This window comes from Bos mutus, chromosome 3, assembly GCF_027580195.1.
Source record: "Bos mutus isolate GX-2022 chromosome 3, NWIPB_WYAK_1.1, whole genome shotgun sequence".
Taxonomy (NCBI): Eukaryota; Metazoa; Chordata; class Mammalia; order Artiodactyla; family Bovidae; genus Bos; species Bos mutus.
This window is the reverse complement of record NC_091619.1, coordinates 87,532,553-87,676,731: the sequence shown is the minus strand read 5'-3', so window position 1 is coordinate 87,676,731 and position 144,179 is coordinate 87,532,553. Positions and strand designations below refer to the sequence as shown.

Sequence of the window (144,179 nt, the reverse complement as noted above, 5' to 3'; positions counted from 1 at the left end):
CTTATCCTGGGGACAGCAAAGAGTCATGGAGTGACACTAGATCTCTATTTTGGAAGGAAGGTTCTGGTTACAGATGAAAGAAAATGAGCAGTGTGTGAGAACCAGAGGCAGGGTGGCCAGTCAAGGCTGTGGCAGATGTCCGGTAGGAGGGCAACGTCTGATGGGAGAGGTGTGGGCAGGAACCACGGCAGTGGTGTTTCAAATAAAGAGACTTGGACAGTCGTTAGGTAAGAGGCAGATCTCTCCCCTCCCTCCTCTTCCAAGCCCCCACTGTGACACACTGGCATGGGCACACACGCGCACACACCACTTCCACCACTCCTCACACCCTGCTGCCATCACAGGCTGCATCCTCCAGGCCTCTGATTCACATTCAGCTCGCATCTGTTGATGAGCATCCCTAGTGTAGGGCCAGGTGAACACCAGAACACCCTAGAACACCAGGCCACGTGTTCTCACTCCACTGTTTGATTCACATGCTGAACAAATCCTCCATCTGGGCACCATGCTCTTAACTTAAAGAAGAGTGACATGAAGTTCAGAGGAATCCAGAGACTTGTTCAAGGTTCCCACAGCAAGGATGCAGCATAGCCAGGACTTGAACCCAAGTCAGCCTGGTCCTGTCTTTCCACCTCTTCTCTCCCTTCTTCCTCTTGCCCTCCCCTCTTCCCAGCAGAACACCTCTAAGTCTTACATGTTGACGCCCACCCTCCCAGGGGTTTCCTTGCTGAAGGAAGTTCATTCCTACAGAGTCCCCAGCAAAATGAGTTGGGCATAAAGGCATCTTCCCAAGACCACAGGAAGCCTCATGCGTTGCCAGAGCCTTGCAGGCCTGAGGTTCCAATCTCAGAAGGTCTGCTCACCCCACCCTCCTAGACAGAGGGCACTGGCTGCTGTGGATTGGGTGATGATCACAGTGAGGGTTTGGGTTCCCAGGTGGTGCTAGTGGTAAAGAACCCGCCTGCCAATGCAGGAGATATAAGAGACGTGGGTTCGATTTCTGGGTCAGGAAGATCCCCTGGAAGAGGGCATGGCAACCCACTCCAGTATTCTTGCCTGGAGAATCCCATGGACAGAGGTGCCTGGCAGGCTATAGTCCATAGGGTTGCAAAGAGCTAGACGTGACTGAAGAGACTTAGCACACTCGCTCAGTAACATTTTATAGGTGGAGGGTGTTTACTTGATCTAGACTCTATCTGAAGGGCTTTAACTTGAAATGTCACAAAACCCAATAAAGTGTGTAAACTGAGTATTTTCAGTTTACAGATGAGAAAACTGAGACACAGAGAGTTTAAGTAAATGAACTAAGGACCCAGAGACAGCGAGCAGCAAGGCTGTGTCAGAACACAGGCGAGGAGGCTCCACAGTCTGTTCACTTCATCTCCTTGTGTGGTTTTTGTCTGAGCTGGAAAGCCCCAGAGCACATCCAAAATCACCCCTCATTCTGAAAACGAAGAAAAGGAGCCCCAGAGAGAGGGAGCGACTTCCCAGGTCAGTGGTAGAGCCTGGACTAGACCCACTCACCCAGAATCCAGCCCTCTTCCCACCTCCTGGCACTGCCTGTCCTCCAGAAGCTCTGTGTGCCCCAGGCTGGAAACTGGCTGAGCTTCTTGCTAAAAGCTTGATTATGCCGGGGTGAGCTCTCCCCTCCAGGAAGCCAGTTTACGGGACATTAAAGTCTCTTGCTAATGACCTATATTCCTCACATTCAAACTGGAGCTTGGCCAGGTTCTCCAATGACTCCTTGCAGGGGTCATGAAGCTTTTGGCTGGGGAATAACCAACACCAAATATTTCCAGAAGCAGGAAAACCCCTAGGGTCCCATTCCTCAGCTCCTCCTCGGCCCACAAGAAGGTTGCTCTGCAGCCAATGGAAGATAATTTCCTTTTCTTTCTAAGACTCTCATGGATGACACTGGGCTAGCTGTGGGTCACCAACACCTCCTAATCACCCTCACCCCATAATTATTCTATGGATGAAAAGCTTTAGCATGGGAATGTCTTTATCCTAAGCTTACATGGAACCAATGGGGAAATTAAGGTCATCAAGGAGATGATACCAGCTCCATGGTACACAGCAGGGCCAACAATGATCAGAGGCAGGCTAGACACCCCACCAGTCTATCCTGAACCCTACTTCTTTCCATCATAGCTTGTAGGGTCCTCCCAGCACACCCAGAGTAAATCTTTATTATAAGTGTTTAATGATTCTCAAAATCTCAAAGAGTTGTAGATATACTTTTGAAATATATTTGTAGAAATAAAGAAAAAAAGAATAGTTTAGGGAATAACTTGTCTCTCTCAGCGCTTACTTAATCTGTTTACTCAGGATTACCAGGCCAATTACCAAGCTGTCTCCTTCCCTCCCCCAGGGGGCCTGAAGGAGGTAAATTTAGGACATCACAATGAGGTCAATGTGCTAATGTTTGTGAAGCGCTTCAGTTTGCACAGTGTTTTCATGTTACACTTTACAACAGCCTTGTGAGGTGAATGCATACCTATTGCGAGAGAGACAGCGTGCCCTGGCTGTGTTTCCACTGGACACTGGAGTGAGAGAATTCTAAGGCCGAACCCCAGTCCCAACACACACAAGCTGTGTGAGCTCAGGGCAGCCATTCATCTTCTCTAAGCCTCTGCTTTCCTCATTTACAAAACAGATGTTATACCCACCTTGCAGATGAAAGAGATAAAGGCCTAGTACTTCATAGCACTCAGTAACTGTTAGCATTGCTTATCCTTGGATCCTCTGCCAAGGGCCACATTCCCAAAAAGGTATTTAACCCTGGGGCTTGTTATCCCATCTCAGGCAAAAAATATTCATGAGCATCAGAAGGGTTTGAGAGATTCCAGATGAGAAATCCATAATGGGAGCCATTAATAGGTACAGTCAGAATGGGTACCTCAGCTTGGTTAATCTAATCAGTGAAACCAGGCCTTATGTGGGAGGTACTGAGAAGAGGTACCATTTTTTCCAGCAGATTCAGGATATGAACCTAAAGGATGAAGGCCTAGAGGAAACTGAGAATGAAGCCAGTGTGGAGGAAAGGAGGCCTGAGAGGAGAAGGGAGACGGGGTCCTGATGACATCTTTTGACCCCTCTCTCCAGCAAGCTCTACCCCACACATTTAAATTGTATGCACCAATGCATTCTTTTTGGGTGGGGAAGAGTGTCTATGGCTTGCAAGTAAAAGAATCCTATGGACTTAGCCTCTGGCCACAGGGTTTTTGAAAGATTAGGGATGCATGCTGGGTGACATGAGTTGGATGGTCTCATTGGAATGAGATACACAGGGCACATCAAGCCATTGTAGAAATGTTCTACTTCTTAAGCTGAATAGTTATGTATGTAGATTTTTCATGCTCTTCTCTGTGCTTTGCATGTATGAAAAATCTCAGAAAACAGAATTTTATTTAAATCTACCGGTCTCTTTTCTAGGGACAGTTTGGCAATACATATCAATTACAATACACAAAGCCATTAATCAATTTCATTAATTAAACTACCAATTTTAAATGCACATATCTTTTAGCCCTAAAATTCCTCTTCTTCTTTTTTTGGCCACACCTCACAGTGTGCGGAATCTTAGTTCCCTGACCAGGGATGGAACCCATGCCCCCTGCAGTGGAAGTACACAGTTTTAACCACTGGACCACCAGGGAAGACTCCTAAAATTCCTTTCCTTATCCTAAGAAAATATTAAAATCTACACAAAGATTTAAGTTCTACACTGTGTATCATTTCCAAAAATTGAAAAGAATTTAAGTTTCATCAATAAGGAATTGAGGAAATTATGGTATATGCTTACAATGGAATAGTTATATAGTCAGGAAAAAGAATACAGTGGATTTTTTTATGCATTGACAGGGAAAAAATAAACATGTATATAATACTATTAAGTGGAAGGATGTATCATTTAGAAACTGTGTCCAGGCACCAGTCCTAGAAGACCTCATCACAGTGGCTTAAAATCACAGGAAGTTGTTCTCCAACGTTAAAGAAGCCTGGAGCAGGCCGATGGGGAGTGGCGTGGCGATTCCTTCAAGTTATTGATGTCTCAGCTCTTCTCTTCTGGTCCCCAGTGTGCGACTTCATCCGCAGAGTCCCTTCATGGCCTAAGATGCCTACGAAACTCTGCCTTCCTATCTGTTTGTAGCTAAGAAGGAGTCAGGCATGCAGGTCAAGAAGCAACAGTTAGAACCAGACATAGAACAACAGACTGGTTCCAAATCGGGAAAGAAGTACATCAAGGCTGTGTATTGTCACCTTGCTTATTTAACTTATATGCAGAGTACATCATGCAAAATGCCAGGCTGGGTGAACCACAAGCTGGAATCAAGATTGCCGGGGGAAATATCAATAACTTCAGGTATGCGGATGACACCACATTTACGACAGAAAACGAAAAAGAACTAAAGAGCCTCTTGAAGAAAGTTGAAAGAAGAGAGTGAAAAAGTTGGCTTAAAATTCAACATTTAGAAAACTAAGATCATGGCATCCAGTCCCATCACTTCATGGCAAATAGATGGGGAAGCAATGGAAACAGTGAGAGACTTTATTTTCTTGGGCTCCAAAATCACTGCAGATGGTGACTGCAGCCATGAAATTAAAAGACACTTGCTCCTTGGAAGAAAAGCTATGACCAACCTAGACAGCAGATTAAAAAGCAGAGACATTACTTTGCCAACAAAGGTCCATCTAGTCAAAGCTATGGTTTTTCCAGTAGTCATGTATGGATGTGAGAGCTGGACTAGAAAGAAAGCTGAGTGCCAAAGAATTGATGCTTTTGAACTGGGGTGTTGGAGAAGACTCTTGAGAGTCCCTTGGACTACAAGGAGATCCAACCAGTCCATCCTAAAGGAAATCAGTCCTGAATATTCATTGGAAGGACTGATGCTGAAGCTGAAACTCCAATCCTTTGACCACCTGATGCAAAGAACCAACTCACTAGAAAAGACCCTGATGCTGGGAAAGATTGAAGGTGGGAGGAGAACAGAGAACAGATCATGAGATGGTTGGATGGAATCACCAACATAATGGGCATGAGTTTGAGTAGGCTCTGGGACTTGGTGATGGACAGGGAAGCCTGGCATGCTGCAGTCCATGGGTTCGCCAAGAGTCAGACACAACTGAGTGACTGAACTGAACTGAAGGAGTCAGAGAAAAGGCTGAAAAGACATGCCTCCCACCTGCATCAGCCTCTCTTAAGCAACCTTCTGGGTGCTGTACAACCTGTCTGCTTATATGCTATTGTCTAAAACTTAATTCCCTGCACACATCTTGCTAGAACAAAAACTGGGCAATGTGGTCTTTATTCTGGGTGGAAGTGTGCCCAGCTAGAGATAAAAATTCTGCACTAGGGGTGTGTGTGTGTGTGTGTGTGTAGAATGCAACATATAGGTTTATAAGCATATAAAATAAACTCTAGAAGCATATACACACTAAAAAATGGTTATGCTCGAAAGTCAAATTAGAGAGAATTCTTTTACTTGCTACTCCATATCATCCTGCGGAGAAGGCAATGGCACCCCACTCCAGTACTCTTGGCTGGAAAAATCCCATGGGCGGAGGAGCCTGGTAGGCTGCAGTCCATGGGGTCGCTAGGAGTCGGACACGACTGAGCAACTTCACTTTCACTTTTCACTTTCATGCACTGGAGAAGGAAATGGCAACCCACTCCAGTGTTCTTGCCTGGAGAATCCCAGGGACGGGGGAGCCTGGTGGGCTGCCGTCTATGGGGTCGCACAGAGTCGGACACGACTGAAGTGACTTAGCTATATCATCCTGAATTAATAAAATTATTTTCAACCAATATTTATTATTTTTAAAATCAGGAAAGCAACCATAAATATATCTTAATTTTGAATAAAAAAGAGATAATGATGTTAAAGTCCTATAAGGCAAACTTCAGCAAGCATTATGTATTGGCAACAATACTGTATGCCAGGGTTTGAGTACATGCATTTATGCTCGTGCATTATTAAGCAGTCTTAAAGCTTTGAGAGCATAGTAGGTATTGAACAAAAGAAAGGCCAAACACAGAAGACATGAAAACTTCTTTTCTGATCTAAAGAAACTAGAAATCTACTGATGACACTTTTATCATGATTCAGTGAAGACTTCCTTTTACAAACATTTCATCTCCCCTTGAGATTCACCCAATGAACATTAATTCATTGCCCACCATAAGCCAGGCAATTTATTAGGCTCTTTCAACCTTTCTCATATAATCACTCACAAAAACTCTAACAGGCAGATACTTTTGTCCCGTTTCATAGATGAGGAAGACAAGCCTCAGAGAGATGAAAGAAGTTGGGGGTTTTGTTTGTTTGCTTTTTAAATTTTCATTTATGTATTTTTTTGGCCTCGAGTTTTCTGTAGTCGTGGTGGCTTCTCCTCGCAGTGGCTTCTCCTGTTGTAGAGCACGGGATCTAGGGAGCACGGACTTCAGTAGTTGTGGCTTGCAGGCTCTACAGTGCGGACTTAGTAGTTACGGTACACAGGCTTAGCTGCCCCGTTGCTTGTGGGATCTTAGTTCCCTGACCAGGGATTCAATCCATGTCCCCTGCATCAGCAGGTGGAGTCTTAAGCACTGGGTCACCAGGGAAGTCCCAGTGTTTTTTATAATCCCTGGATGACCCGTGTTTCTTGGACTAAGAATTAGCATGTTGGGCGTCAGTGTTTTCTACAAGGGTTAGGACCTGAAACTTTTGAAAGAACCATTCACCTTTTGGGGAAGCATTTCTGAATTGTCCATCACCAACCATTTCTTCTTGGATATCATCGTGTTTGTTGATTGGAGCTGTCCTTTACGTTGATGCACCTCTGGATCCAGATAAAACATTAAACTGCCTTCCTTCTCCATCAAGTGTACAGTTTTTAAGCTATCACTGGCATTTCAAGTCTTCTGAAAACAGTATATGCACGGTCCATAGCACAGTACAAGCAGCATTTAATAATAGTTTTCACTGAAGAATGTTTTCAGATTCTTGAATAAATCAGATCTTTGGTTGAGACCCTACTGATGATCCCTGAGAAAGCCTTTCCCACCTCACCTCTAGTGTTGACCATTGCTGCTCAACCCTAGTTCTCCCTGACTTCAAAGCTCATCATTTTACTACCCCACTGGAGGATGTCTCCAAGCTGGATCATCCCCTACCCCTCCTGCAGAGGCCAAGGGATGATAAATGGTAAATATTCCTCACCCAAACTCCCTGTCTCATCCCTTAGGAGCCTCAGAGTCTGAGGCTTTCTAAAATTAGGTCAATCACTTCCTTCCTTACCTCCAGCCAGTTTTAACTATAAGCTCTCCTATCCATCTTCCTTACTGGCTGAATTTTCCTCTGGGCTTTCATGGACTACCATAACCCAGCAGTATTTTTCCTATTGCCCTCTTAACTTCCCCTGGGAGTCTGACTTGTTACTCATTTTGGACCTGGTGCCTTGTGAACTTGATAATGGTCTTCCTTACCTTACTCAGCTCTGACGCAAGTGAGGAAGAGCCTTCCCAGTTTTAATCACTCCTTAGAGATGGGGCTCTGGATGTCATGCTAGCCCCCACTGCACGTCCAGTGAGTTTCCCGGATGCAGAGGGAGTGGAGAGAACTTGGGCTTTGGACTGAGACAGACTTGGGTTTGAATCGTAGCTATACAATAATTCTGAGTCATGATTTCCTTATTTCTAAAATACAGGTGATGAATGCATTTTTTCCAGACTGCATGTGAGGGTTAAGTGATATAAGTATTTTGTTGCCTAGCACCTAGGAATCATTTAATAACTTTTGTTATTTGTCTTACGTCCAGTATTCTTGATTGAAAATGCCCTAAAGTCTCATCATATAACTAAAGGATACTAACATCAATTATAATTAGGCCAAGAGTTACACAGCATAACCATTAAAAGCATGGGCTCCTGGACAGACGGCCCGAGTGTGAATCTCAGTTTCACTGCTTAGTAACTATGTGACCTTGGGCATTTACTTAAACCCTCTGAATATCAGTTTTCTCAACTGCAAAATGAGTTTTATGATTGTAGCCACTTCATGGGGTCAAATCACTTAGAATAATGCCTTGACCATTATAAGCACTTAATTTGTATATGATATTATAGTTGTTACCATGTATTGAAGTCTTGTTAAATTCCAGGCTCTATGTTAAACTCTTATTCATCCTCTAGCATTTTCACAATGACTCCGGTCATAGGATCCCTGCCTTTGAGCTAGGGAAACTGAGGTTCAAGTGGAAGGATAACTTACGCCCTGATTCTAGAGCGAGTAGGTGGCAGAGGCTGGATTCATGACAGGCAGTCACCACCCTTTTCATTCTGCTCTGAGGTTATCTCCCTCTGACTCCGGCTTATTCTTTAAGGAGCCCCCTTGGCTCCTTCCCAACTTCCTATCCTGATATCTCAAGGACATTTCCACATTAATCTTGGTTTCCGTTGCTATTTATGTCCTGTTACCTTTCCCAAGCTTTATCACAAGGGTTGATTAATCAGAAACTGTTTCTCAGAGGCTATGACCCTAAAGGAAACATATTACAGCCTCTGTAACCATTCCTGATCTCAGCTCATGAATGATAGGCTGTTTATCAGAGAGCAGAAGGCAGCCCATTGTTGGGATGTAAAGAAAAGGTGACCAGGTTAGAAGGCCTCATATAAGACATAGGTCTTTGGGACCTGCTGAGTAAGCTGATGTGCATATGGTTCTTGGTAAACAGGATACTTTCTTGGGCTCCAAAATCACTGTGGATGGTGATTTAAGCCACAAAACCAAGACACTTGCTCCTTGGAAGAAAAGTTAAAACAAAACTAGGCAGCATATTAAAAAACAGAGACATTACTTTAAGACAAAGGTCCATATAGTCAAAGCTATGGTTTTTCCAGTAGTCATGTATGGATGTGAGAGTTGTACCGTGAAGAAGGTTGAGTGCCAAAGAATTAATGCTTTCGAAATGGGGTGCTGTAGAAGACTCTTGAGAGTCCCTTGGAAAGCAAGGAGATCAAACCAGTCAATCCTAAAGAAATCAACCCTGAATAGTCACTGGAAGGACCAATGCTGAAGCTGAAACTCCAATCCTTTGGCCATTTGATGTGAAGAGCCAACATACTGGAAAAGACCCTCATGCTAGGAAAGATTGAGGGCAGAAGCAGAAGGGGATGACAGAGGATGAGATGGCTTCATCAACTCAATGCACATGAGTTTGAGCAAACTCTGGAAGATAGTGAAGGACAAGGAAGCCTGCCGTGCTTCAGTCCATGGGGTCACAAAAGTTTGACATGACTTAGTGACTGAACAACAACAACAAACAGGACGGTGTTGGCCCAAGCTGCTAACACTCAGCTCTGCCATGATGTGAAAGGGGTCTTCTAAGAGCAAAGATGCATAGCCACAGAGATGGTCATGCATTCCACTTAACAACCAGTAGAAATTAGAATGGTAGCAGCTACCTCTGATTGGAGGCTTCTCATGTGCTAAAGAGGAGGTATACACACCTCCTGGGTGTTAGTGCTTACCAAGCCCTGACTTGCCCTTGAAGCTCCAAGAATCCCAAACAACCCAGAGCCCCCCAGAGGCACCATGCTAATTCTTGCCTCTGTGCCTTTATCCATGCATTCCTTCATTCAACACTTATATCCTAACTATCTATTATGGGTCTTTGGTGGGGGGAATTGTGTCCCTTTCCCCAAAATCCACATCTTAAAGTCCTAACCTCCAATATCTCAGAATGTGACCTGATTTGGAAATAGGGTCATTGCAGATGTAATTAATTAAGAGGAAGTCATACTGGAATAGGGTGAATTGTGTCCTTATAAACAGGGACAATTTGCACGCATACACATGGGGGTAATACCACATGAAGATGAAGGCAGAGAGCAAGGGGATATGTCTACAAGATGAGAAACACCAAAGACTGCCAGCAAACCACCAGGAGATAGGAGAAAGACATGAATCAGATTCTTTCTCACAGCCCTCAGAAGGAACCAAGTCTGCAGACCCCTTGATCTCAGATCCCTAGCCTCCAGAAATGTGAGAAAATACATTTCTGTTGCTTTAGTCACCCAGCCTATAACACCTTGCTACAGCAACCCTGACAAACTAATACAGCATCAGACATGAAGTTATGGGGATCAGCACTGAGCAACACAGATGAGGTCCCTGCCCACACTGAGTTTGCCTCTCAATAGAGAATACCCTAAGAATACAAAATTAAATACACTACAACTTCAGGTCATGATAAGTGATGTGAAGGAGACTAAAGCAGGATAAAGGGATGGACAGTGAACAAGGTGCTCAGGGAAAATATCTGTGAGGAGGGGATATTTTGCATAGAGGCCTGAAAGAAGTAAGGGAGTAAGTCATGCAAAGCTGTGAAGATAGAATATTCCATGTTGGCCCCTTTGTCTGGATGGTGGTCCCCCTTGCCCTCTCTTAACCCTCCCAGCACCGGCTGACTCATTCTAGTCTCAGCTTAGATGCCACCTCTTCCAAAGAAACTTAGCTGACCCCCAAACTAAGCTAAATGCTGCCCTTCTATGGGGCTCCCAAACATCTAGAGTACATGTATCCCTCAACAACTTGTTTTATTTATTTATTTATTGTTAGTTTTGTGTCTTTCTACCTAGATTGTGCTTTCACAGAGGACAGGACCATGTCCTATTCATTTCTGTGTCCCCAGAGGTCAGCAAAGAATCTGATAAACAACAAGTGTGATAGGTTTGTTTATATATGGTTGGATGGATGGATGGATGGACTGATAGATGAATGGATAAAAGAAGTGAATGGAATTATGTTATTTATTCCTAACTACAACCTTGTGGGATAGTTATTATTGTACTTATGATACAGATGAGGAAATCTTGGTCTCACTGAGGAGGAATCTGGGTTATTCACACTATTCATACTGACCATGTTCTAGGGCACAATTCAACCGGCTTAAATTGTTGAAGGACTTAGATGAGCAAAGTCATCCACTGGACCCAAGTTCCTTGAAGGGTGCAGCCCTTTACAAATTACACTCTGACATTTCCATTTGTTCCTCCTAATAGCCTGAAAATATATAAACAGGATAACTGTCTTTATTTGACAGACAGGAAAATCCTGATTCAGGGAGGTGAATTGAATTGCCCAGGCTCTCACAGCTAGCAAGCAGAGTGAGGACTCCTGACTCCCTGTTTTCCCATTCGTTGGTGCTGCTGCCCCAACTCACTGACCCTCAGAACCATATCTTAGATGCTTAGAGCTAAGAGGACTTGGACTTTATCTAGGCCAGCCTCTTACAGATGAGGAAGGAGAGGCTCAGAGCTAGCAACCCCATGCCCACCGTCCTTCCTTCAGACTTACCCCATTTCACTTGCTCTAAGAAAGTACCAGAGGGATGCTACTCTGTTCAAAGACAACAGGAGACACCTGCCCTTTGTAACAAAATGAACAAAAAGCAAAACAAAGAAAGAGAAAAGGAAACCATCATCTAGACAGAACCCTAAAACTCATTTTTCCCAGAGAACGGCAAGCTCTTCTTCAGCACCCCTTTCCCTTTAAAATCATAAGATTTTCTGGAGGATTAAATCGGAGGAGGACAGAGTAATGACAAATCCACCAACCACAGCAGCCCCTCCATTAGCCCTTTAATGAGAAACATGTGAAGAATTGGTGCTTTTGAACTGTGGTGCTGGAGAAGACTCTTGAGAGTCCCTTGGACTGCAAGGAGATCCAACCAGTCCATCCTAAAGGAGATCAGTCCTGGGTGTTCATTGGAAGGATGGATATTGAAGCTGAAACTCCAATACTTTGGCCACCTGATGCGAAGAGCTGACTCATTGGAAAAGACCCTGATTCTGGGAAAGATTGAGGGCAGGAGGAGAAGGGGACGACAGAAGATGAGATGGTTGGATGGCATCACTGACTCAATGGACATGAGTTTGGGTAAATTCTGGGAGTTGGTGATGGACAGGAAGGCCTGGCATGCTGCAGTTCATGGGGTCACAAAGAGTTGGACATGACTGAGTGACTGAACTGAACTGAACTGAACTGTGGAGGCGGAGGGGCATGGCAGCATGGATAGGCAGGGTTCAAGGAGCTTCTCCCTCTTTGGTATGGATGGGGATGGCTGCATTTCTCCAGTGACCCAGCATTCCTAGTGGGAAATGGAGCAGAGCAGGAGCCCCACCACAGCCAGCAGTCTGCGGGGCAGCAAAGGTGACTATGACTTCACTCCCACCATCCACATGGCCCAGCAGCCCTCTGCTCTGTCCTGGATCTCTGTGCCCAGTTCAAGGTTACGGATTCAACCCAGAGAGGTCAAGGTCAGATCCAGGAGCTGCAGTCTGCCCCCATTCCATGAACAGGGAGAAAATCAAGTGTGCAACACTTTTTGGCATATAATATCTCAAATCTGGTCTAAAGTTGAAGGTTTTTATGCTCAAAGCCTGCTTCCACTCCTGTGTTCCAAAAACACGAGCAATATTCACCTCTCACTCAAGGAAAAAACCTCAGCCCCTTCCTTCTACCCTGGGACCATACCCACAGTCAAATGATGAGCAAGGCAGCTCACCCTACTTGAGAGCTGTCTCCCCAGCAGCACTGTCTCTCCATTCCTAGAGCACCTACCTCAAGTCTGACCTCATCACCTCTTCATGACCTTCTTATAGTAGCAGACCCTCCCTCCCCTGACAACCTACCCCACCTGTTGACATGCTCTTCCTGCACAATTAACCTGATCAGGTTAGTTCCCAGCTCCAAACACCAGGTTCCTTTCCTGTTTCCCTTGTTGTTGTTGTTCAGTCACTAAGTCATGTCTGACTCTTTGTGACCCCATGGACTGCAGCACACCAGGCTTCCTTGTTCTTCATTATCTCCTGGGGTTTGCTCAAACTCATGTCCATTGAGTCAATGACGCCATCCAAACATCTCATCCTCTGTTGCCCCCTTCTCCTTCTGCCCTCAATCTTTCCCAGCATCAAGGTCTTTTCCAAAAAGTCAGCTCTTCACATCAGGTGGACCAAGTATTTGGAGCTTCAGCATCAGTCCTTTCAATGAATATTCAAGGTTGATTTCCTTTAGGATTGACTGGTTTTATCTCCTTGCTGTCCAAGGGACTCTCAGCTGCTTATCTCTTACCACCCATTTTTCTCCCCAGCAGCTCTCAGCTGTGCCATGTATTATCTCTATTCACTTCCTCTTGTGACCCTTCTTCCAGAACAACTCCCTCCCCTCACCATCTCCCACCTCTTATTGCACTGCCCAAATGCTACTCAGTATTTGAGACCCAGCACAGGCATCTTCTCCTGAAGAGGCTTTGCCAGATCTCCTTCACACCAGCCCAGCCATCCAGCTGGGATAGGGGCCTTCACCTTGCACCCACAGCCCTGTCTTGCTACATCCACAGGGACAGCCACCTAATCCTGTCCCTTTCTTCTGACTCCTCCTCAAAGGTCAGGGCTCTGTTTTACTCATTTCCACATCCCCAGATGCTGGTCAAATCTCTGAAAAAACATAAGAACTCCATAAATATCTAATGGGTGAATGAATGCATGGTTGGTGGAATTGATTTGAAGAGTCAGACAAAACTGAGTGACTGAACAACAACAAATGAGGGAAAGTAAAGAGTCTAGGAGAGTTCCAGGTATTGACACTTTTCGTAAGACTGGAAACACACAACAAATGAAGGTTTAGGGAGCAGATGGCTGCCCCATTGGGTAGAGATGTCCCATAGGCAGTTAGGTCTATGTACTTATATGGAGTTAAGAAAAGACTGTATCTGGATGAGGGATGTCATTTGGGGAATCACTGCAGTAGGAAACTTGCTCAGAGAAGGATCTAGAGTGAGAAAAACAGGGGCAGGAACCCTGAGGAACTGTCATTAAAGCATGGGCAGAGGAAGATAGTTCCATGTAAATAACAGAGGCTCCTACTGCTGCTAAATCTCTTCAGTCGTGTCTGACTCTGCGAGACCCCATAGACGGCAGCCCACCAGGCTCCCTCATCCCTGGGATTCTCTAGGCAAGAACACTGGAATGGGTTGCCATTTTTTTCTCCAATGCATGAAAGTGAAAAGTGAAAGTGAAGTCACTCAGTCATGTCCGACTCTTAGCGACCCCATGGACTGCAGCCTTCCAGGCTCCTCCGTCCATGGGATTTACCAGGCAAGAGTACTGAAGTGGGTTGCCAGTGCCTTCTCCGAAATAATAGAGGGGAGACATGGCCAAAGAGGTAGGAGCCGCTGCATCAGAATGTGATGCCACCCAAATCAAGGGATGAGAGCACTGCAAGGAGACCCATGTTTCCAAATGCAGCAGTCACTTCTTCTTTTATTTATTTACTTGGCTGTGCTGGGTCTTAGCTGTGGTATGGAAACTCTTAGTTGCAGCATGTAGGATCAGTTCCCCAACCAGGGATCGAACCTGGGCTCTCTGCATTTGGGGTGCAGAGTCTTAACCACTGGACCACCAAGGAAGTCTTCCAGCAGTCACTTCTTAAACAATGATCAAGGCCTTTATAATCTAGTCCTTGCCCAGATTTTCTACCTCATCCCCTCACGCTGTAGATTTCAGCCCTTCTGCATATCTTAGGGTTCTCTCAATCTTCTGTGACATTCTACCTTCCCATTCATTTGTTCATTCATTTCCTCTCCTATAAGGTCCACACATTCCTGTGTGGTTCTGTACAACCCACTGGAAATTGTCATCATCAATCAAATGCCATCTTGAGCTTTTTCTCCTATAAAGCTTGCCTAACCTGTTAACCACTCCTTCCTCTAGCCCTCCACTTTTCTATCAACTTGGCTTTTACACTTCACCTGCAAGACTATATTTCTATTTCCATGCCTCTCTTCCCCATAAGATTGCCTTGTCTAGGGGTACAGGCTGTCTATTTATCTCTACAATGTCAAGAGCAGACACATGATGTGGCATGGTCAGCAGTTTATATGTTTTATTGAATGAGAAAGAGTGAACAAAAGACTTTGCACATCAACATCACTCAGAGAACAAATCAATGGTAGTGTAAAAATCAAAAGAGTTAATTGAGAATTTTCCTTCTCTGGGTTTTGATTAACTGAGGTTTCCCTGGGTTAATGCCTGGATTGATACTATACAGAATACATTCAGGTTTGCTGTGGCCTATATGAGCTCCTGAATGTAGTTGTAAATGAACTAATCTGGGTGGGAGGGATCACCTCTGTACGGTTATATAGAAACATCCGTTTGTGTTGAGACTGCCAAACTGGCTTTCCCTTAGCCCCACTGCACCAAGGGTGTCTCATAAATGTTAAATAATCATAATGACCATGCTCAAGGGGGTGTCAGTGGTCATAAAAGCTGGCTTTTATGGATGCTGGTCTGCATCTCCTGGTGGGTGGCTACAACTTACACAGGCCTGATGGCCAGAGGGCTCCATACAGGATGCATCTGAGAGACCTCTACGCTTGGGTGGCTTGGATCCAATCACAAGCTGGGACGCCCAACCATTGATTGATTGAGGAAGGCCACCCACACTGAGCCTTCTGGAATCCATTGGTGAGTCACGGGCCAAAGGATTATGTCTTCAATATGGGCCATCAGGCCTGATACCAAAGCATTTCCTGCTTACAGCTTAGGGGAGCTGTCATTAATGAGGGTGATGACCTGTGGGTCCAAGAAATAGCCAGATGAGAGGAAAACCACAGTCTCATTTACACCTCATGGGACATGGCTTCCTAAGCTTTTCTGTTTGATTCTATATTCTCCAGCAAACCTCATTTTACACTCATCCTATCATTTATCCTTTGTTTTCATTCATTTCATGGACATTAATTGAGCACGTGGGCTAGACGTTAGAAGTACAGAGATGAATAAGACACAATTCCTACCCTTTTGGGTTCAGTTCAGTTCAGTTCAGTCACTCAGTGGTGTCTGACTCTTTGTGACCCCATGAATCGCAGCACGCCAGGCCTCCCTGTCCATCACCAACTCCCGGAGTTCACTCAAACTCACGTCCATCGAGTCGGTGATGCCATCCAGACATCTCATCCTCTGTCGTCCCCTTCTCCTCCTGCCCCCAATCCCTCCCAGCATCAGGGTCTTTTCCAATGAGTCAACTCTTCGCATGAGGTGGCCAAAGTATTGGAGTTTCAGCTTCAACATCAGTCCTTCCAATGAACACCCAGGACTGATCTCCTTTAGGATGGACTGGTTGGATCTCCTTGCAGGCCAAGGGACTCTCAAGTCTTCTCCAGCACCACAGTTCAAAAGCTTTTTTGAACACAATTCTTCGGCGCTCAGCTTTCTTTAAGTCCAACTCTCACATCCATACATGACCACTGGAAAAGCCATAGCCTTGACTAGACGGACTTTTGTTGGCAAGGTAATATCTCTGCTTTTCAATATGCTGTCTAGGTTGGACATAACTTTCCTTCCAAGGAGTAAGCGTCTATTAATTTCATGGCTGCAATCATCATCTGCAGTGATTTTGGAGCCCCCCAAAAATAAAGTCTGACACTGTTTCCACTGTTTCCCCATCTATTTCCCATGACGTGATGGGACCAGATGCCGTGATCTTAGTTTTCTGAATGTTGTTAATTGTAGACAAATAAGAAACCATTCCCATGTAATGTGTTATGTATATATGGCCATTGCATGCATGAGTGCTCAGTCACTTAGTTTTGTCCAACTCTTTGTGACCCTATGGACTGTAGCCTACCAGGATTCTCTGTCCATGGAATTTTCCAAGCAAGAATACTGGAGTGGATTGCCTTTTCCTTCTCCAAGGGATCTTCCTGACCCAGGAATCAAACCCATGTCTCTTGCATCTCCAGCATCAGCAGGCAGATTCTTTGCCAGTGAACCACCTGGAAATTCCATATATGGCCATAGGGGTATGTACAAAGGGAAGAAAGGGGACACAGAGGTCATATTTGTACTGAGTTTTAAAGGATGAATAGGATTCCAACTGGCAAGGAAAAGGGAAGAAGAGAGGTGCTGGGTATCCAGAGGGGTGAGGAGGCATTTTAAACAACTAGATACATAGAGTGAGAGGAGTGCAAAGTAGGGATCAAGAGCAGGATCTCTGCCTCCATAATTTCAGGGGTACCACTCACATAAGAGTCTACAAAGTCATGCAGTGCATAACCTGGTGGTTATATGCCCCTTGTGGCCCTTTTTGGGAGACTTGTGTTCAGTTCCTGTCTCTGCTATTCACCAGCTGTATGACCTCGGGTGATGCTCTCGCTGTTCCTCATTCTTTTCAAGTCTGGAATAAAGAAACTGATCTAGATGATATCCAGATAATCTCTTCTCCCCAGAGTCCTCTATGAGTCCAGCCTGAGATGAAATGTCAAAGGAGTTAAAGCTTGTTGTTTTGCGACTGAATTAGGTATTGTCCTCAGAAATAAAACCCTAATCTTCCCCCAAACTCTTGATTTATGTACATTTTTTAACATAATGTTGGTTAAACAGTGATGTATAGAATGTGAGCACTAAAACAGAATTTAAAGATCATTTAACCCAAGTGGTTCATTTTTGAGAAGATGAGACTGAGACCTAGAGACAGTATACGATCCACCCAAAGGCATATAGTAAGTTAGGTCAAGATCAGAACTCTATCAGACTCTTTGTCCTAAGCCAAGCAGTTACCAAGTTTGACACTGACTAATTCTATAACATTGCAACCTCCTTGGCTTGTTTCATGTTTATTCAAAAAAAAAAAAAAAGGAACCATCATCCTACTGAGAAGCATAATGCTGCTAATGAAGGCTGCCTGCAGATCCACTCGCATGCCTCCTGGACACCCTATTCCCACTCTGCTGGCTTCCACACAGCAGAGCATCCAGCTGACCAAACCTGCAAATCTAGGACCATAGCACACCTCCACCTGATATTTCTTTGAAATATAAAAAACTCCAAACCCTTTTCCTCATAATTAAATTAAATCTAGGTATATATACAAGTCACTTTTGATGTGGCCAAAAGCACCAGACATCCAAGTGAGAAACTCAAGTGTGACTCTTGCTCCTCCTCCTCCTCTCTCCCATTCCCTCCTCCCAGTTCCAAAACATATCCTTGTCTCCAACTCCACTGACCTACTTCAGAGCTATACCCTTTCTTACCAGAGCTATTACAGAAGTCACCTGAGTAGTGTCCCTCCCTCCCATCCATCTCCCTCCTCCTGCCACCATGATGGTTTTGACTCTGCCCTGCTCAAGGGCAAACCAGGGGCACTTCCACATCTATCAGTAAAACCCAGTCTTGAGCCTGGCATCTTACATGGTTTTGGTCTTCCCCCACCCACCCGCCATTGTTTATCTCTGCCTCTGTACTCCATAAGTATGCATAATTATTATTTATGATTCTACAGGTAAGTTGGAGCTTCCCAGGTGGCTCAGTGGTAAAGGCTCCACCTGCCAATACAGGAGGCACAGGAGAGGCCAGTTCAGTCCCTGGGTCGGGAAGATCCCCTGGAGGAGGAAATGGCAACCCACTCCAATATTCTTGCCTGGGAAATCCCACGGACAGAGGAGCCTGATGGGCTACAGTTCATGGGATCACAAAGAGTCAGACACGACTTAGTGACTGAATACACATGCACACGTGCATGCCTTGGGCACAGGTATGCTGTGCTATCTCAGGTCTCCACATCTTTACTCAGCTGTTTTCTTTGCCTGGAATGCTTTCCCATCCTCAAATCCATCTCCCTTGTACATCCATCCTATACAAGTCTGCTTGGGGATACCACGGCAAAATTCCATTTTTGTGTAAACAACAAAAATGTATTTTCTCAGAGTTCTGGATGCTAGAATCCATGACCAAGATGTCAGCAAACTCAGCTTCTGCTAAGAGCTCTCTTTCTGGCTTACAGACAGCTGCCTTCTCTCTGTGTGTTCACACGAGCTTTGCTTTGTGTGTGCACACCGAGAGATAGCTCTCTGCTGTCTCTTCTCCTTATAAAAAGCCCAACCCTTATGACCTCCTTTAATTGCCTCCCTAAAAGCCCTATCTCTAAATACAACCACACATTGAGGGTTAGAGTCTCAACATATGAATTTGAAGGGCACAATTTAGTCCATAACACCTCCATTATAGCGCTCATCTCTATGTATTACAGTGTTTTATTTTCATGTCTTTCTCCTCCATTGGCTTCTGAGTTCTTGAGGAAAACTGGAAGTCTGTGAATCCTCATGTCAGTGAAGACTGGTCCAGGTTTTGTGAAGCCCAAGGCTTATAAAATGTGATGGGCCCGCACTAAGGGATTAAAACTTGGGTCCTGAGTGACTTGAGGAATGGCCCATGCAAGTGAAGAGCTCTGGAGCTTCAGTTTCATAGTCTCACAGTTTTACTGTCTCTGGACTCACAATAAAAAGCTTCATTGGGTCCTACAAAGACCACTGGGCTGGGGCGCATTCAAACTTCTCACCTGATTTTGGACAGATAATTTCATTATCCACACCTCAGTGTTTATGCATGTGTAAAATGAACCTACAATAGCTGCCATGAGGTTGTTTTGAAGATACAATTAAATAACCTGAAAATACATTAAATATTTGTTTACTTGCTCATTGTCTGCTTCCAACTACAATGTCAGCTCCATTAGGAAAAGAGACTCTGCCTTGGTCGTGGCTGAATCTTTTCCATGATGGCGCCTGGAAATGGTTGGATGCTTCATAAATATTTGTTGAGTGAAAGAATGTAGTGCCTTGTAGGACCTGAAAGAATGGTGCTTGGTATCCATTGTTAAGTTCTGCCAGTTGTAACTATTGCTACTATTAATGAATCTTTAGTTCTATGAATAAGGAAGAGACAGAAAATACTAACATCAGAAGACATAAAAATCACTGTAAACTAGACTCTGGAGAGCATTATCATTCCAAATCTCTTATTCTCCTAAATGTTTTGAAACTTAGAATAAGAAAATATTCGGAAGGAAGAAGGAAAGTTGAGAGAGGGAAGGAGAGAAGGAGGAGAGGAGGCAGAGAAGAAAAGAAAAAGAGATAGACAAAACAAAACAAAAGAACATTGAAAACTGTCCAGCAATGGAGAGAGGCAAAAAGGAAAGCCCCAGAAATTTGACATCATTTCTTCCAGGACCAAGACAGCTTATTTATTATTCATTGTTCATCAGCTCCCCTTGTGCTCTCCAGGGAGGAGGGAGTGTGGCTGGGTGCAGAATGCTCTCTCATCAGCCTTCAAAAAGGGCAGACAACCTCAAGTAATGTCAGGCCCCAGTCTCTTCCATCTTGGAGCTGAAAAGCTAGTCTTCCAATTTAGCTCTGAACTCCTCACCCCAATCAATTAAGAGAAATCTCATCAAAAACCCCAAATAAGTTTGGTTGGCCTGACCTAGCTAAAGAGGCATGGTTCCTCCTGGAAGAATCTATCATGTTTAAATGGCTCACCCTGATGGTTAGGAATTCAGGGAGAGAGGCTGTAAGCCACACAAAAGAGCTGAGAGGGACCCCCACACTTACAGAGGGCCCCCTTCATGACAGATGGGGAAACTGAGGTTCCAAGACAGCCAGCGACTTTGTCAAGGTTACAGAACTTTTTATTACTATTGTTAAAAGGAATCCCTGAGACAGATCTGGCTTCCTACACAGTCCATTTAATTCTCACACTTGACTGTGTCAGTAACTCTGACTCGTGGTTCAAGGTTCAAGGCTCTTATGAGCCTGACCTCAGCTTCACAGACCTTGTTTCCGCTTCTCATTTTGCTTCCTATGTGCTATGGGAACTTGGACAAGTGACAGCACCTTTCTGGGCCTCAATCTTATCCTTCGTAATTTGTCTCACACATGTGCTGTCAAGATTAAGTAAGACAGCATGTTTTAAAAGCTGGTACTTTTTGTGCTTAATAAGTGCTGATTTCCCACCTTCTCCCTTCCTCCTTCTGGCTTCCCTGGTGGTTCAGACAGTAAAGAATCTGCCTACAATGCAGGAGACTCGAGTTCAATCCCTAGATCAGGAAGATTCCCTGGAGAAGGGAGAGGCTACCCAACCCAGTATTCTTGCCTGGAGAATTCATGGTCAGAGGAACCTGGTGGGCTACAGTCCATGGGGTCACAGAGTAGGACACTAACTGAGCAACTAACATTTTCACTTTCCAATCTTCTCCCTTTCTCCCCCAGCCCTCCTTCTTTCCCTTTCCCTTCACTCCTCTTTTCTTCCTTTGTTCTTCACATAACAAATGATGAATGCGAAGAAGCAGAACACAGGGTCCTCGCTCAACGGAAGTTCATCTCCAATCAGGCTTCTGTTTTCACTTCTGTAGCACGTAAAGGTGGGAATACACAGATGTCCTTCCCTGTCCTCAAGGAGCTTATAGAAAACCAGAGCTACATACAAGGGAGAGAAAACCCCACAGGAAGCACGAGATATTTTCAAGCACTCAAAAAATTTTACACATAGAAGGGGAGAAATTACCAAGTTAGGGTACAGTGATAAGGTATCAGAGGGGGAAACCCAAGAGGTACTGAAGTTCTCTTTGTCTGATTCAGAAAGAAAAAAAAAAAAAAAAAAACTGGTAAAGGGAACTAGAAGTTCACCCATCGGGGCAACTATTTCTGGGCACCAGAGAATCTAAGTCCTCTGGGTCCTGTGACTAATGAACCTGGTGGGAAAAAATATCTAAAATTACATGAAACTGAAACAAGAGAAAGAAAATGAAAGGAGAAGAGGAAAGAAGAAGGAAGAAAGGAAGGAAACTACCACTGGTTTTCACTTAGCAGTACTAAGTCCCAGACCAGATTCCTTTATACATTCATTCTATGAGTGAAAAAAAGAAAGGAGGAAAGGGGACAGGGGCAGTGAGAAAGGGTGGAAGGAAGAAGGAAGGGTGGGAAGAAACCTTGGAGATGGATACGCTCTTCTTTTTAAACAAGAGGAAACTAAAGTCAAGAGAAAATGCCTCGCCCACAGCAACACAGTCATAAAACGCAGAACTACTATTGAACACCAGCTATGTGTAACTGCAAAGCTCGGGCTCCCTCAGGACATCCCAGTCCCCCGATCAGAGTCCACATTATCCCTCAAATTATAGCATCAGTGGTAAGGTATGGTCTAAAGAGCCAGGATGTCATGGGAAGAGGAATAAAAAGCACAGAGAAAAGGGCCCTTTCAGGTTCTCAGGGAATCCCACCATTTCTGTGATTATCTCTACAACATGAATTTCTCCTTGGGCTACTGACAAAGTTAACCCTGGGCATGTCACATAATCTCTCTGCTGCCTTATCTGTAAAATGGGTTCATAACATCATCATCATTTGATGAAAGAGACTGGATTAGCTGAAATCTTGAGTACCGGTCCAGGTTGAAGTTTTTAGATGCTACTCACATCACAGAATTCCACACCTAAAAAAAGTGTAAAAATCCATGCCCGAGAAATGGCTAGACTCTTGGTAGAGATTTCCACTTGGCCCATTGGTCTGTTCTCTTCTTTTGCATAATGACAGAATTTTTATCTAGTCACAAGACTACCCAGGTAAAGTGATTTCTTGGCCTTACTTAAAGGTAAGGGTGGCCATATGATCAAATTATAGGTAGTGGAATATGAAAAAAAGTGATATGTGCAAATTCTTCCCTGAAAAAGAAATGGTAAGCTCTCCCTAATTCCTCTTTTCCTCTTCCTGTTGGATGAAACGCACATTTGATGGCAGGAACTGCCATCCTGGATCATAGGATGGAAGGCGCGTGATGAGGACCATAAGGCAGCACAATGGGAAGAACTTGGGTTCTTCTATCATTCGATATGGAATCTAGAACGGTGGTACTGATGAATTAATTTGCAGGGCAGCAGTGAAGAAACATAGAGAACAAACCTATGGACATGGTCGTGGGGGAGGGGGAGGGGAGGAGGGAGAGGGTGAGATGTATGTGTATGGGGAGAGTAACAAGGAAACTTACAATACTATATACAAAATAGATAGCCAATGGGAATTTGCTGTATGTCTCAGAGAACTCAAACAGGGGCTCTGTGACAATCTATAAGGGTGGGATGGGGTGGGAGATGGGAGGGAGGTTTGAGAGGGAGGAGATATGGGTGCACCTATGGCTGATTCTTGTTGCTGTATGACAGATGGAATACCACAAAATTCTGTAAAGCAATTATCCTTCAATTAAAAAATAAATAAAGTGAGAAAAAAAGAAGCCATCATTCTATCCCTTGATAATCTACCTGAACTTCATATGTGAGAGGGAAATAAATTCCTATCTTATTTATGCTGCTGGCCTCTAGCAAATACATCCCTTTTACGAAAAAATAAAATCACAGATTGTCCAATTTGGGAAACATACTGCATGGAAAGTGAGATGGGAAACATTTTAGACACGTTCATGGTATTGTCACAGTCATAAATACAAAGTCAAATGGAGCCAATGAAACTTCATGTCTATGCATGGAAATAGAGGGTCCCCCAGATAATCCAAATTATATTTATATTGAATAGAAAGAGGGCTGGATAACCATTTCCATGTATACACAAAATTGTAGAAGTTGTCACAAGACTTTTTAAATTACCCTCACCCCCTACCCTGAGCCTAGAGGCCAGAAGACCCAGTTAGAATGAAAATTATATAATCCATTTATTTTTAAACCAAATTCCACTATGACTGCAGGGTAATAGTGGGAGAAGTCTGTCCAGGGAAGATGAGACAGGATGAGGTGAGGTCAACAGATCTCCAGGAACCTGCCTCTACTGCATCTTCATCTCTCTTATCTACTTTATATATCGAGGTTCCCCAAAAAAGTTCAAATGATTCTGTGCTCAAGCCTGAGTAAGTCCAACTTCCTGGTAATAGAGGAAAGAACTAGCACCCAGAAAGGGGAATTGACTTGCCTACAGTCACACAGTGATGGAGAGGACAAGTTCCCAGGCCTAGGAATCAGCCTCTTTCACTGAACCAGACCTATCTATTGATCAGGATAGACACAACTGCTAGCCCGGGGACATCCCTCTCTAACCACAGAGACAGAGTTTCCCTTTTGTTTGTGATTTTTAAGTGACTCTCTCATTCGCATGGGTGCTTCAGCCAGAAGGGAAAGAACCTTTGACCACAGCAGGTGCTCACAGCCTGAGAACAAGCCAGTGAATTCCTATACTGGCCCCAGGATGTCACATCCTGTCCAGCCTGCTCAGCTGTCCAAGAGAGGGATGGATCTCTCCTGGTCAGAATGGGTCTTGAGAGCAGAGCAAAGGAAGGCATCACATTTCCTGTAGCATTATGACCACAACCAAAGATGTCTTCTTCCCAGAAGGGAGGATCAGGTGGGTGCCAGGAACAGGTCCCCAAATCCCTGAGCACCAGTATTGGTCAATCAGATTAATATTAAAAGTGATTGAGGGGACTTCTCTGGTGATCCAGGGGTGCAGATTCAATCCCTGGTGGGAGCTAAGACCTCACATGCATCTTGGCAAAAAAAAAAAAACCCCACACAAAACATGAAATAGAAGCAATACTGTTACAAATTCAATAAAGACTTTTAACATGGGATAGGGGGAGAAGTGACTGGAAATTCCCTGGTGGTCCAGTGGTTAGGATTTGACGCTTTCACTGCTATGGCCTAGGTTCAATTCCTGGTCAGAGAATCAGAGAATTAAGATCCTATACGGTGTGCAGCACAACAACAACAACATTAAAAGTGATTATTCATTGGAATGATCCAGAAGTTCCCACTTCCCAAAGGCCTTTTACATACATTATCTCAGTTGGCGGTTCTTACAGTGCTAGAGGGGAAGTGGGTCAGAACACTGGACACTGGAGGCCCATCAGGGTCTCACTAGAATGTGAATTCCCCCAGGGAAGGGGATTAGGTTGGTTTTTGTCCACTCTTTCCCCTAGTGTTCCAATACTACACTTGAACTGATGCCCACTGTTTGCTTCATAAGTGAAGAAACAGCCTCTGCCAATCTTCCCAACTTCCTCTCTCTTCAACACCCCCTAATAAGACACAATCCACTCAGCCTTCCAGTCAGTGAACCACAGGCAGGTCCCCAAGCTGAGGCAGCTCTCTCTCCAGCCTGCAGGGTTTATGCATGCTCTTTCCTCAGCCTGAAATGGCCTCTGCCATCTCTTCCTCTACTGGACCTTTCTATCTCAGTCGACATTCAGGGCTGCTGTGTTCAGATAAGCGAGTTGTTCATCAGGCAAGAGTGATCTGGAAACTAACACAATATTATAAAGTGACTACATTCCAAGATAAAATTAAAATTAAATTAAATGTAAAAAATAAAAGAGTGATCAGCCCAGGAGGCAACTGGGGACACAAACATCTGCCTGGGCTCTGCTTATCACGCTGTGCCACAGGTTAGGGGCTGCATTTACCCAGTAAAAGGGGAAACTTAAAATTATCACACAGATTCCATAAGGCTAGCGTCCTATTGATAGCAGGTCTTCCAGGGCTCCTTTGGCCATACCCCAGAGCAGCATAGAATCCACAGTCTCTGGCCTTGCTCATTTCCCCACAGAAGCCTCGAGGTCTTCCACTGCAGCAGCTGTCTTGTTACAAGTTGTCTCAACCGTTACAAAAATGCCAGGCCCACAGGAGCACTTCTAGAAATGTGAATGAATAATGATGGGCCTAGAGAGGTGAATTGCCTTTTCCAGGGTGACAGGGTCAGCCATTAGCAGAGCTGACTCAAGCCCCCCAGACCTCCTGGGGTCTGGTCTAGAGCTTCCTTCCACAGTAGAAACCCTCCTTCCAAACACTGCTTCTGGAAGCCAAGCCCTCAGAGATAGATATCTTATTTAGCAGTGAAGACAAGCCAGATGAGCCTAATTAATTTTGAACCCTTGCATGCAGCCTGTTCACTCAGTCAGTGAGGGTTACTCATGAACAGAAATATTTGAGAAGACTCATTTTTCCACCCCCAATTCATAATTCTGTCTACCTGTCACTCTTCACCCAGATTTAAGAGGTGCTAGTGAACTTCAAGTAGGCCCCGTGCCTCCAGCACCACTGTCCTGACCAGGCTTTGCCCCTTGATGCTTATCCTGCAAACATAAACCAAAGGGGCTTGACCAAGTGGCTTCTGCAAAGGGTCGTGGAGCTAAAAGCGTCTCACATGCTGGTATTTTGCGTATAATGTGATCCAGACCCCCTGATAACAAAGCTGTGCAAGAAAAAGTGAGGAGGAATGCAGAAAATCACCATGTTGGCAGCTGGAAGAACTGGGTCACCATCCTGTTAGGATAATATTAATAACCCCTCATTGGAAAGTGAGATTTGATTAAAGCCACTTTGCCTGCCGAGGACAACATTCCCAAGGCAGAGCTGTCTGGAAGATTTGAAAGGTGAGCAAGAGACAAGGGGCTTTGACTGCTTCTCTATGCAAGAAGGGGGCTGTGCTAGGAGTAGAGAACCCAGGAATGGTCTCACACTTTGGACTTTGGGTATAATGTGATCCAGACCACTGCCTACTCCACCGCTTTATTGCTCTGTGACCTTGGGCAAGTCACTGACTGTTTCTGAAACTTGGTTTCCTTATATGAATAAGGAAGATAAAAATATATACGTTGAAAGGGGTTTTTTGGGTCACACCCTCCTTTCTTTATCTGCTTATCATTTAGAGCCTGGGCTCCTGGCTTAGACTTTCCATGTGACCCTGGGCAAGTTACTTCTCTCAGTCTCAGTTTTCTTTCTTGTAAAATACTGTCTACCTCACAGAGTTGCCCCAAGGGCTAAAAGAAAGGAATGTATATAATATACTCATTTAGTAACTGCTAAACAAGCGTGACTGCAGCCATGAAATTAAAAGACGCTTACTCCTTGGAAGGAAAGTTATGACCAACCTAGATAGCATATTCAAAAGCAGAGACATTACTTTGCCAACAAAGGTCCATCTAGTCAAGGCTATGGTTTTTCCAGTGGTCATGTATGGATGTGAGAGTGGGACTGTGAAGAAAGCTGAGCACCGAAGAATTGATGCTTTTGAACTGTGGTGTTGGAGAAGACTCTTGAGAGTCCCTTGGACTGCAAGGAGATCCAATCAGTCCATCCTAAAGGAGATCAGCCCTGGGATTTCTTTGGAAGGAATGATGCTACAGCTAAAACTCCAGTATTTTGGCCACCTCATGCGAAGAGTTGACTCATTGGAAAGGACTCTGATGCTGGGAGGGATTGGGGGCAGGAGGAGAAGGGGACGACAGAGGATGAGATGGCTGGATGGCATCACTGACTTGATGGACATGAGTTGAGTGAACTCCGGGAGTTGATGATGGACAGGGAGGCCTGGCGTGCTGCGATTCATGGGGTCGCAAAGTGTTGAACACAACTGAGCGACTGAACTGAACTGAACTGAAACAAGTGTGAATAACTCTTACAGTATGTCTGACTACTAAGTTACTAATAAAAACAAACCATAGATTAGTTCAGTGGTAAAGAATCCACCTGCCAATGCAAGACATGTGGGTTTGATCTCTGGGTTGAGAAGATTTCCCTGGAGGAGATGGCAACCCACCCCAGTATTCTTGCCTGGGAAATGCCATGAATAGAGGAGCCTGGCGGGCTACAGTCTGTAGTGTCACAAAGAGTCAGACACGACTGAGCGACTAAACAACAATGACCCAGGGTTTCAGCTCCAGTTTGGGCACTCCTGTTTCCTGATCTTAAATAATTAAATACCGTCTCTGGTCCTCCATTTATTCCCTCGGTAAAATGAAGGGATGGGGCCTCCCTAAGGGCTTTCCTTCATTACATTCTGTGGGTACCCGAATCTCTGCCCCTTTGAACTCTTCGAGGTCTGAAATGTCCATTGTCTGCCTGTGGAACTCCTTGCTCATCAAGTAGGGCCAGGTTAAACAGACTTCCTCTGAGCATACTTCCGTGACAGGCACAGAAAAAAGCAAACAATCAAAGTAAGTCACGGTACTTTCCCTGCTTTTATTTTTTTCTCATGTTTAAATAGTGACTTTATTATTATCTCCATTAATTCTGTGCCACAACCTATCATACCCCACTGTACACGGTGGCACTGAGATACAGCAATAAGTATCTTGCTCTTCATAACACATTTAGTTATGGTAAAGGCAGGTCTAGTCCCAAACCCTCTTAACTCCTACTATTACTATTTCTACTGTGTCATACTGACAACATCCCAGATTACTCTCTAGTATGAAAGGATCGGGAAAGTCGTATTGTCCAGTGTTGTTTGAAGGGAAGATGAAAATCATCTTTTTCCTGCTTTTAACAGTCACCTGGATTCAGCACTTCCGACTTACTCCTTCTCTCTTTTTCTCCCACTCAGCAAACCCAGTAGCCCTGGAGGACATGGCTCCAGCAGAATAGATAGCACTTGGGCTTTAAAGGCAGATCCGGGCCAAACCAAATTCTGTCCCAACCACCTATCTAATGATATTGGTAAGTCACTTCAACTCTCTTAAGACCCAACTGCCATATCTGAAAAATAGGAGATTAATGTTGACATTACAGGCTGTCAGAATTCAGTGCAGGGACCACCAAGAGCTGGGACCTGAGAACGAGAGAGAGTCACTGGAACGAACTGGAAGTTGCCTTTCTCTTTAGAAACATCCCCAGGGTGTGGTACAAGGGAAGCAGGAAATAAAGTATTGGTGGATGGCACTCTGTGTATAGAACTGCTTGGAAGTCCAAATCGGCTAGCCACCAGGCCTCCCGATAGATAAACTGCCGCCACAAAGAGTTAATGTTCAACTGCCCTTCTGACCCTGCGTCCTTCAAAAGGAGTACTGGCAGGAAGCCCTGGGCTGCCCCCACTGGGCCCGTGCCTGCCCACCCGAAGAAGCTGGCGGAGAAGGGTGCCGGCCAAACAAAAACCTTCAACTGTGATGTCATCGCAAACTCTCTCCCAGATAAATGCCCAGCTACCAAAGTGTCTGCGTTGCATGCCAAAACGTCCAGCTGGGCAGAAAACAAGGAATCAGGTCCCAGGCGGCCCGTGCAGTCCCGTCCCGGGCGTCTGTCTCGCTGACAAGTGACCCTGGGATCACAAGAGACCAGCGGCCCAAGAAGCACCCTGGCTGACTCTTCTCTAGGCCTCCCTCTCTGCCCCGGACGACAAGCCCCGCCCCGGTTCGCAGGGCAACCAATCAGCGCTTCCTTCTTTCCCAGACCCTGAAGGGACCGCCCCGATGCGCTGCGGCGGGAAGAAAGCCCCGGATCAAAACAGACTGAAAAGTGAGTTCCGAGATAATGCACAAAACTGGCCAATCGGGCTGCAGAAGTAACGTTGCAAGAAACCGCATCTGACTTCTTTCAAGATGTTAGAAGATATTCCACCTGTGAAAACGGCGGCAGAAGTACTGAGGAAGGAAGAGGAGAATCGGAGAGTCATTGCACTTAGGAAAAAGAAAATAAGACGGCTGACATTTGAAAGAGTCCTAACTCCAAACGCAGCAGTTGACCGTCCCCCCGTGCCCCCCCCCCCCACACACAGGGAATTAATAATTCATGGATCGTATCACCCATCCTTATGCCGTCCCTTCTCTCCTTCCGCAACTTCAAGTCCAGACTCCATCATTTTAATGACTCGGCCTCAGTTCCCTTGCACTCCCACGCATCAGTGTGAGCACCTGCCAAGCCAGTTAAATGCAATTTTCACGTGCGACAACCCGGCGCACATCGCCTGGCTGACTCCTCTCAACAAATTCCAGAAACCAAGCCGAAGTCCTAATACACTTCCCGAGTGGATTCCATCCCACTTCTTTAAACGACCATTCGACGTCTCTCTCTTGTCATCCCCAACACCTCCTCCCACCCTTCCTCACAGCTGCTAATCTTGCTTCGGTTTTATTGAGGAAATAGACTCCATCCCAGCAGAGCTTCCTCCAGCCACCACCCGCTCCCCGCCAGCCCATATGGATATCCACGCTTGCCCTTCGCGCTTCCTCTCTGCCCCGCGACAAGGCTGCCTTGTCCTCTGCCTTGCCCTTTCAAGGGCCTCACCTCTTTGGGTACTCCGTGCCCACTTCTTTCATTGCCCCAAACCACCTTCTGGCACCCTCACTTTTCCTTCCTGTCGAAATCATTTTCCTCCGCGCACAAACATTCTGCATTTTTCTCTCATCTTTAGAAACAAGAGCAAACCCAAATCAAGCGTCTCTTTAGGTTCAATATTTTCCTCTGGCTACCTACCCATTTCTGAGTATCCTTTACAGTACAGCTTACCAAGGACAGTCTGTGCCAGCGGTTTTCAAACTGGTTTGGTTTACATACCCACAAAAGAATTTTGAAAAATATGTACTCTAACACATATTTCAAACTGACATCTAAAATTGTTCAGTTCAGTTCAGTTGCTCAGTCGTGTCCGACTCTGCGACCCCATGAATCACAGCACGCCAGGCCTCCCTGTCCATCACCAACTCCCAGAGTTCACTCAGACTCACGTCCATCGAGTCAGTGATGCCATCCAGCCATCTCATCCTCTGTCGTCCCCTTCTCCTCTTGCCCCCAATCCCTCCCAGCATCAGAGTCTTTTCCAATGAGTCAGCTCTTCGCATGAGGTGGCCAAAGTACTGCAGTTTCAGCTGTAGCATCATTCCTTCCAAAGAAATCCCAGGACTAATCTCCTTTAGAATGGACTGCTTGGATCTCCTTGCAGTCCAAGGGACTCTCAAGAGTCTTCTCCAACACCACAGTTCAAAAGCATCAATTCTTCAGCGCTCAGCTTTCTTCACAGTTCAGCTCTCACATCCATACATGACTACTGGAAAAACCATAGCCTTGACTAGACGGACTTTTGTTGGCAAAATAATGTCTCTGCTTTTGAATATGCTGCCTAGGTTGGTCATAACTTTCCTTCCAAAGAGTAAGCATCTTTTAATTTCATGGCTGCAATCACCAGCTGCAGTGATTTTGGAGCCCAGAAAAATAAAGTCTGACACTGTTTCCACTGTTTCTCCATCTATCTGCCATGAAGTGATGGGACTGGATGCCATGATCTTAGTTTTCTGAATGTTGAGCTTTAAGCCAACTTTTTCACTCTCCTCTTTCACTTTCATCAAGAGGCTTTTTAGTTCCTCTTCACTTTCTGCCATAAGGGTGATGTCATCTGCATATCTGAAGTTACTGATATTTCTCCTGGCAATCTTGATTCTAGCTTGTGCTTCATCCAGCCCAGGGTTTCTCATGATGTACTCTGCATAGAAGTTAAATAAGCAGGGTGACAATATACAGCCTTGACGTACTCCTTTTCCTATTTGGAACCAGTCTGTTGTTCCATGTCCAGTTCTAACTGTTGCTTCCTGACCTGCATATAGGTTTCTCAAGAGGCAGGTCAGGTGGTCTGGTATTCCCATCTCTTTCAGAATTTTCCACTGTTTATTGTGATCCACAGTCAAAGGCTTTGGCATAGTCAATAAAGCAGAAATAGATGTTTTTCTGGAACTCTCTTGCTTTTTCCATGATCCAGCAGATGTTGGCAATTTGATCTCTGGTTCCTCTGCCTTTTCTAAAACCAGCTTGAACATCAGGAAGTTCACGGTTCACATATTGCTGAAGCCTGGCTCGGAGAATTTTGAGCATCACTTTACTAGCGTGTGAGATGAGTGCAATTGTGCGGTAGTTTGAGCATTCTTTGGCATTGCCTTTCTTTGGGATTGGAATGAAAACTGACCTTTTACAGTCCTGTGGCCACTGCTAAGTTTTCCAAATGTGCTGGCATATTGAGTGCAGCATTTTCACAGCATCACCTTCCAGGATTTGGAATAGCTCAACTGGAATTCCATCACCTCCACTAGCTTTGTTCCTAGTGATGCTTTCTAAGGCCCACTTGACTTCACATTCCAGGATGTCTGGCTCTAGGTGAGTGATCACACCATCGTGATTATCTTGGTCGTGAAGATCTTTTTTGTACAGTTCTTCTGTGTATTCTTGCCACCTCTTCTTAATGTTCATTGTAAGTTTAATCATTGTAAAGAGGTAATTTATGACAATTTGTAAATACTGAAAATTTGAAATGAAGATACTAAATCACTCTTTTAAAAGATCTAGTTGAATGTGAATATCATAGCATTCTGATGTTTACATTTACTTAAAAAGTATTAGTATATGAAAGAGCTCCTTTTAACAATCAGAAATTTTAGGTTTTTTTATTTATTGAACTCATGTTTTCATTCTATTTACCTCTCCTCTAAAATCTTAACCTAACACAGATTGTGTGATTGAGAGTCTCTAATTGATCATGTCATATATCTCTAACAAAATGTATATAAATAGAAATGTAAAATGTTTTCTTTCCTCTAACCATATGGTTGTAAACATTAAAAAATTCCATCTGCATTATCATAATGGTTAATAGTATGCAATTGATCAAAATAGCAAATATGGTTTTTTAGAAATAATTCCTAAACATATAAAGTGTTATAGGAAATTATCTCATAATGAGATCTCTGAAATTTTTCTTTAATTAGTTTATGTATCCATTGATATGGGCTTCCCTGGTGGCTCAGTGGTAAAAAGACATGAGTTTGATCTCTGGGTTGGAAAGATTCCCTAGAGAAGGAAATGGCAACTCATTCCAATATTCTTGCCTGGGAAATCCCACGTACAGAGGAGCCTGGCAGACTGCAGTTCATGGAGTTGAAAAAAAGCCAGACACGACTTATTGACTAAACAACATGCAACATCCACTGGTATATAATATTTATTGCTGCAGTGACAGAGGATTAAGCATCAATTCTAGTCCTGCTTTTCTTATTTACAGATGTTAGCACTGAGAGCAATTAGTGTCAAAAATCAGTTCACTGGAAAAGAGTTTTGTTTATAGAAATGTGACTTCATTCTTTGAACTCCTTCTAAGTTATATGCCAAAAATCACATAGTGAACTGTCATCAAAAGTTATTTTTAAGGGGGCTTCCCCGGTGGCTCAGTGGTGAAGAATCTGCCTGCCAACGCAGAAAATGCAGGCTTGATCCCTGGTTCAGGAAGATCCCACATGCTGCAGAACTACTAAGCCCATGAGCCACACTACTGAGCCTGTACTCTTGCTTGACACCAGAACTGCAGCTGCTGAAGTCTGTGTACCCAAGAGCTGGTGCTCCACCAGAAGAGAGGCCACTGCCCTGAGAAGCCCGAGCACTGCAACTAGTGAGTAGCCCCCACTCACTATACCTCGAGAAAAGCCCTCATACAGCAATGAAGACCCAGCACAGCAAAAAAATAAATGATATTTTTAAAAATATACTACCTGATAACTACTAAATTGGAGCTCCACATAGCTATTTGCACGGTGCCTATTAGACTTTCATGCAGAAATGCCAAGGTACATATGTCCTGGGAAAGAATGGGGGTGCCCCAGGAAGGATCAGGATGTGAGAGGTGGCTGCAGAGACTGCCCCTGACCCTGACAAGTAGAATGGAGAGAACACTGCACTCGAGTCAATGACTTAGGTTCTAATGACGGGACCAGCGCTGCTGACAGTGTGACCTGGGACAAGTGATAAATAAGCTCTTTCTGAGCTTCAGTTTCCCATTGCGCCTTTCATGCATGTCCACAGATTCTGAAAGCAGGAGGAACTCTCGCTAGGAACGCATTCAACATTCCTAAAGAATTCGATGAATTCTTTAACTTAGGAGAATAACACAGATTCATATGTGACTGAATCACTAGTCACACTCTGATTTTTATCTGTTCTATTTTTTTTTTTTTAATGCAGTAAAATACAGAAAACATAAAATTTACCATCTTAACTAACCAGTTCTACCAGTGTACAGTTCAGTAGCATTAAGTATAGTCACATTCTTGTCTAACCAATTGCCAGAACTTTTTCATCTTGCAGAACTGAAATTCTATACCCATTAAACAACTATTCATTCCCTGCTCCCTGTAGTCCCTGGCAGCCACTATTCTACTTCCTACTTTTATTTCTTTAAATATTCAAGGTACCTCATATATGTGAAGTTATTCAGTATTTGTCTTTTTATGACTGGCTTATTTCATTTAGCAAAATGTCCTCAATATTCATCCATGTTGCAGCATGTGTTGGAATTTCCTTCCTTGCTAGGCTGAATGAGATTCCATTTTCCATTCCATATTCACCAACTGTGAATTATATTCCACATTGAAATGAGACTTCTGTTTATTCAAAAATATTTATTGAGCACCTTCTATGTGTATATACATCTGGATGTATTGTTCATGTGAGTCAAACAGATATAATGACCAGGTGACTAATATTTTCACTTTCATAGTCTAGTTAGATGAAAGTGGATTCAGTCTCCTGTCCCATCTTTTAATCCATCAATCAAGCTTTTGGGTCAGAATATCAAGATGGCATCATGATGCCAGTATGCCAGTTTGGAGCCCTGAGACCACCTAGTTTCATCCTCCACACATACAGCACAGCTCCGACCCTTCCTCACACCAACCCAAACTTCTGCCCCCATCTTTATTCACTCCCTTATAATAGCTGTGTAAGCATCTGTATCTCTGATGAGATTATAAACCTGTTTGCAAATAAGAAGCAAGTACCTGCCTCTTGAGAAACCTATAAGCAGGGTCAGGAAGCAACAGTTAAAACTTGACATGGAACAACAGACTGGTTCCAAATAGGAAAAGGAGTACGTCAAGGCTGTATATTGTCACCCTACTTTTTTAATATATGCAGAATACATCATGAGAAACACTGAGCTGGATGAAACACAAGCTAGAATCAAGATTGCCAGTAGAAATATCAGTAACTTCAGATATGCAGATGACACCACCCTTATGGCAGAAAGTGAAGAGGAACTAAAAAGCCTCTTGATGAAAGTGAAAGAGGAGAGTGAAAAAGTTGGCTTAAAGCTCAACATTCAGAAAACTAAGATCATGGCATCCAGTCCCATCACTTCATGGCAGATAGATAGGGAAACAGTGTCAGACTTTATTTTTCTGGTCTCCAAAATCACTGCAGATGGTGATTGCAGCCATGAAATTAAAAGACGCTTACCTCTTGGAAGGAAAGTTACGACCAACCTAGACAGCATATTCAAAAGCAGAGACAGTACTTTGCCAACAAAGGTCCGTCTAGTCAAGGCTATGGTTTTTCCAGTGGTCATGTATGGATGTGAGAGTAGGACTGTGAAGAAAGCTGAGCGCTGAAGAATTGATGCTTTTGAACTGTGGTGTTGGAGAAGACTCTTGAGAGTCCCTTGGACTGCAAGGAAATCCAACCAGTCCATCCTAAGGAGACCAGTCCTGGGTGTTCATAGGAAGGACTGATGCTGAGGCTGAAACTCCAATACTTTGGCCACCTCATTCGAAGAGTTGACTCATTGGAAAAGATCCTGATGCTGGGAGGGATTGGGGGCAGGAGGAGAAGGGGACGACAGAGGATGAGATGGCTGGATGGTATCACTGACTCGATGGACGTGAGTCTGGGTGAACTCCGGGAGTTGGTGATGGACAGGGAAGCCTGGCATGCTGCGATTCATGAGGTCACAAAGTCGGACGTGACTGAGCGACTGAACTGAAGTGAACTGAACTGAAGGTTTAGTTATGTATCCGCAGGACTTTAACGAAGTCTTTGCACATAGAAATGTTCAATAGTTGTTTTTTTTAATTTACTGATAAAGCTGAAAAATCCTTTATTTGTTCTAAATTAAATTATTCAAATAATTCAAATTCAAAATAATTCAGGGGGACTTGCCTGAGTCTCACCATGGTTGCTACTCTGGAGTGCAATTCTTGGCTGATCCCGTATAAACCCATTATTACTGGGGAAAAAAATAATTCAAAAAGTACTGCTTGCTTGCTACATGCCAGAGTCTGTTCTAGGAGATAGGACTATGGCAAAGAACAAAGCAAACTTTATTCACACTCTCCTAACACATTCTTGTTAGGGAGTGAGAATCAACAGTGAGTGAAGCACAGTGAAAGAAATAGCAGGCAAGGGCCAGGGTTTATACTGCTTTATCCTGGAGAGTCAGGCACATCTCTGCAGGAGTGTTAGTGGGTCAGAGATCTGATGAGAAGTAGGAGCCCAGCAGGGAAAGTTCATGGGGAAGAACATTCTGGACAGAAGGAACAGAGACCGCAGAGGTCCTGAAGCAAGAAAGTTATACTGATGCAGGTTAAAGCTATATTATTTCTAGTTTAGAGATAAGACCATCAAATCTAAGATTCAGTGACTTGTGCAGCACTCACAGAAGTGGTAGCTAGACTGGAAATTAGGTACAGTCAGAAAGTAATCATATTTAAGTGGTATGCAGACATTTTCCAAAGCAGTTCAATCCTCTAAGCCATAGAAAATAAATACCCTGACTGAACTTGGTCCAAAATAAGCCACGCTTCTCATTTGACACTCTCGCACTGGGTCATCTATCTCATCCACTTCTTGTGTCTTTCTCCACCTCTACCATGTCCAGGTTGTTGACTTCTAAAAGTCTGCCTCCAGACCAGATGTCTGTTATGTCTATTCTGAGCTACAGGTCCTTGTCCCCAACTGGAATGCAAGCTCTCCAAAACCAAAGCATTGTCTTACACACAGTAGTTACTGAATAAACATTTGTTGAATGAATGAATGAGCAACTAAATGAACTGTCTATCCAACTATTAACTGGACACGTCCATCTCAACATCTCACAAACACCTGAAATTCAGCGTATCCCAGAATTCCTCATCTCTGCTACTCTCTCCTCCCAACTACCCTTTCCACGTTCCCTCTCCCTCTAAGATCAGTGCACATTCCAGGGCCCAAGTCAGAAACATGGGCATCATGTTTGATTTCTTTTCTCTATTTTTACCCATATCTAGTAGGCAATGGAGTCTTCTCAATTCCAACTCTTTATATTCTAGAATTTGTCCCCCTACTTCTACATTCTTTCTGGGTTTGCCTTGGTTGAAAATCTTTCTCTCCTGAATTATTGTAGTAGTCAACTAATTATCTCATTTCTTTCTGTCTCTCCTACATAAGACTCTGTTCTATAAGTGATCATTTAAAAATATATTTTAAATTGTAAAAGCCGAATTTTCATTGTAAAGATGTGGAAAGTACAGAAAAACTTGAAAAAGAGAACAGAAATCACCAATAATTCCACTATGCAGAGATAACTATAGTTATTTTTTGCTTTTGGTACAGTTCCTCCTGGTTTTGCTGTGCATATATTTATCTATTTTAAATCAAAACCTGAATCATGCATTCTTCTTTTTGGCTTGGCATTTTATTATGCATGTGTCCCTATACACTGAAATATTGCCAAATGATTTGAATGCTTTAAATATCACATCAGTTGCATGTAGCATAATTTATTTAATCATTTCCTAATTATTCAGCATTTAGATTCTTTCCAGTTTTACTAATGTGTCTTCAGTGCACATTCTTGGACATACATTTTTGTCTTCATTTCTGATTATTTCCTTATGACAAATTCCTAGAAATAAAATTATTAGAGCAAATTATATGGCCATGCTTAAGGCTCCTAAAGCTTTTGTCAAGTTACCTCAGAGAAACTTTTTAAAAACGTGAATTTAATCGTGTTATTCCCTTTTGAAAATCTCTAAAGACAGAACTCAGAAACTAGTTCAAACTTCTTGGGTAGATTTATAAGACTACATGGTTTGGCTTCAACCTACCTCTCTGACTTCATCTGCCACTGCTCCCACATGTAACCGCTTTATTACAACCACAACATACTATATATTAATATCAGCTCATGAAATATGTCAGTCCTTTGGACATGGTTGTGCTCTCTGCCCAGAACATCATGTTCCCTTTTCTTCATCTAGTCATCTCCTATTTGTTGATTCAAAATTTTAACTTTAAGCATCATCTATATAAGATAGAAAATATCTTCCGTTTAAATGCTTGCTGTGAGTCAGGCTCTAAACTAAAGAAAAAATTCATTTCATTTAATAATCACAACCGTTTTATCTAAGTATTTATTTCCAATATCAACTGAAGAAACAGGCTCGAGGAATGACAGGCTTCTGTAGTTAAGTGGCAGAGTGGAGATTTAAACCCAAGTCTATCTGACTCTGAACCCATGTTCTTTATCGATGTGTGTAAAATTTGTCTCCTCTCTGATCTTCCTGCCATTTCAGTTCAGTTCAGTCACTCTGTCATGTCTGATTCTTTGCGACCCCATGGACTGCAACACTCCAGTCTTCCCTGTCCATCACAAACTCCCAGAGTTTACTCAAACTCATGTCCACTGAGTCGGTGATGCCATCCAACCACCTCACCCTTTGTCATCCATCCCCTTCTCCTCCCACCTTCAATCTTTCCCAGCATCAGGGTCTTTTCCAATGAGTCAGTGCTTCACATCAGGTGGCCAAAGTATTGAAGTTTCAGCTTCAACATCAGTCCTTCCAATGAATATTCAGGACTCATTTCCTTTAGGATGGACCAGTTGGATCTCCTTGCAGTCCAAGGGATTCTCAAGAGTCTTCCCCAACACCACAGTTCAAAAGCATCAATTCTTCGGCACTCAGCTTTCTTTATAGTCCAACTCTCATATCCATACATGACCATTGGAAAAACCATAGCTTTGACTAGACGGACCTTTGTTGGCAAGGTAATGTCTCTGCTTTTTAATATGCTGTCTAGGATGGTCATAACTTTTCTTCCAAGGAGCCAGCGTCTTCTAATTTCATGGCTGCAATCACCATCTACAGTGATTTTGGAGCCCCCTCAAAATAGTCTGTCACTATTTCCACTGTTTCCCCATCCTGCCATTTAGATTCCTCTCTTATAGGTTTTCAGAATACCCTGGGCTTCCCTTTGTCTTTCTGTTTGTCCATCCAATCAGCCTCCCTCATTAGACTGGAAATTCCTTGAGGGCAGGAACTATGTCTAATTCACAGTGTAGGAACAAAGTGAATAGTCACTGAATAAATGAGAAATGAATAAACAAACACTGGTTGCACTCGTATAACTCTGACCTCAGTTTTCCTTAATTTCCTTTGCTGTCACCAATGATGACTTTATGAGCTTGTCTCCTTGGGGGATCACCACTCATTTCCTCTGATGTCTTGATTCATGCTGGGGTTCACCAACTGAGCAGAGGTGACATCATGGTCATAGAAGTCCTCTGCCAATCAAGGTGGACCCCCAGACTGCATCCTGTGAATCCGGTAGAAAGAGAAAGATGTCAACTGGGAGTGCCAGTAGAAAGTTAGTTTGCCCACACATGCCAGAGTAATGAGAGGAAAGGAAACATAGAAATAGAAAGCAGAGGCTTAATGGGATGGAAAGAGGCTCCAGTGTGAGGCAGGAACTGCCCCAAAAGGATTAAAAAGAAAAGGAAAATTGAAAATTTGGCACAAAGCTTCAGTTGGAATCAAAGAGATCAGGCCCATAGGAGTTGTCCGCTGAGGCTGTCCCACTGATGTCAAAACTCTTTCCAACCCTTCCTCTCAAACCCCTGATTTCAAAGGCAACATAATGTTTACTTAGGTACATTGAGTTCCACCCCCAGCCCCATAAAAGGCACCCTCCATGGGGTGAGTTTCTGAGAGCTGCTTGGACCACATATTCCACAGTTTGGTCTCCCAAGTGGCAATTATCCTTTATTTCCTCTTTCCACTGTCACCGCAAACATCTTAGCATCCCCACAAAAGCCACCTAAGAGTTCGTGTCACCCAGTCAGAAGTAGCAGAGCAAATATCTGCATACATGCGTATACTCAGACACACACACACTTGCATGCGTGTCCAGAGTTACACAACCATATATTTGCAATTATATATACATCCTTGCATATAATTAACACATAACCATGTTTTCACATATACTAAAAAAGGCACCCTCTGGGCATCTATTTAGTCAAAAAATAATTAATTGAGTACTTACTCTGTATCAGCCACTATGCTCCATCCTAAAGAAAAGAAAGATAAGACATTGTCATTGCCTGCAGGAGTTCACAGTTAGTAGGCGAAATAGATGGACATCTAGTCAGTTGCAGAGCCAGATAACAGTGGAAGTCCAGCAAAGCCATCCAGCCCAACCTCTGAGCTCAGAGTTTTTCCAGGGAGGTAGAGGCAGACGTGATCCTTAACAATGACTAGGAAAAGGTAGCTACATATACAAAAGCAAAGTGATATGAATTTGGGAGAATTGCAAGCAGTTCAACATAGCTGGATTTTAGAGGATAAGGGGAAAGGTAGATGAATCATAAAAAATAGGGGTAGAGGGATAGGGAAATACGAACTCATGAAAGGAATTCCATGCTGAAATTCCAAATCTAGCAACATGGCAGACTTCATTAACATAGAACTGCCATCCCAGAAAAAAAAAAAAAAGCACACACACAGAAATACTGAATAAAACACAATAGCTCCTCCCTCCACTGAATACAGATCTAATGAACTCTGATGCATGGATCAGACATTTCACGTAACAGAAATAAAAGGAGAGTATAAAATCAAGGTAATAAGCTTCTAGCTGAAGTTGAAGTGTGTAGAAGCCAAATCATGCAGTCTTATACATCCATCCAATGAAACTGGACTATTTTCTGAAATCTTTCTGTAGAAAGTTTAAAAAGAGAATAATAAAATTAGATTTGCATAGCCTAGGACCTGTGAACCCCCTGGGATTCCTTCCTAGCAGCACAAAGACAAAATGGCTTTCTAGAGACCAGGGTGCATGGCATTCCCACAGAAAACGTAAGCCCTGCTATAGATAAGCTCACAATAAAAAAATTATAGACCACACAAGCTTAATCTATCTAGTATGCAAAATGAAGATTAAAATTCAAAGGGATTATACATATTCATACTTAACAGATTGTTAAAATTTTAAATTCTAACAATACCAGTTGTTGAGGATGGAAATCAATTGCAAAATTTCATATGCTGCTATTGGCTAGTAATGGCACAAATTTCTTACAACTACTTCTGAGAGCATTTAGGCAATAATATCTGTTAAAGTGGAGGTATATTATATTCCTACCATTTAGCAATTCCATTTCTTTGTATACTGGAACTAAAGGAAGAAATACATAAAGGAGTCCATTTCTGCATTGTTTGTAATAGCAAACAGCTGAAAATAATCTAAATGTTCACCAACTTTATAATAGATCAATAAGGTATGACGCTATGCTATGCTATGCTATGCTAAGTCACTTCAGTCGTGTCCGACTCTGTGTGACCCCATAGACGGCAGCCACCAGGCTCCCCCGTCCCTGGGATTCTCCAGGCAAGAACACTGGAGTGGGTTGCCATTTCCTTCTCCGATGCATGAAAGTGAAAAGTGAAAGGGAAGTCGCTCAGTCATGTCCGACTCTTAGCGACCCCATGGACTGCAGCCTTCCAGGCTCCTCTGTCCATGGGATTTTCCAGGTAAAAGTACTGGAGTGGGGTGCCATTGCCTTTTCCGACAGTGATGCTATAGCATGTTAAACGAATATTGTAGATCTATATGCCATCATGTATAAATTGTAAAAACACAATGTTGTGATCAGAGCAGATTATTAAAAAAACCACTTTGATACTATTTACATATATACATATTTTAAACTCACAAAAGTTATATAGAGTTCATGGATGTATACTTATGTTGGGTTAATAAGAAAACCTGATTTGAAAAGACACACACCAAATTCAGGATAATGGGGAGGGACTGTGTGGAATTAAGGGACGGGGCTGAAATTGTATCTTAACTGATTCTTTCTTAGCAACAATATTTGATTGGAACAAACAGGGCAATATACTAATCTCTTATAGTTGAGTGGTAGGCACATGGTTCTTGTGTTATTCTCTGTATAAATTACATTTTTGAAATGCATTCAAATTTAAAAAGAAGAATAAATACTATGTGAAGGATTGTATTCCCTGAGAAGGTGAATGACATGGTCAGATTTCTGTTTGGAAAGCTCTCTTTGGCCCCTATGCAGAAGAGTTCTTACCAGAATGAAGACTCAGGCAGGGAAAACCTGATTACTGGAGGCTCTTGGAGTTGGTTAAAAGAGACTTAATGAGGGACTTCCCAGGTGGTCCAGTGGTTAAAATCCACCTTGAAATGCAGGCGATGCACAGCATCAAGGAACTAAGATCCCACGTGCCACAGAGCAACTAAACCCACAGACTACAACTACTGAGCCCAAGCACTCTGGAGCCTGCACACCACAGCTAGAGAGAAGACCTGGCACAGCCAAATGAATAAATAAATAATATTTTGAAGAGTTAATGAGGCCTCAAATAAAGGCAGTAAAGGGAAGGGGTGAGTTTGAAAGCTATTTATGAAATAAAAATTGCCAATGTATTGTCAATCTTTTCCTTTGGTATCAAGATTTGTTTTGTTTCATTTTTTAGTAAACTTTGCTCCTTTCCCTTTTTCAGTTGAAGTATGACATAGCAATAGACAAATACATGAGTGAAATAAATTTTCACAAAGTGACCAACACCCAAATTAAGTCCTCTCCCAGTCAATATGCGCCTAAAGGTGATCACAAACCTGACATTTATCATTATAGATAAATTTTCTGTGTTTAAAATATTGATTTGAATTTATTGAAATAACAAGCATTTAGTTATCACAGCTTCCCAGGTGGCAGAGTGGTAAAGAATCCACCTGCCAATGTAGGAGACGCAGGAGATGCAGGTTTGATCCCTGGGTTGGGAAGATCCTCTGGAGAAGAAAATGGTAACCCACTCCAGTATTCTTGCCTGGAGAATCCCATGAACAGAGGAACCTGGCAGGCTACAGTCCATGGGTTCACAAATAGCTGGACACAACAGACCTCACACACACACAGTAGTTGTCACACATAGTGAGTCGTCTAGATGCCAGTTGGTTCCAGAGCTGATTCACCCAGGGCACTGGGTCAGTGACTCTGTGAGGTTCTGACTTTTCCTTTATGGCTGGAATGATGGCTGCCACAGCCCCAAACATCATACCCTCACAGAAAAATGTTGAAGGAAGGAAGCAGCAATAACCAGGCTACTGAGACATCTCAAGTGCTTTCCTGTTTTCTCAAATACATAGAACATGATCAGCTTCACGGAGGCTGGGAAAGTCAGTGATCCCCGTTTTGAGAATCTGTGATGGGAGATGAGTAGGAAAAACAAGGTTAGGTATCATTATGACAGTCAAATAATTTCCTTGGTTTCCTACCAGGCCCACTCAATACTAGGAATCAAGTAGTACAAATATTTATTTTTGGTTCAAGTGTAAAGTTTTTCTGACTAATGTGTCATCATTGCTTTGGAATTTTCTGTTCTTACCTAATTCCTTGTTTTTACTTGCTTGTTTTGTTTTTTTTTTTTTTTATTCAGTTTTATTGAGATATAGTTGACATACAGCACTGTATACATTTAAGGTGTACAGTATAATGTTTGACTTACATATATTGTGAAATGTTTACCACAATGAGTTTAGTCAGTATTCATCATCTCTTGTAATACCAAAAAAAAAAAAAAAAAAGATTAAGAAAATATTTTTTCCTTGTGATGAGAACTCTTAGGATTTACTCTCTTAACTTCCATGTATACCATGCTGCTGCTGCTAAGTCGCTTCAGTCATGTCCGACTCTGTGTGACCCCATAGACGGCAGCCCACCAGGCTCCCCCATCCCTGGGGTTCTCCAGGCAAGAATACTGGAGTGGGTTGCCATTTCCCTCTCCAATGCATGAAAGTGAAAAGTGAAAGTGAAGTCACTCAGTCGTATCTGACTCTTAGCGACCCCATGGACTGCAGCCTACCAGGCTCCTCCATCCATGGGATTTTCCAGGCAAGAATACTGGAGTGGGGTGCCATTGCCTTCTCCCATAGAGTAGCATTAACTACATCATCATGTACATTACATCCTAGTTCTTATCTTGTAACTGGAAGTCTGTACATTTTGACCACCTTCATCCAATTCCACCTCCCTTCAGCCCCTGACTCCAGTAACCACAAATCTGGTCTTTTTCTTTGAGTTTGGTTTCCATTTTTTTTTTTTTTTTTTAAGATAAAATCACTAGCTGTTTTATTTTATTTTATTTTTTTTCCTTGGATTGATCCTTTAATCATTATGTAGTGACCTTCTTTGTCTCTTTTCACAGCCTTTGTTTTAGAGTCTAATTTATCTGATACGAGTATTGTGACTCCTGCTTTCTTTTAGTCCCTATTTGCATGGAAAATCTTTTTCCAGCCCTTCACTTTCAGTCTGTATGTGTCCCCTGTTTTGAGGTGGGTCTCTTGTAGACAACATATGTAGGGTCTTGTTTTTGTATCCATTCAGCCAGTCTTTGTCTTTTAGTTTGGGGCATTCAACCCATTTACGTTTAAGGTAATTACTGATAAGTATGATCCGTTGCCATTTACTTTATTGTTTTGGGTTGAGTTTATACACCATTTTTGTGTTTCCTGTCTAGAGAATATCCTTTAGTATTTGTTGGAGAGCTGGTTTGGTGGTGCAGAATTCTCTCAGCTTTTGCTTATCTGAAAAGCTTTTGATTTCTCCTTCATACTTGAATGAGATCTTTGCTGGGTACAATAATCTGGGCTGTAGGTTATTTTCTTTCATCATTTTAAGTATGTCTTGCCATTCCCTCCTGGCTTGAAGAGTTTCTATTGAAAGATCAGCTGTTATCCTTATGGGAATTCCCTTGTGTGTTATTTGTTGTTTTTCCCTTGCTGCTTTTAATATTTGTTCTTTGTGTTTGATCTTTGTTAATTTGATTAATATGTGTCTTGGGGTGTTTTGCCTTGGGTTTATCCTGTTTGGGACTCTCTGGGTTTCTTGGACTTGGGTGATTATTTCCTTCCCATTTTAGGGAAGTTTTCAACTATTATCTCCTCAAGTATTTTCTCATGGTCTTTCTTTTTGTCTTCTTCTTCTGGAACCCTATGATTCGAATGTTGTAGCGTTTAATATTGTCCTGGAGGTCTCTGAGATTGTCCTCATTTCTTTTAATTCGTTTTTCTTTTATCCTCTCTGATTCATTTATTTCTACCATTCTATCTTCTAATTCACTAATCCTATCTTCTGCCTCTGTTATTCTACTATTTGTTGCCTCCAGAGTGTTTTTAATTTCATTTATTGCATTATTCATTATATATTGACTCTTTTTTATTTCTTCTAGGTCCTTGTTAAACCTTTCTTGCATCTTCTCAATCCTTGTCTCTAGGCTATTTATATGTGATTCCATTTTAATTTCAAGATTTTGGATCAATTTCACTATCATTATTTGGAATTCTTTATCAGGTAGATTCCCTATCTCTTCCTCTTTTGTTTGGTTTAGTGGGTATTTATCCTGTTCCTTTATCTGCTGGGTATTCCTCTGTCTCTTCATCTTGTTTAAATTGCTGAGTTTGGGAGTCCTTTCTGTATTCTGGCAGTTTGTGGAGTTCTCTTTATTGTGGCGTTTCCTCGCTGTGTGTGGGTATGTAGAGGTGGCTTGTCAAGGTTTCCTGGTTAGGGAAGCTTGTGTCGGTGTTCTGGTGGGTGGAGCTGTATTTCTTCTCTTTGTTCAGTCGCTATGGGGAGAGGGAGGGAGGGATGCTGCAAACAAATGACACTGGCGTCTTCCGCAGTACCTCAGCCACACTGGGTCTGCCCCCGCTCACGGCGCGTGTAGCCTCCCTGCCCACACTGCTCAGGCTCTAGATTGTTCCGCCGGGAACAATCCGAGGCTGGCCCTGGGTTGCATGCACCTCCCAGGTCCAAGCCACTCAGGTTCAGGCACTCAGGTAGTCCTCAGAGACGCAGACTCAGTTGGGCCTGCGTTTTGTGCTCTTCCCAGGTCCGAGCAGCTCAAGTGATGAGGTGTTTGGCGAGCGCCAATGCTGCGACTTATCGCCTCCCCGCCACTCGGTTATCTGGGTGTAAAACCGGCGCACCTTCTCAGGCAGATGTTAACCGTCCAGACCCCCAAGAAGTTTTAGTTAGCAAAGAAGCCTGCTTACAGTTTTATAGATAATGTCTCTCTGGGGCTGCGATTGCCCCCTTCCGGTTCTGGCTGCCTGTCACCGGAGGGGGAAGGTCTGCAGCCGGCTATCTCTGTTTAGTCCTTTGTTCCGTGCGCGGGCTGGCGGTGTCTTAGGTTAGGGCTGGCTTTTCGCATGGTAGATATCCCACAGTCTGGTTTGCTAGCCCAAATTATTTCGCTCAGATAGTGCTCAGGGTATTCAGGCCAGATTCTTACTCTGAGCGATGCAGCCCGCGCCGCGCCTCCCTGCCCAGACCCCGCTTGCTAATGGCGGATGCAGGCGTCTGCGCTGCTTCTCCGCTGGGGGAGTTACCGTAGGGCTCACAATCTGCGAGTTTTAATTGTTTATTTATTTTTTCTCCCTGTTATGTTGCCCTCTGTGCTTCCAAAGCTCGGCACGGATTCGCAGTGAGAAGGTTTCCTGGTGTTTGGAAACTTCTCTCTTTTAAGACTCTCTTCCGGGACGGAACTCCGTCCCTCCCTCTTTGTCTCTTTTATTGTCTTTAATATTTTTTCCTACCTCCTTTCAAGAGTTGGGTTTTTTTCTGGGTGCCTGATGTCCTCTGCCGGCATTCAGAAGTTGTTTTGTGGAATTTACTCGACGTTTAAATGCTCTTTTGATGAATTTGTGGGGGAGAAAGTGTTTTCCCCGTCCTACTCTTCCGCCATCTTGGCGCCTCCCTCCTCACTAGCTGTTTTAAACAAATGAACTTACAATGCCTATGGAGTTGGAGTGTATAATAAAATAAGGGTGACAGTTAAATTTAAAATTTTATATACATTTTCCAGCCAACATATTTGAGAGGGAAATTATCCTTAAATCAAAATTATGTATATTAAAATCCTTGTTCCCCCTGATTTATGCTATAAAATTTAAAATTCCCAGAATATAATAAATATCAGCAAAGAATGGACAAACATTAACATTTCTCTAAAGATTATCTTTTCTGATAATCATTCTTAAATTTGTCATAAAATGTGAATATCATGTTGAAAAGGTCATGTTAGTTCTTGCCAAAATAACTTAGTTCTAAAAATGAAAATGTCAATTTAACTAAAGTACCTCTTGCTGCTGCTACTGCTAAGTCGCTTCAGTCGTGTCCGACTCTGTGCGACCCCATAGACTTCAGCCCACCAGGCTCCCCCATCCCTGGGATTCTCCAGGCAAGAACACTGGAGTGGGCTGCCATTTGCTTCTCCAATGCATGAAAGTGAAAAGTGAAAGTGAAGTCGCTCAGTCGTGTCCAACTCCCAGCGACCCCATGGACTGCAGCCTACCAGGCTCCTCTGTCCATGGGATTTTCCAGGCAAGAGTACTGGAGTGGGGTGCCAGTGCCTTCTCCAAAACTACCTCTTAGCATCATCCTAAACCCACAGTGTTTTGGTAATTTATAACTCTGTTTGTCATATGTTCTTTCATTTATAAAAGATGTGTATCTTAAAAAGTAAATTGGTTCATCGGGACATAAAATAAATTGAAACAAGCAAATAGCCACTCTTGAAAATGTGTTTATCAGTGACCAATGGAGGAGTCTAGACCTGAAACCCCCAGTGAAAGAAACTCTGACTTTTCATATATTTTACCATTTTCATACTAATTCCTAGATAACCCAGACTTTGAGGATATAAAATGTAAAGAAGAGGGATTAGACCCCCTGTTTGGAGGGATCTTCTAGTAGGTGATGAAAGGAACTGGAGAAAGCCTATAGCAATCCCTTTTGGTGTCACTCATGATGTGTTTGTTCCTTTGGGATTTAGTAACCTAGATTTAGTTGGGCTTCCCAGGTGGCACAGTGCTAAAGTATTGGCCTGCCAATGCAGGAGATGAAAGAGACATGGGTTTGATCCCTGGGTTGGGAACATCCTCTGGAGAAGGTAATGGCAACCCACTCCAAAATTCCTGCCTGGGAAATCCCATGGACAGAGAAGCCTTGTGGGCCACAATCACAGGGTCACAAAGAGTCAGACACAACTTGGCCACTGAGCACAAACAACCTAGATTCAGTTATTTTGACTCGACTGTGTTCCATTAGTCACTAACCGCTTATCTTACATCATTTTCCCTCTTGGCACATGAGAGTTTGGTTTTTGTTATGTTTCACATATAAGTGAGATCACTCAACATTTGCCTTCTTCTGTCGGACTTACTTCACTTAGCATAATGCCTTTCAGTTACATACACACTGTTGCAAATGTTAGAATTTCTTTTTTATACTGGAATAATACTCCATCACATGTGTAATATATTCCATACCTTATTTATTCATTCATCTGTTGATGGACACTTAGGTTGTCTCCATGAATTGGCTATTGTAAATAATGCTGTTAAAAACTTTGTTGGGGGTGTGCAGATATCTCAACACAGTTTTCAGTCTCTTCAGATATATACCCAGAGGTAGAATGGCTGGATCATATAATAATTCTACTTTTTTTTTTTTTTTTTTTGAGGAACCTCCATATTGTTTTTCCATAGTGGCTGTATCAGTTTACATCCCACCATTTGAACAAGGATTCCCTGTACTTCACATTTTTACCAGCAATTATTATATCTTGTTTTTTTATATTAGTCACTCTAATAGGCATGAGGTGATATCTCATTATGATTTTGATTAGCATTTCCCTGCTGCTAAGTCGCTTCAGTCGTGTCCGACTCTGTGTGACCCCATAGACGGCAGCCCACCAGGCTCCCCCGTCCCTGGGATTCTCCAGGCAAGAACACTGGAGTGAGTTGCCATTTCCTTCTCCAATGCTTGAAACTGAAAAGTGAAAGTGAAGTCGCTCAGTCATGTCCGTCTCATCGTGACCCCCTGGACTGCAGCCTACCAGGCTCCTCCCTCCATGGGATTTTCAAGCCAAGAATACTGGAGTGGGGTGCCATTGCCGTCTCCCTAGTGATTAGTAACGTAGAGCATCTTTTCGTGTACCTGTTGGTCATCCATATACTTTGGAAAAATGTCTACCTAGGACCATTATCCATTGTTAAATTGGATTATATGTCTTTTGCTATTGAGTTGTATGATTTATTTATATTTTGGGGGTATTAACGTTTTATTGGATATAAAGTCTGCAGATATTTATCTTCCCTTTCAGTAGACTGTCTTTTAGTGGATTGTTTCTTTTGCTGTGAGTTTGCTTATTTTGAACTTCATTCTGTTGTGCCTGTTTCCATTCACTCAATATTCTTTCTGTGAAATTTATTTGTATTGTTGTGCATTGAAGGGGTTTGTTCATTTTCATTGCTAAATTGTATCCTCGTGTGAATGTTTGATTTCATTATTCAATGATCTGCTCAATCGTTGATGTAGATTTGAGTTATTTCCAGTTTTGGAGATAATATACATCCCTCTGTTGGGTGTATATTTAGGTAGGAGTGGAATTTCAGGAGGATGGGGTATGCATATTATTGGCTTTAGTAGATACTCCCAACGTTTTCCAAAATGGCTGAACCAATTTGCATCCCTGCTTGCAGTGAATGAGAGTTCAGTTGTTTTACCTCTTCAACAACATTTCATACTGCCAGTTGTTTTTTAATTAGACAAGGGGGTCACAAGTATGAAGCAATACCTCACTGTGATTTTAATTTGCATTTCCCTATGACTAATAAAGTTGAGCACACTTCTGTGTTTGTCTACCATTTGTACACCCTCCATTCAGTTCAGTTCAGTCTCTCAGTAGCATCCAATTCTTTACAGCCTCATGGACTGCAGCATGCCAGGCCTCCCTGTCCATCACCAACTCCCGGAGTCTACTCAAACTCATGTCCATTGAGTCGGTGATGCCATCCAACCACCTCATCCTCTGTCATCCCCTTCTCCTCCCACCTTCAATCTTTCCCAGCATCAGGGTCTTTTCAAATGAATCAGTTCTTCACATCAGGTGGCCAAAGTATTGGAGTTTCAGCTTCAGCATCAGTCCTTCCAATGAATATTCAGGACTGATTTCCTTTAGGAAGGACTGGTTGGATCTCCTTGCAGTCTAAGGGACTCTCAAGAATCTTCTCCAAAACCACAGTTCAAAAGCATCAATTCTTTGACACTCAGCTTTCTTTATAGTCCAACTCTCACATCCATACATGACTACTGGAAAAACCAAAACTTTGACTAGATGGACCTTTGTTGGCAAAGTGATGTCTCTGCTTTTTAATATGCTGTCTAGGTTGGTCATAAATTTCTTTCCAAGGAGTAAGAGTCTTTTAATTTCATGGCTGCAGTCACCATCTGCAGTGATTTTGGAGCCCCCCAAAATAGTCTGCCACTGTTTCCACTGTTTCCCCATCTATTTGCCATGAAGTGATGGGACCAGATGCCATGATCTTTTCTGAATGTTTTCTGAATGTTGAGTTTTAAGCCAACTCTTTCACTCTCCTCTTTCACTTTCATCAGGAGACTCTCTATTTCTTCTTTACTTTCTGCCATAACAGTGGTGTCATCTGCATATCTGAGGTTATTGATATTTCTCCCAGCAATCTTGATTCCAGCTTGTGCTTCATCCAGCCCAGCATTTCTCATGACATACTCTGCATAGAAAGTTAAATAAGTACGGTGTCAAAATACAGCCCTGGAGTGGGGACTGTGCGGCACTACAGTGACTTTGAGGAGACACCACATGTCCAAGGTCAGAGAAGCCCCACCAAGACGGTAGGCACTGGAGCAGTGGCTGCGAAGCACTAGAGCAACTTTGAGGAGATACCCTCTGTTAGAAAGTTCTAAAAATGGATTGTCTCTCTTTTTCTTACTCATCATTTACAAACCATTCTGATAGCAAAAGAATTCTACCAAAGCCTCGCTGATTCACCTCTGATATCTGGGGCCATTCATGACTTGTCTTCTGTTCAAAGGAGGTGAAGAGAATCCAAATGTGATGTGTGCACTCAAGTTTTCCAAAGACTGCAGTGGGCTGTTGAAGGCAAAATTAGCATTATTGGAAGGGTTCATCCAGAAGCTGGAATTTTTTCAGGGTTGGATGTTCTAGAAGGGATGCTTACCAGAGATAGGGAGAGGGTCCACATGGAGGACATCAAAGTCTAACTCATTCTACTCATTACACTCCTGCAACACTTCACATAGGCTCCTCCGCCCATTATCATACTACCATAATCACTTCATTGGAAGGACTGATGCTAAAGCTGAAACTACAATATTTTGGCCACCTCATGCAAAGAGTTGACTCATTGGAAAAGACTCTGACGCTGGGAGGGATTGGGGGCAGGAGGAGAAGGGGATGACAGAGGATGAGATGGCTGGATGGCATCACCGACTCGATGGACGTGAGTTTGAGTGAACTCCGGGAGTTGGTGATGGACAGGGAGGCCTGGTGTGCTGCGATTCATGGGGTCGAAAAGAGTCGGACACGACTGAGCGACTGAACTGAACTGATAATCACTTACTCACTCACTCGTCTCTTCTCCTAGACCTACATCTTGTGGAGCCCTTTCCATTCATGTCATTGGTCCGGATAGTGTAAACAGGCTTTGGCCCTTGGTGGATCTCAGGAAAGCCACCATCAGACAGGATAGGTCCTCCAGCTGATATCTCTCTTAACTTCCTGTATTCTTTCTTTGTAACACTTGTCTGAGTTCTTAATTGCCTAGTTAAATGATTACTTGACTTTTTGCATCCTTCTCTAACTCACAAGTCCCTGAAGCTATTATCTTGTCCCTTTTACCCACTGTCCTTCATGGATTTACTAGTGCCTGGTACAGAGTACTTAATGAGTATTAATCAACAAATAACTGAAATAATTTGAATCTGAATCCCAGAGCTGCCCTATATTATGGCATGGCTCCATCTTTGCTTAAGTGAAAGTGTCATTCGCTCAGTCATGTCTTTGCAACCCCATGGAATTCTCCAGGCAAGAATACTGGGTAGGGTAGCCATTCCCTTCTCCAGGGGATCTTCCTGACCCAGAGATCGAACCCGGGTCTCCTCCATTGCAGGTGGATTCTTTACTAACTGAGCCATAAGGGAAGCCCATCTTTCCCTTAAGTACCCATGAAATGGTGCTACTTCTTATTGAGACTAGTTTAATTCATCAAGTACTGTTGGATAAGTATAATGGGAAGACAGGGAGACCAGTAGTATGCAGTGACTTGATCTCCACAGCTCCTCCACTAACTTGCTGTGTATCCCCCTCCTCCTGCTAGCAAGTTATTTTATCTATCTGGACTTTTGTTCCCCTAGATTTGAAGGGAAAACTTCAGACTCTGGCCTTAAGAATCTCCCTCTCTGCATTCTGGGATCCAAAGTTATGTCCACTCACAGGAAAATGCCGAGAAAATGCTGAATTAGGACAGAGATCTGAGTAGAGATACCAAATGGAGTTTGCCTGGCTGGATTTTAGAATTGCTTGAGACCAGTGACTCCTTTTTTCCTTCCATTTTCTCTTTTGAATAGGGCTATCTATAACTGTTATCCTATGCCTGTCCCATCACAGAATTTTGGGAGCAGGTAACTTATCTCTTAAGTTTCACAAATTCATAGATTCATAGATGCAGAGCAAGTGTGCCTCAGGATAGATTAAACCCAGAACCTCAATCTTACCTTACTTAGATGATGTAGTTTGCATGATGAGATTTGAGATTTTGAACTGATGTTATAATGTGTTGAGACTTTGGGGAATGCTGGGATAGGGTGAGTGTACTTTGAATATGGGATGGATGTAAATCTTCGGGAGCCAGAGGTAGACAGAATAATGGTCCCCCCAAAGATGTCCACTTCCTAATTCCTGGGACCTGTGAATATGCTATGTAACATGACAAAGGGAAGTTAAGCAATTAAGGTAGCAGATGGAATTAAGGTTGTTAATCAGCTGACTGTAACTTGGGTAGATTATCCTGGGCTATCTGAGTGGATCCAATGTCAGCATCAGGGCCCTAAATGTGGAAGGGGTGGCAGAAGAAAATCAGAGAGATGACAGAAGATTGCTGGGCTTTGAAGAGAGGAAACAAACCAAAGAAAGTGGATGACCTGCATAAGGTGGAAAAGACCAGGAAACAGCGCCTCTAGAGCCTCCAGAACTAAGAGGTAATACACTTGTGCTGTTTTAAGCCACAAGTTAGTGGGTAATATTTTTATAGCAGCAATAGGAGAGGAATCCAAGTTCTGGCCTGTGGTTTACTCCTCCACAATCTTAAACATCATTTTTGCATTCCTTTGTATTCCTTATTTCTCAAAATCAGAACTCCTGGAAGAATCAAAAGCGACAGACAGGCTGCAGTGCCTGGCACACTGGTACTTAAACGACGTTAGTGTCCAGCTTCCCCTCCTCTTACAGGTTGGGGAAACACAGAGAAGAAAGTGAGAGAGTGAAAGTCGCTCAGTTGCGTCCAACTCTTTGCGACCCCATGGACTGTAGCCCACCAGGCTCCTCTGTCTGCAGAATTCTCCAGGCAAAAATACTGAAGTGGGTAGCCATTCCCTTCTCCAGGGGATCAGAGAGGAAAAGCAGGAGCCAAATGCCATTCTTAGCAGTGCACCCTCCTGCCTTTGATGTCACCAGCTGTGTAAAGGATTGCCTCAGTGAACTCCCCAAGCATAACTTATCGACAGCCTGCTCCTTATCTGCCTTTGGGGGACTCACAACTCCCTCCTCCCTGGGGAAACCCCCCTTTAGAATACAAAAGCTCTTTAGAAGAGGAGGGCTGTCTGAGAGGAGAGCAGGACCAGAGCGTCACTCTGCAAACAGGCTCTTGGAGATGAAAGAGTTCAGGGCATCAGTATCTACACCACAGCCACTGTATTTCGCAGGGAGAGAATCCTACAGTGGTGCCCTGTCGGGGAGGGGAGCCCCTGAAGGAGTATGGCCTCCTCCCAGCCCCCAACCACCAAGACCAACCCCCCTCAACCATTCCAAGTCTCCAGCTCCCTCCTTAGTTGTTATGAGCTTTTATTTAAAAAGCACATTTAATACAAGTATAGTTTCGCAGATACAAATTTTCACTTTGTATTCTACAAAAGTCTTTGAATATTATTCTCTTTACAAAATGGAACCTTACAAAAATACTGGCAATTTAATGTTTTTATACAGTTTTCTCTAGTTGCAGTTATTTCTTTCATTGTAAAAACATCTACCACAGAACTACGGTATTTTAGTTGATATTAAAAAAAATTAAACTTGATGCTTTTTTTAAGCAGCTAATGTAAATAACACAGGTCGAGACACAGTTTATAATCATAGTGGATATAGCTAAAATTGTTTCAGAAATAATATTTTACATAGTTAACTTTTAATGTTTTATACATTATTTATATAATATTTATATATAAAAATCATAGCTTGCTATAAGTTGAAATGAAAGGACGGCTTCTGTAGTAAGGCTGTGCATGTGGTTGACCCATGTGGTTACACTTAGCCCTTTGAAAGGTGTGCATCCGAGATCTGAAAGCATTTCTTCCTTCCTCCTTTCCTCAAAGGTTCAGTAGAAGCGGTCCCTGACTGCTGCCTCAAGTGGGACCTTGCTTGGAAGGACACTTATGGAGAGAAGATGAGGAAACTCTACGGAGATTTAACCCACGTGTTCTGCCCAGCAGAACCTACCAAGAACTGCCCTAGAGATCAACCCCAAGACAATAGTGCTTTACACAGCTTAGCAAGAGCGGCTCCCCCAGAGGTCCTGCCCCCGTCAACTCCGTTATCTGGAAGGGCCGCCTCTGGGATGTGAGACCGTCTGCTACTCTGGCTCATTCAGACTGTGAGTAGCCAAAGGGTTGCTTCATTTTTCATTCTGCCCCCTTCGTTCCTCCATCTCTTGCATGGAAGGCTGCTTTCCATCAGCTGATGGCAGACCACAACTGTGCTCATCTCCGGCCCTCAGAGACCATCCCGGTGGGCACCCAGCAAGGGTTTCCAGGGAGAAAGCAGTAGCCGAAGCTAATCATCACTACTCGAGTGTGCCAGTGCCCGGGTGATTGCTGTACACAACATCAGCATCCTGTAATCGACATTTCAGCATCACAGGATGGTGCGTCAAGAGAAGACACAGGAGGGCCTGAACCCTCCAGCTCTTCCAAAATTGTGCTATTTGTGAAATTCACTCATCCACAAAGAGTCACCTAATCACTATAAGTGAGGGACTGTGGGTGCTGGCCTATGGGCTGAGGAAGTGAGTGATGAGGCCTCATGACTGGGAATCTGGATTCAGGATTTGATCGCTGGACTGAGCAAACCTGCTCTTTTCTTATATTTAAAAGCAAAAACAAACAAATAAGGTTCCTGAACCAAAGTCACAGTAGAGAATTGAGTGGTGTGGACAGAGACACAAGAGGGGAGCCCCCAATGGCTAGTTTGTTGCTTCAGTGCTATTTCTGGCATCATGTGCTACAAGGTGAATGTGAGCTTTCCCAACAGCTTTCACAAAGGTGACCAGCAGACTCCACTCAAATCGTCTTAGTGTTTGCTCCAGAACAAGCCTGTGTTCACTAGAACATGAACACTTAAACCAACTGCATATCCGGGATTCCCGCACTTGCTGTTAGCTTGCTGTTGTTTCCATACAGGTGAACGCTACCTATTTTGGAAGGCCACAAGGTAAGACTTTTTTTTTTTTTTTTTTAAAAATCAGTCGGGCAAAAAGTTTTTCCCTACATTCTACTGTCTGATGAGATTGGAGAGCAGCAAAACTTGCTGTCAGCAGTCATTTTCCAAGAACAGCTCATGGTGGGTGGCGCCTACACCATGTTGTGGTGATTGCTCCTGTCAATGTCCACAGGCGAAAGCATGTCCTTCCTGATGGCAGAAGGAGGCAGGGAGAGTGTGGTCTTGGTCTTGAAGAGGTCAGACACGAAGAAAACCTAGAAGCATAAAACCAGAGATCCCAATCAGTCACTAACATTTGGGCCTTGGGGACAGGCAAAGGGAAGATCCTAGGAGTGTGGACTTTAGGAAAAGGGGCCCCCCAACTTTGAATAGGGAGGACCACCAAGACTATGGGCTTCCCCAAAGGCTCAGCAGGTAAAGAATCTGCCTGCAATGCAGGAGACATGGGTTGGATCCCTAAGTCAGGACGATTCCCTGGAGGAGGAAATGGCAACCCATTCCAGTATTCTTGCCTGAAAAATCCCATGGACAGAGGAGTCTAGGGGGCTACAGTCCAAAGGGTTGCAGAGAGTTGGACACAACTGAGCGACTAAACACACAACGACATGGAGACCACAGAGTCCAATTCTTATTGCACAGAAAGGGAAACTGAGGCCCAGAGAAGGGTAGTGACAGGCCCAAAGTTGCACAGCCAGGGTAGGAGCAGCCCTCATATCCATGGGCTCTCAGTCCAGTGCTCCCTATCTACATGCCCCACTTCCTTACTTCTCAAGGTAAATGAATAGCAGTGAAAGATAAGTTCTCAAACAAAGGAAGCATTAGTCACCGGCATTAGTCCTCAATACTTTCCCTTTCCTCACAAAGGAATCTAGGGTGTAACCAAAAGAGATCAGCCAATATGAATTCCTATCAGCAGGCACTGGAGCAAGGAAGCAGTCATGATCACTTTTTCCTGAAAGCCCAGTGATGTCAACAAGCTGATGGAGGTCAAGAAGCCAGGGTCTCTTGGCTGAAGGAGTCAGCAACTAACCCGGAGGAAAGGTCAATGAAAACTCTCCTATCACTCATTCCCAACCTCCTTCCTCCTGAGCATATGACCTCACTAAGTCGTCTTAGAATCATTGAGAAACATTTACTGAGTGCTTACTCACAAGTGTATAAGGATGGCTCAGGCAGTTTCTGCCTCAATTAGCTTACGATGAAAGATTCAAGAACTTGCTCAGTTACCCAAGTAAGAGAAATTTATGATTTGTATTAGGTGGGAAAATAAATACACAGATCCCCATTTGAGCAAGTTAGCAACAGGAGTTTGTACTAAGTAACTGTAAGAGGCAGCTGTCAGTCATGTAATTTAATAGGAAACATATGGCTGGGTTTTGAAATGGGGACTAAAACACTTCAAAGTTCCTATGTCTAACAGCTTTCTGGATGGAAGAATCTTTGTCCTGCAGATGGTAATGCACTCACTAATAAGGACAGCCCTGTGACTTCATTCTGAACACATTACAGGCAAAAAAAAAAAAAAATGAAGTTCTTAGTAAGACTGCACCAATACCAAGGCTGTAACAGCCAGAGCCTGGCCACAGAAGGGACTTGTATTCTTTGTTGAACCAATTTCCACAGTGTTCTCTCTAGTTATACAGTCATCAGCAAAATGCAATCAAAATCACTGGGGATGCTGGTTATCACTGGATGCTTGGTTACCCTGGGAGAACTCGGTGACTAGAAGGCCAAAGGAAACAGTGACTTACTAGCCACCACAAAATCCTTTGTACCTTTTGAGTTTTTGCACCCATTTCATAGATGACCTACTCAAACATTTTATTATTATTCCTTTGTTGAAAAAAAGTAAGAAAGGCCAGGCAATTTCTTAAGTTATAAGAAAGTGAAAAATAAAAATAAAAAAGAAAGTGAGATATTAGTCAAGAAATGGAACATTTGAAAACATTTACAGTCTGAGTGCAATTGAATGGACCCTTTGCAAAGGAAAAAATTAAACCTTTTGTCTCATTTTCTAATGAGGTGTGAACAGTGACAGCTGTGGCACAGGAAGGTTTGTCTCGTAGCCAGGGACAAGTTGAGACTCAGGAGAGAAAAGGTCTGTTCAGTCCTGCCAGGAGGCCCGAGGCTGCCCTGTCTGGGAACTCTTTACCAACAAGTGGGGAAGGGGGTTTTCAGATGCCTCAGTATAAGGAAATCTGAACAAACACAGTTAAATGTAAAATCAATAAAACTTTTCAACTCTTCTCTGACAGGTGCAGAACCTATGTCCTCATCACTACCTGGAAATTACCTTCTCCTTCCTCCTTCTCTCTGTCCCCAAGGAAGAGGTTTCAGTCAGTCCCTCCACTGCTGGCTCTCAACTCCACTTCCTCTAGCCCAGCAGTGAGCCCCCCAAATAAAGGTTCTTACTGATCTCATTTCTTAGAGATCTTTCTCCCAGCCTGCATGCCATCTACTGAGGGCAAAGAGAGCAGAGGACACCTCAAACAAACATCCCTCCCTTCAAGATCCTGACACCACCTCTGTCTACTGGCTGATTTCCCGATTTAATTTCCTGAGCTCACACCCAATACATATTAAGAGTTTCCGTTTCCTAACTGCGAGATAAGAATGAAATGAAGGTTAAAGGAGAGAACGTACTTGATAAGAATTCTGAACCTGTGTCTGGCACATAGTTCAAGAAAAGGTGTACCTTGTCTGGGAACCAAAGTCATGTCTGGGCCTAGAGTAAGCCATGTGCTCTCGTGTCTGCAAAACTTTGCTCATCAGCCTTTCTTCTGATGGGAGGCTTCTTAAGGATGGAGTCCAATCCCGATCATCCTGTATCACCTACACTTTGCATTGAACCTTGCACATATTAGGAGCTTATAAAATGTTGAGTGTCGAAATTCTACACTTCTCTCTACTGGAAGCAGGCACTCTGGCCTTGGATCTTCTCATCATGTAGAACTCTTACAGACCTCAGGGGGATCAAATCCTCCCACACCAACTGCACACAGCCCCACAGCAAGATGAAAAGTAGACTCTGGTCCAGCAGGATCCTCCCTGCCCCCCCATAAGCTATATTTCACCTTTCGCGTGGCTTGAAGTTACAACAAACACTTTTTGGGGATCATGAAACATGATCCTGTTGAGACTCAAACAGGGCTCTGTCTTCTTCATGCTTGAACAGCAGAACACAAAAAGGACTAGAAAAACTGAAAACTTTTTGTCCTGGAGCAGTTCTATTTTCCATAGAAGATGATTTCCACCCAGAAAGAAAACCCAGAAGCCCAGGCTGTGAAAGATCTGTACAAATTAGGTGACTACCCCAGGTGTGTGGGACAAACCCCCTCCAAGCCCATAGCCCACTGCACAGAACTTCTCTGCCACGGGAAAGTACCAGCAGACAACGGTCTCAGCAAACACAAAATTGTGTGAAGCACCAGTAAGAGTTCTAAGATCTCTCGCCCTGAGCATAAGCTTTCAATTCCTATTCTCTTCTCTGCATTTCATAAATTACCTTCTTGAAAAGCACAATCAGTAAACACTTATTGAACATCTGCTCTGTTCCAAGCCCTGAGATGATAAAGATAATTATACAGGAGACAGAATTCTTTGCCCTCTAAGAGCTCCCAGGTCAATGAGGGAGAGATCCAGGTAAATAGAGCAATACAATAGCATGGTTTAGGATTAGGATAGAGGGAAGCCAGGGTGTTAAAGCAGTACAGAGAACACAGCATCTAACCCAGGATGAAGGGGAGGGAAGAGGGCCTGAGAAAGCTTCCCCCAAAGGTGGTCTATTTGAGCTTAGCTTTGAAGAATAAGTAGGAGGGAGCCAGGTGGTGAATGCCAGGAATGTTGTTCTAGGCAAAGGGAGTAGCACATGAAAAGGGAGTGAGGGAGCCCAGCAAGTCCAGGAGCTGTGGGAAGCTCAGTGTGGGGAGGGCCGAGCGGTGAGGGGGGCTGGAGGGGGAGCCAGATCTTGAGAAGGAATATGACACAGCCTGAGGAGCCATGGTCAAGGCTGAAGCAGGAAAGCAGCATGGTGGGGAGACCTGCATTAAGATCACAATTATCTAAGAATAAGGCATCAGAAAGGGAGCTGGGCGCCTGAAGGCAGGGATACTGGTCAGGACACTGTTGCAGAAGAGGAGACGATGAGTCCTGTGCAACCATCACGCAGTGAAGACAAAGAAGACAAGATGGGTTTTTGAAAGGCTGAGGCCAGTACTGTGGTTGAGAGAGGTGTGCGTATGTATGTGGGTGGATGTGTGTGCAGGGGGACCTATGTTTCTCTTTGTAGTCTTGTTTTCAACTCTAGAAATCTTGCACTTGTTCCCATCAAAACTCTGTTTGGGTAACTATCCTGGGGGGTGGCAGGGAATTATAGTTCTGCTTTCCTCTGCCTTCTAATATTCTGGGTCCCTCTGACATTGGCTTAGAAATATGGTTCTAACCTCCTGAGTCAGAGAGGATCTGTAATCTGAGAGTATGGTGATCTGATTCAGGCAAGCACTCAGGAGAATGTAGTCCTTCTACCCAGAGCAAGGCTACACACAAACATGACAACTCCAGGCTGGAGGAATCCCACTGGAGGTGATGAGATGAGAAATGTACAGGAGTCTCCTTATATAAATGGTTACTCTTATTACTGTGCCAATGGGTCACCATGTCCCACTCCCCATCCTACACATGCAGCACCGGTGACAGGCTTTGCTCTTGGGAGTAGGGCAAATCTGTCTTCAAATCAAAGTTCTGCCACTTTCAGCAAAATACCTAAATGAGGGATATGATACCTCAGGCTTACTTAAGGAATACGTGGTGTCACAAAAGGCGCAAGTGGGGCTTGATAGCAAACAGCCATGATCACCGGCTTGTGTGTTAAGTGCCTGCCCACATCCAGTCACCTCTCTTCCCCAGCCTCTTGGGTAGAAAGAAAAGAAACAAGAGAAGGAAGTAGAAACAAGAAAAATTAGAAGGAAATAGAAATGATCGAGAATATGAATGAGTACGTGAAAGCCTGTATCGATTCAAGTCAGACACGAAGACCATGTGAAATGGGAGTTTTCCATAGGACACATAGGATCTGCTCTCTGAGTCTAATAATTTCTGGGGCTTTTGGAGAGAATGAGTCAGCCAATCAAAAAGAAAGATGCTTCCAGTGTCGTGTTGCCAGCATTCACCAGCCCTGACATGCCACTCCCCAGAGCACATAGCCCAGCCCAGCTGAGGGGCTGCCTGCCTAGAGCTCACCAAGCTCCAGATGATCAGATGGGCTGCTAGGCCTGCTATTTAATGGCTTGTGTGTCTTAGACATCTTGTAATCTCTTTGAGAGCAACTCCCCTATCTGCACACTGGGGCTCCATGAGCCCTTCCTTGAGCTGCTCTTACCTGCTCTCTTCGGTACCCAAACTGAACTTTTAATGACCTTCCATCTTAGTATGAGGCCTAGACTTTAGTGCAGATGCAGTGCTTAAATGTGATGTCATGATTTCCCTTTAGACAACAAGCTACTCAAGGGAATGAGCTGTGCTCAGAGCCCAGCATGCAAAACCCTCAGTAAATCTAGTCCACTCACTCCCCTCGTGAGGCTAGAAACCATGGGCTGTCCCTGTTGCATACCCCCCTATGCCTTGGTCTTGGGATATCCTTAGAGCATCCTGCTCTACCATAATAAACAATCTCACCGATTACAGAATAATTTTCCTTTGCCTTGAGTCTTGGCTCACCCTCACACCTTAAGTCCGCCTGCCAATGCAGGACACGAGAGTTTGAGCCCTGGGTCCGGAAGTTCCCCTGGAGGAGGAAATGGAAACCCATTCCAGTATTCTTGTTTGGAAAATCCCATGGACAGAGGAGTCTAACGGGCTACAGTCCATGGGGTCGCATGAGAGTCTGACACGACTGAGTGACTGAGCACACATGCAAAGAAAAGGCATCTTTGGCAGCCCTGTCTTTTGACTAAATAGGAGTTACTTTATTACAATAATTATTTTCTGACCTTAACAAGGCCAGTGTCAGTGACTTTTTGGCCCTGGGGACTTACCAGTGTCCATACTGAGTGATTTCCTTGTGTATGTGAGTGGGAACTTGATGAGGTAGAAAGAGCGTCACACAAGAAGTCAGGCTACAGGATCTAGTCCCCAAATTGCTACTGCTGTGTGACCCAGGCCAATGCACACTCTTGTCTAGGCTTGCACTTGCGCAAGACAAAGAGGTTTGTGATATCAGATGATGGGTCTGCCCTTCATTTGTGTGCTACGGCTATTTAAAAATCTACCTTCCTACGGTTTCTGTAAGGCTTAAATGGAAGGATTCATGTAAAAACACTTCATACCTATGAAAGGGTCTTCAAATCCTCAGTCATCGTCTTTTATGACCATCATCAATACTGAGGGTCATGAAGGAAATTAGTCCCATGAAAAGAAGGAGGGTTTGGAGCAGCAGAGGAAAGTCATGGGCAGTTCTGAAGGAGACAGGCATCTGAACCCTGTAGAGATCCTCACAGGAGGGCACTTCTCAGTTAATACAGAGGAGGGTAGCTGGTAAGGAGGACCCAGAGAGCTGACGCTCGGTCACTAGGGTGCTAGATCCAGCATCAGCCAGAGTTCAGGAACATGGTACCCAAGAATTATAGAAACTGGAGGAAGCAGGAGACCACTTCCAGAAATCCCATCTTTTGAAGTGGAAAGCGTAAAGGAGGCTACTATAACTGACTTCTCCCAAGCATCCCACATGTTCCATCATTCTGAAATTTTTAGGGTCACAGATCATGCCATATACACATCCATCCCCATGTCTTTGTGTTATTGCTCCTACATGAAATGCCCTTCCTTATCTTTCATATCTCAGAGAAAATACCCATACATTGCTCAATATTCTCCTACTCTAGGAATTCTTTCCAGACTTCCATCACCTTCAAGATAAAGGAGTGCTCCCCTTCTCATGGCCCCACTGTCCCCAGGACAGGAGCCCATCCTAATGGCTCTGCCCGTCTACTGCACTTGGGTGTTTTATGTCCTTCCCACTAGAGTAGCATTTTTCAAACTGCACAGTTCAAGTCATTAATAAGTCATGACATCAATGTATTAGGTGGTCACTACCAGCATTTTAAAGGTTAAATTTAAAACAGTAGACTGTATCACCTATAATAAGTGTCTTATTTTGCAAAATATTTTAGTTATGTGTCAGTGCCTCTATTAGGCTTCCCAGGTGGCTCAGTGATACAGAATCTGCCTGCCAATGCAGGAGACGAGACGTGGGTTCAATCCCTGGGTCAGGAAGATCCCTTGAAGGAGGGAATGGCTATCCACTCCAGTATTCTTGTCCGGAAAATTCCATGGACAGAGGAGCCTGGTGGGCTACAGTCCATGGGGTCGCAAACAGTCGGACACACAGCTGAACATGCATGCACAGTTGCCTCTCATGGGTTATGATGTGCGGTGTATTTCTTATTATGAACTGTGGTTGGGAAACCACTGAACCCTAAGCTCTTTAAGGACCAATTCTTTTCAGTTTGTGAATATTTAAAACGAAGCATCATACTTAACACAGAATACACATTCAATCAATGTGCTGCACATGCCAGCATGACACATCTTTAATTCATTGATTCCTCAATCCAAAGATGAGGTTGTGTGTTAAGACGTATCATCCCCACCTGGTGGGATGGAAAGAGGCATCTGAAAGGAAGTAACTTGGCCGATATATCTAACTAAGTGGTGAGAATACAACTCCCCCCTTCTGAGTCAGCCTTGCATCCATCCCATTCATCTCAGCAGGGGAATAAGAAAGCAGATTTTATCTTACGGAAAAACCTGAATGAACATGTTAGCCAACCCAATACAATGACTCTGCCCTGCTTTCTTCTCTCTCTCACACCTATATTCCTGTCACCCCTGCCCATCTGAGAATGGGGGCCCAGAGTGGCAAGGTCATCCCAGAGCTTCTGGACAAACAGCAAGGCTTTTGCAGGGTCAGAGAGATTCAGGAGGTTATTTCATCCATTCCCTGTGCCTGGGCAGCAGTGGAACAAATCCAGTGGAAACACATGGAAATCTCCCGGTACAGAAGGTGATCATCCCACAAATTCATGGCATAGATTGCACATGGTTAGGGTTTCCTAGTTTAATCTTTTAAGATAAGATCAGGAGAGCTGGGATCTGGTTCCTACTCTGCCACCATGTGTCCTCAGGTGTGTCTCACTCTCTCTGCACCCCAGTTTCCTCTGGGGGGGCTGTCATTGCTGAACTCTTCTTCCATTCACATCCTCATTTGTCTCCTCCCTCAAGGTCACCTCTCTGGGGCAGAGACAAAGAACACCCTTGCCCTTCCCTACATCCTGGAGGAAGACAGCAGCACACAAAAGAGCAACGGCTGGCTGAGCCACACCCCCCAGGAGAGGAAAACCAGGAAAGACTCTGCCTCATGTTTATGAAATTCACGAGCAGCTGCTTCCTCTGCTGCACCACAGCAATGGTGGCCTGGCCCTGCCCTGACCCCTCCCAGGGCCCCGTAATTTGCCATCTGTTGGAGGGTCAGGGAGGAGGTGGCCAGATAGGCAAGTTGTCACCAGACAGGAAATGAACCTACTGTCTGTCGCTTCATCCGGGTCCCTGGGTTACTCCAAGGGTGGGAATGCTGAGCCCAGCTGTAGAGTTCAAATTTTGGGAGGGGTGATTGTGTGTATGTGTGTGTGTTGGGGGAGGCGGGGGACAGTGAGCATGTGCCTGTGTTTGCCTTGACCTGTCTGTGTATCCGTGGTTCTGAGAGCTGGTGACAGAAAGAGGATGGATGACAGTGTACAACTGGGTCTGACCATGTGCCTCTGTGCCATGCACCCGCATCCACATGTGTGAAGGTGTATATCAGTGCGCCTGCCCTTCGGACCCCATGCGTCTGTGTCTCCGTGTTGAGTCCACGATGCCGTGTAGGTTTTTTGTCTGTGATGGGCACCGTTGCCTCCCTCCTCTGGAAAGAGTTCAACTCCCAAGCAGTGGGGGAGGGAACCGAACCCTCTCCTGTTTGGCGTGTGATTTTTGTCTAGACACATCTTTTTGCTGTGACAGGACTTACTCTCAAGACCCAGGTCAAAGTGCTTGGCTGTCATAGCCTATTGCCCAAGGCTCCACAGTGGCTGAGCCCACAGTCTGGAGTGATGTGTTATAACCCTTGGGGACTTAAAGATATGCCGTGGCCCCCAGTAGAGGCCACCTACATGGACAATGCAGAGAGACAGTTCTGTCTGAGAAGGCAGGTCTCTCTGCATGTCTGCTCAGTCATGTCCAACTCTGCGACCCCATGGACTGCAGCCCTTCAAGCTCCTTTGTCCATGAAATTTTCTAGACACGAATACTGGAGTGGGTTGCCATGGTCATTTTCCAGGGGATCTTCCCGACCCAGGGATAGAACTCACATCTCCTGTGTCTCCTGCATTGGCAGGTGGATTCTTTACCACTGAGCCACCTGGGAAGCCCCAAGAAGGCAAATCCAGTACAGTTACTACAAAGCCCAAAGTTGGCTGAGCCTCGGAATCTCTGTGGGAGAAGGTCATGGAGCTAAAGGGCTTCCAAGATCAATTCACAGATGAGGAAACTAGGCTCAGGGAGGAAGTATCTTGCCGAAAGTCACAAGCTAACATTACTCATTCTTTAACCAATGCTTATCAAGCAGCTACTGTGTATCAGCCACAGCACTAGGCACTGAGAATGAACAACCAAGGGTTAAGCCATGGATTCTGCCATCAAGGTACCCATAAGGCTACTTGGGGAGACAGACATTTGAACAATCATGACAGAACCAGGCTGAATGTCATAGTGGAAAACATTCAAGGGGCCATGGCACCATTAGAAGAAAGTTAAGCAACTGTCTTCAGAAAAGGAAGAAGAGAAGATGTGGCAAACTAAACAATGCCACCCCCAACGATGCCCAGGTCCCTAATCCCCAGGACCTGCGAATACATATGTTACATGGCAAAATGGACTTTGCAGATGTGACTAAGTTAAGGATATCAAGATGGGAAGATGATGCTATATTATCCAAGTGGGCCCAATGTAATCACAGGGGCCCTCAAAAGAGGAAGGCAGGAGAGTCAGAAACACAGAAGATGTGCTGATGGGATCAGAGGCCAGAGAGCCTGAAAAAGAGATGAAGATGCTACGCTGCTGGTTATGAAGATGGAGGAAGTGACCACAAGCCAAAGAATGCAAGCAGCCTCTGGAAGCTGGAAATGTCAAGCAATCTTTGGTATTTGAGACTCTCCCCAGATCTTCCAGAAGGAATGCAGCTCTGCAACATGTCAATTTTAGCCCAGTGAGATGCATTCTGGAATTCAGAACTCAAGAACTCTAAGAAAATTAATCTGTGTTGTTCTAAGCTACTAAGTTTGTGACAATTTGTTAGAGCAGGGACATGGGAAAGTAACACAGGTTTCATCAACGATGGAGTGAAACTGAAACTGTGCTCCATTAAAAGGGGACAGCTGTCTAAGACAGGACCTCAGGGTTCCAAAAAATCTGTTTCAAGTGCTATGCCTGGAGGTGAGGGGGTGTGAGAGGAGTGGGAGATGAGGTCTTACAAGAGGCTGGGATCTTCAGAGCTGGCCCTGCTGAACTGCCTGGAGTCGACCCTCTACCTTCTACCCTTTCTCTGTGTTACTTCATCCTTCCTAGTCCGTTTCCTCATCTCTTTAGTGAGGACAGTGAAGGGTGCAGGGTTTTCCGGGCACTGGAGACGATCAGTGTAAAGTGCTTGACACAGTAGCTGCACATGAGCTTTCCATGCTTGTTAGCAAATGTGATGCTTTTGTCACTGGGGGTGCATTGAAGCTTGGCTCAGGAGATTATTGGCAAGGGTGGGAAATGGCTTATACATTCCTTGGCCCCCTGTGAAGTGGCCTTGTACCTTACTGGGCTGCCTCTTCTTGGTCCTCCTAACCAGTCTCAGGTGATGCCCCTGTGTCAAGATCCATTCAAATCAGCCACATTCATGGGTGAGAAGAGAATATGGCTTTGGGATGTGCCTGGGCAGCCTTTTTTCTTGGGACCAAGTTCTGCTATGAGACACAGCAGGGCAGAGACCACAGGCTCCTGCCTAGGCTGCAAGCTACCTGGTACAACTCCAAGAAAGCACCTGATAAGTGGTGCGGCAAAACCTGTAAGGCAGATGCCTTTCATCCACCTTCCTGTCCCCTCTTCTTAGTTCCCCAGACCCATCTCCAGCTCATCCCGGTGTCCTGAGTTTTGTTTCTGTCTTCCTCATACTTCTTATGATGGAAAATGACACACTGCCTTCCTTTCCCCCAGTTGAGCATTCTCAAGCTCCTAAGCTGACCCCACATCTTGCTCTGGCCTCTTTGAGTAGCTTACGTGAAATGGCTCACTCGGTGCTGGAATCCTGAGCCAGTTAGGACCACGGGCTCCTGAGGACTAAGCTGGGAGTCAGGCGCTGGGAGAAAAATAATAAATATTGAGTCCCTACACTCGTGTGTTCAGAGCTGAGTGGGACAGGGAAAATGCTTGCAACCCTTTTCTAAGCCATTTTTACACTGTAAAACAGGCTAACAAACTGAAAGCAGCAACTGAAGCAGCCTAAAGGCTTGGGAAGGCCCCTGACACCCTTAAATTCTGCTCTTGAAGTAGCTGCATACGCTGGCTACTTTGGCTCAGGTGACCACGCCTCTTTGCCAATCCCAGAGGGCACAGCTTTGAGCATCCCCAGGAGCTCTCATCTTGGATGACCTGAGTCATCTCTCTGAGTCTCAGTTACCTCATCTGTAAAATGGCTATAGTCTCCAATGGCTTCATATGCCTTATAAGGAACCGATGAGTAAAGAATCTATAAGAGACCAACACAGAGTAGGTGCTTGACAAACGCTAGGACCAAATTCCTATCCAGTGCTCCAGCCTGCCAGAGCCAAACAGGATAAAAGTCAGACCCCTCATTTCCCTTCTCGAAAATAAATCCTGGTCCTCCCATACACTTTGTCCCATTGTACGTAGTACAACGTGCTCTATAAAAGACAGGAAGGCTATCAAGGACCCCCACCCCCGATCTTTCAATTTTTTTAATTGGGGGTGCAGGAGATTTTAATTAGGGCAGTGGCGCCAAAAAGGAAACACCACAGCAGGCCCCCGTGGGCCGACCTCCTGCCTCGAGTGAAGCTCAGACAGCACGGTCAGCAGAGGGTTACCCTGTCATGCAAACACCCATCCCCCGCTGTCACTTCACATTAAAGGGCCAGGCTGCAGAGAACAAGCTACCCAGTGAAAGCCACTCTCATTAACGGTGCGCTCCCCCAATTTCTCTCCCTTCTGGCCTTGACTAGGAAAAAAAAACTAAAGAAAGTAAAGAATAAAGCCCGCAAAACAGCCAGTCCCTAGGCTAGGGTTCCCAGGTCAAGGCTGGCTGGCAGCTCAGATGCTACTTTCTCCGTGGTGCCCACTCTGATTGCCCCAACTCCATGCCCCTCTTCTCACCTTGTATGCCTGCTAAAGTGTCCTGGCCAGTCCCCATGATGGCCCCTCGTCCTCCTATAGTTCCTGTGCCTGGCCTGGCTATGAGCAACTGAACTGGGATTGCCTTGAAAGCAAGGACTGTGCCTTATCCATCCCCCTGCCTTCAAGAGAATGTTCTCAAGAAAAAGTGGATCAGCTCACAGATCCTTGCTTTGTTGATTACACACCCATTCACTTAGTCTGAGCTAGCATCCCTGAGAGGTGTTGGTGACATAAGGAGAATAACACATATATTGACTAGGATCCCTGTCCAGGAGGAAAGGTGTAAAGGGAGACACATGTTCACAGTTTCAACACAGAGTGATGAATATAGGAGACAAGGTGGTTAGTGCAGGGAGATACCAGGCTTCAGCCAGGCTGAGTACCCAGGAAAGGACCAGGGGCTAGTATAGATCTCTCTGCCTCATGATTCTTACCGGGAATGAACAAGGGTTAAAACTAACAATACGACCTGCACATGTAGTACTCGAACACCCAGCCAGTACTCTCTGTTCTAGAACTCCTGCTGGACCGGGGTAAGTACCCCTTAGTACAGACCAGGAAAGCATGGTGTCAGAGGAGGTGCTCAGTCATGTTGGCTGAATAAGCCCCTCAAAGTTTCCAGCACAAAATTTAATGTTATACAGATTTTTTTTTTAAGCTTCTCTTTTTGACTTTTAAAAACAGCTTGTTGCGGGCAAGAAAAGCAGAGATACCTGAAGACACAGAGGCTCAGAGGTAGAATGCCTCACCCCACCCTCACCAGGAGTCAGGAGGAGGTGTGTGAAGGGGTAACTCTGCCATATGGGGCAAATCAGAATGTGATCCATTCAAGACCATTCTCCAGGAAGCTCTGTGGTTTGATGTACAAAGCCCTCAGGCTAGGAGAGAGCTGAGCCTTCACCAAGCTCTCTCTCACCCAGCCAACAACGAGACAAGAATCTGACTAAGTCCAGTAAAGGTCATGGTGGTGGTGGTGGTGGTGGTGGTTTAGCCGCTAAATCATGTCCAACTCTTGAGACCCCATGGACTGTAGCCCGCCAGGCTCCTCTGTCCATGGGATTCTCCAGGCAAGAATCCTGGAGTGGGTTGCCATTTCCTTCTCCAGGGGATCTTCCCGAACCAGGAATCAAACCCAAGTCTCCTGCATTGCAGGCAGATTCTTTACTGACTGAGCTCCAAGGGAAGCCCAAGGTCACAGTAAGAAGGGTAAAAGTTTTCAAGAAACTGGGAAGTGCCTCTGAATAGTAAGTGATCACCAAAGCAGCATGTGAGCAACAGATGAGTCAGAGACTTAGACTCTTGACATATGACTTGGGACAAGTTTCTTCCCCTCCTGAACCCTAAATGCCCTCATGAATAGAGTAAGTGAGTAGGATACTATCTAAGATATCTTGCAATAGCAACTATGAGCCTAACCCTTCTGGAGAAGAGGATTTATAGAGTCTGGTGGATTAAAACTTCCATGGGGACTTCCCTGGAAGTCCACAGGTTAAGACTCCATGTTTCCAATGTAGGGGGCATAAGATCCCCCTTTATGTTGGGGAGATAAGATCCCACATGCCTTGTGGTGAAAAAATCCTATGCCTGTGGCAATAGTTATACAACTCTGTAAATATACCAAGAAGCATTGAATTATGCAAGTAAAGCAAGTGAATTGTATGGAAGGTAAGTTATAACTCAATAAAAATTTAAAAATAAAATAAAACTTCCAGGTTGGAAAGAAGCAGGAATTATCCTCAGTTCATTGAAAGAGGTCCTGGGGCAGGGTGGCTCCCTGGACACCAGGCAGAGAAGAAGATTGAGAGTGCCCTGGCTCTGATCACTGAACCAAAAACATTTAATGAGCAAGTTGTTCAGGACCTTGCTCATGTGCTGAGGACCAGAGGCTACTTACTATGCAGCATGCCACCAGGGCTCCTTGAGCAAATCCTGCCAGGACATCGCTGGGATGGTGCTTGTGGTCAGACACACGGGACAGTCCTGTGTAAAAGGCCATCATGATCAGGGTGAACTGCAGAAGGGGCCGGAGCAGGCGGGCCCCTCGCCAAGTGAATCGGGCCTGCAGGTACAGCTGGAGGGAGGAGACAGAAAGAACAAACACTGAGTGACTGACCGCTCACCTGCATTCTAATCCCAGGTCAATTCCCATGCATGGAATCATCTGCAAGAAAGAGCATTCAAATTGGACTTGACCTCAAGCCCATTTTTTAACTTAAGCCTTAGTTCCTCTACTAAAAACTAGGAAAAATGGAGCTTTTCTAGGGAGCTAAGCTAGAGAGAATTGAAGAAAAAAAATCCAAGAGAATGGCCTTAGCACGCTGCCTGACATTCCATAAATGGGAGTTTCCTTTTCTCATTTTTTGATTGAAACCAATTAAAGAATACTAACCAGGGTTCATGGAGAAGGTAATGGCACCCCACTCCAGTACTCTTGCCTGGAAAATCCCATGGATGGAGGAGCCTGGTAGGCTGTAGTCCATGGGGTCGCTAAGAGTCGGACACAACTGAGCGACTTCCCTTTCACTTTTCACTTTCATGCATTGGAGAAGGAAATGGCAACCCACTCCAGTGTTCTTGCCTGGAGAATCCCAGGGATGGGGAGCCTGGTGGGCTTCTGCCTACGGGGTCACATAGAGTCGGACATGACTGAAGCGACTTAGCAGCAGTAGCAGCAGCAACCAGGGTTCATAACAGTTTCTTTTTTATATTCAGTGACAGTTCATTCCATGCATTTGTGTATTTTCCTAGAGATTATGGCTATACAATTCCTTCACTTCCCACCTCTAAGAAGCATCATGGAAACTCATGCATGCTGATCAGGGGAGGTTATTATGACAATCACAAGGCAATGCTTCCGATTCAAATGAAAGCAACTCTAACAAAGAACAATTTCTAAGTCACCACCTGGAACTATGGATTTTGCATCACAACACGAGGAAACACATAAACCAACCAAACAATGCACGAGATCGTTCAAACAGAGGTTGACAGAGACTGGACTGGGTGGGGTAGAAGAGTAACCTGAAGGAAAATGGAAGAAAAAAAGCCACTCTGGCCGAGGCAAAGAAGTTGCAATGACGTCAACTGGGTATTGTCCCTTGAAGTTATCTTGCTGCAGTTTCCGTTCTAACCTCTGGGCACAACCTACTTCTCAGGTTCCTGTGGGAACTTGGGAAATGAAGGGGAAGAGGCAAGAGGACGAAGGGGAACTTCCGACACAAATCAAAGAAAGGCGCTGGGAGACCAGAGAAAGGGGAGGAGCGTGGAGGGGCGGGCCGGCGGCCTAAAGATAGACCTGGGGCAGCGGCAAGGGAGTGACTCTGCCCTTCCTGAGACAAATGGACACCTTCCTCGGGGTGGTCAGGAAAGAAAAGCCAGCAGCAAACCTGAGAGACAGAAGGGTGGAAGATTCCAGAATCATTCTTGCCCATGTAGAAAGAATGCCTAAAACTGACTCCTCAACTACTTGGAAGACAATTTCAAAAAACCCAGACCTGGAAAACAGCAGGCAACTTTATAATCATTATGAAATTACATAAATATATTTTGGGGAAATCTAAGAACAACAGATAAAAAATTTAAAAAGACAGTGTACTGATGTTGTTGGCTGCTAAGCAAGTGATAAAACCCAGTCATTTTTCAAATATTAAAAACACCCCATTAAATATCAAAAAGAAGTAAAGCAATTATATGCCAATTTAAAAAATTTTTTTAAATCTAAAAGAAGAGGTAAAATCATCATAATAGCCCAGCTGATGATATAAGTAGAAGTTAGCTCACCAAGAACTGCATAGAGCCAGGATGAAACAAAGGACATGGAAGACAATTTGAATAGACAGAATTTTTATTTTTAAGAACACTCATTTATAAGAACCCTCAACTTATAAACTCAAAAGATAATACATAAATTTGATCAGATTCCTAGGAACATCCTAAAAAGGTTTAGAGAAAAAACTTTAAAAAATTATTATAAAATTAACCTAAAAGGTCAAATAAGTAAATACACTCACATACACACACACAAATAGATCAGTACATAAGCCAGGCACTATGCTAAGTGCTAAGCACACAGAAATGAGAAGTTATCATTCCTCCCCTACGAGAGGCAATATATGAAATATAGAAATATAGATGAATATATGCAAACAGGTTTAAGTGCACTTATGGATTTTATAGACCTATGAAAGAAGCTGGGGTACCAGGGTCAGTTACTAAGGGGTAGGCATACTTGATTTGAATCCTAAAGATACATAAGTATTAAAAGCAGAGACATTACTTTGCCAACAAAAGTCCATCTAGTCAAGGCTATGGTTTTTCCTGTGGTCATGTATGGATGTGAGAGTTGGACTGTGAAGAAGGCTGAGTGCTGAAGAATTGATGCTTTTGAACTGTGGTGTTGGAGAAGACTCTTGAGAATCCCTTGGACTGCAAGGAGATCCAACTAGTCCATTCTAAAGGAGATCAGCCCTGGGTGTTCTTTGGAAGGAATGATGCTAAAGCTGAAATTCCAGTACTTTGGCCACCACCTCATGCTAAGAGTTGACTCATTGGAAAAGACCCTGATGCTGGGAGGGATTGGGGGCAGGAGGAAAAGGGGACAACAGAGGATGAGATGGCTGGATGGCATCACCAACTCGATGGGCGTGAGTTTGAGTGAACTCTGGGAGTTGGTGATGGACAGGGAGGCCTGGCATGCTGTAATTCATGGGATCACAAAGATTCAGAAATGACTGAGCGACTGAACTGAGCTAAACTGAAGGGGATGTATTGAGAAGTGTGTATCCTAGGCAGCTCAGTGGCTTAGAAGCCAACAGTCAGAGCTGCAAAGAACTTCTGGAGGTTCAGTAATAACAGAAAAGTGTATATACGACCAGTGGGGGTGTGAGGGTGTCAGGGTGTGAGAAACAGGGCTACAGAGGCAAGCAGGGGCAATTCATGACGGAGGTTGCATGTCAAAGGAATGTGGCCTCTATTTAGGTAAGTCTTTCTTTCCCAAACCATACTTCATGGAACATTCCAAAGGTCTTTTTTTAAAAAAGGTTGAAAACCAATACAATATTGTAAAGTAATTAGCCTCCAATTAAAATAAATGAATTTATATTTTTTAAAAAAAAGAAAAAAAAAGGTTGATAAATACTAAATCCTTATTTTTATCACTTATAAGACTTATTATTTTTATAGAGTATCTATCTATTGAATCCCAACCAGGAAATATTACTGTTAGCCATGGTGAAAAAATCAAATTATTTTTAAGTAAGAGACTCAGTACCCCCCCTAAAATAATGTGCAGGTCAAAGGCCATTCCCTCATTTCTAGTGAAATAACCCAACAAACAGCAGATTCTGCAATCATGAGTCAAAGGAATCTCTTTCTTTTGAGAGTGAGAATGGGAATGATGTTGGTAGCCCCAACTCAATCTGGTCCTTAAGACAACGGCAAGTTCAGGGAAGAAGGACTAGTCCATATCCAGCGTGACCACCATGGTCCAGCCTTCCTCCAGCCAGTCTTGGCAAGGAACAGGGATGAAGGGGGAACAGGGTAGCTGAAATGGCACAGGTTTTCATCAGATAAACCTCACTGAGCCTCACTTTTCTCCCATGTAAAATAAATTTAACAACTGCCTTATAGGCTGTAGCACAGATTGGTGATAAATGCCTGGCACCAGGTACTGCTCCAAGAAACAGATGATTTTACTCTGTAACCACTTTTCTTTTCCTTAATTTGGACCTGATAACCTCAAGATTTTCTCATTTCTCTCAACTTAAAAATCTATAGGTCCTCAGAAAATGATTGTTCAAAATCTTCCAAGTCTCCCTGCCCTTCTCCATGTAGCCTTTAAGTCACCGGCCCTGGAGACGGAGATGGAGCAGAGGAAGGGCAGGTTTCCCAGCTGGACAAGGCACACATCTCCCCATCCACCGACTCAGATACTGAAGGCTAGAGCTTAATACAAGAAAAGAACAAATATGTGAGAGGAGCTTAAGGAGGGAGGAAGAGACGTGTCGTCAGAATAGCTTCAGGAAGGGAGTGCTTAGGAAGGAGGAGGGGGCCACCATGGGGCTAGAGTCCCTTTGGGAGGCAGTCCCAGGTGGGGCAGTTGGTAAAGAATCTGCCTGTCAATGCAGGAGACATTGGTTCAATCCCTGGGTCGGGAAGATCCCCTTGGGAAGGAAATGGCAGCCCATTCCAGTATTATTGCCTAGAAAATTCCATGAACAGAGGAACCTGGTGGGCTACAGTCCCTGGGATTGCAAAGAGTTGGACATAACTGAGCATACACACACACAGACATGGAATTAGTGGGCAGATGGAAGCTTGTTCCCCTACATCCACTGGTAACTAGTACCTTTATTGAGAAATGTCTCGAGATCTCAGGATCAAGCCTGGTGTCCGCAGCTGGGGCACAGCAGTAATTAAGTGAATTCTGGGGTGAGATTACCCTGATTTCTGGAGAAGGAAACAGCAACTCACTCCAGAAATGCCAAGGACAAAGGAGCCTGGCGGGCTACAGTTCATGGGGTCACAAGAGAGTCAGACATGACTTAGCATCACAGGCCCCTATTTCAGTCCCTTACTAACTTCTCTAAGCCTCAGTCTCCTTCTCCGTGAAACAGGAAGGACAGGATCTTCCTCTCAGGGTTGCCAGCATCAAATGAGACATCACAGGACCCTGCCTGGCAGAAGACAGGGACTGAAGGCATTCTTTAGAAATCAACACCACCCATTCGCCTTGATAGATGAGACTGACTCAAATGACTGTAGTTGATTTCACCAAAATAAGTGAATCACTAAAGAAAAAGATTGTGCAATGACCTTTAGCCCAGTGACTACTTCAGAAATGAGAAGTCAGCTGAGGGCAGCAGGCTTTGAGGTTGATCAAAGAATCTGATAACACCCTCTATCCCATCCCAATCTAAGTGCTGAATGGATTGGATTTTGCCAGTTCAGAGCCCAGTTCATATGAGCCACTCATTCCAGGACCAGAGGCTCAGGCCCCCTCAGAATCCGTGAGTACATTCTGGAGTGCCCTGCTCCTTGGGAAATCTGACCTGGGAATGCCATGTGGGTCAGGAGGCTCCATACTCCATAGGGGCAGGTAGCCCTTATCCAGGAGACAGAGTCAAACATCCCGGCCACAAGGATGTAATCCCCTGTTATGGGCCAAAGAGCATGGAGCCTTTCCAAGAATTAAAACTCCTGCAGGGGCTTCAGCGAAGTCCCAGGCTCCCTGAAAAGGGTGATTTAGAAAGAGGTGAGCAGAACTGGACAAAACCAGAAAGCCTAAATCAGCTTGACCTCTCCTGCGGGTCAGCAACCCCAAGGTCCTGAGTTCTCTGTCTTTATTTCCCCAACGGTGTTAAGGCCTCTGGGCTCAGAGAACCCACTTCCTGGGCATCAGTGTGATGCCACAGAAAGTGCCTAACTTGCAAACAGAACTGGATTTGAATCTTTTTTTTGCTACATACCAGCTGTCTGACCTGGACAAAGCACTCCGCTTCTCTGAATTTCTGCTTTCCCATATGTAACATAAGGACATTTTTTTTTTTTCACTTAAAAAAATGTTGTAAGCATCAGTTCTGTCCAAAACTCTGTGAAAGACACAGACACGAATAAAACAAATTCCTTCACACACACACAAAAGAATATAATCTTTCCATCTTTTTCTGGGGCTAAGATTGTTCTTCCAATTGCTAAAATAAAACTGCTGATTGTAGATATGGAAAATACAGTAGAAAAGTATATATCTGCCCCCGACCCCAATGTACAGGAAAAGTCCCCAGCACACAGAACTCTCTCCAGAAATGGAGCTCTCTTCTTTCTGGTCCGAGCTTCCAAACTGTGGTCCTGTGGAATTCCAACAAAACCTCCTTAGAAAAGTCTGGCTGAGTTCAGGCTGGCTCGGGGCTGAAGCAGCAAGTCAGACCTGGGTGAGTCTCACTGCTTCTTGCTAAGTCATTTGTGTTTCATTACATGATTTGCATACGGGTGAAACAGGTCTGTACTGTCCTCTGGCTTCATTTCCATTGCTCTTGGGAGCTCTCTGCTAGGCGTGAGAAGGAGGCTTTTGTCCTTCCTCTGTCCCTGCCCACTCTCTTCCTGGAAGTCTGTCTAGATCGCTGACATCCACAGGGAGAAACTTTCTCCCTTCTCCCATCTCCTCCATAGCTCATACTTGACTCTGGTTCACAGAGCTGGTGAGTCTACATGGTACAGAACTGGGAAGTTATTCAACTATATTCAGGACAAAGAGGAGTTATTAGTTGACTTTTCTCCTCCTTGAGAAGGAAAGAGGTCTTGCTCTCTGTCACTATCAGGGGGAGAAAAAGAAATTACCAGTTTGCTCAGCATTTAGACACTGAGCAAGGGGCCTTAAATTACATTCCCTATAATTTTTACAACCATCCTGGTAGGTAGACACCATTGTGCCCATTTTACAGTTGAAGAGATCAAGGCCAAAGAGGCCATGCCACCTGCTCAAGGTAACAGTGGATCATGATTGACACTGAGTAAGAGCGGCCTCTTACTGGTCCATGCTCTAACCACAGAACCACCTAGCTTTCCTTAGGGAATGAGTGCTCTGCAAGCCAAGTATTGGTCTTCTGTATTGGATTTCTGTCTCTGGAGAAGCAATCTGAGGGGACTACACAGGTGTCATGGACTAAAGGACAAACTGAATGGGACATTTAGAACTTCAGGCTCCTCTAGCTCACCTGTCACACCTCTTAAGTGTGCATGTCTGAAAACACAGATGTATAGCTTTCGTAAGAGCTAGAGTAGAGGAGTCTCTGACCTGATCTTAAGTTCAGCAGAGCCTGTGAATTGACTCAGCATGCCTCAGAGCCCTCTCCTCTGACCTCCAAACCCTCAGTCCACCCCAATCAGAGAACTCAGCCAGCTGCTTTGCAACTATTTACTTTTCAAGCTTTCCTCACAAAATGTGAGCTCTCTTGGTGTCCCCAGCTGTTGGCACAGAACATGTACTCAGAAAATGCTGGATGGATGGATGAAGCAGAGAGGAAGAAGAGGAAAAACATCTGGTCCAGTGGTTTCTTTATTCCCCTGTGGAAACAACAATCTTGTTCCTGGCAGGGGTTTCACCAGACACTCCCAGGATCTGTGGGCATGTCTCGTGGACATACCAGACCCCACTGCTCTGGGATTCTAAACATGTTGAACAAAACCTCAATGACTAAGAACCACAGGATGGAGAACATGGCTGTCAGAGCATAGCCACTTCCCTGTTTCCTTGGTACCCAACAAACCCTCTGACACCAATTCTCATGGGTACCACAGTGAAGAGCCCACAGGTAAATACTTCAGAGGCAGCAAAGTCCTTCCCTACATCACATGGGCCCTTCATGATCTATAAGTCAGTGATGAGGAGGTGAACAAAATTTTGATTGGAATGGAAAGCAGAATGGCCTGGAAGTGTCAGAAGATACAGGAGTCATCCATCCATCCATTCATCTAACATTCACTGCATACTTAACTGTCAGACACTACTTGGGTCCATTCGTTCATTCATTCATCAAGCATTTGTTGCATTCTTAATTGTCAGACAGTTTTTGGGGAAGTGAGAGACTGCAATAAATCAAAAGACAAAATCCTCTACTCCACAAAGCTTGTAATATATCTAGTGGAGATACACAAAGCCTGTTTCAGATGGTGAGAAACTGGGGGGAAAAATAAGGCTGCAAAGGAAGCTAGGGAGCATAAGATGGGACAGCCAGGAAAGGCTTCTCTGACAGTGTCCCGAGGAAGTGGAAGGGCAAGGTGCAGATTCCTGGGAGAGGAACTCAGCAGTCCAGGAAAGGCCTCACTTGAACTTGCTGTTGCCTGATCTGAGCAACAGAAGGAGGAGCCAGGGCTGATGCTCACGGGGTCTTCTCAGCTCTCAGTGTACCTTCCATGGTCTACTTCCTATCAGCCATCAAAGCCATGCTCAAGTGAACATGTGCAGACCCCATACCACTGTCCTCATGTCCTTCTAACCTCCCACCATCAAGAGACTACCCTACAGGACACCCTCTTTGGCTTCTACCCGCCTCTGCAGTTTAGCGAGTTTCCATAATAAACTATAGACCCCTGTCCCTCCTGCATCATGGACCAGCCTATCGTCATTGTCCATCTGCTCCTCTAGACTGAACTCCCTGAGGGCCATGACCATGCCCTGCCCGTCACTACGTTCCCACCTCTAGCCTGGGGCTTGCATGTGCGTATGCTAAGTTGCTTCAGTCATGTCCGATTCTTTGTGACTCCATAAACTGTAGCCCCAACAGGCTTCTCTGTCAATTGGATTCTCCAGGCAAGAATACTGGAGTGGGTTGACATTTCCTCCTCTAAGGAAACTTTCTGACCCAGGGATCAAACCTGCATCTCTTATGTCTCCTGGATTGGCAGCCTGGTTCTTTACCACTAGCTCCACCTGGGAAGCAATTCCTCACTAAACTGGTGCTGAATGATGAATGTTGAAAGCATAGGTGAGTTCCTTGAGGGCAGGGCCCAGGGCTGATTAATCTAGTAGCCCCAGAAGGCAGCAGCATGCCTGGTACAACAGAGGTAATTCCAGATATGCTATGTGAATTGGTGCCCCCTTCCCTCCCCCAACTGTGTTGGCATTTTATCCAGATAGCCAGGTCATCCTCAGTCCCTGACCATGGAGGTTCAGGGCCAATCCAGATGTGGTCCTCTGGAGTTTAGACCAGGGCTCAAGGGTAGAGAGCACCATTTAGGTTTATATATGCTGTGGGATTTCTCTGATTTGTATCTGCATTAATCTCTGGCAAGCCTTAACCTCATCCTTAAGCTTCTGTACCCAGAGATAATTTGGTGTTTGGAGCTATGGTTTTTCCAAGCTATCCATTTTACAAATCAAAACCTAATACAGAGCACTCTCCAAAGCCATGGGAAGCTCTAGATGGCAGCCTGGCAAAGGGATGGCTGGTGTTCTGGTCTGCCGCTCTCTGAACTCCATGGAAATCGGGACAAAATTGTCTCTGCCTGCTTTCCATCTTCCCTTTCAACACCTAATCCAAACTTCTTTTAAAAACAACCACAAGGGACTGAGAAATCAATTAGACAGTAGACACCATCTAATTCCACTCTGACATTTGGTAGCTGGTGAAAGCAGAGCCTAGAGAAGAAAAGTGGCACCAACTTCCAAAAACAGACATGATTGTCTCCACTTGACAGAAGAGTACACGGAGGTTCGAAACCTAAGAAACCAACTCACAGTTCCACAGCTAGTAATTAGCATGTCCAGAATCTCCCAGGTCTGTTTGACTCTAAAGGCAAACACTGGCAATGCCATACTCAGCCAGTCCAAATGGGAATATTCCTAAGGCTCCAAGGAAGCTGGAGCCCAGGTTGCCTGAACAAAATCCCACAGGGCTCTGGGGGCTGCCAGAATCTGAAGCTCAACATAAAAGCTGCGGGAGGAGCTTCTCTGATGGACTGCAGTATCTTCTACTTCCCCAGACAGGCAGCAAAGTGTTCTTCAAACTTCCTTTGAAGGCTTTGCAAATTGGACTTTCAAAGGGTTGAGATTTCTGTGTAACATCACATAAAAAGGAGCCATGGTGAAGGACACTGTCCTCCCCACTTCTCAGCTCTTACTTTCAGAGGTTATTTTAAGACAAGATAATCTTAGAGCTAAAAAGAGAGCCCTGAGTTTGCACATTGTATATGTGGGTGCCTGTGAATTGTGAATGTGTGTGTGCAGGTGCTCCAAAGAGTGTGTCAAAATATGCTGCAGAGATGAAGAATTAAAGAGGTTCTTTTCTTTCTTCCTCTCTCTTTCTTTCTAGCCATTATAGTTTTTTCCTCCCTTGAAGATGTAAATAAACACTGAGTCACAATCCACGCCTTACCCAACACCCCCGTAGAGCACTCTTGCTATAATCATAGCTGCCAGGAGGTGATGGGCAGTGGGGGTAAGGCGGCATCTCACCCATTAGAGCAGATCTGAGAAAAGCAGGTCGCCTTCAAGTGACATTGGGATTAGGGCTGGAGCTTGTATCTTAAGTTTATCCTGCAGAGGTTTGATTTTTTTTATCACATAGCACCATGAAAAGAACATACAACAAGGCTCGGGTCATGAAGACCAGCCTTCAAGTACCTTTCCTGCCTCTTAAATTCAGATTTGTTTGTTTCTGTGTCTGAAACTGAACACAAAACACATCTCGCTGGCTTACTGAGAGACTCTCAGAGTCATAGCATGAGCACGACACAGTGCCTGGCACACAGAAGGCACCAGAAACCTGTCAGCACCTGTACTTTACAAAACAGTGAAATTACATTTTGTAAAATTGCTTCCAGACCTGGGTAAAATACAAATGCAGTAGGAAATGAAATATCATCGTTAAACTGTCCTTCCTCAGAGCAAAGCAGAAACAAAAACAACAAAAAAATAAAGTATGGTGGGAAGTGCTATCCATGAATTTTAAAAATCCTTGTTTAATGCTTTTAGAGGTTGGGGCCCACCTTGTAGCTCTGTATCCTAGGTAACGGGAAGCCTGGAGGCCTCCAGACTTGGAAAGGACTGGGGGGAAAAAACAAAACAAAAAAACCTCTCTGTTGTTTCTTCCAACTCTTAATTATGTTTTTTAAATACGAAAGCAAAATGCTCTTTTTCCAAACAACTTTATGCTCCTCTGAGCTATGTCTGACCTCTCAGCGCCTTCTCACTCTGAACTCCATCAAAGCAGCCAAAAGCAGGAAGTGCCTTGGCATAGGAACCTCAGTTCAAGGGGAGAGGAAAGGCAGGGGGACCATATTTAACTGACAAACAGAAACAGACCAGCAGCTGTCTGTCTCTGTGGCAGCCGGAGGGGAGTAGGGCGCTTCACCTGCACCAACCGTCCCAGCATCTCCAGGAAGCATGGCCATGGCAAGGCCAACATGGGGCCTCAGACGGGTCCACCACTAGCTGAAGGCCCTCCAACACACTGTGATCCTCTCTGGGCCTTGGTCTCTAGGTCTGAGCACTGGGGCTGAGGATTTCCTACTTCACTCTATTATTACGAGGTCACCTGTGCTCATGGATGCAGAAGGATTCTGCAAAACTCAAAATCAGTCTGCAGGCAGATAATGACAGTTAAAGCCTAAATCAGAAGACGATGGAGGAGGACACGGCATGGAGAACATTATGAGGAATTTGATCAGAAGGCATGGACTTGAGCGATAGTTCTGGTGTCTATGTGAATTTTGGCACTTTGCTTGAATTGTCTGAACCTTATTTAGTGATCCTTTCCCACAGTAGTGATAATATTACTTATAACAAAGTCCCTGGAAGGATCAACTGAGTTAATGGATTTTCAGAAAATGGTGCTTGTTACCACAAAATGTTATACAAGTGTCTTTATCACTTAATCATTCCAAAATGGGTGCTCAATCCTTATCAAGCAGCCATGGTAAATATTATTTTTATTTGAAAAACGGGAAAAATCTGGAAAGTGAAATGACTTCTGCTAACGCAGTGGCAGGGCTCAGAATAGAAACTAATTCTTCTAGCCAACCTCTTTTTCAAAGATTCCTCAGTGAAGTCTGCCCCTAACCATTACAAGGGCTGTATGTACAGATGAGATTTAAGCTGGGGTTGGACTTCATTGGAATCAGAGACAAAGTACTTACCACCAAATACAGCATAGTGTACATGGAGAAGGAGGCATGGCCAGAGAAGAAGGACTTCCTGCAAGAGCAAGAGATGGCTGTGTAAGGGCCATATTCATACCCCTACTACATGCTGGTCTGTCTGTCTTCCCTCCCGGGACTGTGACCCTCGGAGTAGCACTTGCTCATTGCTGCATCCGTGGTCGTGCTTTGGACACCTTGCCCAGGACGTAGCAAGCACCCGTGAATGAACAAATAAATGAAAGAAAAAACAGATGAATGAATGGACTTACAAAGCTCCACTGTAATTGTTTTTACCATCTGTCAGCTATTTGACCATGAGTTCCTTAGGAATGGGGACTTTGCCTTATTCGTCCATCTGAATCAGGGCCCCAGCACTGAGCGTGGTACTAAGTAAGTACTCACTGATCTGCCTGCAGCAAAGGCGTGCACCCAGTGCCACGGGGGTGGAGTCTCACCTGGCTTCCTGGACTTTGCTGTCTTCGCCTCTGCATCTGTAGTTTTGAATATAGCCCACAGAGCAGTTGATTTGACTGAAATCAGGGTTGCAGACATTCAAGAAGTGAGGACGCAGGCGCCCTATGGAGACCTTGGCAATGTCTGTGAAGGACTGGCTGATGGCGCAGCCGAAGAGGAAGCAGCCCACCTGCTTGTAGAGGGCTGCCACGTAGGGATTCTGAATCGTCGAGCGGGACTTCTCCTTCAGGTAATAGATGCGATAGAATTCCCCTGTGATGATCTGAAAGACAACGGAGAGGGAAGTGAGGCGGCATCAGGATCCATCAACAAAAGTGAGGCTGTAAGGATATTCAGTGACATAAGAAGATATTCAGTACATAGCTATAGGTTATAATCTAGAAAAATCCCAATTTTCTATTCAAGAAGTATATAAGACACCAATGTGCACGGGAGAAAAGATTGAAATACTAACACAGTCATTTTTTCCTTATATAAAAAGTCGTACATGGTCATATAGGACCTTTGTAGGAAGAAATATATGTAATCAAATATGGTCATATGTAAATATAAATATATATATAATATATATATAAGATATAGATATCTGTGTGTGTGTGTGTGTATTGGGTTGGCCAAACAGGGTTTTTCCATTATGGAAAAACCTGAATAAACTTTTTGGCCAAACTGATACACACACACACACACACACACACACATTACCAAAGAGGGAGACAAATAAGGACTTAGCTATCGAGGAACCAAAATCATGATTAAGGGTGGCCCTGGTGGCGCTAGTGGTAAAGAACCAGACTGCCAATGCAGGAGACATAAGAGGCATGGGTTCGATCCCTGGGTTGTGAAGATCCCCTGGAGAAGAAAATGGCAGCCCACTCCAGTATCCTCACCTGGAGAATCCCATGGACAGAGGAGCCAGGGCTATAGTCCATAGGCTTGCACAGAGTTGCACACACCTGAAGCGACTCAGCACAGCATGGCAAGATGTCAGAGGGTCTGAGCAAATCTCCAGATTCTAGGACTGGGGGTCATGAATCACCAACCACGATCAAACCCTACACAGGGCCTTTGCCTGTACCACACTGGGCCCTGGCTGAGGTTTCTTCGGGAAAGGGTGAATGCTCCCTGACTTGGTTTTGGGTTTGAATCCAGGCTCTGTCACCTACCTGGTGTCCGTCTAAAATAACTTGAGCCTCTACAGAGGTAGTCAGAAACGTGGCAAGTGCTGGAAATGCCCTGGGTCACAGAAAGGGATTCTTTCATTTTACTCTTAAGAAGTAGGGCGTGATGAGAAGAGTACCGGCCTACAAACCAAGAAACTTTTACACAAGGCCCTTCAGAGTTTGTGAATTCCCAAGGGTGCCTGCATTGTCTCCTCCATCCTGAAAGACAGTGAGCAAGTCTGGGTTTTCATATCCTTCCTCCATCCCACTGTGTCTACTCTTTAATGTTTAGGGGAGGGAGATTCATAACTTCTTTAAAAAGAAAAAAAAAAAAAGAGCCAGCAACTATTGATTATGAACAGCATGTCAGTATTTATTTTTTATATACTTTATGACACCCCCTCAACTACCAGGAGACAGACTGAGACTCAGAGAGGAAAAGCACTCTAACTGAAGCTGCCTGATTCTACATGCAGGTAAAGAATGGTGGGGGCTTGGGGCAGGGAAGCGGATCAGCTGACTCTCTGTAAGGTAGACACCTTAAATGCCTACACAGCTGAGGATAAGTTCTGCGCTGGTGATACACCACCCCTCAGCCTGCTGTCCTTGACTTAACTCCACAGCACAGCCCTGGCCACTTCCTGGTCACAACCACAGTGCCGGGACAACGATGTTCAACTCATCACTCACCACAAAGTCCCTTTCACACTTCCTCACAGGGAAGGCTGATGAGCCACACTTGCCCTTTCAGGGAACAGAGAGCATGTTCACAGCCACAAGGGAAGCAATAGACTGACACATCCGGGCACTCTTCTCATGGTCTTCCCTCATTCTTTTTTAGCTGGGGAAGGCATCCAGGCTGGGCGTCTGATCCAAGTCCAGGGCTCCCAAGTCTGGAGGGGAGGATGGCCATGAAATGCCAGCTGGGCCCAGGGGCAAGCAGGTGCAGTCGTGAGAACAGCTACCAGTGCTGCTAACATTTATACAGTGATCCTGTGTTTATAAATGCTGGTGATTTCTCAGTGCCACCCTTTGGTTTCCTGGATCATATTGAATTTCCGAGATCATATGATTCCCTTAGAGAGATGGTCAATGGCCAGCCCCGTCTGGCATCCTGGCTTAGCCATTCTCTGGGAGAGCAGCAGGACTATCAGCTGAATGAATCAGTGAATGAAGGAGCAAGATGGTGGTCCACACGGTTGTTTTTATTGCAAAATTGGAAATGTCCTCTAAACATTACCAAGAGTCCTCTGACAACATGCTGCAGAGATTAAAATCTGAGAAGCCTAGCTAGTCATAAATGAAAGGGTCCATTATATATGGGAGAAACTGAAGTTCAAATTAACTCACATCTAAAGATTAGACCCAGGTGTTCTAATTCTCCACCCAGCATTCTTTCCTACCATTCATGGTCTAATTCCCCTTTTGAACCTGTTTATACTTTTACCCTGTGTAACCTTATGGGCTAACATGTTCCAGATGTTTATTACCACCATCACGTTCTCTCTTCCTTCTTCTTCTTTTTTTATAAATCATGCTCACTTGACTTTAGACATGGGGGGAGAAGCACTAAACTAGGAGTCAAGGGGCCAGAGTTCGAGTCCCTACTCACTGAGTGATCTGGGACAAGTCAGCTTCTCCATTTGCAAAATGAAGGCACTAGACTCCGTGATTAATTCCTTCATAACTGCAGTGACATTTATTCCCAGCTTTCCTGTGCTCCCTTCACCAGTAGCCTCTCATCAAAGCAAAGATAATAAGCAGCAGGAAAGGAAACGTACTTGTGAGATGACACAAGCCAAGAACAGAATCAAGACCCCATGCATAATTCCTGCCCTAGGATGGCTTCTGAGTTCCTTGAACCATCCACTGAAACAGATTAAGAAACTGTTTCTAAATGGGCATGTCTTGGGTGTGATTCCAATTTGATACTGAAAAAGAACACGTGGGTTCCCACTGCAGATCAGCATCTCTTACATCATTTTATGGTTGATTAATCCCAGGGGAGTCACCTCTCTGCTTCAGTCATCTCAGGGAGAAAGGGTTTGGTTACACCCCAAGGACAATCTTTAGCTCTCACATCCTTCATTCTGAAACTTCAGTTTTCAATGCCACAGTTTTGCAAATAGCAAGCTGCTAAGTAAAATGCTTCCTCCTCTCACAGGAAGATAATGATATAAAGAGAACATCTGATGGCCCCTCAAATTCCCAATAACAACTCTAGTAATACTAGCAATCTTTTATATTTCTTTTGCAACTTACAGTTGCATTTAATCTGCAACCTGTAAGGACAATATACCCAGTTTATTGGTGGGAATACTAAGGCACTGAGAAATAGTGACTTATCTGAAGGATTTGAGGCTAGAAAGCTGACAGTTAAAAGTAGAGCCCAGATATTCCAACTCTCAAGTTCAAAGACCCACAAAAGACTACATCAAGATCGTTTTATTATTTCTGTTATTAAAAACAATTTCCACTATAGAATAGCAACTGTGTATTTTCAAGGACAGGATCAGGCTGAAGCCATTTAGCAGACATATGACTCCAGGACCACATGGCTTCTGGGGCAGCCCTGACAGATCTTGGAGTTAATGAGCAACAAATTATGTATTTTCTCCATCCCCTTGTACAGAAGGGTCGGGGAGTCGACAATACAGCCATAAATCATCATTATGAACTGGCCAGGTTTGGCTTCTTGTAATCCTAACCCTTAAAAGACCATTTAATGAAATTCGGGCTGCCCAAATACCTCACTTCTGCAGAAGAGACGAAGGCTTAAATTGTTCTCCGACACGTTACACACCTAACTCTGGAGTTCCAGATTTACTGCTTTCGGACTTTATTCATTACTCGCAATGTTTTTATTCCCGGGTAATAAAATAAGCTCTTCCCTCCCACCCCCTCCCCCTACAAAGGCTCTGTCCCCACTCGCACTCTGGCCCCTGGAGCCCTCATTTCTGCTTCAGTCAGCAAAGTTGTGATATGTAAATTTCAGCTGAGAAAAATGCCTTCAATGTCGATCCCTTTCTGAAACAGCAAGCAACAGATTCTGGGGGTGATGGCAGGCTGCCAGGCAAGCAGAGGAGAATTCTCCCCTACCTGCCTTTTAAAGCACTTGGCACAAAATCTGGAAACTAATAAAGTGGGAAAGCATTGCAATTAAGCTATGAGGGGACAGAAAGGGATCAATCAGTCCTCGCCAGAGAATGGCTGAGTTTGAGGGAAGTTGGCTCCAACTCTTAAGACAGCTCCTCTTCCTGTCTTTTCTGGTATACAAGAGCTCAACTGCCCACATATTCACAAATATTGAGCTGCTCTGGAGAGGAAATTTGGAAAAACATTAGGAGAGACATTTTGGAAAGGAGAGATTACACAGTGATGAAAGAAGCACTGACTTTTGGAGCCAGAAAAATCTTGATCTGCATATCCCATCTCTTACCATGAACCTAGAGAAGTGACTTCACCTCTCTGGGCTTAGGTCTCCTTGTCTATGAAATAAGAGTAATATGTTGACAAGTACACACTGCTATATTTAAAACAACCAACAAGGACCTACTGTATAGCAACAGGAATTCTGCTCAATATTCTGTAATAACCTAAATGAGAAAAGAGTTTGAAAAAGAACTGATATGTGTATATGTATAACTGGATCACTTTTCGGTACATCTGAAACTAATGCAACACTGTTAATCAACTATACTCCAACATAAAACAAAAATTTTAAAGGGAAAAAAAGAAATTAAAAATTTAAAAAGGACTAAAATCTACCTGGCAAGATTACCAGGGGAATCAAGAAGATGATATATCAAATATCTGGCACCTAGCGGAAAAGCTCTGCAAACAATAATGTTTTTTTTTTTTCCTTCCTTGGAAAAAAAAGAAACAAAAAATTAACACAGGCATACCATTTTATTGCACTTTGCAGATACTGTTGTGGTTGCTGGTTTTTACAAATTGAAGGTTTGTGACCACCCTGTATCAAGCAAGTCTATTGGCTTTTATTCCGCCCCGCCCCGACCCCCGACAGCATTTGCTCACTTCATGTCTATGTGTACTATGTTTTGAAATTTGTAATACTTTCAATATTTCTAATTTTTCATTGTTATTATATTTGTTACAATCAATGATCAGTGGTCATTTTTTAGCAATAAAGTATTTTTAATTCAGGCATAAACATTGTTTCTTAGACATAATGCAATTGCACACTTAACAGGTTACAGTTTAGTGTAAACGTAACTTTTACATGCCCTGGGAAACCAAAAACCCATGACTCACTTTATTGTAATATTCGCTTTATTGCAATGATCTGAAATGGAACGTGCAATAGCTCCAGGAAATGTCTATACTTGTATAAAACATCTTTTCCAAAATAGTTCTAAGAGATCCCTGGAAAAGAACATATCACACTAAAGAATTTGGAAGTACCACCTCTCCAGGGTAGAACCAGAAAAATATGAGTATGGAGATGTTGGGTTTTGACCATTTCACCTAGGATGTCTTTTTCAGGGGAACAAAGCAGAAAGAAAGTCTAAATTCCAGGCAGCAAGGGCTACCCTACTGCATTGTTCGTGTTATTTGTAACAGTCCACTATATAGATTATCCCAAGAAAAGCAAGGCTTTTGCACAGAGTCCTAACAATCCCTCTTACAGAGTCTGAGAACTCATCTTCTGCTGCCAAATTCGAAGGACAAACTTCCCTAATACTCTGATCTGCTTCAATGAGAATATCTGCATAGTCTGTAACAACTTACAAAACTTTCCCCTATCCACTGCATTACCTGCTTCTCACAACACCCTAAGAATTGCTAAATTATTCTCCACACTTTGTAAATGAGTGTGATGAAGGCCAGAGAGGCCACTGCATCACCCTTGGGGATAAGGTAGTGGACAGTGGCAGGGCACTTGCTGCAGCCTGGGCCTTCCATGCTCTGCCCAATGGCATCTAGCTGGCTTTCTCTTAGAAGCCCTAGCAGGTGGCAGGATGTCACCCTGTCAGGCACCTGAACATCCAGATCCCCATCAGCCACAGAGCACCAAGCTCGCCCTTCACATCCCAGCTCTGTGAATTAATGAACTTTTTTCAATCCAGAAGAGATTCATTTATTCAACAAGCACTGAATGATGGAGATTAATGAAGGAAGAATCATTTTTCTCACTTGATTTCTCAGTAAGGGAAAGGGAAATGTAACATATCGAAGTCCTGCTTCTAAGGATGGAGACAGAAGTGTTGCTCTATTTTCTTTGAGCTTTGCTCCATCTACTACAATGAAATGCAGTATCTTCAGTGACTAGAAATAATTGATGAGAAATTTAGTCTCCCATTCTTCTCCCACTCAGTTGTTTTTAACCTCTTGGTAGAAGATCAGTGCCTCATAGATCAGGAAAGGCAATGGGCACCCAAATCTGTCCCAAGGCCACCAGTGGAGTTTCTAGGCTTTATGGGTAGGTCTAGAATATGGACAGCAAAGAAGCCAGAGAGAGAGGTCACAGAAGCTATTTATGGTTGAAATCAACAGTGGCCGCCCTAAGCCCTCAAGCTTTACAAAGGAGGCATTTTGAAAGATGAAGCAGTCTATTTTCCAAGAGCTTCCCTGGTGGTTCAGATGGTAAAGTGTCTACCCGCAATGCAGGAGACCTGGGTTCGATCCCTGGGTTGGGAAGATCTCCTGGAGAAGGAAATGGTAACCCACTCCAGTATTCTTGCCTGGAGAATCCCATGGACATTAGTCAGGCACTCAAAGGCATGAGTCTCCTAGATGATCAGCTCTGCCTATCCACGCAAGAGTTCTCTCTATAGCATTGCCTACTGCCCACTTCTCGCTCCTTTGACCTTGAATTTCCTACCATCCTTAATATCACCACTGTGCCTTTCTTCCTATTTCTCAAACACCTTTCTCTTTCCAGTGGCTCCTCTTCTGGGTGCTGTTAATAAATGTCAGTCTTCTTAGGGTTGTATCCTTGCCTTTTCTCTGTGACTTCACCTGTGAAAACGACCTTCAAAAGGGCATTTCTTTCACTCTCTAGTTTCAGCTCACCCTTTACCCCATCAGTCTTATTCCAACCTTCTGCCAAATCTTCCAACTAGTTATCAAACCAGTATTATCAGCACGTCCACCTGACCAAGTCACACTCATTCCAACTTCTGCCCCAAACCTCACTTCTCTTGCCTCTATTCCTACTCAAGATGCCACCAAACACAGAACTGCAAAGACAAGAAATCTTAGACAACACCCTCTCCTTTACCCCATTGTCATCCAGTTCTGTTCATCCCATGTTTGCAAGGTGGGATGTCATATCCATCCTATTCTCTCTCTTCTCTTTGCATTACCACCATGGCAGTTCAGACCGCATCCTTAACCTTGGTTGAAAAGTTGGCCACGTGAGCTGAAAATACTTTCATCAATCTGTAGCCTATTAATGACAGTGAAAACTCCTCAGCACTCAAGGAGTTTCACAATCTTGCAATCATCTCTTCCTACCTTATCTTTGTCTTCTCCCTTATACTCTATTTCTCTAGCTGAACAGGTCCGTCTGCTTACACTTCCTGAAAAGGCCCTATTGTTTCAGTCTCGGTGAAGCCATCCCCTCTGTCTGAAACATCAGGATCTCTGATGAAAGTCTCACCTCTGCTTCAAAGTAGAGCTCAATGCCAGCTAGTGCACCAGGTTAAAGGGCTCCTTTACTCAAGAGTCTTGGGCAGCTGAGCTCTATGACTCTCAGACTCCTTATGTGTACAAAGGGAGATAATATGATCGCAGTAGCAAGAGCCCAAGGGTTGGTGTGATAATTAAATGGAGTGCTCCATGCATGATGATGATGATGATGAAGCCTTCACCAATGAAAACAACCTTCAGTGATCTTCCTATCAACTCCCACAGTACTTTATTTCTGCCTTAGACCGTCTACAGCAGAAGTCCCCAACCTCTAGGATCTAATGCCTAATGATCGGAGGTAGAGCTGATGTAATAATAGAAATAAAGTGCAAAATAAATGTATTGTGCTCAAGTCATCCCAAAACTATCCCTCCCCCCCCACACCCTGGTGGGTGGAAAAATTGACTTCCACAAAACCCGTCCCTGGTGCCAAAAAGGTTGGGGACTGCTAGTTTACAACATTTCTCTTGTTTTGTCCTTGAAACTCCCACCTCTCTGGGGCTTACTCTCCTTCTCTGCCCTATCTTCTAGCTGCCTGACCAGTTCTTTAGTCTCCCGGAGGATCTAATGGTACAGTCAGTCATGTACTTGGCCTGTTCCATAAGCTCCAAGGACAGTATCTGTGTCTTGTATCTCAGCTTCTAGGCCAAAGGGAAGCCTAGAAGCTGCCTGTATGTTCTAAGGAAGGTCTCACTCAGAGAGGCTTTCACTTTCTGAACAACTACTTCCTACACAACACTATCCCAGGGACTTCCCCAGTGGTCCAGTGGTTAAGACTTTGCACATCCAATGCATGGACTGCAGGTTCAATCCCTGGTCGGGGAACTAAAATCCCACATGCTGCACAGCAAGGCCAAAAAACAAATAAATAATTAAAATAAAAAGAGAGTAAGAACTAAATTAAAATCTATTTTAAAACAAACAAAAAATTTGTTTTTTAAAAAAGGAAAACCCACTATCCCACACTGTCAGTCTTGGGCAATCATCTGCCCAGGGGCCTAGTTGTTTTGTCCTCCTCCATACAAAGAGCTCTTTAAAACCAGGAAGTACAGATTTTCTAGCTCACTAAATACAGAGCACTCTGCATAGCCCCAAGCACACAGTGGGTCTTCAATGTCAGCTCCTGTGCTGGGTTTTGAAGCCAGACAGACCTGGGTATCAATTCCTGCTCCCTGTTCACCAAGCAGAATGACCTCACACTGGCCACACTCCCCTTGTAAACCTTAGGACCCTCCCTCATTAGTAAAATGGGGTCAATAATACCTATCCCCTGCAGATGCTGAAGAGGACTTAAGATAAGGCATATTAGTTTCCAGCCCACTAGATAGTGGGTCAATGGTGTCTAATCCTCTATCCCATCCCCTAACACTGACTCACATGAACAGATTGCCCAGCCTCCTAAGAATTGTCACTTAAAGTGGAGAATATCATCACCCTCATATTAGATCGGAGAAGGCAATGGCACCCCACTCCAGTACTCTTGCCTGGAAAATCCTGTCGACAGAGGAACCTGGTGGGCTGCAGTCCATGGGGTCGCTAGAGTCAGACACGACTGAGCGACTTCACTTTCACTTTTCACTTTTATGCATTGGAGAAGGAAATGCCACCCCACTCCAGTGTTCTTGCCTGGAGAATCCCAGGGACGGCGGAGCCTGGTGGGCTGCCGTCTCTGGGGTCGCACAGAGTCGGACATGACTGAAGCAACTTAGCAGCAGTAGCATATTAGATAGATTTTCCAAATAGTCCTGAATCCCTAAGAATGATAGTAACTAAGGAAAAATTACTACAGTGTATGTGTGTGTTGAGGGGGTGGGGTGGGGGGGAGGCGGGGAGGGATCTAAATCCTAATCTCAGTGCCTGTGTTTGTTACATGGCAATTGGGCCCCTCCCCCCCCCACCCCCTCAGGCAGTAAGGAGGTCTGAAGAACTCTGTAGCCCTCTGATCAGGGATGACACAGTTGAAGGATTAACGTGATCATTCTCTGTTGGTGGTCTTGGTAATTGCACAGATATAGTGGATTGTAAACTGGGGGAACTGGGTCTCCCACCAAGGCACCGCTCGGCCAGCCTGACTTCACATTTTTTTTCAGAGTTGAAGACTCGACTAACCTTTAATGAGGAGGCGGTCTTGGGGAACCTTGTTTTCTTGGCAGTGCTCTCTCAGATAAAAGGAGATGGGGGGTGGGGAGGAAGTAATGAAGTCCAGATGTGGGCAAACCGAAGCCTGATCCTGAATAAACAAGTTTTGGAGGTATAAGTTCTTCTTCTTGTCTCTCCAGCCAGAAATGTGCATGTGGTACAGAGCAGGCTCCCACGTGCATCAGAGGCCATCATCCAGATTTTAGGGAGACAAACAGGACACGTGTCCCTGCTCGCCTAGGTCCTCTAACATCTTTTGACCTAATGCTTGTCGGTTTCTGCTCGAAATGTACGGCCTCCTCTATGATTTTCACAATCATATATATTGAGTACCCAAGTTTGTGCCTTATGCTGCAATATAAAATCAAAATCAGACCAATCCCTACTCTAGCAGAATCACCAGGAATAGTCAAGTAAACAGACATGCTAGTTCAATACAGTTACCACAAAGACAGAGGTGGGCCAGGGACCTCTGGGATCTTTGGAAGGTGGGGGAGGAGGCAGTCAAGGAATGCTTCCTGGAGAAGGCGACATTGGCTTGGTGTGTATTTAAGCACCTACCACATGCAAGAGGGAAAGATCTGATCTCTGCCTTGCAAGAACCTATTATCTAGCTAGGGAGATGAAAAACGGACACAAATCGCATTGCAGGGTGATATATATTGAAGGTGCTATCTGTCTGCTAGAGATGGGGCAGCTTCGGGCAGTTTAGTGACAAGAGACAACACACAGCTTGTTAGGCGAAGGTTCAATCATGGATCACCAGCACCTGCCATGCCCTGTGGGCTTAATAAGTAATTGTGGAAGGGAAGCAGGCTTTAGAAGGCAGCAATGGTCTCATTTCAAAAAGCCTTGCCCTAGAATCAGAGGACTCCTGGTCTGGCCCTGCCACTCACTAATTACGGGAAAGTCACTTCATTTCTTGATCTCCAGTTCCCTTAGCCATACCAATCCACCCCTGAGAATCATAGAATCACTACTAAGTGCAGACAAGAGAATGTGCACATGAAGGGCACTTTGTAAACTGTACAACACTATAGAGATGAAAAGGCCACTTCTCACTGATGACACATATAACGTCAGTTGATTTGACTCCCAGAACTAGCCTATGCAGTTGGTGAACTATTGTCACCAATTTACAGTAAACGTAGGTATAGTTCTTTTCCACAGGGGTCAATGCCTTGACAGAAGTTGAAGGACACGTCACAGAATGAAGAAGCTCAGAAGTTTTAGGCCACGAACCTCAATCAAAGCCAAAATCTGAGCTTTTTCTCGAGTTAGGAATGTCATAACAGAGGTTCAAAATGGATGGGATGTGAGGAAAAGGAGCATTTTTATGGCCAGAGGGAGAAGTGGATTCACTCATGACTCACCAAACTTCAACTCCCAGATATTAAGAATCTTTATTAAACCCCTTTCAGGGTCTGACCAAAGCAAGCACTTGAGCCCATGTTTATTTAAAAGGAATACTAAGCATTTTTTCCATATTAAAATCTTTGCACATAATTCTTTGCACAGCATGGTGCAAGGCAATTGGAGAGAAGGCTAGATAAAAGATGATATTTACTGTTTTTGCTCCTAATCTCACTGCTGCTAGAGTCATTAAACCCTTAGGAGGCAGGGATAGGAACCACTGCCTTGTGGATTTGGAAGGAATTCCTATTATGCTATAATTTCAAAATCTAAGATACATCTGAAAAAGAGGTCAAAATGACCCGATTTTTCCACGTCTCCTGCCATAGAAAGGTGTCTGCTTTGTCTATAACTTCTGAAATTTGCATCTTGAAACCCCACTGGTGTGCCATTCCTTTGTTGTGGGGACTGTTCAGACTGGAGCAGGGGCACCCAGATCAGTCAAGGCTTCTCTTGTTGTTTTAAACAAACCTGACATTTGGCGGGAGGAGGCCAGGGCAGCAAGTAGCAGGCTGATTAGATTTCCAGCTCCGGGTCCCCCTTCACCCTCCCTGACTGTCATTCACGCCCTCTGATCAGAAGCAGATTCTGCATGGAGCCAGCCAGGCTCTCTGGCCAGTCACAACGGGAGAGAGGGTTGTTGTTGTTGAATTCAAGTTGTATAGCTTTTCCAGAATTGACCGTATGTATTAATGGAAATTATTCACTTTTCCTCCGAGGTCTTTGCTTTTCCTCTTGTTCATGATTACTCCGGTTCTTAATGACAGGTAAGCGGGTGAGCATACCTCATTAGGAGCCCACATCTCACGCCTTCAGCTGAAATGCAGGGGCAGCTGGATCAGGAGGCTAAAGTTTTTTTGCAAAGAGTATTGGCACGAGAGTCAAGAGACCTGAGTTCTCATGAATAAACTACAAGGGAAGAGCGGGAGATGTGATGAATCCAAAGGCTGGAGGGCCTTTCCTAATTCTACTTCTGCCAAGTAAAAGGTCTTGACTAAGTCACTTCATCATTATTTTTTTTACTTCTTCATTTTTTGATGCTGTTTACTTACAATAAAAACAGTGAACGTTTGCTGAATATACTGCCTGTGTCAGGCACTGAGTTGCTTTCCACATATTAGCTCATTTATTTCGGAAAACCTTCATAAGTAGACATAGTATCTCCATTTCATAGATGAGAGCAAGGAGGCTTACTAATTTTCTACACGTTCCATAGCAGAGGAGCTTGGAGGTAAACCAGAGCCCACACTTTTAACCCCATGTGAAACTGAGACACTGGAAAACTCTGTGTGTGTGTGTGTGTGTGTGTGTGTGTGTGTGCATGTGTGTGTGTGTTGGGAGGGTGCAAAAGGCTTGAATACGGCCCCAGGTTTCCAGGACATAACAGTAGCACCTGACAAAGGACAGCTTTCTCAGAACCAAAGGGAAGCACCATCCAGACCTATGCTGCTGGCACTGTGAGGGTGGGGGAAATGTCCTCGAAGCCCATCCCATAACATCCCACCCCACAGCCAAGGCCCAGTGCATGACTCTTTCAGGGGAATCTGGGAGGTCAGGGAGCATTTTAATTAAAACTTCCACATGACACAAGGAGAGAAGCCAGCCACAACCAAGCTCTTCAAAGCAGGTTTTTCTTAGTGAGGAAGGAAGAAGTGAGGACCCAGAAGAAGCGACATGAGCACCCTGGATCCTCCTAGCCCACTGCAGCTAAGGATGTCCCCCCCCAGGTGAGAAATCAAACAGTACTCTCATTTTACAGATGAGGAAAATGAGGCCTAGAAAACCCAGGTGGCAGTGGTTTAGTTGCTAAATCACGTCCAACTCTTGTGACCCCATGGACTGTATGTAGTTCACCAGGCTTCTCTGTCCATGGAAATTTCTCAAGCAAGAATACTGGAGTGGGTAGCCATTTCCTTCTCTGGGGTTCTTCCTGACCCAGGGATGGAACCGGGGTCTCCTGCATTGTAGGCAGGTTCTTTACTGACTGAGCCACCAGGGCAGCCCAGGGATTTACCTAATTCACATACTTCAGGGGGCCCCAGGTCTCTCTCCCTGGTGCCGTGCCCAGGAGCAGCCCACTAGGCAGGCCACTAATAACTGCACGTAAAGAGAGCAGAGACCACAGACCATACCTGTGAATGTGATATTCTTACCTCAACAGCTCCCGAGTTAGAGCCAGCTTCTAAAAGGATTCAATTTAACTGAGCGTCCAAGTGTCAAAACACCTGTTCAAACCTGAGCGCCAGATACCGTGTTAAGTATTCACCTTCCATTACAAACGTTTTTTCCAGGCAAAGCCATTCTTCCTAAAGAACTCAACCCCAACTGTAACTCTGGAGCAGAGAGTAAAATTAGATTTTGTATTTCTCAGCCTCTGAACACAAAGCTCCTTGTCCACCTTTACCACGCTTGCAAATGGACTGTTTTTCTTTTAAAGGTTGGAAAGAATTCTACTTGCCTCCCTGCCCCCTCCCCAATGTCAAACTGTTGATTGTGTGCCTGGTTTACGATGTTATTAAAAAACAAAGAGGGGTCTCAAAGTTTATAACCCACCCCCAGAGTGGGGAAGTCAAAAGAAAAACTTCATGGAGTGCACTCCGTGGACCATCAGCTGTTCATATTTGATGCAGAGAAGGCAAGAGTAGCTAACCGCCTATCCCACCGAGCACTTGAATAGGACAGCCAACCACCTGTCCACAATCAAGTCAGCAACATGGACAGAGGGCTTTGGAATAAACCAGGTTTAGGCTTGAACCCCAATTTTTAATTGCTTTTGACTTTGAGATATCACTGAACTCCTCTGAGCTTCCGCTTTTCCATTTGAATGATGGGAACACTAAGCCCCTATTTTACATGCAGTGTTGCAGTGTTCTTAATATTGGGCTTCCCTGGTGGCTCAGAGGGTAAAGAATCCACCTGCAATGCAGGAGACTCCGGTTCAATTCCTGGGTCAGGAAGATCTGCCGGAGAAGGGATAGGCTACCCACTCCAATATTCTTGGGCTTTCCTGGTGACTCAGCTGGTAAAGAATCTGCTTGCAAGGTGAGAGAACTGGGTTGGGAAGATCCCCTGGAGAAGGGAAAGGCTACCCACTCCGGTATTCTGGCCTGGAGAAGTCCATTAACTTTCTCCCTTCTTGGCTTGCTAATATAGGCCAAAGATAAGCTTCCATGATTGGATTAACACAAAGATGACTTAGAATCTAGAAGAGAGAATTTTTTATCTTGGTGAACGTGATACTTAGCCCTTTGCCCATGTTGCTGGGGTTCAAGGACAAAGAAAAAACTGAAAATAGCAGATATGTGAAATGGATGTCTGTGAAAACGTATGAACTACAAATTATAAGACTGGATTCCCTCACTCGTCCCCTCCCCTGCTCTAAATGGACACATCTAAAACAAAGCTGTGATCTAAGTACAGCCCAGATAGATGACACCCCAATTCCCACATGGCTACCATTGCTCAAAATAATTCTGGACCTTGTCAAGCTGGTAGCACATTTTTGCACCTGCAGTGAGGGCTTCATCCTCTAAGGGAAGATCTGGATATAAGTCTAGACTTTACCCCTGGGTGTGAGCGACCTGGTCAGCAATTAAGAGTTTATCAAGTACTTCAATATTCATGATCTCTTTTATTCCTCACTGCAAAGCTTTGAAGCAAGATGGTCACCCTTGGTTTTAAATATGTACAAGCTTGGCAGTGGAGGGCCAGGTCTAGAACTTAGGTCTTTGGACTGCAAGTCTCATTTACCAGGTGAGAGAATTAAACAATATGCCAGATCATGCCAGCGGCATTATCACTGTCAGAGCAGCAGCACAATCGTGTGGAAAAAAATATAGAAAATGCCCAAGATATTCAGTAAGGCATTTCTCCTGTCCTCTGGGGCTCAGATTTACAACATGGCGGCTCAGAGCTCAGACTCTGGAGTAAGGGACGTGCACGCATGCTCAGTCACTCAGTCGTGTCCAACTCTTCGTGAGCTCACGGACTGTAGCCTTGTGTCTCTTGGTCCATGAGATTCTCCAGGCAAGAATACTGGAGTGGGTTGTCGTGACCTCCTCCAGAGGATCTTCCTGACTCAGGGATCAAACCCTCATCTCTTATATCTTCTGCATTGGCAGCCGGGTTCTTTACCACTAGCACCGCCTGGGAAGCCTGGGATAAGGAAGACAACTAGGTCTAAACCCCAACTCTATCATTCATGAACCAAGTGACCTTAGGCAAATTATTTTTACTCTGCGGACCTCCGTTTCTTAATTTGTAGAAGAAAGATAAGGATAATATCTAAACTTTGACTATTGTAGAGATAATGTATGCAAAGTATTTTAGAAGGTTGCTTAGCATACTTTTATAATATTTGCAGTGTATATGTATTTTTTTATTTTAAAATATTAAGTTGGACAAAAATCTCTTTTGGGTTTTGAATAGCCCAAATGAACTTTTTGGCCAACCCAATACTTTTAGTAATAGTAGTAACTGCATGAAATAGTGTTAATCAAGTGAAATTCTACTTGATCTTCTAAACCTCTGCTATATCAGATAGACCATGATGTGCTGCCAGGGAATCAGACAGGTTGCCCATCGAAGTCTGGGCGCTTACCGCGAGGATGGCAATAACAATCCCCACAGCGGTGAGCACAGCGTCGTTGATTGTCTCCCCAGTTTTCTGCGGATACTTGATGCTCTCGTCGTTGCAGTAAAAGCCCCGGTGGTAAGGCTTGATGGTGCTCGTCTCGATGATGATGAAAGGCAGGCCGGCTGGTCAAGATGGAACCATCATCACCATGTACAGGGGAGAAAACGAAACAGGGAAAACATCAGTGCAAAGGGGCCAAAGAAGAAGCAAACACCACCCCAGATAGCAGCATCGATAGTGACGTCGATTCCTTGCCTTTGTAGTGACCCATGGCACCCCACTCCAGTACTCTTGCCTGGAAAATCCCATGGACGGAGGAGCCTGGTTGGCTGCAGTCCATGGGGTCGCGAAGAGTTGGACACGACAGAGTGACTTCACTTTCACTTTTCCCTTTCATGCATTGGAGAAGGAAATGGCAACCCACTCCAGTGTTCTTGCCTGGAGAATCCCAGGGACGGCAGAGCCTGGCGGGCTGCCGTCTATGGGGTCATACAGAGTCGGACACGACTGAAGCGACTTAGCAGCAGCAGCAGCACAGCCTTCTCTGGGGCTTCCCAGGTGGCTCAGTGGTAAAGAATCCGACTATAGTGCAGGAGAGACAGGATTCCATCCCTGGGTTGGAACGATCCCCTGGAGAAGGAAATGGCAACCCACTCCAGGATTCTTGCGTGGGAAATCCCATAGATAGAGAAGCCTGGCGGGCTACAGTCCATGGGTCGCAAAAGAGTCAGACAAGACTGACTAAGTGACGAAACAACAACAAAGCCTTCTCCACATGCAACCCCTTTCTGCCTTCACTCATGACTAAGAGATGTAGCATGAGCCTCTTGTCTTGACCAAGAGCACAGAGGGAGACAGTGCAAGCACCAGGCAGGAGCTTTTCCACTATTCTACGTCATCCTGCTAAAGTCAAAGCACGATTTGTAACTATCACTAACAAAGTTCCAAATCTAATGAGGTCTCATGATGCCTCCAAGTGCCTTCCTCTCTTAAGCCAACCATTTCCCTTTTGAAAAGCTCACCTCAAGGCACTCAGGCATGGAATTCTGAAAACCCTGGAGTAAGATAATTTGAATTTGAACCCCCAGATCCACCACTTCCTAGCAATGAGGCTTCTGCTTCCTTCTCCATCTTCCTGAGCCTTAGTTTCCTCACAAATGAGTTGTACTAATGCCTAAAGGGGATCAAAGCATTCAAAACTCCTAGCAGAGTGCTGGCACACAGAAGCTACTCAGCGAACAGCATTTCCAATTCTTTTCTTTCACTGTTCAACAAGACATTGACAAGACTGAACAGAGCTGAGCTGGGCCCTGCTGCCTGCAGACCTGGAGCGGAGCCCAAGGGCATCAGGAGCACCGCGAGGCACTCTCGCAGCTGCTGCGAGTTTATCAGCGTCCAGTTCAGATGCCATTTTCTTAAAGGTCATGGAAAATAGATTTCATCACCTGCCAGGAAAGGCCCTTATAAGCCTGAAGCAAAAAGTGAAGGCCCACAATCTCTTTTGCTTGGACCAGGCAGCAGCCTCCAAATTGGTCTCCTGGCCTTCTGTGCCTCTTACATATATCCACCTGTTTACTTCCTGGGCATGAGCATGTCATGGCCATGCTCAAGGTTTGTCAATGGTTCCCCACCACACAGGACAAGATGATGTCCCTAAGTCCAACCTCTGGAGTTCCCACAACCTGAACCTCCTTGACACACACTCCAACCAAATGACATAGGACCTCTGTCTTGGTTCGTGCTCTCCTCTTAAGCTTGAAAGACACTTCCTCCCCTACCTCCAAGTTCAACACCAAGCCCCATTGCCACCTCACCAAGATGAGGAAAAGGTAAAATAGAAGTGAAAGGTGAGCCACTGAATGTCAAGACTAAGGAAGACCATGAAAAATATCTGGCCAATGATAATAGCCACTGCTGATGTGCGCCAACAATGTAGAAGACACTTTGCATCCATTTTTGCATTGAGCCCTCTAACAACCCTGAGTGGTCATTTTAAAATCATATAAGCACTGCTATCCCTCATCTCCCAGTAGAGAAAAGAGAGGCTCAGAATGACTGTTTAGCTCACTCAGAGTCTCTTAGTCCACCTCCAAAGTGCCCGAATCCCCAGTTTAACTTTACAAATTGGTTTCATCCATATAGGAATTTCATTAGTGGGGGAAAAAAATGTGATAAGCAGCCATTTAAAAGATAAGATTCCATTTTCATGTTTTTCCAAAAGAATTAAGCTCATGTCATGTTACTCAAAGGCCCAGACTGCCTTAAAAAAAAAAAAAAAAAAAAAAAGCAATGTACCATGAACTCCACAGTTTTTCAATGACTTTAGTCCAGGCCAGCAGTGATAAAAATGCTCACTTTCTAAAAAGTGTATTTATGTATCACTGTGCATACACACATGGATTTATTTGGTTTTATTCTTTGGATTTATTTGAATTCTACGGCTATTTATTTTGTGACCCCTAACTGCTTCCTGCTAGAACAACAATTTACTTTATCAAATTCATACTGGTGCTTTGAAAAGAAAGCCCAGCCACACACCACAGCATTGTGCCTGACCTTCAGAAAGTAAACACAGAGGGGCCCTGGAAGGCAATCACCAGCAGCTCTTGAAATTCTGTCTCTGCAAGGACGGAGAAAAGGAGCAGGAAGGGGAGACAGTGAATGCATGTTCTGGCTTAGTGGTGGCAAGTGCAGTTAGCTGGTCCTCTTGGGTTGGGGGCTAGGAGACAGAAGATATCCTGTGGGCCAGAGCCATCTTCATTCCACTGCCTAAACACTTTGAAATGTGGCCAAGTTGGCTATGAAAAGGAGCTGCGAAGCCAGCAGTATGATATTAATAGTCCGCTTTTAAAGTTCCACACATCGTGATCAGCCCTGTTAGCTTCGCATCTGAGCCCGGCCGCAGCCTCTGTGGTGCCGAGGAGCCAAAGCGTTGCTAATAAACTCAGGAAGGGAACAGACCCCCAGTTCCTTACATTTGTGCTCCGCTCTTAGGCCTCCAGCTTCTATTTTTAATAGTGTTCACATGATAGGCCTGTAAAACATATGTTTCTAAGGACAATAAAACACATATAAAGGAGCTGTGGAGTCAGACTGAACTCGGTTAATGATTTCAACTCTGCTCGCCCCTACTTGAGCAAGTTACTTCCCATCTCACGACCCCCTTCTCATCTGCTCAATGGGAAAAATAGAGACTTGCTTTGAGATTGATGGGATGGTATAATACATTAATGTATTCACTCACTCATTCAACAAATATTTATTGAGTCTCAAATATGCCTATGAAGTACAAGGAATACAGAAATGACATAAGTCCTGCCCTCAGGAAGCTTATAGTCAAGTAGGGGAAGATATAGATCATGGAATGAAATCAGTACAGGGAGTTGTTTTAGTTGGAAAAAAACAGGCAAGAGCATGGGGAAGGGTCAGCGCAGAGTCTGGTGCACATTGTGGACACTCAAAAATTCTGTAAGGAAGAAGGAAGGGAAAGTCCCACAGAGAAGGTTAGGAAAGAAAATCTGTCTAGTCAGTTCTTCTGCACTCAGCCTGGGAGCCATCCAAGCCCTCTTCCTTCCTTCCTAGTCCAAGGCTTGGGGAGGGTTTCCGGTTCCAATAATATGGATGATGACCACAAGCAGACAAGAAGTTGGATCTGAATATGGTTCATTTTATTTTCTTGAAAGGCATGGAGACAGCATTGAGAAAACCCAATGGCCTTTTCTGTCTCCCCTACAGACTTGTGGCATGATTGGGGGTGATGCCAGTCGAGTCTTGACTTGGCTCCAGGAAAAGAATAACCTCAGATTCCCTTCGGTTGATGGGAGAAGCATAAATATGTCTCCCTCAATGGGGCAGCCAGTCCTCAAGTGACATAATGCCTTGCCTCTCCAGGACACAGAGATGAGGCCATTCTAATCCAAAGCAGGATTTCCATTTCCAATGTTGGCACTATCTTTATTACCAATCACTATATTTCCTGACTGTTTCATTTCAAGAAAATTCCTAGTGATAGGTACTGGAAATTGAGGTGACAGTACATCAAAGTACCTGGCCTCAAGAAGCTCATGGTGGTGTAAAAAAGTCAAGAAAACAAGTGCACTAAAATATTTTTACAGTGTGAGGACCGACAGATGTAGAAAGTACAATGAATGCACAAAAGAGCACTCTACAGGGGACACTAAAGATGGTCCAGAGGGGAGGTTTAATTTGACACTGATGTGAGTAGGTTTATGGGATCCTAATGCAGGCATAGGAGAAGGCAATGGCACCCCACTCCAGTACTCTTGCCTGGAAAATCCCATGGATGGAAGAGCCTGGTGGGCTGCAATCCATGGGGTCGATAGGAGTCGGGCACGACTGAGCGACTTCACTTTCACTTTTCACTTTCATGCCTTGGAGAGGGAAATGGCACCCCACTCCGTGTTCTTGCCTGGAGAATCCCGAGGACAGAGGAGCCTAGTGGGCTGCCGTCTATGGGGTCACACAGAGTCGGACACGACTGAAGCGACTTAGCAGCAGCAGCAGCAATGCAGGCATGCATGCTAAGCCACTTCAGTCATGTCCGACTCTGTGCGACCCCATGAACAGCAGCCCACCAGGCTCCTTTATCCATGGAATTCTCTAGGCAAGAATACTGGAGTGGGTTTCCATTTCCTTCTCCCTGGAGTCCTAAATACACCTATAGAAACAGTGTAGCTTAGGGATTGCAGTAGGGCTTCCTAGGTGGCACTAGTGGTAAAGAATCTGTCTACCAATGCAGAAGACTCAAGAGACACAGGCTCCATCCCTAGGTCAGGAAAAATCCTCTGGAGGAGGAAATGGTAACCCAAGCCAGTATTCTTGCCTGGAAAATCCCACGCCATGGACAGAGGGGCCTGGGAGGGCTACAGCCCCTGGGGTCACAAAGAGTCAGATACAACTAAGCAACTGAGCACAGAGCACAGGGACCACAATAGGCTATCAACAAAATGAGGCTCACTGCTATGATGAAAATACAATTTTAAATCTGGCCACAGAGGTGGGAGAGATACCCAAGGTACAGAAGATCCCCACATAAACTGGCAAGTCAGACAAACCTGTGGCCTGTTCTGTTCTCAGCGCTGATGGAACTACTGAGTTGGAGCCCCAGCCTTCCAGTGGCCCAAAGGCCAATAGGAGAAGCAGTCATAAACGTTAACACATTAAGTCACCCTAAGGTTCAAAAGGATTAAAGTGACTTACCAGAGTCACTGGGTCAGAAAAGCTGTGGAGGTGGATGGGATCAAATGCTCTGACTCCTGGGCACATTCTAAAGTAAATGAGTCACTTAAAATAGAAGGAAGCACCTATGAGTATTAATAATTAATTGAAGCTCAGCAAATCTCATGATCTTTGAAGAAAGAAAGTGCTTTGTTTGGAACAGTCAAGGCAACAGCACTGGCTCCTGTTCCCTGAACATTTACCGTGTACTACACACATTAGTGTCTAATATTATTAAAACTCTGAGGCCAATATCCTGGAATTAAATTTATCTATACTGAAAGGTACATTACAAGCTTTTTGCAAAGAAAAATGAAAATGTAAGTGAACACACACACACACACACACACACACACACACACCCCATCTGGTGATTCTAAGACCTCAGACTCAAGCATTTCTCCTTCTTTTAATCAAGGATCAATTAACTTCCTAAACCTCCAGGGACCTCTTGGGATGTGTAGGCTGCAGGGGAGGTGAAATACGAACTCACTGACAAACACTTAATGGGCAGAAAATCAAAGCATGAAGAAAAGCCCCTGTGTTGGGTTCAGCCTTTGAAAGTTCTTGGGCTTTGAAAAACTAACAGTTGGGCAGGTTGGGCGGTTTGGGGGTGGGGTGTAAAAAAACATGGGATAAGTTTTCATGGCCCACCCATTGATAAAGTCATGTGGGAAGTGTTACCAAAGTGACCCAACCCCAGAGCCCTGCTCCCTCCAGCCACAGCTTCAAGTTTGTGCAAAATTAAACACAGCCTCCTGTTCTCAAAGTGATTTTTAGAAAGCATTTGTGAAGGTAGGAGAAGAGTAGGGTGGGAGAGTGAATGAGAAATTTTTGCACTTTTGCATGACCAAAATCAGATCATCAGGGAGAGATTTTCCCATCATTCCTGTAGGCCTTTTCCAGAACTGTCCAACTTTCCACTTCACCCAAACTGTAGTTACCCTAAAATGAGCCAAGTCTAGCATTCAGCTAATACCTGCAGAAAGCCTACATATCTACTCACAAAATAATATTGGATAAAGAGCCCATGTGCAGTCTAGTTTAATGATTCTGTGACAGGAATTTATACATTTTAGCTAGGGTATAGAGTTCTATCAATTTTACTGTTTTATTCCCTTTGCAAATGGAAAATTAAGGCTCAGAAAGGTTAAGAAGCCCATCTGAAGTCAAAGTGAGCAAATGGCACCAATTCAGACCAGTATAGAAGTAGAGCTCAACAGGGGACTTCCAGTGGCAAAGAATCCACCTGCCAACTCAGGGGACACAGGATGGATCCCTGACCCTGGAATTAAGATCCCACACGCCACGGGGCAACAAAGACTGTGTGTCCCAACTACTGAGCCCGTGTGCTCTGGAGCCTGCAAGCCCCAACGAGAGAGAAGCCCACACACCACAGAGGAAGATCCTGCTGCTACTAAGACCAATGCAGCCAAAAATAAATAAATATTAAGAAAAAGAAAGAAAAATACAGATGGACCACACCAGGTTTCTGATTCCAAAGAGTTTAGAATCTAATTAGGAATTAATGTATTTTAATCTCCACAACAGCTCTGAAAAGTTAAAGGCTCTTATTTTCATTTTTACCCAACAGAAAATTGAAGCCAGAACTTTCATAACATGGCCAAGGTTCCCAAGTGAGTCAACTGGTCACTGGGATTTGAACTCAGGTCTGTCTTTCTTTTGGCTTATGTTTTCTTACTCCTGACCCTCCCTTTCTTTATAAATGTCTTCCCTGTTAAAATATGACCAACTGATTTTTTTTTTAATCACTTAAGGCCAGAATGGTCAACCCAACTACTACTTAGAGGTTCAAAATACAAATATTTATGTTGCTTGTAAGTGACAGGGTTTCTATTTAAAGTAATTAATTGCTACTGGTCTTAGAAGTGTGCAAACTTTCTTTGGTTTACGATATTTGTCCAGATTTTTAGACTGGACACAATCCAGATGAGACAAAACTAAGTTTACTATGAAGGCGTTTCCCACCTTTGAAAGAGGCTGCCATGAAAAACACTTGCTGTTGGCTGGTGTGAACATTCAGCATTCTGGTCTAGAGGTTCTCTTTGACAAATGCTCAATTCTTTGGTCCTGGAAAGCTCAGGCCTTTTTTTTTTTTTTTTCACAAAAAGAAGATTGTCAGAATCCAAAGCAACCACATGGTAGAAATGAAGAAAGGAATGGCAGGTCCAGCCCTGGCTCCTGGGTTCCTTGAGTCTAAATCCTGGGTCCTCAATTGGATTCCACAAGCACATATGGACAGTTCCTGAGCGCTGGGCACGGTGTGAGGTGCTCAGCACACAACCTAGAGCACCGTGTTGGGTTCCTTAACTTCAGAAAGTCTCAGGTTCCGTGACAAAGAGACACCTGACTTAGTCTATTTGTGTGTATGAAAAATGACTTTGAATGGTCTTTCTAATTTGAAAGTGCTTAAAGTATTATAAAAGCATTTTATCCTTTAGAATAAATAATAGCCACCTTAAAGTCTCAGCTCTGGCAGTTTTGGCTTTTGCAGTTGGAATTTTAAAGGGCTGCCATATCCACCAAGAAGTAAAAAACAGGTCATCCAATAGTCAGTGATTTATGCCTTTCACTGAGAGAATTCCAGACCTCTTTTGTTGCCATTATATATTTCACAAATGGGATACTTTATTTCTATTACTACACAAAGGACTTATGATTCCTCTCCTCCAGGTAAAAATAAGTCAAGACCTCCTTTCTCTCTTTTGATGCCTCTTTAAATAAGAGTGGGAGTCCATGTACACTCATTGGGCACTTATTGTGTGCCAGGAGGTTTGGATATATCAACTAATTTAACTCTCAAAACAATCCTCTAAATTATCAGTTAATTACCAAAGCACAGAAGATTATAATTTGCCTCAGTGTCCACTTTGCTAATAAGAGGTGTAACCAGAGTATGTAATCAAATACTCTGACTCTAAAGTTCATTCAGAGATGGGGCCAGTGAGCCTGCCCTTCTTAAGTACACATAAACTCTGTCTATACAGATGATTCGCAAAGCTACAAAGCTCTGGAAAGTGGAGGTTGACCTTAAACAAGGATTAAAAAGTAAAGCCTTAGATGTTGAGATGCATTTGTACAGATCCAGCTACTCTCAGTCTCTCTTATGAGCCAGAGATGTTCATTTGCAATATACTGCCCAGAACTAGGACATGGTAAGAATCACATGTGTGGTTTCACAGTTCTTAGGTAAATGATCACCTCTGATCTTCCTGACAATTCTGGAAAGTAATGTTTTTAACATCTGGATTAAACTATCACTGGCAAACTCTGATTCAAGACCTGAATATGTTTTCTACAAAGGAGCCACTTAGCCACGTAACCCACTCTGGCAGAGTTACTTTTTTCCAATTAAACCAGAAATTTTGGAATCAGGCAGACAGGATTCTACTTCTATCACCTGTCATGCTTACTGTATGACCTTGGGCATGTCACTTGACCTCTTTGAACTCCATTTGCATCACCGTGCAATATTTCTCAACATACAAAGTGGATTGGGAGGACTGAGACAATTTATAAAGCATCCAGTAGTCACCTGGCTCTGTAAATGTTACTTCTTGCTTCTGTATGTGATAGGAAGCCACAGAAAGCTTTTAAGCAGGGACAAGACATGATCAGAGTTCTGTCAAAAGCCACAGCCCCACCAGCCCCTTTCCCAATGCAATCTGATCCCACGGGAAAAGCATGCTCATAAAATCCTTTAATTCCAGGGACTTCTTGGGATTGTGTAAACAGAAGGGGTTAGCAGGAACTGGCACCCTGACGCAGAGAAGAAATATCACAGCAGGCACCCTGCCCTGCATTCTTAAAGATCACAGGAGGCTGAAGGGGAGGTGTAATAAGGGTGAAAAACATTTCTTATTTTTCCAACAGTTAAACATACATTCGTCAGCAGTGCGCTCTCATCAGTCACGCTATCCAGGTGTACACAAACACCAAGTTCATGTGGTGGTACAGTAAACAACACGGGGACTGGCAGGACATCAGACACTTTAGAGATAGTCAAAAAGCAAGCCTGCAGCCAGATGCAGCGCCAAAAATGAAGAACTGAAGCATTATTGGAGGCCTTGCAAGAACAAAAACATGCTGGCAGGTAATCCAAGGCCATCAGGGCACTTTAAGCCAACTCATCAAGCTACACAGCCCTACCAAGTTCTAGGTCAAAGTTGACACACTGGCAGCCCAAGGCCAAATCTAGCCTTCAGAGATCTTCTGTTTGGCCCACCCAGTTTTTAAGATATTTTTAAACTCATCATTAATATTTAATAACAGGAGGTCTTACATAACATTCAGATTTCAGCTTCCTTCCTTCCTTCCTTTATTTATTTATTTATTCTTGGCCTCACTGGGTCTTCATTCTGCACAAGGGTTTTCTCTAGTTGTGGTGCTCAGGCTTCTCATTGCCTTGGCTTCTCTTGTTGAGGAGCATGGGATCTAGGGGTGCGAGGGCTCAGTAGTTGTGGCTCATGGGCTTAGTTGCTCCACAGCATGTGGAATCTTCCCCGACCAGGAACTGAACCTGTGTCCCCTGCCTTGGCCGGCAGACTCCCAACCACTGGACCACCAGGGAAGTCCCAGATTTCAGCGTCTTAAGCCAGCTCTACTGTCCTGTGGCAATCAGTGTAGGTAGCGGTAACTAGCTACACAGACTCTCCAAAGCACTATCATGCCCTTCTGTCCCCCTGATAACCAAGGCTACATCCTGGTTCCATTCCCATTGAATCTGTGCTGTCAATCTTCCTGTAACTGGTGTACTTCAGTCATTTAGGTTAATAGTAATATCTGATCCCTGGAGATGTTTGGTTTTTCCATCCCTGCTCTCAAGAATATAAAATCCGTAGTTGAACCATAAAAAATAGAAACAATGAACACTTGATTCAACTTATCATCTCCTCCATGGTAAGTGATGGCCATATTAGATCCATGTGGATGGGTATATGTCAAAGACGTAACCAAAGACCGTGCCTCCTATCAATGTTTTCAAAGCCAAACATTGTGTCAAGTCACCACTGCAAGGCAGTTAATAATATCTGCATATTAGACACAAGGAAACTGAAGTTCAGTAGCTAAGTGATTTGCCAAAGATCTCAGTTAGTAAAAGGAATGAGGTAGGAAGCCAAGGCTTGTTGAACAACAAAGTTCTTTGCAAGTTTATTCAATGAGGGTGGCAGTCGGGCCAGAACGAATCTGCCTTACTGGCCAATTACACAAGGTGTACATGTTAATAAATTACATGGTTATGCTTCAGGAGAAAGAAGTAAACACAACTTATACATGTCTATGTGATATACTAAATGAAGTTATCAGAGAATTCTATTTTTCAAGGCAATAGTGTTAAAGAAAGAAAAAGCCTCTTTCTGATTAGAAGCTCATTCATTCTAAAAAGTAAAGCCAAGTGAGAAGGAATTTACAAACAAAATCCACCAAATAGTTGCTGGTAATTACAAATCTTACTCTAGCGGAGTCAGGAACATTATAGTAATATGCTGGAAAGTTTTGAAACTACAAGAGATCCAAGGCGTCAGTTATTCCAGTTCAGTTCAGTTCAGTCGCTCAGTAATGTCCGACTCTTTGCCACCCCACGGACTGCAGCACGTCAGGCCTCCCTGTTCATCACCAACTCCCGGGGTTCACTCAAACTCATGTCCATTGAGTTGGTGATGCCATCCAAGCATCTCATCCTCTGTCGTCCCCTTCTCCTCCCACCCTCAATCTTTCCCAGCATCAGGGCCTTTTCAAATGAGTCAGTTCTTTGCATCAGGTGGCCAAAGTATTGGAGTTTCAGCTTCAGTATCAGTCCTTCCAATGAATATTCAGGACTCATTTCCTTTAGGAGGGACTGGTTGGATCTGCTTGCAGTCCAAGGGACTCTCAAGAGTTGAACCCTCACCACAGTTCAAAAGCATCAGTACTTCAGTGCTCAGCTTTCTTTATAGTATATTCCATTTACTAGATGGGAATACTGAGACCCATCACACCCTAGCATTGTGATTACTCCTTTCTGGGAAATCTCTTCAGAAAAGGGTCCTTATTTTATTTAGCTCTGTATCCTCAGCACAAAGAATAATTCCTGGCACTTACTGGGTGCTCAACAAACATGTACTGAATAGATGTATAGGAAACAGACTAAAATTCAGAAGAAAAGGCTCCACCCCTAACACACTTTATGATCTGTGAATCCTCCCCGCCATGCTCCCTTGCTTCTGAACTTAATCTAATCTCTTTCATAGCCCTAAATCCTGTTTTTTGAACACAGCCTCCCAAAGCAACACAGTACCCTCATAAAGCGCAGATGATGGTGCCAGGAATAAATTATGGAGAACCTAACCAGCTTCAAGTACCAGATGGGTGCTTAGACTGGATAATCTTTAAGACAATTAATCTTCAGAGTTTCCCACATGTTTCATGGCTTGAAACTATCAGAAAATACTGGGAAGGGGTAAAGTGAGGAGGCTGCTGCGGTGATTTAGCACCTGCTCCACCCTGTCCCGTCGGCTAAGGGCTAAGGATCAATTTCAGCACACCTCGACCTAACCCAGTTGCTCTGATCTTATTGGGAATTTCTGCCCTGAAGAAAGTTCCCAGTAAGAGGAAGAGCACAGATTTCAAGAAAGCAACAGACCTGGATTTGAAAACCAGTTTTGCTACTTATCATCTAAGCAATCTTCAGCAAATTGCTTAACTTCGCTGAGGCCCAGTTATAAAAAAAAGGACGCCAAGAGCCACTTTGAAGAGCCATGAGAATGAAATACCATATTTAATCAAGGTATTTATTAAATGTACCTTTGCATTTAACACAGTCCTAAAAATCTACTCTCTGGCTGTTTCCACGATACCAATTAACCAGCTTGACTGGTTTCCTCCAGAAGGTGGCTGGACTAACCTAGACAAGGCTGTGTCAGCTCAGACAAGGACTGTCACGCAGGTTGCCCAAGATGACAGCAATTCCAGTGCGCGCTGAGAAGACAGCCCTCACCCCAGGAGCACCCTCCCCACTCCTGGCCCTGTCAATGTTCCTTTTGTAAAACACAGAAACCTTCTTCAAATCTGACAGCTGCCACCTGCACAAATAATTCAAGGATGTAATTTTGTAACTGAATACAAGCCCTGAAAGCTGAAAAGTTTGAAGTCCAAAATAATCCCTTTGACCTTCTGCCTAAACACTCACTAATCACTTTTTAATTTGTAGTTTATTTCCTCTCTCTGTGCTGTCCTTCTAGGCTATATTTTCGTTTTAGACGTATCCAGGGAGTGAATGGCATTACAGAACACCTGATTAAAGTGCAAGTCAAACTTCTCTCCCAGACATCTGAGGCTTGGTGCACGCCTCACTGAGTTCTCCAAATTGCACTGGGTGGCAAGAAAGTGAAGGAGAAAAAGCCTGCTTTGAAGGAGGGAACTCCTCACTGAGAGAATTATGAGCTACAGAAATTAATAAGAAGTGGTCTCTGCCCTCTAAGAAGGCATACTCTGGGGACAACTACCCATGATGCCACGTGACGGGAACTTCCACGGAGGCATTTCTAAAACATTCAGGGTGCATGGAAGACGCCCTTTAGCACATGACTTGGCAGCCAATAGGCATGCAATACCGGTTTATTGACTAGCCCAGTAAATGCATTTCAAAGATTCCTTGCTGTCATTCCAATGCCAATTTTGTACTTAAGGCAATACAAAAAAGAAAAGAAAAATCCAGAATAGAAAAGCCTCTCCCACCCCCAACAAACTGCTTCAGTGTTTCACCCACATCTCCTACCTACCTTTTACCCTTGAGAAAAAAGGAGAAAAGTAGTGTGAGGGGACCCACCTAATTCCTAAAACTCAGATACTGAAAAGACGCAAAAAGAGAAAAAACATAATTAAAAATGTTATTCATTCCAGAAAAAGTCTCTTTCTTGGAGGAAAAAGTTTCTAACTTAATCATCACTCAATTCAGTTCAGTTCAGTTGTTCAGTCACGTCCGACTCTGTGACCCCATGGACTGCAGCATGCCAGACTTCCCTGTCTATCACCAACTCCTGGAACTTACTCAAACTCATGTCCATCGAGTCAGTGATTCGATCCAACCATCTCATCCTCTGTCATCCCCTTCTCCTCCTTCTCATCACTAGGATCACTATAAATTGTAATAAGTTGAAGGTAGATCAGTATATTAGAGTCATTCAGCTTTGTGTCTGTTCTAGTAAATTAGCCTACTGAGTAAATTTCACCTACTGAGCAAGGAGGAGTCTCGAGTAGTCTGAGCTGGCTCAGCTCGACCAATATCCTGGAAGGAAAATGATCTCCACACTAGTTTTTAATTCAGTGGAGTAATGCCTGGTAGTAAAAACACAGCACAAGTGAGTTTGGGGAATTTAAGTTTCTCTAGCTAAAGTGTTAGTCGCTTAGTCGTATCCAACCCTCTGCAACCCCATGGACTGTAGCCCTCCAGGTTCCTCTGTCCATGGAATTCTCTAGGCAAGAATACTGCAATGGGTAGTCATTCCCATCTCCAGGGAATATTCCCAACCGAGCGATCAAAACTGGGTCTCCAGTATCCGCAGGTGGATTCTTTACCGTTTGAGCCACAGCTAAGGCCACCTTAAAAATAAATACTAACAAATGATAACTAATAATAGAAATGTTAACTGCTGCTAACTGTATATCACCACACTTCAGCTCACTTGGGTTCTATTTCTTCATGGGAACTTCGACGGAGGCATTTCTAAAATATTCAGGGAGCACGGAAGATAGCACGTGACTTGGCAGCCAACAGGCATGCAGTACCTAGTGCAAAATGAAATAGGCGGTCCCACCAGGTGTCTAATGGACCTTCCAGAGCTGTCATCTCTATCCAAGGAGTGTGAGGCATGTTTTGAACAAACCATGCTTTGTTTCCATGGCATCCTCACAGAGTAGATGGGCATCACCTCCTGTCCATTATCCCAGCTGGGGCCACCGGGGACCAGGCTATTTTAAGTTTGTGAAGATTCAAAGATGCTCATTCATAAAAATAAAGAGCCTCAGAAAACATCCCCAAATCTGCCCATCTTCAGATACAAACCAAATTCAAGACAGGCAGCTCTTGGCTCACTCAAAGAAGTAGATATCAACAACATTTTCAGTGTGGGTTAGAGGCAGGGGGAATTAGCATCAGTTACTCCTGCAAACTGGATACCATTCTGGGCAGTTTGAGCTGCCTCTCATTTGTGAAAGTGAAAGTGTTAGTTGCTCAGTTGTGTCCAACTGTCTGTAGCCCCATGGACTGTAGCCCACCAGGCTTCTCTGTCCATGGAATTCTCCAAGCAAGAATACTGGAGTGGGTTGCCATTTCCTTCTCCAGGGGATCTTCCCACCCCAGGGATCAAACCTGAGTCCCCAGCATTGCAGGCAGATTCTTTACTGTCTGAGCCATCTAACCCACCCAGTAATCCTTTCCAGTAAACAGTACCCGCTTGATTTTGCAAAGGCCAGAACTGAAGATGAGAAATAAGTCCACAGAGCAGCAGTGCAGGAATGCTGCCAGGTCAGGCTGGCTTTGCACAGTGCCCCACATCACATTTCCTATGTGTAGGTGACTTGACTGGACCTCCAAAGGGGTACTTCTCAGCCCTCCTTAGCTAGAAATCCTTGTGCGCTGGGGCCACCCTCCACTGCTCTGGCCCCGCCCCATCCCCACCAGGATCAGGGAAACAAAATGTGGGCATTCAGATACACGTGGGAGAGCCACAGCAGTAAAGAACTCCTAGGTGGCTTGCTATAGGAACCCTATTGTTCCAGAGGGAAGCTCTTGTGCCAAAACTCTGCAGGAAGCCACTGCTCCATGATGCATTTTTCAGCTGTGAAGAGAAAAGGGTAGCTCCTGGGATGTTTCTTCAACGGTTCTGGAAGCCAGGCCCTTAATCCTTGCAAAGCAGCAAGGAGCCAGCTGCTCTCAGAGGGACAGAATGTCTAGAGTCCTTCTTCCAAATAAAAACATAAAAAGAACTCGTCAACGTCCCCTTTACAACCTCTCAAAATGTATGAATCAGGAAAACGGGGAGTAGAGGATATTGAAGCCCAAGAATTGGGGGCGTTCAGGCCTTCTCTGCTCCCCTCTTTTCCTCATGACCCTGCCCACTGACCTCTCTATTGCAGTAAATTACAAAGCCCCCACTGTTCTCTCTACCCATCCTCCCCCAAACCTGTCCCCCCCACACACCCCCCACGCCCCCTCCCACCCGCCCCCCCTCACACACACATACACTTTCTTAAAAGGGCGAAATGCCAAATAACATTATTCTCCTTCACCATGGTATTGCCACGAGAGCTGCCTGGTATGTTTGCCTGAAAAATGGAAGGTTTTCATGGAAATCTCAGGCTCCACTACAGCTCACCCTTTGTGGAAATGGATTTGGAAAAAAATGGAAGGAGCCCCCACAGAAACCTAATTGGGCAGACAAGAGCAGAGGGCAAGGCCCATGGAATGGCTCAAAGGCCCCAGGAATACTTGAGTGTGCCTTTGGCAGCCCTTAGGAGGCCTTCGCACTCTGGCAAAGCCCCTCTCTGCAGCCCCACTCTGCCCACTGTGCCCCTCTGCACAACATGGCACCCTGTAAAGGCACCACGCCTCTGGGCAGGGACCCTATTATCTCACATGCAGGGGGAGGGGAGGACTTACAGGACATATATTATCCAGGTGTGCCTGCAGGTGCTGTAAATCGCAGAAAACGTTCCTTCACTGCCCAATGATTAACCAGCTGAACACCAAGAAAAATAAAAAGGGTCTTCGGGCTTTGGTGTGGTCTGGTGGCAGTTTGGAGGGAGCAGACTCAGGTGGGAGTCCCACCCCCCTCTGACACATGTGGCAGTGTGACCCTGGACTCGTGAGCTCTCAGGACATCTGCGTCCTCCCTGGCAAAACAGATCAGGCAGTTCGGAAGGGCCGCTGTGAGGATTTCCTGAGATGGTGTGTCACACAGCCTGGTTCCAGCAGATGGGCTCTTAACGTTTCTTCTTCCCCATCCCACAAGCGCACAAAGGGGAGGGGGACAGATTCCTAAGAACAGGACAGGATCTGTGAGAAATCGTCTCTCCTGTCGTGCTCCAAGGACCTCTGAGAGCAGAGCTGTGTATGTGGGCTCTGGCCTGTCCATCAAGATGACAGAATGGGTCTTGGGGAATTAATTATTCAACAGACTCACCCTTCACAAATCCCATCCAAAGGAATGGTTGGATGCCTTTTAGTACACGGACTATACAAAATACTGAAAGGCCAGCGCACTTCAAAAGCCTCACAAAAACCCAGGCCTGGGTTTGGCAGGAGTTCCTCAGCCACTGGGTTTTTCTGTGTGTGGTTTATAATAACATGCAGACCTGATGCCAAGTCCTAATCTATTAAGGGACTGCCAATTAGCAGGAGGCTTAGAGCTGCAGGTTTGAGAACTGGGGAGCAGGTCTAATTAGGCTTGCAAATCATTGCTGCCCATCGCCCCTCTCCATCTGACCCAGGCTATACTGGCCAATTGTTCTGCACACGTCCTTTCCATATTCCTCTCCACACAGCTCTTTGTGGGTGTGTTTGTTTGAAGGTTCCAGGCCTGGAGGTCAGTGCTTATTTTCATGTCTGTCTTTAAGAGTGACGTGGAGGATCAAACAAGATTACCTTCTGGATAGTGACTCTCAGATTTGGTCAATCATCCAAACCATCAGGGACACTTATTAAAAAACACATTCTGGGCACGGCCTAGAACCCACTTGATAACTCAATCAGACTCTCTGGGGAAAGGGCCTGAAAGTTGCCCTTTTTAATAGGACCTCAAGATGATTCTATCCCAAGGCAATCTGGGAATCACTACTCTAAAAAGCATAAACAAAATTTTAAACCATATCAAATATCAAAGGTTTACTGAGCACCTATTGTGTCCTGGAGCTGGGAAATATCACAACGAGTAAAGCAGGGTTCCTGCCCTCAAGCAGCTCTCTATTTAGGGGGCCAGTAACATTCCCATAGAAACCCTGTTTTTCCTACTAGAGCTCCTGAGAGAATCCACACCTGCAATCCTCCTCTCACATTCTCTTCTGCCGCATCATAAACCTAGCTTTCTAATGTTTTTGCTGAAATGGCTCCGAAAAAAAAACCCAGAATGATTTCAGACACAAAACATCAGAGGCTTATCTTAGGAGGGGAGGCGAGAAAAAAAACCTAAGAAACATATGGTTTCAGGATACAGGAGAAAATACATACTTTAGGACTGCCTGGTCTAAAGACAGAAACAGAGTGGAGAGAAATGTTAGGGGGGCTCTGTGCAGCAGAAGCAGCCCATGGCTGGCTCTTGGAACCCAACATTAGATACTTTCATGACTTCACAAAGTCCCTTTTCTTCGCCAAGCCTCCTTTTCTATTAAGGAGAGGAGGCTGCACAACTCAAGTTATATCTCAAAGCATATTTGGCACAAACTGTTTTCCTTGGAGCTTTCATCAGAGTTCACTTTTGAGTTTCAACAGGGAAATGTACAACCTAGAAGAACCAGAATTCTCCAGAGCCCTCCCTAAGAAAAGCTGGCCTGAATGATCTCTCACCAGCTCCAAAATTATGTTTTGAGGGTATGGCTTTCAAAGAGACTGATTTCCTAGCCATCAGGGATGGTGTTTTTTTATCTTATTTTTTTTTAATCCTATCCTATTAGTCGGTAATGCCATTCAATCATATAGTGCTGGGTGCACTGCAGAGACTCAAAATAAGGGGGTAGATGTGGGGTGGACAGCATGGCCAGGCTGTGTTTGAGAAAGAGCACCCTGGTGGCCATGGGGAAGAGGGGTTGGAACATAGGACTTCATATCTAAAGCTCCCTGCTTATGATGCATGACCAAGCATCTTCCCAAGGAAAAAATCTGTATTTTCTAGACACATCTCCATTAGCCCTTAAAAAGAGAAACTAAAGCCTTGACAGCAAGCTAGGTCCTGGAGAGGACAACCCAAATAATCACTGCCTTCTCTCCAGGAGTGGCCAAGGCTGTTCCCCTCTTTGTTTTCTGCACCTCTATTAAACTCACTGCTAGTATCAGACTCTTTCAGGTTATCTTAACACACAGCACTATTCAGGAGCATAACTAGGTATAGAAGAAGAATGCAGTGAAAGGGAGTGGCAGTTCATCTGCTGGCTACTGAAGAACATGGCAAAGAATAGCATGGTGTGGATTTCGGAGTCAGTCACGCCTGAGTCCTGCCTCCACCTTAAACACATCAGTTAACTCTCCATAGGGATATGACATGAAAAAGATATGATATGCAAAGATGCTTCATATAATGCAGGCACACTGAAATGCTCAATTAATATTACTGGTATCATGAATATGGGATGGTGTGTCTTCTCTAAGAAGGAGCGAGACAAGCGTCACCTTGGCTCATTAAGAAATCCATTATGAGGACTTGTCTGGTGGGCCAGTGCCTCAGGTTCTACCCTCCCAGTGCAGGGAACCCAGGTTCAATCCCTGGTCAGGGAACTAGGTCCCACAAGTGGCAACTAAAGATCCTATGTACCACAACAAAGATTGAAGATTCCATGTGCTGCAACTAGGACCCAACTCAGCTAAATTAATAAATAAATATATTTCTAAAATGCATTATGTACTTCACATATAGTTACTGAAGATGTATCTTAAAATCACCAAGCCTCTGTTTTTTTTATGAAATGGGAGTGGGTAACTGACAATACAGATGATTAAGAAAAGCACAGGGTTTGTGGTCAAATAGATGTGAAGCTCAGCTCTGTCTCTGTTTAGTCCTGTGATACTGGGTAAGCTGCTAACCTCTCCAGGGAATCTGCAAAATGGGGTCAGTAGAGGGGTTATTGTGAAGTTTGGAGGTACAGTATCATCTCAGAGTGCACTCAATTCATGAAGCTACGGTTATTCCCATGGTCTCCCCCCAAAATACATTAGAATGAAGAATGATGATGAGGATAGCCCTATGTCTCTATGTGGGAGCTTTCCTTTCCTTTAAAGCAGGCAAGGCCATCAGTATATGCAGAGTTTTCTAAAACACCAACATCTTTTCAATGTTCGATTATTTCCAGCTAAAAGAAAATAACAGGATTTTCTCAGCACTTCATGCTGGTTTGTATGGAATGTCACTTGGATCTTCCTTGGTTCACATCTATCGAGACTATGTGTTCACTTTCTTTTCAATCATGTTTGCCCAGTAAATATTTTTATGCACCTACAATGAACAAAGCACAGAAAAGAGCAACGGGGGTGATGTAGTGATCATTAAGTCAAAGTGTTTGTTTGCTTTTTTAATTCATGTGAGGAAATTAAGAGTGGCGTTGACTTGCCTAAGTGCGCTCAATGGCAAAAGGACACAGATGCCCATGCACTGACCAGCTGCACCATGCTGGGCTCCATTAGCTGATTATTGTTGCGCTGGCCCTAGCCTTCCCTGGCGCCTACCTGTGTGTCGGGGGCGGGGCGGGGGGGTGGGGGGCGGGCAGGGGGTGTTCGCATGTAGCCTGCCATAGTCACTAGCCCAGGAGAAGGAAAACGAAAAACCTAAACGGAATCTACAGAAAAGACAGACAAACAAGATAAAAATTGGTGATCCATAGCTAACATTGATTGATTTTGCTATAAAGTGTGGTCCAATTGCCAGACAATTACTGGGATGCTATAAAGCCTACCAGTCATTGTATTCCCGGTACTTTCAAATAAGAACAGAAGAATCTGTGTAACAGGCTTAGCAGATGCTTCAGAGCAATAAAACATTTTAACTAAGCATAATGTCCTATACTTGACTTTATTTTTAAATAACATGATTTATACAGGTTTCAACTGGTCAAATTCAGTTAAATTTATCAGTTAATAACCATCAAACTTATCTCATGATAAATAAACTCAGATAAAGGAAGATTTTTTTTCCCCCTTTCTTCATGATATTCTCAGTTCATGGGGAGAAAACAGGATGTGATGATAGCACATGACCTCAGAGTCATTTAGGCCCAAAATCAGATCAGCTACTTGGCTTGGGCCTCAATTTTCTCACATATAAATGGGAGGTGTTAGAGATTGAATTGTGCCTTCCCCTAAGTTTCATATATTGGAATTCTAACCTCCCAGGACCTCCAAGTGTGGTCTTACTTGGAAAGGGGGTCTTTGGAGAGGTAAATCAAGTTACAATGACGACAGTAGGGTGGGTCCTAATCCAATATGATTGATGACCTGCAGAAAAGGATATTTGGATCCAGAGACGCATACAGGGTACACAGGGAGAATGCCATGTGAACATGAAGACAGCCATCCATAAGCTAGAGAGAGGTCGGGAGCAGATCCCTCCTGCATGGCCCCCAGGAAGAATCCCCTGCACCACTTTGATTTCAGACTTCCATCTCCATATCTCTCAGACAATATATTTCTGCTGTTTAAGGCATCCAGTTTGTGGTACTGTCACAGGCATCCAAGCAAACTGGGGGCAACAGTGCCTCCCCCCATAGAGTTTTGGTCTAGGGGAGCAGGATGAAGGAAAAAGAAAGAGGGTGAAAGAGAAATTTGTGTGATTAGAGGATGATGCTTAATTCTGAATGATTGTAAAGGGTCATACAATCAAGCAAAGACAAAGTAACTTCCATTATGGTGACTATTAGCAACACAGAAATAATCTAAGTAACTGAAAGAAAATTAAATAAAAAATGATTAAAAGGGAATATGCCTCATAGTAATGTTTGTGCAAGTTGGTGAATTATACATGATCTTCCCTCTTTTCCTTATATTTTTGGTGATGTAGTTTAACATATCATGTTGAAAGACAAATTTACCTTGAGAAAAAAATCTATAAAACTTATGTGAGTGTCAAAACTGACTTGGGTTTTTCTATTTTCTTGAATTTTTACTGAACAACTTATATGTACAGGCCCAAGTTAAGCACTAGAAATAGAAAAGTAAGAAAAAGAAGGTCCCCACCTCAGATTTCACTGTCAAGGTTCTACATAAACCCTCACTTATTCTTTATATCTCTCCATATACATAGGGAACACAGTATTTTCCCAAAATTTTAATCCACCATACAAATGCTCCAATTCAAAGAGCAAGAGAAAAGCCATGTGTGTGGTCCAGTGCTGGCAAACACACCAGAAAGTTTTCTTCTAAATCTTGTTCAGTCTACCAACCAGCCATTGTAACTTCTCTGATTAAGTTCAGTCATCAAAAATACCACTTGTAGTAGGAATCAAGACATCTCTATGTCACAGGACAACATCTAATGTTAGGGTAACCTCTACTCAAATTCAAGGCCCTTACACCTCTGAATTCAAGCATGTTTGCATTTGTTGATGGAGCATATGCTGGTAAAACTACTGTTTAGGAACAATTAATAGTAACCTGGCACATAACATTACGAGGCAGAGACTGGGTAAGCTTGGAGTCCTGATTCTTGGAAGACATATAAGCATGGGCTACGTTATCAATACACATTTGGGGCATAGAGTAAACAGTTAACATCGCTAATACATGAAAGTTCGTCCCTTTTTGCCTTAAATCGTTGAGTCCTCTGTGTTCCAGGAAACTCAGTTTTCCAAATGTATAACCCAAAGTCACTGTTCTTCTTCTACAATGACGGACAGAGTCCACTGACTCAGCCCCTCCGGATTAAGTTCTCTTGCCGGTGGTTCTGCCAAATCCACCCTTTTCCTTCTGTTGTTCCTACTGTTCTATTTCCACTCCCCTCCCTCCCTCTTACCAAGCAGTTGACAGGTGAATTTAGATATATAAATGAAATATGAACAACAGAAAAAAAAAAAATGAAGACTAGAATCCATCAGAATTCATTTTCTCTTCCCTCGTCTCCATCATTGAGCCTTCCCCTGTGCTTATAGTGCTCCTCTGCCTGGACTGGCCCTGCTGGACTCCTGTTGGTCAGTGCGCTGCTATTTAGGATACCTGTAAACTTGTACGACAAGTTTCACCTCAGGAAAGGTCACATGTAAAACCCTATTAGGGTGATGGAGGGGAGGAGAGTCATGTGTACAGAACACAGTGGGACATACTTCAAGTTTTGGTTAATTAGATGTTGAGCTCCGTGAGTAGGAATTGTGCCGTTTAGCTTTATAGCCCCATCAACCTAGCATGTAGCAGGTGATCAGAAAATATTGCAATTAAGCAAGTGAATGAATGAATTCATGAATGTGGTTGCTTTGGTTTTCAAAGAAAACCACTGGCCTTCAGGTCAGGCGTCGTGCTAAAAGGGGAACATCCACAAGTACCTTTGAGACTCATTTCCCCTTTTCTGTTCAAAGACATACCATGTTGTGAAGTCCACATTTTAAAGGCATGCGGATGAAGCTGACAGAGGAAAGATAACAGCTTCTGAAACCAACTTTCAAGGGTTTGGAAAGAAGCTCTCACTGTATGGAGAAACTTTATACTTCCTCCATCGATCTCATAGTCCCTCTCCTCCTCAGCAAGTCCCAGGGCGCTTTTCCAATCCCACATTGCTCTGTGCTGATGCCAAAGCCCAGTTTCCTGCCTCAAAAGGCCCTTTGTTTGGACTCTCTTTCCAAATCAGCGTATCCTGAGCTTGAACCCTCTTGCTTTTGAGAACTTCGATGTCTTGGCAGCAGAAGGCTTTGCCAGCAGGTTTGTGGTCCTCATGGCTTTCAAAAACCTCAATGTGAGGGCATGTCTATAGCTAAAAACTCTTTTCATGAGGGGTGGGGGAGAGGGAGTATTATTTTAAGAGTTGCAAAAACAACTTCAAATTGACTCTTTAGTCTTTAATTGCTACCAGAATACTGAGAACTTCTTGTTCCCTTGTATTTAATTAAGATGATAGTTTTAATCAACTTTCAATGATATTGGTTCATAGGCTCTGCTCAATCTCTTGGGAAGTTTTGCCTCAGAACAGTGGAATGCATTAAAGACACATTTCCAGCAGGTTCTCTCCAAATGGGAAAACACCTTCCTTCATCAAGCGCGGATGGAAAGGTAACTACATCTGTGCAGCTGCTTGATGAGTCCCTGGAAGGACTCCAAAGTTTTCCTTTTCACAGATCAGGTAAACCGCATCTCATCCATTCTCTGTACACTACATCTGCTATACATCCTGGTAAGGCTATCTCGCATTCCTTGTGAAGCTTGCCAACTCTGACAGATAAGAGTTTCCAAACAAAAAGATTTTAGGAAGGAGGGTAGAGATTAATGTGGAAGAGCCTACTGTCTGTATCTCCTGATTTGGGGATGCTCTGTCAGACAGGAATTGTTCTTCCCATTTTATAGATGATGAAACTGAAGTTCAGAGGTTACAACCCTGGCCTCCACTTATAAGCTAGCAAATGGTGGAGCCAAGATTTGAGTTCAGAACTGTCCCCAAGGACACATTCTCTTTCCACTATGTCATGTGGCCTCTGAAAGTTTAAAACTTTCTGACTTGAGTTTAAACTGTGGGAACTTCTTAGGGTGACTCTCTTCATCTCTCCTTTTATGTCGCAACCCTCTGATAGGATTCAGCAATTCAACATGGATCAAAATATCCAACCAGGAAGCACTGAACTAAATGTGGAGTCCTTTATATTTGATGAACTCAGCAAAGCTTAAAGATCATCTCACTCACCTGTCCCATTATTTAGGAAAGAAAAGACCAACAAAGTGATTGAAGGTCACTACGTGAAAGTTCCCTAAGGTTGGACTAGTGAGGGCATGAGATGTGCAGAAACCAGCCTAGCGGTGGATACTATTTCCCATAGGCAGAGAAGAAGGGGAGGGTGCTTTGAAGAGCAAAGACATGATCCAAGGCCAGAAGCAGACATCTGTGGGGTGCGTCCAGGAAAAAAAATGAGACCGATGTGGATGAAGGTGCCACTGAGAATACCTGTGCATTCAAAATAAGGTCGGCAGGAACTACAAACTGTTAACAGCAATGCCTCCAGGGAATGGAATTTGGAGGGATGGTGAGAGGGTTATCTCCTTTTAACATAATCATATTTTTGGAATATTTTTACTATAAGAGTGCTTTGGGATGTTATGTTAAGGTTTAAAAGGCTTTGTAGATTATGACACATGGGACCATTATCTGATTTACAGAATAACCAAATCCACAGTGTAAAGGGATGCTTTAAAATAAGGTATTTATTGGATTTAAACTTGAACCTACACAAGGTAAGGGTTTTATTGGCTCTGGATTTTACTCATTTTCTTAAGAGAGTAAACTTCTCTGAGCCTAGTTTCCCCACCTATGAGATGGGAGTGGGCAAGGGGAAACGCTTGATCCTTGGGCCCCTCCACTCCTGCATCTAAGATTATTCTAAAGGATGGTCACTGTACCAATGGTTAGAACTTAGGCAGAGGAATCACTCAGCTCAATGAAGTTCTTCAGTGCAATGCCGTTTTCAGCAACAGTGCACAAGAGCATTCTTCTGAATTGGCCATCCGAACAAGTGGTGATGTTACTACCCCCAGACCCCTCAGCTCAATTCTGCTACCTCTATACAGTGTCCAGGTTGTATTTCTAGAAGTGCTACCGCCCAGTGTCCATTCTAGAAGACTCTAGAAGACTATATCCAATTCATCATTAGACGCCGACACCAAGCACAGTACTTGGTACATGAAAGGTGCTCAATGGATGTTAGTTGAAGTGATGCATCACCACCGATTATTCAGGGGCTTCTAATTAGAAAACTGATTGATATTATTATTAATATTAATAATGACCTACCAGCATGACAACCAAACATAGCCGATACTGGGTTAAAATTATAGCAAGGTAGACACTGGGGTTACTTCCTAGTACCTAACCTCTTCATGCCTCAGTTTTATCATCTGTAAAATTCAAGTGATAATCCATTACACAAGGATATCATAAGGATTGAATAAAACACATTAGGTGCTCTGTTCTGAGTTCCTTTCTCTTCTGAATCAGACATTTTGGTACTTCAATCTCAGCCTTCTCAGAATTATGAGAAGCAAGATTAACCCAGATGAATATTTAAAAAGGTAAACATACAAATTGTGGTGTCTTAGGATATTAAGCAGAGAAGGCAATGGCACCCCACTCCAGTACTCTTGCCTGGAAAATCCCATGGACGGAGGAGCCTGATAGGCTGCAGTCCATGGGGTCGAGAAGAGTTGGACACGACTGAGCGACTTCACTTTCACTTTTCACTTTCATGCATTGGAGAAGGAAATGGCAATCCACTCCAGTGTTCTTGCCTGGAGAATCCCAGGGACGGGGGAGCCTGGTGGGATGCCGTCTCTGGGGTCACACAGAGTCGGACACGACTGAAACAACTTAGCAGCAGCAGCAGCAGCAGGATATTAAGAGATTGTTTAAAAGTTTTTCCAGTGGGTAAAAGCAATGAATCAATACTGTTGATGTGATAGCAGAAATAAACAGAACAGTAATATGATAAAACAGAAAAGAGTTGAAAGGAGAAAAAAAAGCCTTCTCTTCCTCCTTCAACGTGAACTTCACGATATTTTATGGCACAGAGAGAGATTTCAGAGGAAATACCTGGAGAATTCTCCATGCTGCATTTCACAGATGAGGCAACAGAGTCACAGAGAAGGAAAGCTGCTTGGCTAAAGTGATCCAGTAAGTTAACAAGAAAGGTAGGACATAAACCCAGATTTCTTAACTCTCCGCTTGGGCATCTTTCTCTGATAGGAGGCTTCTGCTCTGCTCATTCACAGAGCCTCTCCTTAGGGCAGGACTAGGATGAAAAAACCCAATCATCCTAAAATATAGCCCTAGCTTTTAGGGTAACTTCAGCTTTTTTTTTTTTTTTTTTTTAATGGAAGCTATCATGGTTAGTACAAATTCAGTCTGTTGACCAAGTTCAAAACACTATGTTCATGTAAAACTTGAACTTAAAATATCTAGCTGCCTTTAGTTAAGTACATACTCCCGATCTCTCAGGTTAATTAATACTTTATTATAGGCTATTACAAACTCTAGCAAGTGAAGGCTTTTTCCATTTCATCACACTGATTTGCAGGAAGTATGTATTAAGCACCCAGTGTTCAGCTTTATAATTATACTTAATAATAATTCAGCTATTTATAGAAAGAAGAGATATTGTGCCAGTAGCTGTTTTAAGATTGTGCAGTACAGGCAACAAAAATTGTATTTTTCTGTTTGCTTCTTGTTTATATTTACCAAAACAGCCTTTTATTGACACTTTCTTCAATGTGTTGACTTTATTAAAAATTTTCAAGCATTAGTTCTATACAAGGGAGTCATAGTCTTTTAAGACAGACCTGTACCAAACTATAAAACAAGCCAAAAATTTTGACATAAGAAAGGTCAATACAAAGTGCTATGATTGCCTAAAGAAGAACTAATTCTGCCCAGAGGAAATTAGAAAGGGCTTCACAGACTGGGTGGCACTTGAATTGATTAAAAGAGGTGAATAACATATATGGAACAAACAAATGATTTGGTGGGAAAGTTTCTGGAGCAGTCACAGAATGGAAACATCTGGGCAAAGGCACAAAGTGGGAGGATGGGAAGAAAGGGACTAGCAGGTTGGTTGGGGCCAGATTCTAAAGAGCCTCAAATATACTAAGAAGTCTTAGTATAGTCAACCAGGGCGGTGGGGTGGGGGCGGTGGGGGGGGCGGGGGGGGGGTGGTCAAAAAAATCCTGAAGAGAAGGACCTATGTGATTAAAATTGCAGTTTTGAGAAATTATTCCTATATAGTTAATGCATAAATAATATATGGGAGAGCCTATCCCCCTAGAAATAAAACCTGTAAAGGAATGTTTTCAGATCTAGGTGTATGAAGAAATTCATTTAAAATGGAATAGGGACTTCCTGCTTCAATGGCTAAGACTGCACTCCCAACGCAGAGGGTACAGGTTTGATCCCTGATCGGGAAAGTAGATCCCATATGGTGCAAGTAAGATCCAGCACAGCTGAATAAATAAATATTTTTTAAATTAAAGATAAAATGGGATAGAAACAGGGAGAACAGAGGACAGCAGATTCAGACTATGGGTTGCCATTTCCTTCTCCAGGGGATCTTCCCAACCCAGGGACTGAACCCAGGTCTCCCTGTCTGAGCCACCAGGGAAGCCACATGCACATACATTTATATTCATTGTACAAATATGACTTTACAGTTTCAAAGCATTTTCCTTATATAAACATGATACCATACTCTTGGTCTCAAGAGCTTCATGAAGTAGGCAAGGAATAAATCATCATCTCCATTCTATCACCCAACTAATACAGCAAAGTTGGGAACACAGCCCAGGATCAGCATGGAGCTGCCTCGTAGACCTCCTGTTTTTAAACTTTCATTTAAGGATCAGCTCAAGACACCTGGTCATGTTTTCCCCAAGAATGAATGTGTGTCTCCCTTCCCATCTTCTTACCTACCGCTTGAGGGCAGGATCCGCCTTTTAGTATTTCTTTGTTATCTCTTTGTATTTATCTCAATAAATACTGAAGGATAGATAAGATAGCCAGCTGAGTCCAGGAATGTTCTCATCTGTAGTTTCCCCCAACCACAAAGAATGGTAAATAGGCAATGATCCATTTTCCCCTTGGTCCTGTGAGGGCTTCCCATTCATCACCAGTTCACAGCAGACGAACAGCCCCTGCCATGACTCCTATGATCTGAGCTGCCTCCTGCCAGCTGCTCTGCATTCTAAGAGTGAAGGATCTGTACAAAATGGGCTTGCTCTCAGTCCTGTTTAACTTTTCCATGGCTCTGTGTTTGTCAAAGCTTCATGCCAACTCTGTCAGAAAAAGAAATGCCACAAAACTTCTTTGAGGAAAGGGGAAAAAAGACCTACTTTATACACTTGCTCTTATGCAAATCACACTCCATTCAAATCCCAGCTGAATAGGAGCCCTACAATAGCCTGGGAAATACACAGAGCCTCTAACCCAAGTGTAAGCTGCTGCACTCAAAATGTTGCATTTCTCGGCCTTTTAAAAAAACTCCTTTGCAGAAGACCAATAAGAAGAATTAACAATATCATCTGAGGTTGCTATCCCTCTGCGTGAAAAGAAGTCATTCCCTTCCTGTATAAAATCGGCAAAGTATTCATCTCATCTCATCTCATCTCAAGTTCTGCAGAACTGGAGTTGGGAAGCTCTGTGACATAGTTTGAATCAAAATGGATACATGGTCCAAGCTACCAGCTCCAAGTAGATCCTAGCAAAGCAGTTCCCCTGGAGTCTCAGTAAACCATCTCCCCTAGTGATGAACTGGCTGAATTATTAATATACCACCCACCAAAAAGAGTTGAGACAGGTAGGGCTAACCAGGTGCTGAGAAAACTGAAATGAACTCCGACACCCTCCTCCATAGGTTGCTGTGAAATTCAAGCAGGTTAACCAGCCCCTTGCATGACTGCCTGCAATGGAGACAGATGTTCTTTAGTTCATGCCCTTCCCACTTCCAGCCCAGAGGTTTTTGAGTCTAACCTCTATCTTCCAGGAATTTACAAAGAAACAAACAATAGTAAAATGGGCAAAATGCTTTAACCCCCAAATAACACTTGAACACCTCACAAGGCCTGGTCATTTCACTTTGAAACTTTCTGGCTGGCTTGCTGGCTCTCCATATGCTTATAATTGAAAATAGCAGCCAGTGCAAATTTTAGTGCCAGTCTTCACCATGGGAGGAAAGAGTCCACACAGGTGTTGGTTGGTTCTTATCCCAGGCGTTCCACCATTTTCTAGATACAGGATACCCAACAAGCTCCTAGACCTTTCCCAAAGGCAACTGCCACATCTGTAACATCAGTTACAGTAGTATCTTCCATTCACCGTTGTAGACTTTGATGAGAAATGGGAATGTGCTTGACTATAGTGGAAGGGTTCAAAAATGTTCCTTTCCCAGCCTTTTTCATGTTGACATCTAGAAAATGACCTCCTCAGTAGGGTGGTTTGGGTATATTTTTCTAGGGGCTTTTCAGGGCTGGGGAGCTTAAGAGCTAGACTGAGAAAAATGAACTGAGGCAAGAAAGAATATTTACATGCAAATTATCTAATGCACACATTATCGTTTGGTAGCACTATTCAGTGAAAGGTATTATTAATTAATGATGAATGTTTGGATTTCACAGCTGAGGCCAATACAGCTACAAACAACCAATTTAAAGCAAAATTATAATTAAAGGTTCTTCAACTCTATCAGTTGGCCTTTGGAAAATTAAACCTAAAATCAAGAGGGCTTATTTTCCCCTGAGATTTAAAGCTCTGTATTTTGAATGCTTTGACCCAAGAAGTATACTTTAATTTCCCAGCCAGCCCCAGAGAAGTCTGCATTCACACCATGCCTACAGCACAGACCATCCAAAGAGTGGGACCATCATCCCTCCTTCTGTGTCATTGGAGCCACTCTCTTCAAACAGATTTAAATGAGAAGCCTGCTAAACACAAGATTCCAGTACAGTAGCCTTCCTATTTTGGGGGGAGACTTCTGAGACCTCTGGGGCTTCCCTGGTGGCTCAGATGGTAAAGAATCTGCTTGCGATACAGGAGGCCTGGGTTCAATCCCTGGGTTGGGAAGATCCCCTGGAGAAGGGCATAGCAACCCACTCCAGTATTCTTGCCTAGAGAATCCCATGGACAGAGGAGCCTGGTGGGCTACAGTCCATAGGGTCACAAAGAGTCAGACATGACTGAAGAGACTTAGCACGTTCCAGTGGGTCCCTGAAACTGTGAACAGTACTGAATAATATAAGTACTAAGAATTTTCCTGTATGTACATACCCTTGCTATGAGAAAGTTTTAATTTATAAATTTTGCACAGGAAGAAATTAAAAACAATCACAAAGAATAAAATAGAACAATTATGATAATATACTACAATAAAAGTTATGTGAATGTGGTCTCTCTCTTTCAAAATATCTGCTTGTACTGTAGCCACCCTTTTTCTTGCAATGATGTAAGATGATACAATACCTACATGATAAGATAAAGTTCGATACAGTATTAAGCTACTATTGACCTTCTGATCTTACGTCAGGAGCAGGACCATCTGCATCGGGTGATTGTGGATCATCAAGACATAGCAACATGGATGGCTGGAGGTCAGTAGCAGCCCATGTTGACAGCTGCGGGTCCTGGTGAGAGATTTGATCCCACTACTCAAACTGTGTGCAAGTTGAAACTTTTGAGTTATTTCTGGAATTTTCCACTTAATATTTTCAGAGCAAGGGTAACTGAAAACATGGAAAAGGAAACAGCAGATTAAGGGAGGACTACCTTTGGAAATATTTTAAAATCTCAGCCTGCCAGAAGTTCCTTCCATTGCTAGCAATACAAACGGCTGCTTCAAAAGAAGACATTAGGCATTTAATCATTGTCCACTATCCACAGAGCTGCCTGTCCATTCTAGAATGTTCAACATTTTCACCACCAAAGATCCCTTGCCGTTCTTCCATGACTCTCTATGACATCTTTATTTACCAGGTAAACTACATGTAAGTCATTTGTTTGCTTCTGTTAATCAAAGCACGGGAAGTGCCGATCACATCTCCTAATGAGTGGAAATAACCAGCAAGACCAGAGTGATCTGCCAGGTGTCATTCCACACTCAAATCACAAGCACAGAAAGCCGGCGCTTTGACCAGTCCGGGCAGAGGCCGATGCTCTCAGTTAACCTAGGCAAGTTAATCATTGAAAAATGAACAGTACATGTTAGATATTTCTGAAGTTCTGAAAAGCGCACGAGATGCCCTGTGATTGCCCTAGTAGACCTTGATGGGCCCAGAGAACCCACGGTAAGGATCACAAGACTAATTAATTTTGGACAAGTCTTCATGTGTTACTGACGTGAAAGTTGGCAGGGAACAGTGCAGAAAACTTGAGCTTCAGAAATAGAACAAAAGCAGGAGAGCCTATTGTTTAAGAATGGCCTCATGAGATGGACTTCTCAGGTCTGACCCCAACTCAAACTCACTTGCTCGTAACTTTTGTTAAGTTATTTCTAATATCTCTGAATCTCAATTCTGTGAATACAGATAATAGTAATAAAGACTTCATAGGCATATTGCGAGGATTAAATAAGAGAATGCCTGCACCCTGTATAGCCCAGTGAGAGGTACATACTTGTACTTGGTAAATGTTGGCAACTGTCATTATTTAGTCAGGCCTGAGTCCAAACCCCAGACTTAACACGTATTAGTTGTGTGAACTTGGGCAAATCATTTACCCTCTCTGAGTTGCAAAACCAGTTATTGACATCTACATTATTCTGTGATTGAAAAGATAAGTGAAATATCATCTAAAGTTCCTAATATTCAAGGTTGAGTGTCTTTTCCTCACCCTCTTGAATTGTATGTGGTCTAATTTTTCATTAACTTATAGCTTAAGCTGTACTGTAATTTTCAGTTCCAACCAATTTCTAAAGATTTGTCCTTGTGTCTTATACTCTAATATCACCCAGTGTCCAGCACATAAACCTAAAAGACGGACCGTAATTTTAGTTTCTGAGAGGCAATCACGTATACAGCTGTATCTCCAGTGGGGAAAGGATGGGAAAAAAGAAATCAGTCTTATCAGGACCTACAGTTCTATTTCATGGTCTTAAAAATATCATAAAGCAAATCCAAGGAATATATAGATTTCAATATTTGTACTTTTAACTGTTTTCAGGGTACTCTGAAGATCCAAGGCTGCTTTTCATTTTACTGAAGCAGGAATCTGCTTGTCACACTCTAGTTTCTGGAAGTATGTCACTCAGCAGGTGAGTGGGTCTAGCTGACCACCAAGCTATTCCTCAAGCAGTTTTATTATTCTCCATTCACTCATCTTAAACCCAGTGACACTGCTAAACTGGTTGAAAATTTTCTTTGTGAAAAATTCTCTGACAAACAAAGCAACACTATAGTGTTTTCATAAATATGTTAATTCCAAAAGTCTTCAGTAAAATGTTTGCATTTTTCCCATATATATCTTAATTAATTTTAAGACACCTCTATTGATAAAATGGTACAGCCACTATGGAAAATAGTTTGGCAGTTCCTCAGAAAGTTAAACATAGAGTTACCATATCATTCTGCATATCTATTCCCAGGTAAATATACCCATGAGTATTGAAATTCTGTGTCTATACAAAAATCTGTATATGAATGTTTATAACAGCACTATTCATAAGACCCAAAAAGGGTAAATAACCCAATGCTCTAGCAACCAATAGATGTATAAACCAAATGCAGTATGTCCATATAATGGAATATTACTTGGCAATAAAAGTAGACGAAGTACTGATACAAGCTGAACATACATGCTACTATACGGATGAACCTTGAAAATATCATGCTGCTGCTGCTGCTGCTGCTGCTAAGTCACTTCAGTCGTGTCCGACTCTGTGTAACCCCATAGATGGCAGCCCACCAGGCTCCCCCGTCCCTGGGATTCTCCAGGCAAGAACACTGGAGTGGGTTACCATTTCCTTCTCCAATGCATGAAAGTGAAAAGTGAAAGTGAAGTCACTCAGTCGTGTCCGACTCTTCTCGACCCCATGGACTGCAGCCTACCAGGCTCCTCCGACCATGGGATTTTCCAGGCAAAAGTACTGGAGTGGGGTGCCATTGCCTTCTCCTAGTATGCTGAGTGAAAGGCAAAGAAATAGAAAGTTGATCAGCAGTTGCTATGGGATGGGGAAGGAGGAGGGTAAATGTTGAATGACAGCTAACAGGTACAGTTTTGTTTATTGTTGCAGTGATTAAAAAAAAAATTTCTAAAATTTATTACGGTAATGGTTTCTTAACTCTGTGAATATATACTAAAAACCAGTGAATTGAACACTTTAAATGAATTAATGTTATGGTATATAAATTGGGTCTCAGTAAAACTTTTAAAACTGTTTCCCTAAACCAAGAGGATTTCTAATGGCCCATTTATTTTAAGGGGCATTTGAGAAATTTAAAGATTACAGAGCAAATAAATAAATAAAAATATATATATATATATATAAAACTCATAGCCTCATCTTTTTAATAAGATTATGAATATAAAGAAGTATTTACTAATCCTATTATAATAGGGGCTTCATAAGTCTTCTACAAACACTGCATTTAAAATGTCTGTGGAGGGAGGGGCATTACCATGGTTCAGAGGCTCCCAACCAGATCAGGAACCCCACCACCATCCTCCCATCCCTTCTACCTTACCCCTCCCCAGTTTCCTTTAATCTCCTTCTTCACCCATCCTTCTCCTCTCTGTCCCCAGTAACTCAGATTCATCTGTCTCTCAATTGATCTCCCTCCTCTGCCTGCAGTTTCCCTCTCCTCAAATCCAAAGATCTCAAACAAAAATCAGAGTAGATTTACCTCCTCTAAAAAATTGCTCATGAATATGTTAATTCCAAAGGTTGCCTGTAAAACTTTTGCAATTTTTTTTCCTTACACATTTTAACTAACCTTACAACACTTCTAAAATGATGCAGCTGCTATGGAAAAGCAGTTTGGCAGGTCCTTAAAAAGTTAAACATGGAGTTACCCTATGACCCAGATCCTAGGTACATACTGAATCTGGTTTCTATATAAAATATTCCACAATAAAAAGAAAAATGAAAACAAAAATACAACTTCATTCACTGGTCCTCCAAAATAAAGTTCAAGTCCTTAGCAGCCTGCCATTTATAACTCTCCTTTTTAATCTGGCTCCTAATCATCTCTCCAGCCTCATCCCCAACATCTTCTATCCCCCCAACTTAATGCAAATATACACCACTTACATTCCATCCTGCAACCACTCACCCTTCCCAAACATGTTCCTGTTTCCAAGTCTCAGCATCTGATGCTTCCCCTGCTACTCTCTCCCACTCTATATGTACTCAGTCACTCAGCTATGTCCAATTCTGCAACCCCATGGACTATAGCCCACCAGGCTCCTCCATCCATGGGATTTCCAGGCAAGAATACTGGAGTGGGTTGCCATTTACTTCTCTACTCTGTATAATGTGGGCTATTATTTCTCTAGCAAGACCCAGCTCCATGCCCTCAGGCAAATTCATTGCTTTTCCTTATGCAGCTATAGCCCCTCCCTTACCACTCCCAAGTCAGTGGGACTAAATGTGTGAAATTATTAAAAAGTCTGTACCCATTTCCAATCTGGGAATTTTTGAAGTGCAAGGAACCCTACCTCCCGACCCAAACCGAGGGGAAGAAGGGACTGAGGGGGGTTACACATAGTGGATGCTCAGGAAACAACTGCAGAAGATAAGACATACTTGAAAGGTATAAACATAAAAATTAAATAGATTCTCTAGAAATTATACAGATTGATGCCACAAACTAATTTGGAGGCCAGATATAAAGAAACCATCAATGAGAACAGCTTCCTTCATGTCAATAATCATGTGTATTATGTGCTTTAAAGACACATAAACAGGAACCAAAGCATACTGCTTATTATGACAAGGCGCTTACACTGATTTGCATTTCTCTGCAAAACTCTCTAGGCATATCATTTTGTTAATTTGTGACAAACCTCAAAAACACACTTCCCACCAATACTCTGATTGCAATGTATAGTTTAAAAGCACACAGAAATCATCAAGTTCCTTTCATAAGTCGCCAGTTGGATCTTATGTGTGTTGTTTGGTTCAGTTTGTTTTAAATTTGGGAATTTTAATGCAGATCATCATTTATAATCTAACTTGGACTTAAGGGAAGAATAGTTTCACCAGGATGTCAGACAAACTGACCTAGCCTTCTTTAGAATATGAGGACCACCAGCTCATGCATGGCCTTGAGGAGATTATTTCATCTGAGACTCAGTTTCCTCCTCAGTCAAAAGCAAACACTTTGAAAACATTGGCTTCTCTTTCTCCTTTCCTGAGACAGGTCATTTGAAAAAGACGGTGCCTGTTCAAGTTCAAATCAGTCAGCAGTGATCTTTGGTAATAAGCAGTTTCTAGAACAAGGGCCAGTTTGAAGAAAAGCGATATATGAAAAAAAACTGCCTAGTCCATCAAATCTGCACCACGTGTCTCTAGCCTCACTCAGCTATCATCCTCTGATTTGGATTAAAAGTTAAACCTGTTTGTCTTGTTCCTCTTTTAATTGACCCAGGCAAGAGAAAAATGAGAACAGAGCTCTCTGGAGAACTACCTCATATACGATATCAAGTTTCAAACTGACAAGGACACACCGGAAAAGCAAAATGGTAAGAAGGCACTGGTTCTAGGCCCTGCTCCTTCATCACTGGACAACTACTAACCAGTCCTAGCCTCCACGTCTTCCTATGTGAAGAGCACTGACTAGGACGTGGTGACAATGACAACAGCAGCTGGGGAGTGCCAGCGCCATGCACTATACCAGGCATCACCTCACAGGTCCACAGTGCATGCTATCCCATTTCACAGGTGAGGAAACAGAGACCTCGGAGACAGTCACAACGTGCCCAAGGGTGTACAGCTTATAACCACAAGCAAACTCCCACCTGTCTGTCTCCAAAGCCTGTGCTTCCTCCTCAGATCTCCTACCTGTCCCCTGTTCAAAGAGGCCTATTTTTCTGACTGAGATAGAAAAATGATCTCAGTATTGCTGATAATGAAATCCTCAAGGTACTTTCAAATTCTAAAGTGTCCACAAATCTAGGCACTGAAAAATTGCTCCGATGGAATTTTCTTTATGTCCAGAGAGGCTTGTCAGCACACACCAAGCTGTTGCGCAGCTACCTCTATATAACTCTGTGCCCTTTACTGCCCGATATGATCCTTGCATTAAGACTCATATTTGTGTCCTATATTGGGAGTTCCCTAGTGGTCCAGTGATTACGACTTTGCCTCCCATTGCAGAGGGTACAGGTTCAATCCTTGGTTGGGGAGGTAAGATCCCACAGGCCTTCCAGTCGAAGAACTAAGACATAAAATAGAAGCTATATTGGCCCTACAGAACACATTTGTACATATGTGGACCCAGTAACATGGACATAAATGAAATGGAATGGAATAGAAAGAGAGAGCCTTCATGGCATAAACTGCGTTGGAAAGTGGGCAGCAAGGTAAGCTGACAAGAGTTCTGGAAAATTTAGTGACTCCTACTAGCTGGGTGCTCTTGTTCAAGTTACTTAACCTCTCTGAACTGCAGTTTCCTCCTCTCTAAACGGATCAAATATCTAGAGCACATGGTTGGCATACAATAAATACAATCACTATCACAGTTATTCCCTTCCTCAAGAGACATGGAGAATGCCCTGGATGACAAGCATTTCGATTATTTTCAAACATGGCTGCTCTTCTTAGTTAGATTTTTTTCCCCTGGGCTTTCAAAAGACACATAAAAGAGTTGACCCTAAAACAGGCCCTTTGTCCAAACTTCCTCCCAGCTTTCCTAAGGTGTATCTGTCTTTCCCTTAAAGTGATATGGCCATGTCACTTCCAGAGGAGAAGAAAGTAACCACCAAAGGCTCTTGAGGTTCCCACACACTGACTTTCCCCAAAACTGCCACTGCTCTCCTCTGGCTAATGGAAAACATTTGTATTCCCTGTCTGGCTTTTTCTTAGACTCTCTTCACAATTGTTTCCCCTGATATATTTCAGGCAACTTTGCAACCAAAACATTAAAGAAGATTTCATAGAACCATTGAGGAGTAAGAACAGTGGGGAGGAAAGGAAAATGTTATTACTATGAATAATAATAGCCACATACTACCCAATAATGACTTAGTGCTTTGAAACTTTTCCAAGTAGTTTCAGATTTATGATATCATCTACGCTGTACCATACATGAGTGTCATGAGGTTTGCTTTTATATTTTACAGATGAGGAAACTGAGGCCTGAAAGATTAAACAGTTTTTGCCCAAGTCACATGTGTAGAGGACATTCTGTCAGGATTTGAACCCAGCTCTGGGTGAATCCAAAGCTTGTACTGTTCCTGCAGTACTCTGCCAAGCTAACTTTGATTTTTTAAAGGCTCTCTTTAGAAATCTAATTCATTCATTTTACTTTTTACTCACACACAACAAACTTCAATATCTCAAAAGAAAATATTTATAGAGTTTACACTTCATTTATCCAAAGTGGTTACTTGGCCTTCAATAAGTATACTACAGAGAACTCAGTTTAAGTAAAAATCCCAGATTCTCAGCAACTAGGAGACACCACCAAGCCCTGGATGGGGAAGATTCCCTGGAGTAGGAAATGACAACCCACTCCAGTATTCTTGCTGGAGAATCCCATGGACAGAGGAGCCTGGTGGGCTACAGTCCATAGGGTTGCATAGAGTTGGACACTTTCACATTCACCAAGTCCTTGCACTAAAAATCACAGGCGACTTTCAGGCAAGCACCCAGCGGTAATTTTTCCTTTTGAAAGAATTCTAAAAGTCTTGAATATCTTTTTCTTAATTTTATTGGAGTTTAGTTTGTTTGCAATATTGTGCTAGTTTCAGGTATACAGCAAAGAGATTCAGCTATACACATACACATATTCATTTTTTAGATTCTTTTCTTATATAGGTTATCACAGAACACTGAGTAGAGTTTCCTGTGCTGTACAGAGGTCCTTGTTGGTTATCTATCTTACATATTATAGTGTATGTATAGGCTCATCCCACGCTCCTGATCTGCCCCGCCTTCTGCTGCCCGGACGTTCCCCCTTTGGTAACCATAAGTTTGTTTTCAACATCTGCAGGTCTGTTTCTGTTTTGTCAAGTTCATTTGTATCGTTTTTTTTAATTAGATTCCACATATGAGAGATATCATATGTTATTTGTCTTTGACTCACTTCACTTAGGATGGCCATCTCTAGGTGTCTTAAACATTTTTATTGGAAAAGACAGGTGTACTGACCACAAACAGAAAAAAAAAAAAAAAATACAGACAACCTAACAATTTAAGAAGTGCCAGAACATTTAATCCTTCTCTATAAACCAATAGCTTTTTCTCAATCGCCATTAAGACACTAGCTATTAAACAACACAGTGATTCTCAAATTTAGCCTGATAAGAATCACTAGAAGCTATTATGAAACACAGAATCCTAGGCCGTGGTCCAGTGCATACTGAATTTGAATCTTCTGGAAAGAAGCCTGAGAATCTGTATTTCACACCAGACAGGTGTTCTTATTAGCTGAGGTTATAAAGTACTGATACAGCAGGAATCCTGAAAGTTATCACTCCCCAAATAATGTGTACCATGTTAAACTGACACTCAGGGTAGCAAGTCTCCATTAATAAAACTTTTTAAACTGGGAAGTAGCCCCAGGGGGTTGGCATTATTAACATCATGCTATGCACAGCAGGGCTTGCCAGCCCAAACAACTGCACAGGAAGTGGAAAAGAAAGAATGTCAAACTGACAGGAAATCAATAGCACTAAACGTGGAAGAGGCCACCAACCCTGACTTCAACAGTCTCCCACAAAGGCAGCTATATCCCTATGGCATATATCAAGTACAAGAGAAAGGGATGAAAGAGCTAAGAGGGGGGAAAAAAAAACTAGCCAATCCAGACAATGAAGAAATAAACGTTTTCAAATGTCCTGGAAGAGTCAGCAGGGCTTACCTACGAAATGGAGGCTCCCTTCTCATTACGATCAGTGCAGGATGCTTCTTGGCTGGAAGGTTCACTAGTTATTAAGTGAAAATCTATTTCTAAATTCTTTGGTTCATGTGGTAGATTAAGTTATCAAAGTCTACTGCATTATTAAAAACACATACTTAGTGACTCTAATAGCACAGTTAAAAAAAAAATAGAAGGGAAAACCTGTTGGGCTTGCTTCCTATTTCACCTATAATTCCTATAAATTTTAGGAAGCAGGTGAAAGGACGCATCTGGCCAGGAAAAAATCTAGCCAGGTTCTCAGCATATTGGATGAACTCTAAGAAAAGACAATGCTCTTTATCCCTCCAGAATGAACCCCAATTCAAGCTAATTGTCAGCAATACTTCTGTGATACAAAAACATAAAAATTCAACTGTTGATAAATAATCCATGAGAAACAATTTCTGGGTTTCTACACCAGTTATCTATCAGCACAGATTCATAAAATCATTAGTGCTAGAAGGGGTCTGAGAGATGATTTAATCCCTTTCCTTTGTGATCATAATCAAGAAATCAGGCCCACAGAAGTCAAGGGAATGTTCTCAAAGGCACACAGCGACACAGCAGTACAAGACCAGAGCTCCTATTCCTAGGTCCTTATTCTTGTGACTTCCTGGGCTAATATACAACCAAGAGCTAAGCAGAGCACAAGTATCAGGTACCAGGTAGACATTCCATAAATCCAAGTTTCATTCCTCTCTACTAGAAATCGGTCCTGGAAGGTCACAAGGCAGCTTGTGACATTAGACATCATCCCGCCCAACCAGTCATTTCACTGTTGGAAAAAACTGAGACCCATTAAAAACTAACTTGCCACAACCACACAACTAGCTGCTGGCACTGGCCACCCTGGAACCTGAACTTCTGGCTCCAAGTCCCCCATCCTCTTCACTACATCACATTGCCTCCCTCTCACTATTAAAAGTGAAGAGTTTAATAATAATACATGATAATTTTATTTATCCCATAGACTGAACCAGTTCTAGAATTTTGTTTCAGCCTTTTAACTGCAAATCAAGAAGTGTCCAAAAACATTCTAGAACCACTAAGTTACTAGCATAGTTGCTGACTATCCAAATTCTCTATTTTTACCCATTTGAGTTTCTTTCTCTTTGCCTCACTAACCGTGTTTCCTGGTAAGGAATGGCACAGGAGCCAAGCCTTTCAAACCAAATCTGCCTGAGCACCTGCTCCTTCAAACATCTCCCACCCCCACCATAAACTCAGTTACGCCACCTTCTAGTATCCAAAGTCAAAGGAGGAACAGTCTTCACACCTGCTCTTTCAAAGATCTCCCACCCCAACCATAAACTCAGTTACCCCACCTTCTAGGATCAAAAGTCAAAGGAGGAACAGTCTTCACACCTGTTCCTTCAGAGATCTCCCACCCCCACCATAAACTCAGTTACCCCACCTTCTAGGATCAAAAGTCAAAGGAGGAACAGTCTTCACACCTGTTCCTTCAGAGATCTCCCACCCCCACCATAAACTCAGTTACCCCACCTTCTAGTATCAAAAGTCAAAGGAGGAACAGTCTTCAAACTACTGCATAACTGCACTCATTTCACATGCTAGCAAAGTAATGCTCAAAATTCTGAACAAAAAACCTTCTCTAAAGCATGATCAGAATATACTGTGAAGATGGGATGGCTCAAAATACTGCTAAATTTTAGGGGTTGCCTTCTCAGCTAAAATTTAGATCAACAATGAATGAAAATCATCTGTCTTCAACCTGCTAGGCCAGTGTGAACTTCTCCTTTTGGACGTGGATGCTTTGTGGTCTTTGCTATAATATTGTTATTGAGTTTTTGTTTCATGGTCTCATCTACCTATGATTCTGAGACACAGCATATAAACACAGCCACAAAAGCTTCATATAGGGGTCTGGGTTATAAATCCTTTGCATTTGCCCAAGTATTGAGAGATGACAAATAATTTTCACATCCAATATTTCCTCTGATGCTCATGGCAACGTAATGGAGCGGCTACTCTGATCACCATCTCACAGATGGGCTCACTGACCTCAGAGGATGAAGGCCCTTGAACAGAGCCCTTGACAAAAAGCTAGACTGGCTAACTCTGCCCACCTATCAAAATGCACAGGCTGGGAGGAGGCAGTCAGTAAATACCTGGGGAGAGAGACGGGGAAGAGATGAGATGACTCAGAGAAGCTCCACGTAGATTTACCAAATTTGCACATTTGCACTACAGTTATGCACTGCTCTTTGTGCTTTTTTTGGAACCACTGTCTTATAGGGTAAAAAAGCACCCTCAAAATTTGGGAATTACTCAGTGTTAGAACCGCCCCAAATCAAAGCAATGCCTTAGGGCAATGAGACCATATCATTGACCAGAAGAGCTGAACCACCTTTATCCATCTGTTTCATTGCTAATAATGAGCTGGAAAATGTGGAGGGGCAGCGTGTGTGTGTGTTAGCTGCTCAGTGTGTCCAGCTTTCTGCAACCCCATAGACTGTAGCTCACCAGGCTCCTTCTGTCCATGAGATTTCCCACTCAAGAATACTGGAGTGGGTTGACATTTTCTTCTCCAGGGGATCTTCCCAACCCAGGGATCGAACCCCAGTCTCCTGCATTGCAGACCGATTCTTTACCAACTGAATCACCAGAGAAATCCTGGCTTTCTGCCAACAGAGCTTTAAACTTTTTCTAATAATCTGAGTTTTAAGATTCTTCTGATGAGGGAAGGGGGATGGACTCCAGTCATGCCCGCTGAAGATTAGGGATCAACTCAAATTGACTTGTGTGAATCTCAGTTTTCTCATCTATAAAAAGGAGATAGTCTCTTCATCAGTTGCAGTGAAAAGTACATAAACTAATTTACTTGACAAAGAGTCTAATAGAGCTTAGATAGAAAAGATGCTCCTTCCTCCTTGCATGGGAATTGTCTCTGCTGCTCTCTTGTAACCTGGTACAGCAAAAGCATTGTATTAAAAAAAATAGAAGGCCATCCATATTATGCAACCAAAAGAAAAACAAAATCAATTTCAGAAAAACTACTATGCAAAGATTCATAACCATTTTTATAAGCAATGATTGGCAAAGATAGCTATTTTCTGAGATATAAACTCCCACAGGTGATTCTCTGACACCAGATTCTTTTCATCCTCAAAGGCGAGTGGACTTCTATTGTTTCACCAAGAATTTTACATTCCAAAAAAGGTAACAACACGTATATTGCACATTGCCTCTTATTTTTTTCCAGACACAAGGAGAGGAATCTTGGTGTATATTCCTGTGAGAGAATAAACAGAAAACTGTGTCTTTTGTCATATATTAGGGCTTTGTAATCCAGACCACATGATCAATAGACTATATAAAAATTAAATCATGACTGACAGTCCCAGGCAAAAAGTGAACCAAGTAGAAACATTTTTTTAGGACTGTGATGTGTGGAATATTAAAATCACATGTTGTGTTAATAATTTTCTTTTGGAAGTCAAAGGGAGTTCTCCTGCATAATTTCTCAAGTAAATGTTTACCTTGCAGTGTTTCCTATTATAGGAGGTCAAGACGCATCAAATTAGTGATATTGTGGTCTGATCTATGCACAGGGGAGACACTTTTTAAATGACTTGGTTGACATGATGTTAACGGCAAGGCATATACCCTTAAAACAGAGCTGTGTGATTCTTACGGTAAAATAAAAGATCCTATTATCTTATAAACATTTTTTACAGTAAACAAAACCATTTGCTGGAACAGGCCAAGAGTAAATAAACTTAATAAACAGCTAGGTATAGAATATTAGCTTTGGAAGGGACATAGGGAGATTCGGGACAGATGAAGAGCTGAAATGCACAACTGTACACCTTACTCACACCTTCAATGCACAACAGTATCTTAGGATTTGTGTGTCCCTGGCTAAACTATAGCTGATAGGTGTGTCTTAAATTCCTTCACACTTTTTCCTTTGATAAGACACACCATCTCTTGGGATTGCCTTCTGAAATCCGAGTGGAAAGCAGAAGGAAGGGTAACAAAACTGTCTGAGCTTTGCTTCCCTAACCACCAAGTTGGAGATAGGAGGGTACATGGCAACAGACAGTCTAGAAAGAGTTCACCCTTCCACCAACAAACCGCACCAGTAAAGACTGGAAGCCCCAGATAAGTTTACAGCAAACAGCTTCAGTGTGTTTCTGGGTCCCTGGTACTCCCCCAGGACCAGGGAGAATCTCTTAAAAATTCAATAGCTTGGCAAGGAGACTTTAAGCACTAATCTCCCCACTGTGCATAAGTCGGTTGCCTTCAGGAAGGTGGGCCCCCCAGTGACAATTCCTTTACATAACATCTTAATGTTGAATTTATATGAAGGGGTGAGAATGGGATTTGCGACCTGAACTACAGGCACCTTGCTTCCCTTCCACAGAGCACAATTGACCTTCAGCTGTCTCCGTGTACCTAAAAGAGGCCATTCTTCCATTTAAACTCCGAGAGTCTCTTCTTTCTTCGACTCTGAAAATTCACTATGGACAGTCAAGCCAAGGTCAGATGGACCTCAGTTAAGGACCCTGCTACAGAGTCATGAAACAGGGACCTGGGACTTCAGCCCAAGAAGTCTCTGGTTTGCACACTCTGCGTGCACAAATCCAATTCAAAGGGGACTTGAACCTCCTGTGCAGGAGCTCTATTTTAAGGGAATGAAACTGGGAACACAGATGTTTCTTCAGTTAGCAGAGTTGGCAGAACAGCCCCTGGACCAAATCCGAGTTCTTAATGCAGGAAGGGGCCTCAGAGAGCAACTAGTTCAACCCACTCACTCAATTGATAAGGAAACTGAGGCCAAAGAGGCAGTTAGGTGGCACACTCAGCAAGTGGCAGAGTGGCCCTGTTCCGATGACAAGTCCTGCACGCTTTCCACTTCACCATGATTCGCTTAAAAAAAAAATCTAAGCTGACTTCAACCTTGGAACTCCTGTAGATTCGTGTCAATAGCCACCCCTCGCCCCGGGGGCAGTTCATAAATCCTCCTGACCCTCCCACCCCACGCCCTATACTCCTTCTAGCTGTGACTTCCAAACAATTTGGAAAACAGAAGCAAGCTACTGCCTCAACTTTTCGGGAGTACAATTAATGCTGGTCCCAATGCAGGACGGTGGCTAGTTTTCCCAGTCCCTCAGTTTCCTCACTGGTGAAATGGACCTCCTCGCTCGTACTGCACCGAGTCACGGAGAGGGCCAGTCAAAACTAACACCTGGTACACAGTAGGCGCTTTAAAAGTGACTGCTGGGTCGGCACCACGCATCAAGCCCCTCGAGAGCACTCTCCCAACCCCTGGGGGGCGTGCAGGAGAGCAGCAAGTGAAAAGGCCTGGGCAGTCTCAGCGGAAGGGCTGAATGTTTACATTCGGCCGGGAGAAGGTAGCGCTCTCCAGGCGGGAGCCCGGCGCTCCAGGAGATCCATCTTACTTGGATGGATGTCCAACCAGCTCTACGCCGGCTCCGGGTCCCGGTTCCATCGACTTCCCCTTTCCTAACGGGACGAGCCCACTCTTTTCGTGGGATTCTACCCGAGCTTCCAACTGCAGCTCGGCTTTTAGGATTCGGTGTCCAAGTGGCCCGCGAAAGCCTACAGCGCTCCCAACACTTCTCTACAGGCCGGGGAGGCGGCGGGAACCGAGAGGGCGGGGACCCGGGGGCCGAGAGCAGCGCGAAGGCTCCCCGAGAAGCCTGCAGGGGCCCCCGAGGCTGACTGCGCGGCACCGCCGGGAGACGCCGCCCCGTGCGCAGCCCGAGTCGGGCTGGGACGCGCGCCGGGCGCCGAGGGCCCGAGGGACAGTGGGGCCGGGCTCACCCATGAAGAGGCAGAAGAGGTCCAGGCAGATGAGCAACACCCGCTTGCTGCCTCCCTTCCTCGGGTTGTTGTTGAGCGCCGGGCTGCCGCCGTTCTTGCTCTCTGCGACGATCGCCTTGTCGTACTTGTAGTTTTGCATGGCGCTGGTCAAGACGCCCGGCGACAGCAACCACACACCCAGACGCCCGGGTCGCCTCCCGGCCGAGGCTGCTCGGGGCGCGGCGGGAGAATGCGGCCCCGCTGCCCGCTTCCAAAGGCAGGCGGTGGTGCTTTCTGCTCCCCCTGGGGCTCCTCTGCTTTTCCTGTCTCAACCCTGAATCGTTCGAAAGTCCAGGGTGAAAAGAGCCAACTTCTCGAGAGGAAAGTTCTGCAGCGCTGCGCTGCTTGCAACGCGAGCTGGCGTGTCTCTGAGCAAACCAGCGAGTGGGCAGCCCGGGCGCTCGGCCACCTTCCTCCGCGCCTGGTTGCTTAATGAATGGGAGCTGCGCGGAGCGGAGCTGAGCGGAGCCCAGCCACCACCGAGCGCTGCCGCGACTCCAACTTTCCTCCTCCTCCTCCTCTTTCTGCTGCTGCTGCTGCCGCCGCGGCTGCCGCTGTGATCACCAGGGTTTGTTTTCAGCACTTTTATTGCACGAGGTCCTTTTAAAAAAGAGAGAGGGAAAGAGAGGGACCTCCTTACTTGGCTCAGAAGGGATTCTGAAAGCACAGCCCCTTCCTTAAGCAGCCTAAGACGTAGGATAATTAAGGCCACATTTTCCCCCACCCCCTTCCAAAAAAAAAAAAAAATCCTAAAAGGAAAAGTTACTCTCAAACCAGAGAATCCGGGAGCCCCTAGCGTTCAGAAACACTGAACTGTCACAAAAGGAGGGGGGAAAACAAGTATAAAAAGAAACATTTTCTTGCTGGCCTTGGGTCAGGCTTAAGTTTAGGCTGTACAGCTCAAAAGCGTTTCTTCTCTGTGACACGTTTGGGGCTTTCAAGTCTTTATTTTGATTTGAATCGTATTATCCCAAAAATATTCAAAGGAAAAAAAATCGTTTTTTATTGTTTTTAAGATCTTAACACCCAGCACCAGATACTGGGGTAAAATCTGAGGGGGGGTGTGTGTGTGTGTGTGTGCTCAGTCGTGTCTGACGCTTTGTGACTGTATGGACCCATGGACTGGAGCCCGCCAGGCGCCTCGGTCCCTGGAATTTTCCAGTCAAGAATACTGGAGTGGGTAGCCAGTTTCCTCCTGCAAGGGATCTTCCTGACCCAGGCATCAAACCCTCGTCTCCTGCATCTTCTGCATTGCAGGCAGGGAAGCCCAGGATTCCGAGGATAGGAACAGGAAAAGAACTGCAGGACTCTGGAACTGGACCTGTGGTTTGAAATCCTGGCCTGGCCACAGCTCTGTACTCCGATTTCCCGATATGTCAACTGGAGTTAATGTATTTCTCCAAAACAGAGGAATTGTGAAGACTTAAATAGCTAACCTACCTCAGGGCCTAGAACAGTGCCAGGTATAGGTGTTAACTGTGATTTTTACTCCTGTTTCCAGGGTGAAGGAATTCCAAGCCCTCCACTAGATCAACTGGCCCCCAACCTACCTGTACCACTATGCGGGGGTGGGGGGTAGTTTGGGGGTGATCTAATGCTTTGCCTTAGAGATTGTTATATGCTTTTAAATTATTTTTAATTTTACTTTTAAATTTATTTAATTTTTAATTTTATTTTAAAATGTATTTAATTCTTAATTTTTCTTCCAGGTAGAGTACAAAC

General features: G+C 43.9%; 1 protein-coding gene and 1 non-coding gene across 2 annotated transcripts; both read right to left on the bottom strand.

The window, feature by feature from the left end:
• Positions 1-14,377: 14,377 nt before the first annotated feature.
• On the bottom strand, positions 14,378-14,450 carry TRNAW-CCA (transfer RNA tryptophan (anticodon CCA)). Its single transcript has one exon. It is a non-coding gene; the product is annotated as a tRNA-Trp (tRNA).
• Positions 14,451-53,629: 39,179 nt separating this feature from the next.
• PLPP3 (phospholipid phosphatase 3) lies at positions 53,630-143,116 on the bottom strand. The gene is made up of 6 exons (XM_005903333.3): positions 142,419-143,116; positions 97,856-98,013; positions 81,871-82,151; positions 81,413-81,470; positions 69,675-69,851; positions 53,630-55,551 (listed from the first exon to the last, which is right to left on the bottom strand). The coding sequence occupies exons 1-6, from the start codon at positions 142,555-142,557 to the stop codon at positions 55,429-55,431; spliced, it is 936 nt and encodes a 311-aa protein (XP_005903395.1). The 5' UTR covers positions 142,558-143,116; the 3' UTR covers positions 53,630-55,428.
• Positions 143,117-144,179: the final 1,063 nt, after the last annotated feature.

Bases quoted from the DNA above. Each gene is read 5' to 3' on its own strand.
- PLPP3 (XM_005903333.3), bottom strand. From the start codon at position 142,557: ATGCAAAACTACAAGTACGACAAGGCGATCGTCGCAGAGAGCAAGAAC. The intron at 81,471-81,870 runs GTGAGACTCCAC...TTGCTCTTGCAG, and splicing joins AGCAAAGTCCAGGAAGCCAG to GAAGTCCTTCTTCTCTGGCC. The intron at 69,852-81,412 runs GTAAGTACTTTG...TCCTCCCTCCAG, and splicing joins ACACTATGCTGTATTTGGTG to CTGTACCTGCAGGCCCGATT.